Source organism: Molossus molossus, unplaced genomic scaffold, assembly GCF_014108415.1.
Source record: "Molossus molossus isolate mMolMol1 unplaced genomic scaffold, mMolMol1.p scaffold_m16_p_12, whole genome shotgun sequence".
In the NCBI taxonomy this organism is placed as follows: domain Eukaryota; kingdom Metazoa; phylum Chordata; class Mammalia; order Chiroptera; family Molossidae; genus Molossus; species Molossus molossus.
The window spans coordinates 61,913,091-62,034,638 of NW_023425347.1; the positions used below are offsets into that span (position 1 = coordinate 61,913,091).

A 121,548-nucleotide genomic window follows, 5' to 3' on the forward strand; every position below is an offset into this window, starting at 1 on the left:
CATCGAAGACATAAGAAAATCCACTTATTAGCAGCAGGGGCTGAGGCTGGCTGGATGCCCAGAGGAAGTGTATGAGGGAGAACAGAGACGCTGAATAATCTGACGTCATGTGCAAACAGAGACTGTGACAACCACCAGACGCTCTGAGCAGGACCGCAGACGTGGGGAGAAGGCAGGTGGTGGTGGGGAGAGGAGCAGAGAGAAGCCCATACTCGGATGCAGCTCAGCTGTGCCCCTGGCAACCCTGGGACGGAGATCCAGGCAGGTTCCTGGGGGCGCCCAGAGCCACGTGCCCTCTGGGCCGTCACTCACTTCCGCCAGGCTTCGGGGTAAACCCTCAGGGATCCAGGCCCACGGGCTCAGAAGGTGCGCAAATGCAGAACCAGACTCAGGTCAAATTTATCTGTTGCTGTCTTCAAGCAAATAAGAGAACTGATTTGCTTAAGTGAGGTAATATTTATTGACCACCCCTGATGTACTAGGTACTCACGAAAACCATTTCATTTCATTGTCCCGTTCATTCTGTGACTTGGGTGCTGTAGAAACTGAAGATCAGAGAGGTTAAGTAAGTTGTCCAAAGTCTCACTTTTGCTGCTCACAGAGGCAACCGCTCTCTGGCGCCTGCTCTTAGCTTCCTGGGACCCCCTTTCCCCCCACTGCCAAGGACACCCTTATGGTGACAACCTCCCCTCCTCCTTCCTTCCTTATGCTGTCCGCGTCTCATTACAACTAAGAGAATGCTGCTAAAACTCTCATTTCTGCACACGTGTATTTGTGCAGGGTAATTGGCTTATTTGTGTTTTACGGACTCTGAACTTAACAGATGCTGCACTTTATCTGTGGGCATCCGGAAGACGAGGCTACACGTCCGGCCAACCAGGAGGAGGAGGAGTGAACAGCAGGGAGGCTTCGGGACCAGTTCTGCCGATGGAGAGCTGATGTTGGGCTCTCCACAGGGCCTGAAGGTGGTCCTGGCAACCTGCAAGGTCACTGCCACCACCTCCCTCCACGCCCTCACCTGCCGCCTCCAGGGCCCCCAGAGGCCGGCCAAGGCGTCCACCTCAGCAGCTCCACTAGTTTTCCTTTTACACGGTCGGGGGAAGGGTTCTGAATAGTCTCTGCCCCTGATGGAGAACTGGGGTTTATGGGTTCTCATTCCCACACTCCGCTGCTTTGTCCCCTGTCCTTGAGAGAACACTTCTCAGCTCAGGTGAGTGCTAGGGACTCGGGAGAACACACCTTCCTCACGCAGCCTGCCTGTTTCAGAGCTAAGGGATCGAGAGAACCCCCGTACCAGGTGGACCCACCATCGCCCGCTCCGCACTTCTGCCATGGCGTCCAATCAAATCCTCAGAAATCCAGGCCCACGGGCTCGGAATTGGTGAAGATGCAGAACCAGACTCGGGTCAAATCTGTTTCCTGGCATCTTCAAGAAAACAAGAGAACTTATCAAAGAAAGTTCGTATTTACTGGCCACCCATGCAGTGCCTACTCATGTGAACCATCATGTTTCACCCTTTGCTTTATTCTGTGAGATGGGCACTGTGGGAAGATCAGAGCAGTTAACTAAGCTGCCAAAGTCTCCTCATTGCCTCACAGAGGAGAGGTTCAGGCCGTGTCTCTGGAGCCACAGACCTCGTTTGTCCCGTCGCACCAGGCTGCGACCTAGTGAAGGGGTGTTGCTCATGGGACTGCTTGGGGAGGAAATTTTTTCATTTATCTTCAGCTAGAGTGGGAGGGAGAGAGGGAGAGAGAAACATCGACATGAGAGAGACACATTGACTGGTTGCCTCTCACGTGACCCCGTCCAGGGCCAGGGACTGAACCACACACAATCGAGGTGCACACCCTTGACCGGGATTAAACCCGAGAGTCTTTGGTCTGCGGGCCGATGCTCTAACCACTGAGCCAAACCGGCCAAGGCAGAAGGTCTCTTTGTAACACAACAACCTGGTTATGAAAGCCAGGATCTTTGAGTTCCATAACATGGTATGTCGTTAGAGCTGGATGTAATAAAACTAAAATAATTCCATAATGCTCATTATTCAATAGCTTGGACAAGATTATTCTGGTCTACCTCCCATGTGCTGGGAAAATATAGGTAGTCATAGTCACTGTGGTTGTGCACACACACACACACACACACACACACCCCCCTCCAGCTACCTTCCCACGCCCATCAAATTCCGCTGCCTCAGGGCAAGTATCTCATGCCCACCAGGGCCAGATTTTACATCCTCTGATTTGAGTTTTAAAGACAGAGATTTACATAGGATTACAGTCTTTTTCTTTGGTTGTGGTTACTTCCAATCTCCATTGTCTGAATCCTAGCCATGGGATAAATTGAATCTTTTTCTAACATAGAATATATTACTCTTGAAATAGTAGGAAATGTTGATAATTGCCTTTTATTGGACTCACAAATAATTTATAAGCTGGTCCGGTTTGAAAAAAATATATATATATATCATAGTCTTTTATATCTGTGGCCTCTTCCTGGAGGCTAGAAGCAGCCTCTAAAAATAGCTGACTGTGCAGGAATGGGCTGAGCACTCCTCCTGGTGGCCGTTGCGCAGGATTGCAGGCTCAGTACATGCACCCGAAGCTGCAGACGCAGCATTTGAATAATTCTTTCTCCCCTAAGTACACAGAGAAATCTGATTTATTCTTCACAGTCAAGTCTGCATTACAGAGCACTTCTCCCTGTAAAGTCCATCAGCTTTGAGGATAAGTAAATGATTAATTCCGCATATGCATTATTATGCAGCAGACACTTCTCGGAGGTAGTAACGGCTTCTGCGGTCTTCCAAATATCAGGGAAGCTGAGTGTTTCCTTTCCTTAAGAAAATACTAGGAAAAAATACAAATTGACCTTTACATAAGCAGGAGAGCTGATTACTGAGGGGATTAACAAGACACAAATGTGTGTGGAGCGGGGGAAGTTGAGCATCCTGCCTCTCCTGACGAGCTGTGGTAGGCAGCATCCCAGAGGGCCCTCCACAGGGCGATAGGCAGGAACACCGGGAGCCCGTGTGTCCCAGCCTCCCTTGCAACGGGGAGCTGTGGAATGAGTTCTGGCCAATGGGATGTGATACAGCACTTCTAGGCCTTGCCCCTAAAGCATCCCTAGTGGTTTTTCACTCTCGGCCTCTGTATGTGCACCAATGGCAACAAAATAGTCCAAGGTGCCAGGCTCACACAAAGGAAGGGAGCCAGTTCCATAAGTCATCACTCCAAGGACACTCACCCAGGAGAGCTTCCTGGTTCCCATCAAACTGTGATGTGAGCAAGAAATAAACATAGATGCTCAGCCACTGAGAATGAGAGCTGTTTGTTTCAACAGCCAGCATTAATTACCCTGACTGTTGAAGCAAGTCACTTCACCCCTCTGAGCCACCGTTTCCTCGACTGAAAATAAAGATGATGTATGAAGATTTAATGAAATGATGAACGTGAAAACATTTGGCACAGACTCGGGGCTCGATAAATGCTGGTTAAAAAGCAATTGTGTCTCACAGAAGCTATATTTTCATCCTGAAAGGGTATTTTTATTGTTATCACACAGGCTTCTATTGCAAGAAAAAAAAAAAAACTCCAACTGGCAAACCAAATGGGGATTTTATTGGCTCCAGGAGCTAGACACTCCAAGTGCAGATAAAGCCTTAGGGCTGGTTTAATTCTTCCACAAGCTCAAGGACCCAGGTTCTCAATGTTTCCACTGTTCTGCTGCCTGGTAGCATCATTCTAAACCTCTCTCCCCTAATAATCAAAGACAGCTGACGGCTTTGTGACTGCCTGTTCCTGGTCTGCTTTGAGAACAAGAGGAAACCTCATCCCAGCATTCTAATAGGGAGTGTTCTGCTTCTTCTGATTGGACCGGCTTAGATCACATGCTCACCCTTGAACCAATCACCTTGTTGAGGTGGAGATCATATGCTGATGTCCTGCCAATCAAAACCCAAACCTGGACTTAGTGGTGGGCTCAGCGTTCCTTGTTCCTTAAATTACACAGGCTTTGGGGGAAGAATAAGAGCACGCTTTTTTTTTTTTTTTTTTTTTTTTTTTAAGAATGCTTTTAAGCAGGAGAAAGAGGGAGCAGGAGAAAATAAAGCCTCAATAGGCTACTGAAGTGTACACTACAATTGGTATGTCTGTTTTTCTGTGGAGAGAAAGAACAAGTTTCAGGGACAGATGATAAATGTTATGCTGTGATCATTCAGAGTGACCACCCAGCCTTTCAGAAATCGGTACGTTAACTGGACATTACAGTGCTCAATGTCCTAACACCTAACAGTGAGTTGCCTAAAATATCCCCAGAAACTGACTTCTTGAACTATACTCAGATATTGACCTTCTGTCTCTCCTACAGTATTTAAAAAAAAAAAAAGTGTTCTAAGAATAATGTAGTTTCTTGCTCTTCTTTTTTCTTTTCCTCTCTTACTTCTTTGTACTTCCCTTTGCTTTTGTGCAAGTATTTAGAAAGCACAAGATGCTACACGAATGGGAGGGACTGTTCTTTTCACTCGCCCTTCCTGTGCCTGAAGTGAATCACAGGGCGCTCGACTATAAAACGAATGCGCTGGTTTTTAAGCGGACGGCGTAGGTACCTGGATGACAGCTGGTCTTCTGATGAGTCGCCTGGAGGGTGGTGTTCCCCTCCCAGTGCCGCAGCTGCAGGCAGATTGTATTGCTCACACCTCAGTTTCACCCAAAAGAGGACAGTGGCTTGATGGACACATCATGCATCTGATTTGATTCCCAATCCCCCTGCAAGGTTTAAAAAAAAAACAAAAAACCTGAACCTATGCTCCAAAACAAAGATTTGTCTTTTCAAATGACATATCTTGGGACCTGAAGATGATTGTCGATGGAGAATTCCAAAAGTATTCTGAATAAATGGCGAGGAGGGAGCACTTGGGAGGTACGTGAGTTTTACGTGTGTGTAGTAGAAGGGAATTATACTCTTTCTCTGCAACAAAGACCATGTGCTTTCTGGCCTCATTGAATCACCTTGAAGCTGAATTCCCTGGACGGCGGCTAAATCTGAACTCCTCGCCTTCCGTCTAGGCCTTGAGCCCCCTCCGTGCTGCTGGCGTCTCCTTAGGGCCCTTTCCTGCCCGTACGCCCTGCACTGCTGCTGGGCCAGAGCTCTCTCTGCCCCCGGGATGCCAGGACCCCTCCGGACTGTGGTTCGGCTCAGGCCCCTGCCTTTCCTGAGCGGCCCTCCCCCTGCCCTCATCTCACACTTTCACACCTCACTCATGACCCCGCTCCCCAGTCTGCTCCTCTGAGAAGGACTGTGTGCCCTGGCTGGTGCACTCAGTGGTTAGAGCGCCAGCCTGCACACCAAAGGGTTTTGGGTTTGATTCCCGGTCAAGGGCATGTACCTGGGTTGCAGGTTCAATCCCCAGCCCCGGTCAGGGCACATGTGGGAGGCAACCGGTCAGTCAATGTGTCTCTTTCATAGACATATCTCTCTCCCTCTCTGCCCCCCACTTCCACTCTCTCTAAAGAAATTAATGGGGAAAATAGTCTCAGGTGAGGATTAAAATAATAAGAAGAAGAAAGACTTTGTTGCTCTCTTTTAAAAAAAATCTTGGGTCTTTAAAAAAAAGGTCTATTATAGCACTTACTTGTTCTCTTGCAGTGTTTTTATTTATCACCGGTGCTCGGCCTCGGAGAGACTGCCCACAGACCCATCCTTCACCCTGGCCTGCGGCTTCTGCGTGGCAGGTCATCCGCCCCTGCGGGCTCAGGCTCGTGGGGCTGGCTCTGCCGGTGTGACCGATGGGGGCACAGGAAGGACACTGAAGGGTGAGAGGAGGGGGAAGCCAGGGTATTTCCTCCCTTCTCGAGAAGCCTTGGAAAGTATATGTGCCAGTAGTCGTTTCTCTCTTGGGGGTTCTAGTTTCCTCTGAGTGATTCCAGCTGCTGGGTCCTCCTCTTTGTCCCCCAGCCTCGCGGCTCCCACTGTTGCTGATTCTGGGTTTCCTGACAGTCCCCACTTTGGTCCCTGAGCTCTGCCACCACAGATATCACCAGTTCTCTGTAGTAAGTCCCCTCTGTTGTCAAGTGCCTAGAGTTCTGCTTTTCTAATTGGCCCCTGACGGACACCTCCGCTCATCCCCGGATCCAGCAGTTGAGAATAGTTGGATAAACAGACAACTGTGTTTACCGCTCGTACATAGACTTTTTTATTTCCACTTTCTAAGATGCGTTCATGGCCCTTCCTATGAATCTCTTTCCTTCTCTGCCCAAAATACCTGTGGTCGAGCCCTGTCCACTCTTCTGCTGGATTCCAACCCCAAGGCCCCCGCTGACGCTGGCCCACTCGCGGTCTGGCACGGCACCCTCGTCCCACGCAGACGGTGACGGCATCGGACTGGAGCGAGCGCAGCAAGCTCAGAACACTCGCAGGATCCCCAGTCCAGGCCGTTGGCCGGGACCCGCCGCACGATGGGGGAAGGTTCATTATCGTTCCCCCTTCGGGTCTGACGTGTGGCTTAGGCCCGAGCCAGGCCCATTGACAGCTATTCCCGGAGCGAGTAATTTGCAGATAAAAGGAAGATTCACATTTGTGGCCAGAGTGGAAGATCTGAGTATTAGCCGGGCTGCTAAAATGCTCCCCTGTGCACGAGGCCGGCACACGGCGGATGGTCTCCTCAGTCTGCCCGAAGCATTGTTTCATTTCCGTGGTCCGGAGGCCCAATGACTACATCTGGAAGGGATCCAGGAATGGCCAGAGGTTGAAGCTTCTGCCATAGTGAAGCGGGTGGTGAGCCCATCCTTCTGCCCCTTCCTGCCCCTCACATCTCTCACGTCACCTTGACCCCTCGTGGGCAGAGCTGCCCACAAGGCCGGCTGGCGACTGAGAAGCAGCTCAGCACTGACGTGAGACAAGGAGAACAGGAGGTAAGAAACCCTCACCTGAAAGGCAGCACGTTTAGTGAGGAGATATTTGCTGCAGGCCTCGCGCTGAGCTAAGATGAAGACAAGGATGAGTAAGGACCACTTCCCGCCCTCCAAGCCCCCTCTGTCCGCTTGTGGGAGACAGACCCAGGGCAGAGGGCCCAGCAGAGGCTCCGTGCGTGGGCCACACACAGCCTTTAAGGATGCAAGCTCCGGGTGAGGAAGGCCAGGGGTTGCCCCAGCCCACACGCTTCCCAGCTGCTGACCAACCTGCGTGAGCTCCCTGAGCCTCCACTTTCTCGTGTGTAAGGGGAGTCAGTGCCTCCCTCGCAGCTGTATAAACCGAGTTCACGCACAGAAAGTTCTCCAGCCTCATCTGATGCGAAGTGAGCCCGAGGACACCGGTGTTGTCATGACGAGCACCCCGGGAGGCGGCAGGGAGGCTCCTCCAGTCTCTGTGGGCCCTAGACATTGCAGGGAGGAGTTAGGGCTGGGAAGGAAGACCACAGGGCGGGGGGGGGGGATGCCCCTTGGGGACCCCAGCTGACAGCCTGCTGCGTGGCAGCTGGGAAGCCCGTTTGGCAGACCCCGGGGCAGTGATGAGTCCACAGAGGCCTCAGAGGTGCTATCACATGGGGATAAGCAGGACCAGTCGGGCAGTCCCAGCTGGGTTATGGGGTGAATGGCGAGGAAACTGGGGAACAGAGGACAGAGCGAAGCACCCTGCCTGTGCGCATTGGGAAAGACCGACGTCAGCATCACCTGCACCAGATCTGGAAGGTTAAGGGGGTGCATGGGGGGTGGCAGGTGTGCCGGGGACAGCAGAGGAATCGGAGTAAGCAAATATCCGGGGGTGGGGGGGATAGCACTGTGAGCCCAGGATGAAGAAACTCAGCACAGCAGATGGGTGGGGCCGAGAGACAGCCCCGCGGCTGCAGGAGCTCCGGGGCCATGTCTGAAGATGCTGTGTGTCCTAGAGAAGGCTCTGGAGCCCCCTGAGGCATTACAGGGTGAGGGAGGTTCATAATGTCAGATTGGTCTTGGGGAAGATTGTTCAGGTGAGAAGGCTCTTTTCGTGAGAGGTGGGAGATTCGAAGCAGGGCCTCCATAAGCCTACACCTACACCTTCTATAGGGGGGATGGAGAGAAGCCAATTGATTGAAGAGCTGTTTTTTGAGTAGTCTAGTCATTACCTAAGGTGAAATTAGACTGTCAGCCCCTTGATGGTAATGACTGTACCTCTTTTGTGCCAGAGAATATCGAGTGCCTACCACAGGAAGGGGCAGAGTGAATGTTTTCTGAGGTCACTGAATGAGACACCATCAGGTGCATCTGAGACGTGCAGGGTGGATGGGAGTCAGGCATGTTCAAGGCTCCTGCACGGGAAACTGGGTGAACTGGATGCTACTTGAGTAGGTTCAGGGGATCAGGCCACTGGGTCAGTTCTGGTCTTACTGAGTGTGAGGTGCCCATGGAACACACACGTGAGCAGTCCAGCAAGTTGTTGGATCCATGAACCAACAAACAGAACAGTGCCTAGCTCAACCTGATGCATAGATGCTAAGTAAGTATGTGTTGGGTGAAAAAATGAGTGAATGGGTCTATAATTCAGGAATGACTCCTTAACCACCTTCTGCAATGCCGGGCCCCTGGTCCATTCACTCTTGGTTATTTTTCTTCACAGCACTTATGGGTATGAGTAATCACTCAATGTTCACCTGTTCAAGGCTGACTCCCAGACAATGGCACCCATGATGGTGAGGATAGGGGCGTTCCGTTTTTCCTGCATGTCTTGGCCCAACCCAACACTAGTAGGGATTAGGTTAACATTTGTTGAATGACTTCAGGGCTAGAGATAGGGATGTGGTCACGGACAGGATGTAGGTGGAGGCCAAGAGGAAGTCTGGGTCGTGGTGAGCTGGGTGACCAGATCACGCATGGAGTTTCCAGGTTCAAAGTTCCTCGTTTGTAACACCCTTTAAACTTTGCTATTTCTTCTCGTCTTCTACACGCCGTACCCCCAAGTTCTCGTTCTGATCCAATCCTTTCAAGTCCTTCTCTGAGCTGCTGCTCTCTCATCCATAACATGGGGCTTTATCACGTGCCCTGCCTCCTTTACAAGGTGGCTATGACCGTCCAATGAGCTCATTTAATTCCACAGATGTTGTCACAGGTGGTTAGATGCCACGGTGACGAATGCCTGTGAATAAGCACACTGACGATGCGCGGCTCGAGCTGGCTTGAAGCAGCATCCTCGGGGAGGACAGGGACATCCTTCCACCTGCTCTGCAAACAGTGGGCAACAAGGTCTCTTTGCCACATGTCATTGCCTTCCCAGGAGCCCTTTATTTTGATGACAAAAGACTCTCATCATGCAACCTGAACAAGGCCCAGGAGCTGGTCCCGTCCAACACTCTCATTCAGAATTGACTGAGATCCTTCACAAGGGGCCATGGTGGTGGGGCCTGGCCACATCCCAGCTCCCTGCGAGCTGTCTCGCCAGCTCTTGGCAGGCGGAGCCTGAGCTGCTGGCCACTCTGATAACGCAGCTGGTGAGCTGGGGAAAGAGACGCAGAAGCAGAGAAGGGTGTATGACCAGTGGGGCTGCTGTCGGGAAGACAAAGGGTCAGAAACAGCAACTCCTGAAAGCAGACCAAGCTTTTTAGAATTTTCATTCCACTCAAGGGTCTACTTGGGGGGTCTTTGCACACGCCGCCCTCTCCCCTGAACTGCCCCATCTTGGATGACTTTAGGACCAAGATCAAGCCTTGTTCCCACGGTGCAGCCTCTCTCCACCCCCGGGCAGAGAAGACGCTCCTGCTCCACGCAGAGGGACGAGCGCAGAGATCCGGCCTCGCTGCACGCGTAGCAGGTGTCAGGCACTACGCGCCATGCTTCGGATACCTTCTGTCATCTCATGCACAGGACCATCTGCAGGGCTGAGTTTGCTGGCCCCATCTTACAAATCAGGAAGCTGAAAGTCAAAGACACAAGTCACTTGGGTAAAGGAACAGCCAGTAAAGGGTGGAACTGGATTGGTCAAAAATCAAATACAGAGTGTCCCCACAGCACTCGCTCCGTTTCTCACAGAGAGCTGATTGTGTGGGTTTAGATGTGTCTGTCCACAGATCGGTGCCTCTGGGCAAGTCCCCTCTCGTCCATCTCCCTGCCCATCCCGGCTCTACGCAGAGTAGGTCTGGAGTCCTCTGACCAAAGGGCCCAGGCCCGCTCAGACCCTGCATGTCCCCCACGTCCTCAGGTTCTTGGTAACAGGCTGTTCAAAGGAGAGCACCTTGCCTTGCCATGTTTGCTTAGCATCCTTCCAGAAAAGCTCTTACTAAATCATGATATACCATTAAGATGATTACTTAGAGGCCTGGTTGGTGTGGCTCAGTGGATTGAGTGTTGTCCCAGGGACTGAGAGGTCCCGGTCTGACTCCGGTCAGGGCACATGCCTGGGCTGCAGGCTCCATCCCCCGTAGGCGTGCAGGAGGCAGCCGATCGATGTTTCTATCTCTCTCCCTTCCTCTCTCTCTAAAAACTTAATAAAAACATATTTTTTAAAAAAATTTAAAGATGATTACTTAGATGAGCAAAACACTGAGATGTAAGCTTCCTTCAAGGCAAAAGATAAACAAGCTCTTTTCACAGACTTGTAAAAAAGCAGCAGACCCTTTCTTGAACCCACATAATTTTACCTTTAAATAATTTATCTTTATCTTGTATACCTTGTCATAATCATCCCACATGTCTTCACTGTTTACCCACCCCTTCCCGCCTTCCCATCACCCTGTCCGCCACATGTCTATTGTCTTCTCTCTTAAGCACCCTGTTTCACTGGGCTGTGTATGGTCCACTCCCTCCGGCCCCTCTGGGACAGCATGGGATGGAGGAAGGAGCAGTACATTGGGGTGGGGCAGAGTCCACATGGAGAATCAGGCTTTGACTTTCCGGAGCCTCCTGTTCTTCACGGGTCAGCTAGGGATCCATCTCTTATCCCACCATATTGTCAGAGGAACCGAAGGGAACGTGTGCAAACGGTGGAGCTCATTACACAATAGGCCCTCAATAAATTTAAGTCCCTCTCTCCTCTCTTCCTTTTCAAAGTAGTCAGGATATAAATTATACATAAATAAATTACACGTTACACTGGAAATCCTCAGAGATGATTAATGTAACCAATAATAATTTTAATATTAATAGTAGGGGACTCCAGCAGCGCCATCCTAATTCTGACCATCAATCCACCCGCTCCAACGTTGTCATCCTGGAACATATAATGCCGCACGTTTACCCTAGAAAGAGGTGAGTGTGCAGGACTTCCCATTTTCAGATATTTTTTAAATCCTTTTGTACATCGGAGTCTTCTGCTACAAACCATGACTGATGGTGCAATGTGTACGCAATACGTTTGCCAAGAAATGACAGACTGTGACATGAATGGAAACCCCAGAAAGCTACAAGCAGCATCTGAGACGGGAAGTGAGGTTTCAGAGCATCAAGAATATGCTGGAAACACGGATTTCTACTGTGCATGCCAAGGAATGGACAGGCCCTTCCTGGAGGATGAACCCCATCACCCCCAAGACCAGCAGAAGCAAACTGAGGTAGGGGCTTGGAAGACGGACATGTCTGAAAGGGTTTGAGCCTAACTCTAACCCAGGTATCTCTGCTAGGCTTTCTCACTGACTTCTTTCAAAATTGAGTTGGGGTGAAAATCCTTCGAAGAAGCCTCATGCTCTGAGTCTGAGTGCATTGCTCCGCACTTCTCTAAGATCAGACGCCAGAGAGGTGTGCGCTTGGCCCTGGAGCCGGGCCGCTGGCATCGGCGTGTCTGCTCTTCCACCTGCGGCCGTGCCCCCCTGAATCTGTGACTCAGCTCCTGTGCGCCTCAGTCTCCTCACCCGGAAAATGAGGATCAAAAGAAGGACTAAATAAGGTGATGTTTACAAGGTCCGGGGCACAGTTCCTGGATGGCAGTGGACACTCAGTCAGGCATTTCTGTGTCCATGATGAAAGGCAGGTCACAGAGCGTCACCCTGGCCTGAACGAGCAGCAAGCCACAAGGCACCGGGTGGGTGCACAGGCTCCCGTACTTCTGTAGTGAATGCCTTATTCCTAAGTACAGTGAGGTCTCCCTAAACTTAGGTCAAAGCCCCAATTTCACATCCGGAACCCTCCCCACAATGTCTGCACTCTGTACCTGCCTCCTCTGCCTCCACCCTGCCGCGGACGCATGCATACGTTCTCCATGTACCAGCTGGGTGCAAGGACGTGCTACTCATGGGACGGGGACCTACAAGCCAATGGGGATCATGGGGAAGTAAAACACCGCTGCTCATTTGTGCTTCCAAGTGCAGCAAGGGCGTTTGGACTCTGACACGGCACTGTTAACGGAGGAGAAGAGGGAGAAGGGAGAGAGGAACTGAACTTTTGGTGCCTGTGTGGTGCTAACCATTGTAGAGATTTTCACATGACACATTAAGCCAACACTGCCAGCCCCGCTATCTAGTTTTACGGATGAGGAACGTACATCTCAGAGGGGGTCGTCGACATTCCCAAGGCCAACAACTAGTGAGGAGACTGAGTTTAGCACTTAGAGGGTCATAAGGTAATAACAGGGAATCGTATAGGGGCCCAAGCCTACTTTGCAAGACACCCCTAAGCGCTAACTAATAATTAGAGCCTGTTGCATCCTATGACCCACCACTGAAATTTGTCCTGAACCAACCTGAAAGCTCAGAGTTCCTGGTCCTGCCTGGTCCAGGGAGACCTACTCCAACCCCCTGAGCGTTTGTAGGTTGGGCGGAAGCCACCAGGGGGAGCCCTTGCATTAAGAGCAAAGGGAATTGGACAGCCCAGTGATAGGCTGGGGCGGGGCTCTGCATTCTCAGGAGAGCTTTTGCAGGAGTCATCACATTGCTTACAAATGTATCCGAGACATCCTTGCCTTAGACTAGGGCGAGGACCGGGTGTGAGGGAAAGTGGCAGGTGCCTTTGGCCTGTCCCTCGTTTAGCTTGGAGCAGTGGACTCCACTCTGATTGTGAGCAAAGCCCACAAGGCAGCGTGGATCTAATGTGAGACATGAAATCATTGGAGTGGGGTGTGCTGGCCATTGATTTTTTAAAAATAAATGGCACATCAGGGCCCAGAAAAGGAGAGAAAGCATCATTGTGATCACACACACAGTCAGAGTGATTATTTTTTTCAGGAATTTTTATTTTAATGTGTGTGTGTGTGGGTCTGTACTGAGCTATGATGTAAAAGCTCTGTCTTATTGCAAGTCATCGATTATCAAAACACACTGACCGAAAAAGCTTATTTAAAATCCAGGTTCCGAGGTCCTAGACCCAAACAACAGCCTCATGTTGAAGCCTGTGTTGCCAGCAGACTCCCTGGCAGCTGCGGTGATGCGCCCGGCGTGGGAACCACCGGTCAGGGGGAAGGGGCACACGGTGGGCTTTCCTCACCGGCCCTCCGCCTCCTCTCCTCTGCGCAGGGCAGGAGATGCTCTGCACTTCCTGCGCTTGGCCCTAACAAAGCATGAACGTCTCACAGGGGCGACCTGCTGTGCCAGCTTCCAACCCCAGGACAGGTGTGAGCTCTTGGAGAGCTAGGAACTGAGGATAGAGTTTCCAGTACCAGCGCTGTCAGAACAACAAACAAACCCAAATCACTTTGGAGTCAGCCAGACCTGGGTTCAAATCCTTATGCTTCTATTTTTTACCTGTGTGACCATGGGCGGGTTATTATAGGATCTCTCTGAGCCTCAGTTTCCTCATCTTTTAAATGGGTGTAACAGCTCTTCCCCGGGCTATGCTAAGATTTCAGTAGAATAATGTATCCCAATGCTTAGATAGTGCCTGGCCAAACACAGCAGCTCCCTTTCTGGCCTGCAGGAAATCTCCCTATGAACCGGGGCACGCTCTGTCCCCTTTGTAGCCATCCTCATGGGCGGGGATAGGCCAAGGCTGTTGCTGATGAAGATTACATTGTCCAACGGAGTGTTATGTACCAACAAGAGCCCTGCCATCCTCATTCCTCACTGACTCCCCCGCCTCGCACAAAGTGAACTCCGCTGGAGGGTGCCTGCTGGAGAGAACTGGGGAGACACTCTTGCCAGGAAGAGCCGGGCTCAGCTGGACTTTGAGGGGCCTCCCTTCCCCCCTGCAGGTGCCTGGTCCGGGGAAGCTTGGCGATGCAGGCGTCTGCATACCGCCCTGGCCTCGGGAAAGCTCCAGCCCGGAGAGGGGGAGGAGCCGCCTTCCAGGTGGGGCAGGTGCGGAGCCTGGACTCAGGTGTGTCCCAGGCCCAGAGAAGCGAATGCTTTCTGGCCGGTGCAGGCATCACAGAGGGCTCCCTTGGCCTCAGGATCCAGCTCTGGGAAGCTGGGCTCGTCTCCCAGACTCCGCCTCAGAGGACTACCATGGAGGGGGTAAGGCGTGTGGGTTTGGTTGTCGCTTTCTCTGTGTCTGTCACACCTGGTCTGGTTCCTCCCAGCAGGGAGCTGGGGAAAGGCTGCCCCTGCGCCCACCTCCTGGAGAGGAACAAACACCTCCTGTGTGAGTGCAGCGCAGCTCATGCCGGCCTCACTCCCGGGGAGATGGCCTGAAGCCGGGTGGTACTGTGTCCTGCGCCACCGCAGAGGGTAGAGGGTAAGGGGACAAGGGGCCCTCAGCAATGGTGACATGCGGGACCCCAGCTCTCATCCCACCAGCTAGGTTTCTAAGCGAGTGCCCCAGCCGGGTCTAAGAGCCTGTTAACTTCCTTTTGCCCCTGTGGACTGTCTCCTCCCGGGGGTCAGTGGGCGCCCTGGGCAGAGGGCATAAGGCAGGGCTGTGCAGTGATGTTTGTGCCTTTTCGTGGGCTCTGCTCTTCAGTGTGTGTCCTGAGGCAGGGGGCTGTCTGCCTGAGCCCCGGGCTCCCGGCTGCTGAAGGAGGATTACCAGCAGGTTTCATTCAAGGTCTTTTCTGTAACATTGCTGAGATGCCGTGGGAACTTAACTCCTGCTTATATCAATTAGCCTATGATAAAATGTGTTGTTCACAAGGACGGTGTTTCCTTTAAAGTTACAGAACCTGTCCATTAGTGTACTACTGGAATAGCTCGCTTGTGAGATTATCCCAGGTGCTCGTGAAAATGGAAATGGCCCGTGGAAAAGGGCCCAGCACAAAGCCGGGGGGTGGAAGCCCCTTCTCCTTGGACGGCAGCAGGCTATTTGCTCAGTCGGAGAATTCTTTCGCCTGACCGACCACATCTTGCTTTCCCTTCAGATTTCTTCCTCTTCTATTCCTCTCTTCCATAAATCAGTTTCTTTCCCAGGAGGACAGGGGTGTGTTTTGCTTCCATCTTTTCTTTATTACGCGTTTGGAATTGAGCGGTTTTCCGATGTGAAGCGCATCCTCCCTCCCGGAGGCCTGGTTTTACGTTGAGACAGAGTGTGGCCCTCAGGAGAAGCTCCCCTGTGTCCCAGGTCGTGGGACCCCTGTGTCTCTGTGGCAGGTCACGCCAGCTCAACCTGCTGAGTTTTGGAAAAGCGTGAGCAAGGGCAAGCTGGAGTTATTTCCATCTCCCCTCCTCCAAGTCCTCTCCCCCACACCTTGCAGATCAGCAGCCTTGGGAAAGCTCCCCCTTGGTGGGGAGATGTGAGGCTGACCAGGTTCAGTGTGGTTGTGGGAGAGAGAGGCGGACTTCTGTTTTGCCCTCTCTGATGTTCCAGGATATGCATTGGCGTCCACCATGTCAGCTCATCTCCATGGCAACACAGCATCGCCAGTGCCATTTGCCCCATCTTGTTATACAGGGAGGAGGAAATGGTCAGACTGTTATCACTTGCTCAGTATCACACAGCCGGTCCGCAGCGGGCTGGAGCATGACCTTAGGCTTGTCAATAACAAATACTCAATGTCGGTGATAAGCTAGGCATCGCTAGCAAGGATTACAGCAGCAACACAGGTAGAAAGTTAGGCAATTTGGAGAAAAATGTACAAAAGGGCATGTTAGCTAATAACATTTTTATGCGATAAGCTAAAGTGATTATGCAACTTTTTATGCTCGGCGAACAGGAATAAAGATCAAAAAAGAAATATGGGATATTCTTCACTTTATTTTATTTATTTTTTTTAACCCTCACCCAAGGATATTTTTCTATTTATCTTCAGATAGAGTGGGAGGGAGGTGGAGAGAGAGAAAGAGAGAGGAAGAGAGAGAGAAATATCGATCGGTTGCCTCCCATGGGACCCCAACCAGGGCCAGGGACGAACTGCAACCCAGGTAAGTGCCCTTGACTGGAATCGAACCCATGACTCTTTGGTCCCCAGGGTCGATGCTCTAACCACTTAGCAACCCGGCCAGGGTTTATTCTTCATTTTAAAAGGAGGATTTTGTTTTATTGTTTTGAAGGTCAACAAATACCCACTCAATATATTTATATATCTATCTATCTATATCTATATCTATATCTATCTATCTATATATTTATATTTATATACCTGCATTGTTTTCGGGTTCTGTTTCGGGTGCTACGGATGCAGCAGTGAGCCAGTCAGAAACGTCTGCCTTTTAGCACTAATATTCTGGCGGAGAAGACAAATACATGTCCATATGTATATGGCCAGAAGCACAGGGCGAAAGCACAAAGCAGGGAAGGGTTTGAGGATGGGAGGCTGGAGGAGAGGCTACTATTTTCAAAGGGATCACTTCTGAGGGAGGGGAGGGAGTTGATTATGAGGGTGTCTTGGTGGTAAAGGTGGCTAGAAATGGTCTGATTCTGGTCAGAAAAGGTAGAGTCAGCAGGATTTACTGAAGGATAGGACAAAGACAATGTGAAAGAAAGCGACTCCCAGGTGCAAAACCTGGGCACCTGGAAGAACTGACGTTTGATGAGATGGTTTCAGATGGAACAGGTTTGCAAAGAGATCGGGACTCAGTTTCAGACACTGTACCTCGGAAGGTGAGGGGCCAAGTAGGCTGTTGGATACTTGGTTTCTAGTTCAAGGGAGAGGCCCAGGCAGGTGGTGTGATTAGGATAACAGAGCTTCACGATCTAGCGTGATGCTGGGCGCATTGTCGTGTTTGGTGTACGCTACTGTGGTGGTTTTGAAATTTGCCTCCCCTTCTCTGACATTTCTCCCATCAAGAGGTAGAGTCTGTGCTTCTTTCCCTTGAATCTGGGCAGATTCTGTTTGGCCAATAGAGTGTGACACAGGTGACCTGATGTGAATTTTGAGGCCGTGTATAAGAAGCCACGCAGTGTCCACCTCATTCACGAGAACACTCCTCTCGCAGTCCTCTGCCCCCACAAAAGAGGTCTGCACCCTAAGGCTTTCCTGCTGGAGATACTAAGCCTAGCATCCTGGCATTCCCACCGGGCTAGACGCAGGGCCCTCCAGACCAGCGCCCCACCAGGAGATGCCACTGAGGGAATTTTATCAACACCCCGTGGGACAGAAGAATCGCCCAGATGAGCATTGCCCAAATTCTTAGCCCACAAAACCATGTGATATGGAAAAATGGCTATTGTTTTAGGCCACTCCATTTTGGAGGGGTTGGTTTTGCATCGATAGATATCTGAACAATTGTATAGTTTAGACACCCACACAGAGAAAGTTTGCTGAGTTTCTCTTTTTCTAAATCTGAGAGTGAAGTTCTATCCTCATGCGTTTCCCCTGCCCGGTAAGTTTTCCTGGTCACACAGTCTTGGCAAGAGAAAACATCCCGTTTCTGAGCTGTGAATGTTTTCGGGTGGAATGCTTATGAAATAATACTTTAATGAATGAGAATTGGAGTTGGAGTTGAAAGACCTACATTTATGTTTACTTCAGCCTCTTATTAGTCAAGTGATTTGAGCAAGTCAATGAATAGTAAAATATAGGCCATGGAAGATTTCTCAAAGACCCACTAGTCTAAGAAGCCCTGTTTTAGAGACGGGAGACTCAAAGCCCACAGGGAGAAAGTGACGACGTGCTTGGTGGCTGCCCATCCATGGCGCCTCACCTCCAGCGGATGTTCCACAAATGCGGTGGTTAATTTTGCGAGCAAACTTGGAGGCAGCAGATCACCAGGCCCCACTCTTTCATGACTGGATAGATGTTCACAACTACCTTCTGTGAGCAAGCCCTATCCAGACTTCTGAGGGGAGGCCTATTGCAGAGGCCGTCTAGTTGCCCATTTTTGCGGCGGGGGTGGGGGGGATGTCAAGAACACAGACACTTGAGCATTACATGAGAAGCAGAATGATGCAGAAAGGCCCCCGTTTCAGTGACGCCCTGAGAACGGGTGCTGAGCCCACATGGGTTCATCCCGGGTGCACTGGGGGACCTGGTATGTGAGCTGAACACCGGCGGAGGAGTGGGTAGCACTTCATCAGGGAAAGAGGGGCAGCGTGGGAAAGTAGCAGAGGTGACAATATGATGGGGTGAAAGTTCAGAGGATGCTCCTGCAGTGAGAGGTGGATGAAGCAGACATTTCTTTCTTTTTAAAAGTAATTAAAAAGAAAAAAGAGAGCAGCCAGCATCAAATCCCAGAAGGAAAATAGGGGCCAGATATTGAAAGACCCTGAATGCCTCTTACACTTTATCTCACAAACCAAGGGGGCCACTGAGGGACTTGACCTCTAACAGGGAGGTGAACTGAATGTTCCCCGAGGCCTTGTCATGCTCTGACGTTCTGGGCCTGCAAAAATTTCTCAAGGTCCTATACGCCTTGTTTTGGCCAGAGTTGTGTCTAGAACCCAGGTCCCAAATGCCCATGAAACCACTTAGCAAGTCCTCAAGAACAATTCTAGAGATTTTTGTCCTGAATAATCTGATTTTAATGAAAAAGTCACAAGACAGGGTAACATGTAAAAAGAAAAGTTCCAGCCAGCCAACTGAGAAGCACAGTACTGTAAAGAGGGTCTATTGTCAACGAGCTTACTCTTGGGAGAGCAGAGAGCCCTGGGGGTTAAGGTCAGTCAGGGGTGAGGCTTCTTAGGAGTTCACGAGAATTTCTGAGGAGAGAAAAGGGAGTATCATTTAATCAGCCACAATTCTGAAAGACAGGCTCCTCCCTCCGCCTTTGCGGAGACTCTACTGCACAGCCCCTGACTGTGTTCGATCCTGATGGTGAAACACACAGTGGCCTGTACACCTGCAGGCGGTGTCCAAGCAGCCAGTCCTCACCCAGCAGCACTGACCCCAGCACTCCCCACTGTTAGCTTCCCACCGAGTCAGGCTGTCTCTTCTCCCGACATATCACAGTCCCCACCAGAACGATGGTTGTAACAGCTGAGTCTGATGGTGTCGCTCCCCAGCTGAATCCCCTGCAGTGGCCCCCATTGCCTGCGGGGTAGAGCCCAGCCCTTTGCCTGGCTGATGGAGCCAAGGTGCTCCTCCTCCAGCCTCCCGGCCCACATCGCTGGGTCCCAGCCTGTTACTTCTGCAGGAACACTCTTTTCTCCAGAAGGCGTAACTTCATTGCACTGAAGATTCAGCTAAGAGATCACCTCCATGAAAAGCCTCCCCTAGCCCTCTGGTCACAGATGGTCTTTCCACACCTTGCAAGACCCCGCCCTTTGAACAGACAAAGATCTGGACTATGAGGCCTGGAAAGGAAGGACTAGGTGTTGCTCACACAGGCGGGACGGACTGGTACTTGAGTTCATGGACCGAGGCAGCCGGGGCGGTTTCATTCCCAGCTCCCCCATTTACTAGCTGTTCAGCTTTGAGCAGGTTATTTCCTCTCTCTGCACCCCAGTTACCTCATTTGTAAAGGGAGGTCATACTGTTTACCTCTTAGCCGTCAACCGCGTTTTATATAAAGAGCTTAGAATAGCTCAGTGAGCCTGAAAGGCAGGTAATTCTACAAACTAAAATCACACTACGTTAGAATGAAAACTGGACTGCTGTGGGTTGAACTGAGTCCCCTCCCACCAAACCTCATGCTGAAGTCCTCACTCCCAGTGACTCAGGAGACCCACCTGATTTGGAGATTGTGTCTTTATGGAGTAATTGAGTTAAAGTGAGGTCATTAGGGCAGGCCTATCCTCGTATGACTAGTGCCTTACAGAAAGGAGGAATGGGGTGGGTATTCCAAAAAGGTGGACCCAGAAACACACCCGGAGGGGAGACGCTATGAAGAGGCAGGGAGAACCCCTGTGAACATGAAGACAGATGTCTCCAGGCCAAGGACAAAGGCCTGAAACAGAGGCTCCCTCAACCCTCAGAAGGAACCTTGATCTCGGACTTCCAGCCTCCAAAACCCCGAGCCCATAAATTTCTGTGTTTAACCCCAGCGTCAGGGGGACCTTGCGAGGGCAGGCCTCGTGCTCACGGTGGGCCTCGTCAGCAAACTAATTTGGAGAATTCGTGTGAATGCTCCGTTCAGTGCCCCTCCCCCACCAACCTGGGAGGCGTCAGTACCACGTTGCTATTTTGACCTCTCCAGAAAAGACAGGTGTGTTTAGCTCTTTAGACAAGAAATCTGAGAAGTGTTTATTACCACTGAGCGTGGAAAACACAAAAGGGAAGGGAAAAATCTGAGGACCATGGTCAGCATTCCTTCCTCCCTGGTCACGGACTCTGGGTTTGATTTTCCTCCTCTGTAGAAATCTAAAATAGCAAACTCTTGGGATAGTTTTTAAAGACCAATTTGAACCTTTTGTTAGGGCATGCTAAAGATAGAGAAGTTACAAATAATATGCTTCGTAAATAATAAGCAATTTGGGGTCACAATACTGGAAACATTTAAAGTTTTACTTCTTAATCTTCGATACTACTATTGCTATAGTAATATCTGTACGGACAAGGCACAGCCAGGATTCAGACACACACATCTCTGACTCCCGAGTGCTGTGCTTAACTCTTGGTTCGGTTCCTCTTTATTATGACCACAATGAGTGTATGTTAGACAGACATTCTTTAAAATGTTGTAAATCAGTGCTTGTCTTATTTATTATTGTATTATTTATTATCATTAACCTACTTTCGCCCACCCTTGTATGTAGAGCAGGCACTGTCAGTAGGCAGGTGGGCACTCCCAATGAGAGACCCAGAGAGGTTGAATAACTTGCTGGAGGTCACACAGCCAGGAGACAGTGACACTGAGATTAAAACCCAGAAGCTAAAGGTTTAAAGGACACACCCTGCAAGAGTTCCTCTCTCCCAGAAACTCCAGGAGCATCAGCCTGTGGAAAGCAGAGAGCTAGCTGTCGATGCAGAGGCACCCACCACACCAGCACCAGGGAACCCAAGGACACAACTTCCTCTGAGCCTCTGCTTAGAGAAACAAAAGCAGTTTTGACCATATACAACCCCCGGAGAAAATGGCAGAGTCAAAACATTCTAACTGACCCTCAAGTCTCTTTCAGAAAAGACATCTCTGCGTAGTACGCATTCACAGAGAAAAACGGTAAGAAATCTCCCAGCAAAAGACAGCCTGGAAAGGCCCTTCATCTACAAAGTTGTTTCAAAATACAGCTGCGGCTGTTTGAGCGCTTGCCAGTGAACACTTGAACACACCATGGGAGAAGGTGTTCCTCCTTCAGCGCGGGGGGTAAATCTCCACTATCTTTAGCAGTGCAAAAGAGGTTCCAACTTTTAGCTTCACAAGCCTGACTCAGGAGAGAATATTCAGCTGGTAGACTCTCCACTGGGAATGTTTGCTGTAGTGTGGTCTGCTGCTGCCCCGGAGCGAGTGGAGCTGGGCTGGCAGGGAGGGGCGGGGATCCCTGCTGTGCCTCTGCCTGCCCAGCACCGGGTGAGGAGGGCCACGCACACCCAGGGGAAGCCGTGGAGTGCTGCAGGGGCGAGGATCCAGAGGTTCAAGTTTAAGCTCTATCCCTTGGGACATTAACTCCGCGACCTATCTGTTTTCCTATCTGAAAAGTTGGAATAATAACATCTTGGTTTATATCTTATTAAAATGGTTCAAACCTTTACAGAAGTTGTTTTTCTCTGGGTTCATTCTCCCACCCAGACAGGTAGAAAAGGTGTTGTTTGGAACTCGCTTGGGCCTATCAGTGAGTCCATGTGACTTTGGGCAAACCTTCAGAATCTTCATCTGTAAACTGACAGGTAAACTAAGAGAGTCTTCAAACGCTACTCTGACTGGTACTCAACGATTTTATATTTAAACTGGTATCAAAGGAGAATGTCTGGTTTGTGGGGAGGAGGTGCAGATCAGTGATGGTTCTTTTATTTATTGGTAAACCCAGTGTTTTACTCCAAGTAGAATCTGGAACAACAAATCATAGCTTAATTACCTCCATTTTGCTTTATACTGTTCTGGCTCATGAACTCAAAATGTAGTATGATAGTTAACGGCATCGAATAGCTTCATGTCAAACATTTAGTTCAAATTCTGGCCCGTGACTTTCAAGCCATGTGTTGAGATGGTGGCATCACTAGATAGTGGGTCCCTGAGGAGTATGAGAAGTAGAACCCCTCCAGCTCATGTCAGATGTGTAGCACATGAGCACACACATGGCTGAGAGAGAGAGAGACCTTTAGGTTAATCCACGAAGATTTAGGAGTTGCTTGGTCACAACAAACCTAGCCTGTCCTGACCACTGTGTACCCTGACATTTCCTTTCCAGAGCATGTACCTTGGTTTCCTGTTGCTGCTGTAACAAATGGTCACAAACTTGGTGGCGTAATGCACCACAGATTCATTCTCTGGGAGCTCCAGGTGTCAGAAGTCTGAAATGGGTCTGCAGGGCTAGTTCCTTCCGGAGGCTCCAGCCAAGAGTCGGCGTCCTTGCTTTTTCCGCGTAGAAGCCATCACTCATCTGTCCATGGCCCCTTCCTCAGGCTTCGAAACCAACACCTGGCACCTTTTCTTCTCTCTGACCTCTGATCCTTGCGTCTTCTAAACACTGACTTTCCTCCCTCACTCTTATAAAGACCCACCTGAATCACCCAGGATAATCTCCCCATCTCGAGACCTTTTAACCCAATCACATTTCCAAATCCCCTTTACCATGTCAGGAAACAAGTTCACAGATTCTGAGGATTAGGGCATGGACCTCTTTGGGAGGGGTTATTGTTAAGCCCATCACAGTTCTGACCATTACTCACCACAAAGTTTTTGTGTTTTTTTTTTTTTTGTTCAGGTGGAGTAGGGGGGGGGAGAGAGAGGAACAGAGAGAGAGAGAAACATCGATGTGAAAGGGACACATCGAGTGGCTGCCACCCTCACAACAGACCAGGGCCGGGGACAAACTGCAACCGAGGTACGCGCCCTTAGCGGGAACCGAACCCGGGTCTCTCAGGACCGCAGGCCGACGCTCTAACCGCTGAGCCAAACCGGCCAGGGCTTTTGTGTGTTTTTTAAAAAGATTTTTTAAATATTGCTTTTTAGAGAGAGAGGAAGGGAGACAGAGAAACATTCATGTGAGAGTGAAACCCCGATGGGCTGCCTCCTGCACGCCCCCTACTGGGGGATGAGCCTGCAACCTTTCAGTGCCTGGGATGACGCCCAACTGCCTGAGCCACACAGCCAGGGCTCCACCACGTTTTGTGTGCGTGTTTTCAGAGCATGTGTCACAAATTCTAGAAAGAAAAAATTGTGTCAATATCTATTAAATGTCTCCCACCCCAGGAAGAGGAAGTGCCTATTTTTATTCATTGTTCTCTCTCCTGATGGCTTAAATGGTTGAGTAACAACAATGATGACAACCATAATAGATAACATTTGGGGAGCTAGGCACACTGTACTTCGTCTTCCTGTGAATAATATAATTTAATCTGCACAACAGCCTGGCAAAGATAAGTCACATTGCTGCTCCTGTTTTCAAGTGGAGAAAATGAACCTCAGCGGGTTTCAGTAACTCGCCCCCAAGGCCACTCGACTACTAAGGGATGGATCCAGGATTTGACCCAAACCTGTCTGACCCCAGAGATTTTCACAAGAACTTTGTAAGGTAAACAGAACAAATACAATTATGTGCATTTAAAATAGTGACCAAAAAATACCTTCAGTTGGTCAACACGTGTTTTAGCTAACTTTTCCAGGACATGATAAGTTCTGTAAGAAGCAATTTCTATATGGTCCTCTAAGACTGTGGTTAACACATTTCATGTGTGCGTCATTTGATCAGAATGAATGCATTAACTGTTTGCTCTGTGAGAGGCATCAAGTTAGAATCGGGGATTTCTAATCCATAGCACAACTTCCAAACCAGAAGGTACCCCAATCTACAGACAAACCAACTGAGGCTCTAGATCACCGCGTGCCCAGTTTCCATCTTACTTCTCTCAAAACAATGCAATGTGTGTGATTTTTCTTCTTTTTGCCAGCATCATCCGAAGTCAAAGCCCTATTATTTCCTCTTGTCAATTAATGCAAAGAAAAATCTCAGTTAATGTTTAATGAAGCCATGCACTTTAGTTAGCAAAGCTGGTCTCATTCTGCCCTTCGATTATTCTGACTGTTTTTACCTCAAGCTAGGGTCACCAGGCTGATCAATTCAACACCATCTCTATCTAGTTGCCTTTGTCATTTTTTTCCTTGCCAGGGTCCCCGTTCGCGTTTTGCAGGTGCAGATGACAGTAATAAGAGAAACTTCTAGGACAGAGTGCCAAATAGCTGTGTGGACTGAGCCTGCAGGGCAGAATGGGAGGTTTGAGGAGTGACTGGGTCCTGTGTTGCTGTCCATTGTTCTGAACGAGCATTGTTGGCCAGACTGGGTGCCAGGCGGGAGATGGAGAGGAGTGGGAGAAGGAAGGCAGTTCTGTGCGATGGTTTCACAATGGGAGTAGAACCAGTGGGGTAGACTGGAGCAACAGCTGCAAGAAACCCCATGGACACTTCATGTCAGTGAATACGGAGCCAGAGGGGGGCCAAAATGGAAGCATTTTGATTATTGGAAACTTAAAATGCCACCCTATTAGAACAGATAACATTTTCTCATCTGAAACCAGCAACCAATTAATTCTGTATAGATTTTCTAAACATGTCTTTTTTGCCACAGGTAATCATTTCATCATTGTCGAAAGCACCATGATAATCAAGGTCATCAAAGACATCAATGTCCTTCTCCTCTTTATCAGTCTTTATCCATATCACAACTGTCTTTATCAAAATCTCATTACTTTGGACCCCCTCTGTGCCAGGCACCCAGCCAGGGTTGATGTCCACGGCAGTGCTAGGATGTGAATAGTCGTGTCCCCATTTTACTCAGAGACCTGAAACACTAGCCCCGCCAGAATTCATACAGACAGGATTTCAACCTAAGACTTTTCAAGCCCATGTCCTGCACCTGACTGCTGCACTCAAAGCGGCTCTCCCTCGAGGGAGGAGGGGGATGGAAAGCACAGTAACTGTAACTAACGCTGTGGAGGGAGGTGCATGGATTCTGGGAGCACACACGCCCGAGGAAGATGTCCTCGGGGCTGCAGCTGAGCCGAGCCACGCAAGACAGCCATTTTTCAGAGAACAGGGAAAGGAGCATTCCAGGCCGAGATGGGATGCGCGCGGAAGCGTGGAGGCACGCATTGCTTCGACAAATAGTTCCTGGCGTCTCTGCCCCGGGCGCTAGGGCAGCAAACCCGGGGTGAACCCAGGGGAGGCATGCCCCCTGTGCAGTGATGAGCCCGACCACAGAAGACTGGAAGCTTTAGGAACAGTGTTTAGAGAGGGCGATGAGAGGAAGAGAAGCCATTAATACTAAACCGTATTGTGTGTTACCACGCATTTCCACCTGCTGACGACATAGCAGGTACTCACCTAGGTATGGAGGGATGACTGAGTGGCTGATCTCCGTTGTCCTTTAGAACAGCCCATTTGCTTATAAATCCCTTGAGGACAGAGAACTCTTGTTCACCACTGTCAACGCGTATATCTGTGTGTGTGTGTGGGGGGGGGGGGGCAGGGCGCCGTGCAGTCCAGGGTACACAGTTGACACATTAGTGTGTGCGAAAGGTTGGTGTGATCACACGTGACGACTGTCCCTGCAGATATGCCGCTTGGGAGAGGGGTTCACACCTGATAGAGGATTGACATTTGTTGACTGAATCAACGAATGTCTGAAAGGCAGGAAGGACGGCGAGACGGAGATGACCGCTACTCACCATCATACTGGTGCAGGAGGCATTTGTTAGCTCTGGGCGGTGGACCGGCATCCCTTCCACAGGCAGGGAAGAGACAAAGCGGCTGCCTCGAAACACACATTTCGTGAGTGGGAGAGCTCAGTGTGGGACCCAGGCCTCTCCTAGTCAATGCTTCTGCATTTTTTATGTTTTACTCCAGCACGCGGTTTCTCCGTAAATCCACCCGTTTATGGTTGCCTCCGAGGGGCCACGGATGCTTCTTTCCTAGGAAACAGCTGGGCTGAAACCTGTGCTGTTGGCCTCACACAGCTGGACCGCCCCAGGCGAAGTGAATGGGGAGCCGGAGGCCTTGTCGGGGTTGGCGGGTAACTGACGGCTGCCGGGAACCGCTCTCACAAGAGGCTCTGGCTTCGCTGGCTTCTCAGTAAAGAAGATCCAGAGCTTTAGTGCGGGATTAGCAGAATTCATACTCAGAGAGCACAGGCTGCCAAGCTCCAGTTGTGGCCGAAGGAACTTTGTCCCGGATAAAGGGCATCACAAACATTCTGTTGTTGCGTTTATTGACTGTCTGGAGGCAAGAGCTGAGGCTGTGCGCAGTGTGTTAGAGCTGGGGTGCTGGGTCTGAACGTCCAGGCGGCCTCCTGTGAGCTCCCTGGTCTTAGGGAAGCAACGTGGCCCCTGCAGCTTTGGTTTCCTCATCTGCAAAATGCAACTCATCATTTCTAGCACTGTGGAGTGCTGAACAGAACTCGTGAGAGGCCCAACCCAATGGGTAGACTGAAAAGAGCCTGCGTTCTGGAATGGGATTTGATTTTGTTGTTGTTGTTGTTAATCCTCACCGAAGGATATTTTCCCATTGATTTTTAGATAGAGTGGAAGCGGGGGGGGAGAAAGAGAGAGAGAGAGAGAGAGAGAGAGAGAGAGAAACATTGATGTGAGAGAGACACATTGGTTGGTGGCCTCCCACACAACCCGGGCCCTTGGGGGCCTGGGATTGAACCTGCGACCCAGGTATGTGCCCTTGATCAGGAATAGAACCTGCAACCATTTGGTGTGCAGGCCGCTGCTCTAACTGCTGAGCCACACTGGCCAGGGTGAGATTTGATTTTTAAATCTAAATTTACCTCTGAATAATGATGCAAACTTTGACAACACTAATAGTGATCATAACAATAATAATAATAGCTCACATTTCTAGAAAACAGGCGCAAGGCCCTGTGTCGAACACTTCACATGGGGTGTCTGAAGGAACAGGCAGCACAGAGTAAATACTACTGCCCTTGCTGTCTTGTTGATGAGCTTCACGAAGGTGAAGCTCAAACATCCAGCTGCAGGACGAGGTCGGGATTCCAGCACAGACTGTCTGACTCCAACGCCCACAATGTGGCTGTTAGCCTCACAGCTGCACTACTCTCTCTCCGAGCCTCAGTCTTCTTATCTACATGGCGGAGTTAATAATGTCTGCCCTGCCAGGGGTCAGGAGACTGGGCTGTTTCAGGAAAGCACGGATTGCGAGCTGCAGGCTCGGGAATGGCGCGCGTGGGGCGCCGCGGCGGCGGCGGGGAGACGAAGGTGATGCGCTCCAGGTCTTAAGGGTGCCTTCCTCTGCTATTGTTGGAGAGAGAAGGGCCTGCACGGACAGAAAACCAGACAGAAGCTGCTTTCTCTTCTGTAAGAAACACAACCACATCATCTAACACCTGTAAAACCTGTCTCCGCCGCATTTAGAATGGTGTCTTTGATTTCTCTGGCCGCTGCTTCATGCAGCTGGGACCCTCCTATAAAAAGCAAATCTCAGAAATTGAAATGGCCACACGGGCTACAGCGTTCACATCATAGGGTGTAGGGTGAAAGCAGTAAAGTGGCTCAAAGAAGCCATTCAAGCTGCTATTTTCAGTGTTCGGTACCTTGCACTTTAAATAAAACCGTCATAAAGCCAGAGGACACTGAGTGGCTGTTCTGGCGGGGGTGCGAGGGGGCAGCACGGAGAGCAGGAAGCCCTCGCAAATAAGGACGCTCTGTGGTCGGATTTTCCAGCGAGCTGGCAGCCTGCTTCTGGGAGCTCTCCCCGCGCCTCCACCAAGCGCCAGTGCCAAGGGGGCACGGGAAATGTCGGGGAGGCCGGGCAGGGGTAGGCTGAGGCCTGGCCCGTGTGCAGAGATCATAAATTCTGGTTTCAGGCCCTTAGCCCCAGACTGTTCACTGAGCAGAACCTGAGCCCCTTTGCTGGGAGCTGCATTTTGAACATGGCCTCTGAGAAGACATAGCCCAGTTCTCCTCTGAGGCCCTCACCCCCACCGTAAGATGTAGTTGACCAGCAACATTTTAGTATCTTGATGCATCTTGAATCCATTGTGGTTTGAGGTTTCTCTCTCTCTCTCTTTTTTATTTTTTAGATTTTTGCTTTTCTGATTTCCTAAAAGACATCATGACCCTCATTTGTTTGACGTGAATAGCTGTCTTCTTTGCTTTTCAACATGCTCCAGGGTTTCTATACAGGCCAGGCCTTGAGTGAGGGAACAGGGAGGTGGCGGTTTCTGATGCACCATCTCCCTGGATTGTCGGAAGGTATTTTGAACCATAAAAATGCAGATGTGTGTTGGTAAGTTTGCCTTCGGTGGTTTGCAGGGCCTTTCATGGTGCAATCTCAGCCCCTTCTTCCACCCCTCCCCCTCTCCCTTCTCAGCCACAATCCCCACTCAGCAAACCCACACTGGCCAGCTCTCTCAGGCTTCGGATCTTACAACTGTCCCCTTTCCCCGTAATGCCCACCTTGTGGACAGGCAAGCTCCTGCTGGTTCTTCATGTCTGGCTTTCTCCAGGAAGGTCTTTGCAGTCCCAGGCCTGGCCGTCTTGCCCTCTGCCTGCCCTGGCCCTGCCCATCACAGCAGGGACTGCGGGCCACCACCACTGCTCCTCGTCCATCGTTGCTGTAAGACTGGGCCCCACGAGGTAAGCCCCGTGTCTGCTCGTTCATTTATGTTTCTCACAGTAGGCATGCGACAAATAATTGTTGGATGAGATTGGGAAAAGGCAAGTGAAGGTCTGAGACTGGAGCAAGGGCATGCCGTAGAATAGAGGTCGTTTGAAAGCGTCACAGGCTTCGGTGTCAGGGCTCCGAGCTCGGGTCAGACACTCCTTAGCGACATGACCTGAGCAGGCTTCAGAAACTCTGATCCTTGGCTTTGTCCCCATCCTCAAGGACACAGCCAGGAGCCCACTGTACGGATCACAGTAACTAAGAGAGGATACATGTGGCCATGCCCAGCGCCTGGAGACACAGAACATAACGAGGTGTACCATAAGAATTCAATCACCTTTCATATTTTTTGGTCTGAAATTACTCCTGATTTGTCTTCAGTTCCCTCCATTCATAGATACAACCAAATGCTTTCCAATCAGTGCATTTTAATTCAAAAGAACACATATTGCCCATTCATGCTCTGCGGGCCTGGGCGTAGTGACAGATGCATGAGTTAAAAAATACAGCCTGGTCCATGCCCCGGAGGACGTCACAGTGTGAGTGAAGTGGGGGTTAAACGGACACATAGATCATGTTAATAAAATTGAATAAACAGCAAGGTAAAGGTAAGCAAAAGGCACTGTGAAGTATGGAACAGTCACCCTTAGTCCAGCCTAGGCTCTGGAAGGAGCTTCTGGGAGGGATTGATAACGCAGCTAAATCTCAAAAGATTGAGTAAGTTCAGCCAGGTGGATAAGAATTGAAAGGCATTCCAGGGAACAGCATGAACCAATGCACAGAGGCAAGTTCCGTTTCCCTGGAGGGGTGAGTCAGGGGCAGGCAGCGGTGGGAAAGGAAGCTGGAGATGGAGACAGGAGATGATCAGAGGGCTTAGTGTGTACGGCTAAGGGATGTATGCTTTACCGTCAGGGTAATGAGGAACCACTGAAGGGTTTAACAGAGGAGTACCATGATCAGAACTGCATTTTATTTTATTTTATTTTTCTATCCTCACCCAAGGACATTTTTCCATTTTTTTGTTCAGATAGAGTGGGAGGGAGAGAGAGGAGAGAGAGAGAGAAATATCCATGTGAAAGGGACACATCGAGTGGTTGCCACCTGCACAACCAACCAGGGCCGGGGACAAACTGCAACCAAGGTACATGCCCTTAGTGGGAACCGAACCCGGGTCTCTCTGGACTGCAGGCCGACGCTCTAACCGCTGAGCCAAACTGGCCAGGGCCAGAACTGCATTTTAGATGTGTCATTGACATAAGCTTAATTTGTAGGTCCCTAAGAACATCCCCTCTAGGTCATTACCCCAGAAGTCTATTCATTCATTTCAATCAGTATTTGGCAAATATGTATTGAGTACTTGCTAGGGCGAAAGCACAGTGCTTGCACCCATGGGCTCCAAAGGGGTGCTTTCTACCTGCCGTCAATAGGTTCACAGATGCTTGGAGAAGATAAGGCACCTACTTGAGTGATTGTAGGAGGACATGAAAAGCGGTAAGAAACATAAGACCAAAAGAGATTCTCAGATGAGATACTATCAGACATGTTTCCCAATGTATTCCTGGGCCAGGTGCTGAGCTGGCTGCACAGTAAGAGATCAAGAGGATTCATAAAATATGAACTCTCCAGAGATTCCTTCAGAGGGGCAGGTTCAGGAGTCCTTGGGCTTTTCCAGTGCTAAGCCAGATGTAGACACCATTACCAGAAGTCTGAGGAGGAAGAGGTTAAGTTGCAAGGGGCCAGTGCTGAAGAGGCTTCGTGGGGTAGGGAGCATCTGAGCTGTGCCTAGAAGGAGGAGTAGAACCTAGATGGTAGATGTCTGACAAAGACATGCCAGGTGGTCAGTGCAGCATCGGCTGAAGTGGGGTGCAGGAAATGAAGGCGTCCCTTAGGAGAACCACAGGAGTTCTGCACAAAGACAACATAAAAAGGGGAAGTTGGTTTGGGACCAGATCAAGGAGGCGAAGGAGTTGATGTCTTAGTTGATAGATAGTCATGAAACATGGCTAATTTTTCAACAATGGAGTGACATACCGGACTATATTTTAGAGCTATCAGATCACGGAAGACATGTGTGAGTGAGGCCAGGTCACCAGTGAGAAGTGACTGGATGACATCTAAGTAGAAGATGACCAGCTGGACGAGGAATAACTATAGCAACAGCTACCACGTGTTAGGCTTGGAGTTAGGATACTTTTATTTATTTTTTATTCTTCTTTAAGTCTTGAGAGAACCCTAGGAAATGGATAGGAACAAGTCTGTGATCCCTACCCACAGTGCCAACATTCTGGAAGCTCTGAAAACCCCTCATTTTTCATATTGTTTTTGGTTTCGAAGGCTACTTGAAGTGATAAGATATTTTGGGGGGAGTCCTTATCTTACATTAGATGAACATCAAAATGTTTTACTACTGAAATAGTATCCCTTTGACCATGCTGCTTCAGACCACATATGCAGAATTTGTAATATATTACCTTTCTAAAATTGGAAAATTTCTGAATTCCACAGTACATCTAGCCCAGGGGTTTCGTACAGGGATTATAGCCCTAACTGGTGTTGTTCTGTGAAAGCTGGAACTCAGTCTTAGAAAACCCGAGCACTTTTCCAAGAAAGAGACAGAGCCGCAGCCTAGCTGTGGAGGGCAGGTGTGGACGGACGGGCTCTGGACAGGGACGGCTCACCCACACGTTCGCGTGCCGGACGCTGGCGAGACGCACCAGAGTCCCTGGGAGCTCCTGGAGGACGGGTCCAGAGGCTCCGTAGTTAGGGGTGCACGGCAGGAAGGCCCTCAGGAAGAAAACGGTGCAGGCAAATGGAGACAGGAGGAGTGGCCAAGTGATGGGATAGTAAATCCACCAAAAGGCTCCCGCACCAAAATACCTTCCTACTGCCCTTTAAGGTAACGAAAATCCCTAGTCCTTCTTTGAGTGAAAGCTTTAAGGCACTAAGTGAGAAAGGCTTGCTTTCTCCCATGCGCTCTAGGCTCCAACCTGCTCACCTGCAGAGACGACGGACTTCCATGTCCCTTGCCTCTCTCCAGTGAAAACCCACTAATTCTCCAGTCTCACCTCCTTTGGGGAGCACTGCCTGAGTGGGCCAAGGCAAACCAATTCTTCACTTCGCTGTATTTCTGTTGATCCCACACACAGACGTCGGTTAGGTGATTGTTTACATAAGTGCCTTTACTAAACATGGAGCAAATGTTTTGAATCGCTCTGTTTAGCTGGCCCAGATATCAGCGGGAGATAAAGCGATCTAAAGACAGTCTTTACACTAGAAAAAAATCGAGTTCAGTGGAAGAGACAGATCAGTTAACAGTTATAAGTTACAATGTGGCAAGCACTGAGACAGAAGTAAGCAGAGGGAGGCACTAGACCCAGAACCGGAAGCAGCCAGGAGTTTGGGGGATATAACACCTTGAATGAGCCCAGGTTACCCAGTGTGTCTGTCTGCTGCTCACAGCCTGTCTAGGCTTCCCAATGACTACAAGTAAAACCATAATTCCTGAACGGGGACTCTGAGTCCTGCATACACCTGCTCTACGACATGACTCCAGCTCCCACACACTGCAAAGTGGGAGCTGCCTTGGGCGTGTTCCAGGGGCAAATAAAGAAGAGGTGGAACGTTTAACCAGCGTTAGAATTCTAGGCACATGTACTTTTATCTAGGCACAAATACATATGAAGTGGGAGGAGGCCAGAGCATTGATGGATTCCAGAGAGTGACTATAAAGATCGTCCATGGGATCGAATCTGGGTGTACCGAGAAGTGAAGACAGCAAGGGACAGTAGACAGGGAAGACGTGTCAAGGCCCAGGGGTTAATTTGATGGGGCCAAAGAATTGCTGGGGTTGGGGTAATAGACTTGGCAAGTGAAGTGGGTGAGGTGGGAGGTGGTGATCCAGGAGGGGGATCTGGGAGATGGATATGCTCGAGAGGGCCCACTTACTGGTAACGAAGGTCGAAGAGGTATCGGTGGGCATTGGTGGCTGAGGTCAGTTGGAAGACAAGCTCATCGGAAATGAAACCAGGTGTCCGAAGGATTGTGTCTGTGGATCCTGAGTCGCTCATTGCCATGGGCGTTGGGGGAGAGGGGCGGGGCAGGTCTGCAATCCTCAGTGAATGGAGAGGTGTGGCCAGGGACGTGTTGATGACAGCCGGAGGGAGGGGCGGGTGATTTGGAACACTGTTTGTAGTTGTCTTTCTGAGGAAGGAGAAATGATGCCGAGGTGACAATGAGGGGCTGAGAGAACACTGTGCCCACCTGCTGGCCCGGGAGTGTGGAGTGTGGACGGAAGCAGCTGCCCCTGGGAAACATCCGGGGAAGCTGTGTCCGGCCGAGCAAGGAGGGGTCGGGCAGGTCCGTAGAAGCGAGTGAGGAGTACCGCTAACCGCTGACTGCGGGTTCCAGATCGCTCAGTGGAGGGTTGGGGAGGTGAGGGGAGAGGAAGAAATGGGGTTCAACTGGGCATACGAGAGAGATCTGTGGGAGATAACGGCCCAGGTTAGTGGGCTCCCTGAGGACGCCCAAGATGACCAGGGGCAGAAAACATGCTGGCCTGTCATTCAAGAAAGGAGTCATTGGCTCACTGTCACCCACTGTTAAGGATTGGGGGCTGAGACTGCTTTAATCCCCGATACAGGAGGTGTCGTGAGGGAGGCATGTGCTCTTATTAGGACCACGCAGAACTGTGGGTGGCCTTGAAATCAGTGCTGGGCAGAGTCATGGCTGTGGGAGGGGAGGTTTCACTGGTAGCATGGGGAGTTTTAGACCCCCCCCCCTTTACTATGCTGCATATGAGGGGCAGTCTGACCAAGAGCACTGACCAGGGACCAGACACCCGCCAGGCTGTGTACACACTTGACTGAAACCTTACGCTAGTCCCATGTGGTGGGCATTCTTAGCGGCATTCTGCAGGTGCCGAGGTTCAGTAGCTTGCTCAAGGCCACACCTCTAGCAGAGCTGGGATTCTTGCCCATACCTAGCATGAAGGATGGAAACGGTACTGATTTGGCCTGATGGGTAATGGGCGTGCAGTTACTGCTTCTCACACCTTTATGATGGACGCTTTTAACCTCTCTGTCCTGTGTCTGTAAGAGGGCAGGAGGGAGTATTTCAAAGGCTCTTCTGTGCTCTGTTGTTCCTCCCGATCCTGGGGGCCTCAGAATTGAGGGCTGGTAGCAGGCACACAACTGTTTTGCCATTACTATGGCCCTTGGAGTGGTGAAGGTTGGATCGAAGCCCTTTTTCCCCTGAAGGATGACTAAGACGCTTTTTTCAATGGCCTTTTATTTCTTTCCATCTTAGGTAGGCTTTGACAGCTGCTACTGCCTCTTTTCCTGGGCTCATTATTTCTTGGCGTCTGCTGCCTCTGAGCTTTGGATTTTGAGCTAGCATTCTTCTTAAGGCTCCTGCCTTGCTTCCCAGGAGGAGAATGTTCAGCGTGTGATAAACTGTTACTATGTACGTGGCTGTTGTTTCTCCCTCCCAGAAGGCAATATCCAGCGCTGTGCAGAAAATCGAAAACAAGTTGACTTTTCTTTTTAAATCAAGAAATCTGCATCAAAATAGAGTGTTCTCCCTTTGAAACTATGTATACTTTCATGACAACTTTCACCTCCTGAATCACTACTAATGTATTGAGCACCTGCTGCCCTTGTTCTCCAGCTTGTGGTGTGACATGGCGTGTGGCGTGGCGTGGCGTGGCGTGGCGCGTGGCGTGGCATGGCGTGGCGTGTGCTATTGCAGGTGTTAGCCTGGGAAGCTAGCTGTGACACGGGAGAGGGTTGTCAAGCTGCTGCCCCCTCTCAGGAAACTGCAGACAGAGTGGAGAAGCTATCTGCACCATATGTCACAAACCAGAAATCAGGACATGTGATTTGACACAGAATGTATGCTCGTTTGCAGATCCATTTTGAAAGGGTGCGACACTAAATTGTATTTTATCTAGTTCTGCATTTTCTTATCACCTTTTAAATTACATGAAATCAGAACGACCTTGAAAATCCAAGCGGCATGGCCACATTAGCAATTTCACTTATTATAAATCTGAAATGATCCCAATCAGATTAGATCCAATGTTTTGCTCATCTCAGAATAAATAACCAAAAGCCTGCGTATTTTAAAAGCAAATGTAAATTGGTTTCCTGGGATTTTTATTTGTTTGCTTAAAATGATTAGAGGTACATTTTTTTTTTTTTTTACATAATTTCTAAAGTAAGTGTGGCATACAAAATTGGTTATGAAATGTCGGAGGTGGAGTGAAATCTGTAAGTAAGGTATATCAGCAGAATAGTTGAGGTCAGTCCTGAAGATGAAGAGACTGACTGAAATTCCGGCACCACTTTCTAACCGTGTAAACTGGGAGAGTCACTCATCCTCTAGGGCAGTAAAGACACCTGCTTCACAGGGTTGTTGTGAAGACTACGGTACACATAATGGTTGTTGCTGAGGACAGAGAAAATAGGAAGTGGTTAACTCCCTGAAACTAGCAAAGGGGAAAAATACTTCCCAAGAAGCTGGAATTACAGTACTTATATTCAATTGGTCAAGTATTAGCTTATTTCTAAAAATGGTAATCCCCCCCCCCCGAATTCCTAGACCCACCAACAAATTTGGGTGCATAAGGAGTCCAAGATGGAGCATGGGTTCTGGACCCTGATTATATGAGTCTGAAGCTCAGATTTGACCTTTCTTTGCTGTGACCTTGGACAAGTTACTTAGACTCTAGAAGCCTCACTGCATGTCCAGGTGTATATCTTGGGAAAACACAAGGTTAGACATAAGACTTAATTAAATAAAGTAAATGCTTAGAAAGTACCTGGCGCATGGTCATGTCAAATAGACATACAATGCCTTCTTTTCTTCTTATTATTATTATTGTTATGATTATTCCTTAGATTCCTGTAAACTAAGTATTAAACGGGAGGCTTCTGTGTGATGCAGTCTTTTCCTCCTGGTTTGACTAAATACATTAATGTAAATATAACAATATTACATTTAAAGAACCAGAGTTGAGACTTGTAACTGTTTCGCACCGGTCTCCCTTTTCTCCGGGAACAGCGATGTGTTTGTTTCTCTTGGCTGGTGGCAACCTTCTCGGTTAATTTCCATATCAAAGAGATAACCCCTTCTGTTTAGTGGACACAACTGTCTTTTATCTTAGGTTGTTTCCACAATATCTCTGGAATTCTTTTGACCTTTTTTGCCCAGATGAGATGGCTGAAACTTGCCCAGTCTGGCTCCGAAGTGCCAAGGCTATCTTCCAGGGCTATGTGGGGTTATCTTCTGTCGTTATAACAGCCAGATAATTTGTTTCTCTGTGCATTCTAAGATACCCTTGGGGGAGGGGGTTAATTCTGTAGTTACAGTTCATGAATTATGTGAACCTGCTCATTCTTCTAAATGTGCATGCACTGGTTCATTCATCAAACATTTTGTAAGCCCCGGGGCTAGTACTGGAAGTGGCATGATAAATGAGATGCTGTCCTTATCTCGAAGAGATGCTGAAAGTCTTGCAAATCAAGGTTTTGTTCATTTACCTAATTCTTATTGAACATCCACTAGGTGCCGTGTATACCCCTGGGTGCTGGCGCTAACAGCGAACAAATCCTGACCCGAGTACTTGTCCTCAGGAGCTTCCATTCTGTTGGGGGGATGGAGAGCCGGATGGTGCTGACAGGTGCTATTAGGAAAAGCAAACCAAGAGGCATTGTTCAGTGTTTTGTGTCATGGACAAACAAATCTGTTGCTGCCAGTTTAAGAGGAAAAGGATTTATAGTAGGTTATTTCAGGATTTCCAGCAGGGCTGGGGATGAGCTTTTATGCTTTAGCTCAGGGAAAAGCCCTGCGTGCACACGGTATCGCCCCAGTGGGAACCCGCTGTCCGCCCAGGGCACAGTCTCCGCAGAGGATCTGCTCCGCCCGAGTGGCTGTGCCCATCTGTGTCATTTCCCATGGCTCCCATGGGTCCCTCTGCTGGGCAGAATCCTAGCAGCAAGAGTGCTGGGGAATCCGTTCTGAGTGGCCCCAGCTCTGCGTTCGAGGAGGGCTCCCTAGAAAGTGTGAAGGAGCCAGTCTGCTCCCCGGGTAAGGTAGGCAGAGTGGAGGGGAGCTGCTGTTCTATACGGAGGGGTCCTGAAAGCTGTACCCTTTAGAAATTTCCTGGAGCTCCTAGACATAGAGACCCACCGCCACCCCCAAAATAATACTTAAGTTGAAAAGCTCTTTTCCCCACATAAGAACGCTGGAAGGAGGCTGACAGACTCGGAGTGAGTCTGTCAGGTCCACTCTTTCCTCGGGAGCCAGGCTTCTTCCACCCTCCTCTCTGCCGTCCCCAGCATGGGCTCTGTCTCAAGCTTGCAGAACGACTGTCGGACTTACTGGTAAGCAGGAGAGTGGCCCCCCGCGATGTCCACGCACTGGTCCCCGGAGCCTGTGAATGTGCTGCCTCACAGGGGAGAAGGGACTGTGCCGATGTGAGGAAGGCCTGAGGCGCAGAGGACACCCCTGTCATCTGGGTGGGGGCAACATGGTCACAGGTCCTCACAGGGAAGGAGGGGTGCGGTGGCGGTGCTCAGAGAGGACCTGTGACCGAGGAAGCGGCGGTTGGCGTGTGCGCGACCACAGGACAGACTGCTGTGGCCTCCAGAAGCTGGACAGGGAAGGGGCAGGTTCTCCGGAGCTTTCAGAAGGATCACAGCCCTGCTGTGCCTTGATTTCAGCCCAGGGAGACCCATTATTTTATGAGTTTATCTGAGCCAAACTGACGACCCTGACCGGAGAGCAAGTCTCAGATGCTCCCAGTGAGGCCCATTCTGGACTCTGACCCCCAGAAATGTGAGGTGATAAATACTTCTGTTTTAGCTGGTAGGCATCTCTGAACTTGTAGTAACTTGCTACAGAATAATGGGCAACGAGTGTAGAATTCCCGTTAGTCCACCTCTAGCCAGGAGGAGATTCAGGGAGCTGTTCCAGAAGGTGACCCCGGGGACCCCTGCCCACGTAGCATTGGTCACTGCGCTCTGGGGGTGCGGCTGGGGAGCTCAGCCGGCCTCTCGGTGCACTGCTGCCCCAAACGTTCCAAGAGGCTGGTACTGAAGGAGGGAGGGAACTGGATTTGGGTAGGCAACCGGAACCTCCGATAAGGGGACCCGAACAGGAACCGGACGTAGGTAGAACAGCCTCATGGGAGTCTGCGGGAGACTGTCCAAGACCCAGCAGGCTCTGTCTCAGAGGGAGGCACAGCTCTGTCACAAAGGGAGCCCACAGAGAGCCATGGGAGGGATGGCAGAGAGAAGCACAGGCACGGGGGAGGGCACAGAGGCCACCTATCAGTCTGGCGGGTGGGGTAGTTACCTCGGGCTTCCTGGACAACACGTCCATCCCCCTGTGCCAGGCCCGTCCTTCCGCTGCTCCTCAGGACCCGTATCCCGTGGGACTAGGCTCCAGTCGTCGTTTTGTCCCTTCCAGCCTCTCCATGGGCTCCTTCCCAACAACCTGTGAGCAGGCCCAAACCTCTCCCCCAGGAAAAAAAAAAAAAAAAAATTAAAACTGTGGGTGACTCTGAATTTCCTCCTAATGACTCCCCTCTCCCTTTGTCATGGCAGCTTCTGAAGAGGAAAGTGGGTCATTTCTTGCCCCCCACCTTCCATTCCCTCTGGAGCCTGCGGCCGTGGGCAGCTGCTGGGACATCGTTTGCACCTTGACCAGGCCCAGCCTCATTTCACAGAGCTGCTCCGTGGCCTTGCCAGTGTGGGCACCGAGTCCTCGCTGGCGCTGCCCCTGCTCCTGCTCCCCCGACTCACCTCATTTCTTCTTGCTTCTCCTCAGGCGTTTCTACCGGCCTCTGCTGGTGTCCCGGGCTGTGAGCGCACCTCACCTCTCTCCTGCGTGATCCCATCCGGTCCTGGGCAATAACAGGAGCTGAGATGGAATGCGTACTTATTATGTCTTCTAAGTGCTTTATGTGCACACATTTATTTAATCCCCTTAACAACGTGTCCCGGAAACTCAGTAAGAGTCTGGAAGCTTTGTTAGAAATAAATGATAGGAATTTATTCAAGGTCTTCGGGTTGGCATACTGAGAACAGAGCTAAGAAAAACCCAGAAGTGATCCGCAGAAGAAAGAAAAGGTGAAAGTTCTCATAGCAAACAGTACATTCTTGAGAATTATCCGTCCTGCCACCTTGACCCTAGGGTTGGTCCAGGACGGTTATCGAGAGTCAGCATAATGGACGCCAGCTGGTCCAGAAGACGGGTGCCAGGCGGTCCGGTCATGTCCTGGTGGTCTGGATCATGGGTGTCCTACAAGCATACGTGAGTCCTTCAGGAGGTGAGCAGGTGGCCTGGGCACATGAGGCCTTCGGGGGTGACTAGAGGAGGATGTGGACATCCAGATGCCTATCCAGGCATTGACACAGACTGGAAAGTTCAGAAAAGCCTCAACTTCCAGGCCAGTTAGGGCAAGAATGGAGTCTGTCCTCAGGCCTCAACCTTCGTGTTAATAATTTCAGCTGCTTGGTTAGAGTGACTCCATTTCATATAGCCCCTGTCTGTAGTCTCTCCTCATTTCCCCTTTTGGATCAGGGTTTTCCTTTCAGAAAACACAGATCAAACAAAACGTTTTAAAGTTCCTTGCCTGGATCCATCCTGCGCTTCAGAGGGGGATGTGTCATCTGTGGGTCTTATAGCCAGCCAATATGTGTGCCCGTTTTAGGTGGGACTGCAATTAGGAAAAGACTAATTATTTCTGTTTGTCAGTTTTCGTCAAAGGACTGTTTGCCCAGTGAGGCCAATGCATCCTGTTATCACAGTAAAAGCTGGTGCACACCTTGGTTTTCTTTTAGTGTGAGCACAGCATACATAAGTCTTATAAATAATCCTAGGAAATAGTCCCACGATAATAATCACATAAATCTGTGTTTTCATAAGAAGGAGGTTAGCAACAGAGGAGACTGAAGGGCAAATGCATCCTTGAACCCCTATCTAATCTAGGGGTAGCCAAGGCCAGAGGTCTGTACCCTATAGCCATTGTGTTCCATCAGGGGCCACCCAGTAAGTGGCATGCCTTCTCGTCTAGCCTGTCCTAAACTGCTTAGATGGTTGTCATTTCCCCTAACCTTCTCCTGTGGGTTTCATTGTTTGCAACATAAAGAAGCTGGAGATGTGCATATGCAGGAGCTAGCCACGTGAACCCATCCCAAATTTGTGCATATTGCCCAGTTGCTCTGGTGGTTTAGCCAGGATGCTCACTATTGGCTGCCCTTAAGGCCGCTTGAGCAGTAGCATTAGAGGAAAAGGAGAAACCATGACCAGCCATTTCCATGGTATTATTAATAGATTACTTGTCAGGTATTTTCGTTTTTGTATTTTTAGAGTGGGGGAGGAGGAGGAAGAGAGAAACATCAATGTGAGAGATGTACATTGATCGATTGCCTCCTGTACACACCCCAACTGGGGGTGGAACCCACAACCTAGGTATATGCTCTGGCCAGGAATCGAACCCACAGCCTTCCAGAGCACAGGACAATTCCCCACCCAACTGAGCCACATTGGCCAGGGCTTTTGTCAGGTGTTTTTAATGCAATATCAGCTGAACTTAAATTTGAACTTTTATTTTATTGTTCTATAATCAATTTTTCTCAGGCTTTCCAATCAGTCCCTTTGGGGGGGGGGGGACTCACTGAAGTAAACCTGAAGTATTGGATACGGATATGTGACCGTAAACCCGTAAACCCAACAATTGCTTTGACTTTTATGTTAGGCAAAAGTAAAAGGCCATCGAATAAAAACATTTCCGTTAGAAGAACAACAAAAAGGAACAAGCAGAAACAGAAAGTTATTTAGTTAACATTCTACTGCTGGCTTCAAGACTACTAGGGTCGTCCTGAGATCCTTGCGGAGATCCGCCCTTTTTCGATGAGAAACATGAATCTGTGAGTTGACACATTTTAGCTGAGCAGCACAAATGTTTGTTAACAAACCCCAATAAGGCTGCAGGGAATCTTTGTTTAGATGTCTTTCCAGGGCACAGAGCCTCTGAGTTGGATGCCATGTTTTAGTTCATCAGTCTGTCTTTTTTATTATTATTGAAGGATTCCTCTAACAAATCGGTGTTATGTTTCAAATCTTCTGTGTAAGAGTTTTACAGTATGGCATTATATCTCCTTTTACTAATATTGAATCCTTCTGACAGGAAATCAGTTTCTGAGGTCTCCCAGTAATTATCTCAAATGGAGACAAGTTATGTTGTCCAAAAGAGGCAGCATGTAAATTCATTAGTGTAATCAGCAGAGCCCTTAGCCAGGATACATTAAGACTCTCAGTAAAATTTGCCACTGAGTTTTTATTATCCCATTTGTCGCTTCTACCAGCCCAGAAGACGGGGGTGGGAAGCAAAAGGAAAATGCTGTAATATCAGCCAAATTTCACAGGCATGTTTTAGTATTTATCCTATAAAATGCATCCCCTGTCACTGTGTAGTTCAAGGGAAGACCACAAGGAGGCTTCCAAAGTATTTTTGCCACTACTGGAGTTGTTGCTTTTCTACATGGGAAAACTTCACCCCAGTGAGGAAACATGCAAATCATTCCTAACATTTCTGCAATGAAACTTGAGATCATTGAATAAAACCGAGTTGCCATCCTTCCAAAGGCCCGGAAAGTTAGGGGAAATGTCCCACTGAACTATGTAAAGGTTTCCCAGGATTGTATTGGTGACAAATACGACATTTCTTATATATGTTTAAGGCAGTTTTTGAAGAAGGGGTTCCAGAAATACTGATGTCTGCTTTGAATAATTAATTGGTGTCCCATAAAGAAAGGAAGTCAAAACTGTTTCTCGAGTTGCTTCGGATAAAACGAGTTTCTTATGTGGTCCACACCGGAGAGACCGTTTTATATGGTATTTACAGCCAACATCCAGCCTTCTTTTTTCTTTTCAGTTAAGGAAGGTCGTAGCTGTCTTTTTTGTATTCTTTTCTCTGAGTTCAGCTTGCAAGGCGCGGAAGTTGTCCATTGCGGCTTCGGCGTCTGTGTCACAGCAATGTTGCAGCTTGATCGGCCATCACATTTCTTCTTGTTAATGTTGAATCATCTTTCATGTGTCCGGGAATCTTTATAATGACTAAAGCTTTAGGGAATTGAATAGCATCTAAGAGACCTTTTACATAAGCTAGGTTTGATTGGTTTTCCAGATGAGGTTAAAAATACCTCTGTTTCCACACCATTCCCAAATGATGAGTGAGTCCCAAGTTGTATCTGCTGTTCGTATCAGTATTGGGTGTTTTGAGCTTCACTAATCTGCAAGCTCTGGGCAGAAGGAATAATTCAGCTTGTTGGGCAGACTCAGCCTATGGGAGTGGCTTAGCTTCAGTGACCTTGACCTTGGGGGACCAGCTGGAGTGACTGGGGAGGCCGTGCCTCTGGACCCTACAGAACACCTCCTACGTCAGGCCACTCTACCAAGTGGGAAGACATAGCAGTTCTACCTAATACATAGAAACAAATACAGAGAGGCTGCCAGTAGGAGGAGACAAAGAAACATGTTCCAAATGAAAGAACAGAACAAAACTCCAGAAAAAGAACTAAACAAAACAGAGACCAACAATCTACTAGATGCAGAGTTCAAAACACCGGCTGTAAGAGTGCTCAGGGAACTCAATGACACTTCAACAGCATAAAAAAGGACATAAGAGCCACAAAAAAGAACCAGTCAGAAATGGAGGCTACACTAACTGAAATGAAGAATAATTTACAGGGAGTCAACAGCAGAGTAGATGAAGCCAGGAATCAAATCAGCAATTTGGAATATAAGGAAGCAAGAAACAGAAGATTGAAAAGAAAAAAAGAATTTAAAACATGAAGATTATAGCCCTGGCCAGTTTGGCTCAGCGGTTAGAGCGTCGGCCTGCGGTCCGGAGAGACCCGGGTTCGGTTCCCGCTAAGGGCACGTACTTCGGTTGCAGTTTGTCCCCGGCCCTGGTTGGTCGTGCGGGTGGCAGCCACTCGATGTGTCCCTTCACGTCGATGTTTCTCACTCTCTCTCCCTCCCACTCTATCTGTACAAAAAATGGAAAAAATATCCTCGGGTGAGGATAAAAAAACAAAACAAAAACAAAAAACTTGAAGATTGTATAAGGAGCCTCTGGGACTTCAAGCATGCCAGCATTCACATTGTGGGGGTGCTGGAAGGAGAAAGAGAGCAAAAAAAAGTTGAAAATCTGTTTGAAAAATAGTAACAGAGCCCTGGCCGGTTTGGCTCAGCGGTTAGAGCGTAGGCCTGCGGTCCGGAGAGACCCGGGTTCGGTTCCCGCTAGGGGCATGTACCTTGGTTGCAGTTTGTCCCCGGCCCTGGTCGGTTGTGCGGGTGGCAGCCACTCGATGTGTTCCTTTCACATCGATGTTTCTCTCTCTCTCTCTGTTCCTCTCTCTCCCTCCCACTCTACCTGAACAGAAAATGGAAAAATGTCCTCGGGTGAGGTTAAAAAAAAAAAAAAGAAAGAAAAATAGTAACAGAAAACTTCCCTAACCTGGTAAAGTAAATAGACACACAAGTCCAAGAAGTGCAGAGAGTCCCAAACAAGATGAACCCCAAGAGGCCCACACCAAGACACATCATATTTAAAACGCAAAAGGTTAAACACAAGAGACTATCTTTTAATTCACTGAATGCTTTAGTCTCTTGTTTTGTCCAGCTCAGTGTAAAAGCTCAGAACTTATAACTTTTAAAAATGCTTATAGAGGAGAAATTTGAAATCCAATTACAACAACATCCAGCAAGCCCTAAAAATCCTCTTAATTGCCTTTTTATTGGTGGGTAGAGGAAACGGCTGAATTTTTTAATTTGTTCGGGATCTAATAAGAGACCCGATTAGAAACCACGTGGCCCAAGTATTGAACCACAGACCGGGCCAATTATACATGTTTTTGGACACCTTCTATCCTCTTTGCTAACTAAGGTAACAAATGGAGGCAGTCGGCTAAAGAAGCCTCCTCCTCAGAAGAAAAAGTAATGTCACCCATGTATTGTAGCCAAGTGGGATTATTAGGAGGCACGCTGTCTTGAACATCTGCCTTCGGACTGCGGGGAAAGTAAGTTGGGCTTTCTGTATATCCTCGGGGCATGCCAGTCCAGCTGTACTGTTGCTGATTCCAAGTGAAGGCAAGCAAGAAGTTACCGTGAGGATGCCCTGGTACACTAAAGCTGTTTTTAAAGTAAGCATACATAGATTGATATCAGAGAAATGGGAGCTATTCACAGGGATAATTGAGAGCAGAGTGTGAGGACTGGTATCCCTGGGTGCCAAGGAACCCCTGTATCATTCATTACTCTTCGATCCTGAACAAATCTCCTTCTTCTCCTATATGGTTTTCTCGCAGGCAGGGTATGAGTATTAAGGGGCTAGTACAGGGCACAATTAGCTGTTTAGAAATGTATTCATCAGTCGTAGGTCTGATGCCTCGCCAAGCCCCGCCACTCAAAGGGCATTGTCTGACACTGGAAGGAGCTGCAAACGGTCCGTCCGGCTCTCGGTAGGAGGAGCGGAATTAGTGTGTCCTGTATCAGTAGTGCTTGGTGCCCACAGAGAGTTCAGCAGAGCTGTGTGGTTTTATTAATCCTCACCCAAGGATATTTTTCTATTTATCTTCAGATAGAGTGGGAGGGAGGGGAAGAGAGAAAGAAACATTGATGTAAGAGAGACACATCAACTGGTTGCCTTCCACATGACCCCAACCAAGGCCAGGGACGAACTGCAACCGAGGTACGTGTCCTTGACTAGAATCAACCTGCGACTCTTTGGTCCTCGGGCCGATGCTCTAACCACTGAACCAAACGGGTCAGGGCTCAGCAGAGTATTTAAAAGAGGATGTTCAGTATCTTCTGTGAGCATCACAGGCTTTAATGCAGGTACTTGTAAGGATAGGGCCCCAGCAGCAGACGCGGAGGGGGTCAGACAAATCTGGGAACATTTCTCCTTTCAGAGAAAAGGAAATGGGAGCCTGACAAAGCTCCAGGGAACTTCCTAACAGGTGAGCTGGTGTTGGAGGCACAATAAGAAATGATGTTGTCCCATGAGAGGCCCAACTGGAAAGGTCAGGTAAGGAGTTGGACGTGGTCATAGGGGTATAGGGCGCCCACCGTCTGTACCAATTCAGCTCTCCAAGGAAGAGAGACAGCAAAGTAGCTGAGGCTTACACAGAATAAGTTGCTAGAGTAGCAGTAGAAATATTGTAGGTAGAGATGTCAATTTCTTCTAATGAATTAGTAGTTAACCAAGGAAATATCCTCCTTTTATCCTTGGAACAGCCCTATTACATTTTTTTTTTTAATCCTCACTCAAAGATATGTTTTTACTGATTTTAGAGAGAGGGGAAGGGAGGGGGGAGGGGGAGAGAGATAGAAACATTGATGTATGAGAGAAACATCAATAGGTTGCCTCCTGTATGTGCCCCCCCTGGGGATTGAACCCACAACCTAGGTATGTGCCCTGACCAGGAATGGAACCCACAGGCTTTCAGTACACAGGACAATGCTCCAACCAACAGGGCCACCAGGCCAGGGCAGCCCTGCTCCATTTTAAATGCTGCTGCTATTACAGCAAAAGAGCCATTTTTCCAATAGCCATTTAACTTTACGACAATCGTTTTCCAGTGACTAGTTTTTTTTTGCAATAATTGCAAATTCCAGTTTTTTGGTTACTCTTAGAGAAACTTTTTGGATTTTTCAAACCCAATGGGTATTTTTATTATAATTAAAACTCATGACTTGGGCTCCTTTAATTTGATAATACAGAGCCACATTAATTTTTCTTGTCATTTTTCTCTGTTGTTTTGGGTAACTGGCTAGTCAGAGTAAATAAATCAAGAGTATCCCTAGAGGCCCAGTGAGTTGGTTTATTTTTTACTAGAACATTAAGTTCATCTTCTAATCCATTTAAAACTGAATTATTAGAAAGAAAAGAGGTTTCTTTCTTCCCTTTTGATATTCTCAATGCCTGAAAACTTAAGAATGTTTTTTCTAAATGACCGTAGCAATCAAAAACACTTTCATCTGTTTTTGTATGGGTTTTTTTTTTTTTTTTTTTTTAACACATTGTTGAATTTTCCTCCAAGCAGTATTCTTTGGAAAAACTTGGGGTATTTAATCATTGAGCTCTTTACCCAAATTTTGATCTGTGATTTTTATCTGCTGCGCGCCACTTGGAAAAATCTACTGAAGGTTCTTCTTCTTTTTTTTTTTAAATCCTCACCCAAGGGTATTTTTCCATTTATCTTCAGATAGATTGGGAGGGGGAGAGAGGGAAACATCGACATGAAAGAGGCACATCCATTGGCTGCCTCCTGTATGACCCCAACTACAACAGAGGTACATGCCCTTGACCGAAATTGAACCTGCAACTCTCTAGTCCGCGGGCCGACGCTCTCTCTAACTGCTGAGCCAAACTAGCCAGGGCTGAAGGTTCTTTTCTATTCGTTAATTCCCTTCATTTCTTTGCATTCCCTTCCCCTACCAGCATGTGGATTAATTGATGCGAACCTGAATCACCAGGTTCATAGTTTTGGACAACTAACCAAAATTCATCGGCAAACCTGGAAGGCTCTTCAGCAGGGTCGGGGGAGTCTTTAGCAATAGGCTCCGCTGTTTTCCATGGGCTGTAGCTCCCGGCAGTGCCACCTCCGTGAGCTTTGCTTCAAAGGGAGCCTCTGCACTTACAGCAGGTGGTTCTACGTTCCTCCTCATTATCAAAGAGACATTAGAGTCACTCCCATTTTATGTATCCCCTACCTTCACTCTCTCCTCACACTGTTTGTTTCCTAGTGCCGCTCTTAACAAGTTACCATGAATTTAGCACCTTAAAGCAGCACAAAAGTATTATCTTACAGTTCTGGCGAACAAAAGTCTAAAATCAAGGTGTGTCGTGCTTTCTCAAGGTGCCAGGGGAAAAGTCACATCCTTGCCTTTTCTGGGTTCTGGAGGCTACCTACAGTGCTTGGCTCGTGGCCCGTCCTCAGTCTTCAAGGCTAGGATGTGGCATCTTCAACCCCCACCCCCCTCATCGCTACTTCTGCTGTCACATCGCCTCTGACGCTCCTGCTTCCCCCTTACAAGGACCCTTGTCATTACATTGGACCCACCCACCTGGATAATCCAGGATACTTTCTATCTGAAGATCCTTAACTTAATCCCATTTGCAAAGCCCTTTCTGACTTGCAAGGTAGCACATTCATAAGGTTTCAGAGATTAGCATGTGGACATCTTTGAGGGGCCATTATTCTGCTCGCATCAGCAATCCTATGAGGTGGAACACAGTTATTTGCCCTGATACAGAAACGAATACAGAGAGGTTAAGTAATTTGCTCAGGGTCATAAAGCTAGTAAATGGCAGAGTTGGAATTTGAACTTTGACAACTCGACTCCAGGGTTGACACTCTTAAACTCTGTGCTTACTAACAAGTTGCAATCTAAATGCTTAACCCCACAAAGATTCACACACATAACTACTTGTTAGATGGATGATACCCCTAAGAAGGCAACCCATCAGATTCTAAACTGGGCTCATCTTCTTTTCCCAACTTTTATCTCCAGTCTTCAGTCTTAGGTTCAGGAGCAAACATCCATCCTCTCACCCAACGTAGAAACCTGGGTGTCACCCTGAAGTCCTCCCTTCCCTTTCCTTCAAACTATTCCCTGCATATTTCTCTCTTTTTTAATCCTCACCTGAGGACATTTTTCCATTTTTTGTTCAGATAGAGTAGGAGGGAGAGAGAAGAAGAAGAAGAAGAGAGAGAGAGAGAGAGAGAAATATCACCATGAAAGGGACACATTGAGTGGTTGCCACCCACACAACCCAACCAGGGCCGGGGACAAACTGCAACCGAGGTATGTGCTCTTAGCGGGAACCGAACCCGGGTCTCTCTGGACCGCAGGTCGATGCTCTAACCGCTGAGCCAAACCGGCCAGGGCTGCATATTTTTCTTATCTATCACTTTCTTACCATTCCTACCAACCTTGCCCAACACTACCAGCCTCTTGCCATTTTTACTTGACCATTGTAGTAGCATCCTAGTTGGTTTCTGGTCTTTAATCCGCGTGAACTATAAATCTAACCATGACATAGTTCTGTGGAAAACTCATCAGTATCTCTCCATCCACTTAAAAGATTAAGCCCAATGATTTGAAAGAAGTTTGACCTTGACTTTCTTGTCCAGTCTTTTGTACTGAACGCTGGGCTCCAGTCATATGGAATTGATCCTTCTTTCCAAATATGTCACACTTTTCAGATGCCATGCCTTGTCTTCCCATGCTCTCTCCCTGTCAGACTGCCCTTCCCACTGTTCCTTGCTTGGCTGCCTGCTTTAGCTGAGGCATGGGTCATCTCTAGGGAGCCTTCTTTGTGTCCTCCCAACCCCAGTGGCATCGTGACCTCATCTCCTTGTTCACACAGCTGGCTCCATGTCATGATCTAGTAACTTTCTGTATTGTGTTAAAGTGATCAATTTGTGCCCTGGCCGGTTTGGCTCAGTGGTTAGAGCGTCGGCCTGCGGTCCGGAGAGACCCGGGTTCGGTTCCCACTAAGGGCATGTACCTCGGTTGCAGTTTGTCCCCGGCCCTGGTTGGTTGTGTGGGTGGCGACCACTCGATGTGTCCCTTTCATGTCGATGTTTCTCTCTCTCTCTGTTCCTCTCTCTCCCTCCCACTCTACCTGAACAAAAAATGGAAAAATGTCCTCGGGTGAGGATGATTAAAAAAAAAAGTGATCAGTTTGTGTCTGCCTCCCTCAATGCACCAGCTCTGAATGATCAGGCACTGTTTTTTTATGTATGTCTTTTTTTTTTAATGAAAGTGTAATGGACATATAACATTATATTAGTTTTATGTATACACATAATGGTTTAATAATTGGATGCATTGGAAATTGATCGCCACAATAAGCCTAATGACAGCCGTGATCATACATAGTTACAATATTTTCTTCCAAGAGTTCCTCTCTTAGCAACTTTCCAATAAGCCCTGAGGTATTGTTAACTGTAGTCACCAGGCTGTACATTCCATCCCATGACCTATTTATTTTATAACTGGAAGACAGTACCTTCTGACCCCTTCACCCATTTTACCTATCCCCTTCCCCACACCTCTGGCAACCACCAATCTGTTCTCTGTCTTTAAGAGCTCAGTGAGTTTTGTTTTGGATTCCACATGAGTAAGGTCATACAGTATTTGTCTTTCTCTGTCTGACTTGTTTCTCTTAGCTTAATGCCCTCAAGGTCCATTCATGTTGTCATAAATGGCAAGATGTCATTCTTTTTATGGCTGAATGATACTCCATTGTATATATATTATATAATACATACACAATATTTTCTTCATTTATTCATTGATGGACATGTCAGTTGTTTCTGTATCTTAGCTAGTATAAATGATGCTGCCATGAACATGGGGTGCATCTATCTTTCAGAGTTAGTGTTTTGTTTTCGTTGGGTGAATACTCAGAAGGGGACTCGCTAGATCATATGGTAGTTCTAGTCTTAATTTTTTGAGAAAACTGCATGCTGTTGTCCATAGTGGTTGTACCAATTTAGGTCCTCACCAACAGTAAACAAGAGTTCCCTTTTCTCCACATCCTCTCCAACACTTGTTATTTATTTATTTGTAATATGTTTTTATTGATTTGAGAGAGAGGACGGGAGAGAGAGAAAGAGAGAAGAAACATTGATATGAGAGAGAAATATCAATCAGTTGCCTTCTGCACACATTCCAGCTGGAGATCAAACCCACAACCTGGGCATGTGCCCAGACCAGGGAACAAACCAGCAACTTTTGAGTGCATGGGACTATGATCAACCAACTGAGCCACACTTGCCAGGGCAAACGCTTCTCATTTCTTGTCTTTTTTTTTTTTTTTTTTAAATATGTTTTTATTGATTTTTTTAGAGAGAGAGGAAGGGAGATAGAAATAAAAACATTGATCAGCTGCCTCCTGCACGCCCCCTGCTGGGAATTGAACCAGCAAACCAGGCATGTGCCCTGACTGGGAATCTAACTGGGACCTCTCTGTCTCTGGGACAACGCTCAATCCACTGAGCCACACTGGCCAGCCTGTTTCCTGTCTTTTTGAAAATAGCCATTCTAACAGGTGTGAGGTGATATCTCATGGTGGTTTTGATATTCATTTTCCTGATTAGAGATGTGTTAGCCCCTTTTCATGTACCTGTTGTCCATCAGTGTGTTTTCTTTGGAAAAATATCTATTTAAATCTTCTGTCCATTTTTAAATTGAATTGTTTCTTTTTTTTTGCTATTGAGTTGTATGAATTTTTATATATTTTGGATATTAACCCCTTATCAGATATATGATTTGCAGATATTCTCTCCCATTCTGTAGGTTGCCTTTTCCTTTTGTGGATGGTTTCATTGGATGTTCAGAAACCCTTTAGTTTAATTTTTTTTTTTTTTTTTTATCCTCACCCGAGGACATTTTTCCATTTTTTGTTCAGGTAGAGTGGGAGGGAGAGAGAGGAACAGAGAGAGAGAGAAACATCGATGTGACAGGAACACATCGAGTGGCTGCCACCCGCACAACCGACCAGGGCCGGGGACAAACTGCAGCCGAGGTACGCGCCCTTAGCGGGAACCGAACCCGGGTCTCTCAGGACCGCAGGCCGACGCTCTAACCGCTGAGCCAAACCGGCCAGGGCAGAAACCCTTTAGTTTAATGTAACCCCACTTGTTTATGTTTTTCTTTTGTTGCCTCCAAAGAAAGGAAATGTTGCCACATGCTATAACATGGATGAACCTTGAAGACAATATGCTAAATGAAATAAGCCAGTCACAAAATAACAAGCACGTATGATTCCACTAATATGAGGCAGCTGTAGTAGTTAAGTTTAAGACAGAAAGTAGAACGATTGTTGCCAGGGGCTGAGGTGGGCTGGGGTGGGGTGGGGTGGCGACAGGGAGTTGTTAGTTATTTCGTGAATGCAGAGCTCCAGTTTTGCAGATGAAGAGAGTTCTGGACATTCACAACAATGTAGATGCACTTCACACTCCTGAGCTGTACACACGAAGTGATTACGGTGGTAAGTTTAAGTTGTATGTATTTTGTCCCAATGTAACCAATATTAAGCACTGAGGTATGTCCACCTCCTGTCTCATCTGGTCCTTACGATAACCCTGAACTGTCAGAAGGATGGTCCCATTTCATAGCGCAGAAAATAAGGTTCAGGGAAGGGAAGGAAATTGTCCAAGACACACGACTAGAAACTGGGAAAGCTGAGGGCCAGGCTCAGATCGCCTGGCTCTGCGCTCCGTGCTGATGTCTACCACGTATCGATACTTGCCGTGTGTTTCCTGTTTGATTCCCCTCCCTTCCTAAGCCTTCGGAGAGCAGGTGTGAGCCAACTGTGAACAGCGAGAAGCGTTCACCCAGCATCCCCTCAGCTGGCAAACCACAGGGCTGTGGCAGGGAGACCGTGCCATGCAGTGAAGAACTTGAAGAGGGGAGCTCTTACTTTTGAAATGGCTCCATTATCTGTCCTCCCACACTCTACCACCTATAAAGACAAAAGATGACAAAACGAACTTACAAAAATAAATTAGATGTAGTGAGAAAGAGTGGGGAGCAGTGGGAAGTGCACCCAGCAGGAGTCGAGCCTAATCCTACCTACCTACCTACACCGCCAACTCGCTGTGCCATCTTGGACACTTCCCTTCCTCTGCCCCAAGGGTTGGGCTGCTGTCACGACCGCCATTTTCATATACTGAGTTTAGAAGGAAGGACACAGTCTTCCATGGGGAGTCAATGATACAAGAGGATTATCTGGCCTCTTACAAATATCTTTTATTTATCATGGTCTTACTATGTGTCAGGCACTGTAATGGACCCTTGACATATGGTAGCCCACATCCTTCTACCACCTGGCAATTAAGTTTTAGATGAGACTGCACTGCTAATACCACGTTTCCCAAAGTATTTGCCTAGATGATAAAGAGCAGAGTCAGGATTTGAACACAGACTTGTCTAGTTCAAAGTTTGCTCTTTTTTGCAGTTGAGGAGGATTATGTCCAGCTGCCAAGTAACAAGAGCTATGGAGGCTCCAAGGAGACAGGGAAGAAGTCAGGTCTACCCGTCATCCCCAGGCGGAGGGAGAGGAGGGAACTGAAGTTGCGAGGAAGCAGTTCAGAGAGGTGGGGGTGCATTTTGTGAAGCAAGAACACACAAGAAAAGTCTGGGTAGTGAAGTGCACAAAGTTCCTAGGACACTTGTAAATACTCATTGTCATTTAAGGGTAGTTGTTGAGCTGTGGCTGGAGATCATGATTCCAGCATCTTTGAGATCATAAACCCACACATTGTGAGGAGCCTTGAATGTCACACTCAGGGGTTTAGAGCCCATTTGATAGGCCAGAGGGAACCAAGAAAAGTGTGTATCAAGATATTTACCAGCAGTTGTTAATACTATCTCCTTTATAAGTGTTTTTATATGTTGTGAAGAAAGTAAACATATCCGAAGTATTTCGAAGAGGATACAGTTGTTTTCCTTCCATCTCGCATAGCAAGAGCACTACTGGCTGATCGTGTTCGGTGGGTGAGCCACGGCGTTACGCTGGCACTGAGACCCCCTTAGCATGCACAGTGAGGTCAACGATCGTGCTGCATTTTTCCTAAAATAATGAGACATTTCTATTTCCTTTTCTGTTTCAGGAAAGATTAAGGAACTTCAAAGAACTCCAAGCTAAATTTCAAAAGCTTGATGCACCGTCTCTTCCAGGACCTACTAAATTCCCAGCAGGTGTTTCTCAAAAGGGTGTCACTGGAAACACACAGTCAAAGATGATTTGGGCCAACAGGAAACCCCTCTCATCCAACCATGACCAGCCCCAAAGCTCTTGTTCCAGGGGTGAGCCCCAGCCTCCTGAACCCCAGAAAATGAAGTTGGCAGCGAGGAGTGAGATGCAAAAATGCTCCAGTTCCCCAGGACTACTGGGAAGATCTGCTCATTCTGCAGAAAATTCACAGAAAGCTCTGCTTTCAGATGTGAATCAGTCCAATGCTGAGACAACCAATGAGAAGAACGTGGTGTCTACTAGCTTCAGAGACAAGCTCTGGAACTGGGAGAAATTTTCATCTCAGAAAAGTGAAATGTCATCAGCCAACTGTGGAAGTAGATCTTTCCATCTGAAAGGTCAAGAAAGCTTGGGGCTTACCACTCCGGAGGAGCCGAGGAAAAAGCTGGGAATAAAGGGATCCCTGGCTGGTCCTTTCCAGAGGGCCTCGATGGCCCTAAGGAAATCATATGTTGCCTCAGAAGATGTCACTTTTCTACTTTCCCAGCATGGAAAGAAGAGCCTAGAGAAGTCCAGCCCTGAGAGGAGCCCGGCAGTGAGCATCTACCAGCCTGCCTATGGCAGTGAGCTTGCCACCCAGGGATTAGGTGAGAAATCCAATCCCCTCAGATGTAGAGGGAGAGCTCATTGTGTTTTTCCAAGCTGAAGCTTGCTGACTTGAGAAGGTCACACATGTCACCTCACCAATGTTTGCTCTAAACTCCAACACAGGTATTCTAGGGCCATCTGCCAAATTGTAACTTCAGGTTTGGGCAAAGTAATGGATCTCCTGGAATTATACTGAGAGACAGTTTGGCAAACTTGGATTTAAATCCTAGTTCTACTTCTTACGAGATGCATGAACTTGGGAAATCGACTTAACTACATAGAGCCTGGTCTGCTCTTCTACAAATCAGATGTATCACCAGTCTTCCCAGATGGTAAACGGGACAACCATCCTCTTGGTTGCTCATGCCCCAAACCTAGGAAACGTGCTCTATTCCTCTCTCCTTTTCATTCTTTGTATCCAATTCATCAGCAAGCTCTCCATCCTACTACTAAAATATGGTCTGCATCCCTCCACGTCTGTCCATTTCTGCCCTCTGCCCATGTCCACACTGCAATCATCTCTCACCTGGACTACTGCAATGGCCCAACCCATCTTCCTGCTTCCATACTCTTGCCATCTTATATTCTACTCTCCTCCTAGCAGGCACAGCGATCTTCTAAAACGTAAATCACATCACATTAGTCTCCTGCTCAAATGTAACTCCAGCCTTCTTACAGTGGCTCATGTGATTTGGTCTTTGCCTACCTTTCTTACCCTCTCCTCTCTCATCACATTGACCTTTCTATTATTCCTTAGATATATCAGATTGGTTCTACCCCAGGGCCTTTGCCCTTGCTGACCCCTCTGCCTGGAACACTCTTCCCCCAGGACTCTAATATCTCACTCAAATACTTCATCGTGGTCTTTGCTTAGTGTCACCTGCTGTGAGTGGACCTTGTGAATCATTCTATCTAAAATAGCTATATCATGGTATCACTCTCTATCTTCCTACATTGCTTTGATTTTCTTCATATCACTTCTCCCTATCTTGTATATTATGTATTTGTTTATTCCAGTAAAACATTAAGTTACATGTACCCTGGCTGATTTGGCTCAGTAGTTGGAGCATTGGCCCATGGACTGTAGGGTTGTGGGTTTGATTTCCAGTAAAGTGTACATACCTGGGTTGCAGGTTTGATCTTCAGCCTGGTCGGGGCACATGTGGGAAGCAACCAATTGATGTCTCTCTCACATCAATGTTTCTCTCTCTCTCTTCTTCCCTCCCCTCCCTTCCACTCTACCTAAAACTCAATGGAAAAATATCCTTGAGTGAGGATTAACAAAAAATGAAGTTACATGGGAATAAAAACTTCTTTACCACCATATCCCCAGTACCTAGAAGGACAAAGCCAGGATCAGTTATTCTTAAAACATATTTACTAAATGAAAGAATGAATGAATGAATGAATGAATGAATGAATGAGGTGGGTGGATGGACCTCCTACTTCCAATCCTCTGTGGTTTCTCTTTGCTCTTAAAATAGCATCTAAGTTACTACTCATTTCATAGCCCTGCTTCTTCTAATCCCTTATGTCTCTGACTTCCCTCCTGCCTCTGCCCCGGGCTCACTGGCCTGTAGTTAACACACTGGGTTTCTCGCTGTTCTTTGAACAGACTTTGTTACGGCTCACAACCTTCACTACTTCTGTTCCCTCTTCCTAGAAAACTTTTTTTTAAAACTTTTATATAGGTTCATGTAGATCAAAGTTCAAATGATACTTCCAGATCAACATTTTCCAGCCTCCCTATCTAAAGACCACCAGCTTACCACCAAAAGTTGGCACTCTTTTGTATCATCCTGTTTTGGTTTCCTTTATAGAACTAATAGATCTCTGTAACTATCTTATGTATGTGTTTACATGTTTATCATCAGTCTTGTCCTATTAGAATGAAAATTCCTGAGAGCAGGACTGTATCTGTTCTTGTTCTTAGCTCTATGCCCAGCCCCCAGAACCATGCCTGGAACATGGTATAAATAGTTACTGATGAAGAGAGGGGAAGAAGGAGGGGTGAAGGGGAGGGGCGACACATGGGAGGAAAGAAGGCAGAATGGATTGAGTGCATACTTGGTGGACCGGTTACCAGGACTAAACGAGATAACCCGAGTAAACCACTGAGCATAGTGCCTGGTCAAAATTAGGGGCCCAATAAGTAAGTGGTCATTTATTTTCACTGTGTCTTCTCCTTAATGTGATAAAGACTGAAATTACTGACCATGGACTTAGGTAAAAGCCTCAGAAGAGGGGAACTTTGGCCCTGCCCGGAGGGCAAGAAGGAGGCCCCTCCCCTCGCCGTGGCAGCGGGGCTTAGAGAAAGTCCCCCGATGTGTTTGGGATCCACTAACCAACTCCTGTAGTTTTACCGAGTAATCAACCGCTGTGTTATGTAAACCAAAACTCAAAGCACTTTGACACTATAAGAGTTTGTGCTATTTTCCGAAGAAGCAGGTACAGTTTTCACATACAATATTTAAATTTCTGTTGGAATCTGGCTTATTCGTGTAGAAAGATAAAATATATGAAATTGGGACTATCCTCCAAAATTGCAGGACACAAAGTCCACAGGTGCTGAGGTGCTGACGTCAGCCTGGAAGCCTGCTCTCGGCGGTGAGCCCCGGCATCAGAGGGCGATTCTCCCCCTCTTTACAGCGCCCGTGTGATTGCCACCACAAAGGCCCGAAGAACTCCTCTGCGGCATAGCTATGGGCCATTGCCTCGGAACCGGGCCTTGTGCTTGGTGCTGGGTAAATAAAGGTCACTCTGGCCTAGAAATCAAGAAAGGCTTCCTGGAGGAGGCTTTCACTGGAGCAGGGCCTTAAAGAAAGAGTCAAAGTGTGGCCAGAGAGGAATAAGGGGACAGCATTCTAGAACCATGAATGGCATGAACGAAATCTTGTACATGCAAAAGCTTTTTAAGCTTTCGAAATGAAATCTAGAGAACTGAGAGGCCAGTGGTGAGTGAAGGCGTCTGGTCTCCAGGCCGGGGAAGTAGGGTAATAAAATCCAGTGAAAAAATCACCTGGGAATGTCCACTGGGGCCATGTGCCATTTCAGTGCCAGAGGGGGCGCCAACGAGCGCCGTGCTGAGGAACTGGTGTCTCTCCTGGCAGCAGGGTGGTGACCACATGGGGTTTGCATTTCAGTTTGGAATGCTCTGGCCACTGGGCGGGGTGCAGATTGGATGGGAGTGAGGACGAGGCAGGGTACCTGGGCAGTCTCACCTGCCAGCCATGAAGAGGAAATCATTAATACTATACTTTGGACTATTTGTGCTCAGAAAAACGGCCGAATGTCAGGCGTCACCAGCTGCCCAAACCGAAGCCACTGCCTCCCGCGGAGTCCCTGGGCCCTCCACCCGCAAAGCCGCAGAAGCCTCCAGCGGGGACCCTCCAGGCCTCCCAGCGGGGGACAGCTGCTGTTCCCCAGGCCCACAGGCAAGGTGAGGAAAACGCACCCACCCGACCCCAGGGCACACAGCCAGCCTGGGCGTCTCCGCAGGCTCCAGTGCCTGGAGGCAGCCCCCTGTCCCCTCCCTCTCCGCACCAGCTCCCAGGTGACAAGGCTGAACTGCTTCTCTGTGGGGCTGGACATCCATCACTGCTGGTTCTCCTGGAGAGGCCCTGGCAGCTTGCCGGGGAAATGACAGATCTGCAGGAATTGGCCCCTTATCGCCCCCGAGCCAGCCCGCTTCCCCTGAGAGCACCGCATTTGATCATGGGAATCCGTCCAAGAGGAAGAAAATGAAAAGGAGCGGGCAGGGAGGCAGAGCGCCTTTGTGTTTCCTACAAAGCCTGTGTTGTCAACACAACCTGTGCAGTGGGCAGCTGGAGGGAGTGAAAAGGGAGGCAGGCAGTGTGAACTTGACCTGCGGTCGCGATGGGGGTCCCTCAGGCCCCTGTGATCTGTCTGCAGTGACTCATTGATAGGCTCCCACCCTTCCCCCACTGGTCCTTTCCAGGGCCAGAAACATCCTTGGAAGCCACTTCTCTGTGCTGTTGTGAGTCTAACTGCTACTAAAGGAGCACTTTCTCCTCTCCCTCCCCGCTGCAGCCTCATCCTGTTGACACTTTAAACACCTTTGCTTCTGTTCGCTCTGATGGAACGAGGCGAGCGTATGCTGTGGGGTGTACGGAGTGCTGTGCTGACGTTTGTTTTACTGGGACCATGAATGCCTGCAGGTGCTACCCTGAGAGCTACTTCTAGTTCATTGATGGGTCGTTGGACTGCTTTGGGCAGCCTCGTGGTTGCATTTCTTGAACGCAGTGGTTCTCAAACTTCAGCAGGCATCAGAGTCACGGAGGGGACCTGTTAAAACACATTGCTGGGCCCCAGCCCAGAGTTCCCAGTTCAGTTGGTCTGGGGGACCACACTCAAGAACCACCTTATACGTCCTCCTAAATCTCATCCTAAACAAAAACTCTATAGAGAGAAATAGAGCTCGTAGAAGTGTACTTTAAGAATATGGCCACCTCCGTATCAGAGAAGGCTAAGTATGATTTTTGCAAACATTAAGTAATGTAGGCCTCAAACCATCTCTCTGGAGGGGAAGGAGGCTGTCAGACAATGTAGAACCAAGTGCTAAGTCTTTTGTACTGAACTGGGCTTTGGACATCACGGCCCGCCCCCTCACCAGCTATTGAAGTTTGGGCGCGCTATCACCGAGCCTCATTGTCCTCGCCTGTAAATGGGGATGATAACAACACTCATCGCATAGGGTTATTGTGAGGACAAATGAATGAGATGCAGCATGGAAAGACACCAGTAAGAGCTCAAAAGGTACAATGTTAGCATTATTTCAAGCATGCATTGAGCAGCTACACTCTCTCTGCCAAGGCCTGTGATAGACAGGAGATTAAGACAGAAATCCAACAGACATCCTGGTACTTCAAGAGGTCAAAGTCGCACTGTACTCATAATTATGCACCACAAAGGGGGGGGTGAGGGCTGCAGTGCAGGGCAGGTGATCCCCTGCATGCCAGGGGAAGGGGAGGCTTGGGGCACAATCCACATTGTTGCCAATCCACATTGTGTCTTCAGGGTCAGGTCATCGCACAAATATAATTTGCCGTAATCAGGCTGCTGCTAACGTCTCTTTTTTACTCTTCCTTTTGCTCTTGCAGCAGCCGTGGAAGAGGGCTACCTGCATCCAGAGCGGTGAGTACCTGCGTCTGAATTGGCAGGAGTGTAGCCTGCCAGCGAGCCTGCCCAAGAGCCGACCATAAGCACAGGCCAGGTGTTGGTATTTCTCCAAAGGGTTGCAGGAAAAGCAGATTTATAAGCAACACACTGCAATTCTTAGTTTAGATGAGAGATTAAATAAACCACATTTAACAACCATGCTGATGTTAAGTTGCAAAGGTGGTCCTCTGAGGTACTTTTATTTATTGCACAGTTGGGTTCAGTAAAATGAAACATCAGCCTCCATTGTAATACATTGAATTAAAGGCTGTAGAATGTCTGGGGAGCTGGCATGTATTAGGCACTGGTAATGGGACAAAGGACCTTGTATTTTGGATGCACTCACTCGAAGAATTTAGCCATGGAAGTGTCCGTTTATTAATTCACTCAACCGAACACTGTTGAGGCCTAAATGTGTGCCATGCATTGAACTGGCTACTTTATACAGATGTGCTCATCGCATCTTCTCAGGACGGCAGCAGCAGCTGCCACTGTCTTCCCTGTACAGCTGAACACATGGGCTCAGCAAGGTTGCCACCTGCAAAGCTGCGATTCTAACTCAGGTGTGCCCGAACTATGTTTTATCGCCATGTAATTGACATATAACGTTGTGCGAGTTGGAGGTGCCCAACGTGTTGGTTGATACGTTTATATATTGCAGCATGATCACTACAGCAGCCCTAGCTAACACTTTGATCACCTCACATAATTACTCCTTTTTTGTGTTGAAAACAGTTAAGATCTAGTCTCTTAGCAACTTTGAAGTTTATAATAAGTGTTTTGTTGTTGCTTTTTACTCCAATCACTATGTTGTGTGTTAGACCTCTGGAACTTATTTATACACCGGTAGCAAGTTGACCGGGGTGGCTCCTGTGTCTGGGGGTCAGCTCTCCTCTGGCTGACGCAGGGTCGCCGTGGCTGGGGTGACGGTCCAACCCCACTTGGCACCACCCGCCTCCTCCTCCAGCAAGGAGCTGAGGAGAGCTCTCCCGGGGTGGCAGCAGGCCAGCTCAATTGCACAAGCACTGCCCAAGCCTCTGCTGTATCGCATTTGCTGACATCCTATTGGTCAAAGCAAGTCACAGGACAAGCCCAGAGTCACAGAGGCGGGCACTGAAGCTTCAGCTGGCAAAGCGCAGGGTTCCAGGAAGGAGTGAAGAATAGTCGCATCAATCCAATCAAACTAGCACCGAAGAGGAAATATTTGAAATGAGTATGGAGGGTCAACATTTGCTGGACAACATGGGAAGGGGCTCTATAGGCAGAGACAGGAAGCATGAAGTAACAAATCTTATTTGGAAACTAGAAATACATAGATAAGTGGGTTAGAGTATAGAAAGCGTAGTAAGGAATGGAAAGAAATGGGATCGTCAAGGTAGTAGGGAACCAAATGATGGAAGGTCATGTACACCAGGGAACAGATAAAATGGTCACATCCAACAAGGAGCTGACTACGAGAGTCATGTGCTCCAGAGACTCCTAGTTTAGGTTAGAGTTCAATGACAGCACAAGGTAGGTCCGTGCGCCTGCATTCCATGTGCATTTATTTGAATGAGGGGAAACAACTTAGACATTTCAGGCAATGGTTTGCATTATTATTATTTTTTAAATCCTCACCTGAGGATATTCCTCCATTTATCTTCAGAGTGGGAGAGAAAGGGGGAGAGGGAGAGAGAGAGAGAGAAACATCTATGTGACAGAGACACATTGATTGGTCACCTCCCACATGACCCTGACAGAACCATAACTGAGACATGCGCCTTTGACCAGAATCGGAGCCCCGACCCTTTGGTCTGTGGGCCAACGCTCCATCCGCCGAGCCAAACTGGCCAGGGCTGCATTATTTCCTGGATGAGCACTGGCTGCCGTGTGACAGTTTGAGGGGACAGTGGCATTCTGATATACCCCGAGTCAGTCTTGTTCCCTCGTGCCTCGCGTCCTGTGAGCCTCTCGTGTGACTGAGTGTGCCGTGATCATCGTGTCAGCTCCATGCACATTTTTCCTGCAGCTTGGCTCAGAGCCAAGCTGACTCCCTGTCTCACACTGTCGTCAAGGAATCAGCAATCCGTTTCAACCCTGGGCACAGACTTGCTGTGATGGGCACGTACTGGGGAGCAGGAGTGAGTCTCTAAGGTGACACCTTCCTCCTGACGAACGTGGAAGCGCAACCTGACGGTGCTGTTCCTACATACTGACTTCGGAGCTGAGCCCACCCACATCTGAAATGAGACGCATGTGCCTCAATTACACTGTGGGCCATAGTACTATGAGAATGAAAGACAAACGAGGTGATGGGGGGCCAGAATTCCTGGGGATGGCTTCATGGAAGAAGAAAGAACTTGAGATATATCCTGCACGGTGGGTTGGAATTAGATAGGTTTACTTATTTGTTCCCTTTTGTGAGACTGTAAGACAGATGAGGACAGGGTATTGTTCATAGATATAACCACATTGCTGACTTATAGTTGGTGAGTGGATGGATGGATGGATGGATGGATGGATGGATGGATAGGTGGATGGACAAATGCATATTTAGCTAGAACATAATTGAAAGCAAGGCAATAGTAATAAAGAGGAGGCAGGCAATAGACAAAAAATATTCTAATATGGGAAAATAAAGAGATGAGGTTGAATCCTAACGTGCCGAGAATGCCGTGCTGAGGAGTTTGAACATCATTTTGTCAATGATAAGAAATTAGTTTGAATCCCATTAATGTCAGCAACCCTGCATGTTCTCTTGTACCTGCAGGGAGCATAAGGCTGCTGTTGCCCTGCAGGCACCTGCAGACATTGCCCCACCCTTGATCATCTTTGTGAAAGGGGTGAGGGACAGGGTAGAGGCAAGGGTGTTGTGCACCTTGTCAGATTTCTGGACCCCTCATCTATTCCGTTATCTGGGCCCAGGTGACAACCTATTTTGTACACCTGTGACTCCCCCTGCTTTGGGAAATGAACAAAGATCAGACACTTGACTCCTAATTTGGGGGACCCTCCCTCCATCTACCCTATATCTCAGGCAGACATTCATTGCTCTTGAATTAAAGAAGTCATGTTGACATAACTTATGCGCAACTGTAAAATCGGTCTATTAACCTTATGATTCCAATGCTTTTAAGTGTGTGATAAACATCTACGAATTTCTCATCTTCTATGGATACTGTTCTCTTTAGACATCCTATCCCTGCTGGGAATGGGAGGAAAAGTCACTATTCATAAACTGTATTTTGCTGAAAATCTTCCATATCACCTAGCTTTCCAAATTCATTGGCAATGGGTTGTGCAAAAAAAAAAAAAAAAGTCCAGTGGTTTTTAGGTAAGTCATAGAGTCCAAAACAAATTATTGTCATGTTCTTCCTTTAAAAAAAAAAGTTCGTTTGAACAAGGACACGCCATGATGCTGAGCAGCCTTAGATACTACTTTCATGGAAACTAGCGCTTACTTGGGAAGAACATGTCCATGTTCATGGCATGAATCTTCAATACAGATTTTATGTTAGAAATAGAACATGCAGGGTCTCATTACTGAAAGGGGACTTAGCAATTATCTGATGTAGCCAAGCCATAGAGCATAATGTGAACAAAAATCGGTGTTTTTAATCCATGCTTCACCCCTCAACACTGATGTAACCTTGGACAAATGCCTTAACCTCTGTAAACCTCCGTTTCTACTTATGTAGAATGGGACACTGGTAGTCCTTCACTCATGCCTTTGTGGTGAGGATTACACAAAATCATGACTGTAAAGTGTTTAGCTCAGTGCTTAGCATCTAGAGTGTTCAATAAAGCTCACTTAGCTATTATACAACTTTCCACCAAAGGCAAGAATCCATGCTCAGAACTTAGTCTCTTCAAACGTCCTCTGATGGGGAGCTCGTTACCTGGGGAGTCCAGTGTTGTTCTTTGCTGGGGCAGATTTTATTCATTCAACATATATGTATTGAGCATCTACTATATGCCAAATCCTCTTATATACGTTGAGAAGACAGCTGTGTAAAAGCAGACAAAAATATCTTTCATGTAGTCACACACACATGCATAGACACATCCATGTGTTTCTTTATTCAAAAGTCCTTCTAGTTGAGTTGGAAAAAAAATTTTTTTAAAGATGACCTTCCTACCCCAGATTCACAACCAAGATTTACTCGTTGGTTCAATGGAGATTGTTGTTCCCCCTTCTTTACATGATAGTTCTTAAAACATCTAAGGACTATATTCTTCTTTGAATGAAAACTCATTTTTTTCCAACCATTATTCACAAAACAGGAGCCTTTCTGTTTTAGCTGTATTTCAGTGGATATTTTATATTTATATATAATCATATTGTTGGGAAGTCGGTGCACTTGCAGTAACCACCTTCATTTCTGAGCGTCTTCATACTATCTTTTAAACATGAGAAGTCGCAGAGCGTAATAGGACAGGCACAGGTCAGAGTGGCGCAGGATGAAACCCCTCCTCTGTGCCTGAGACCAGCCACTCAGCAGCTCAGAGCTTTAACACACACATCTGTCACGTGGACACAACAATATTTACTTCACTGATTGCCCTGGAGACTAAAGGAGATACATTTTATAAAGCATGGCGAACACAGAAGCAGCTCAATGAGTCTTCAACCCCTGGCCTCTCCATTTCTTGTTGCCTCTGGAATATCAATATCTCATTAGCTCACAACAGTGAAATGACTCTCTGGAAAGTATTCTTCGCCATTGCTTTTTCATGCCAACCAAGCTGGCTGGCATCCCTCTTGAACAGCAGCCCCATCTGTGTGAGCAAAGCAGGTTAGTCCCAGGGCAGCTATCAGCTCTGAGCGGAGTTGGCTACAAAGGCGGTGTTTCTCCCACTAGGAAGTTTCAGAGGGTGGTCCTGACTCAGGGAATCCCAACTAGACGTTAAGGAAGGGAGAGGCTCTTCATTTCAGGAGCAGAAAATATTCAGACGGTTCAGCATTTCTCAGAACAGTGGGTGGATCTCAGGAGTCCACCATTTTGTCTCCTGAGCTTTTAACGTCTCTGTTTCTGTTTTGATGACAGTCTTTAAGAGATAATATAAGCCTATTGTGAATGTCCTGGATGACCGCTTCCAACCTGAGGCTTGGACCTGCGTTGGTTTGCGTCTTGGTGTGTCTGCGGGCTGCAGACCGCGCTGTCTGGGTCCCGCGTGGGCCAGATGCTGTGGAAGGGAACAGATGCCTCACCCGAGGCATCCAAGCAAAATAATGGAAGTAACAGAACGACATTGTGGCCAAACAAAACATGTTTCTACTCCTTATCTGAATAGTAGTTAGTGCTAAAGGAAAAAAAAAAATTACGTGTTAGGGTAGTAACTGGGATTGAGAGTGAAATAAAGGAAGTATGGGATGGTCAAGAAAGGCCTCTCTGGGTGGTGACATTAGGCCTGGGGCCAGAATGAAGGGGCCCCAGTCATGGAAGATCCAGGGGAGGAGCATTTCCAGGAGAGGGCACAGCTGGTGCGAACTCTCAGGGAAGAACATCTTTCCGAGTTTAAAGAGCCAGAAGGGAGGGAGCCTCGCTCAGCACAGCGCGCTCGCTGGGGGGGGGGGGGGGGGGGGGGGGGCTTGTGAGCCAGGGACTGAATTCGGAGGTTGCTCTGAAGGCATCGGGAAGCCGTGGAGAATGATGAGCCAGGCAGTGACATGTGCTGACATTGATTTTGTAACAGTCACTCTGGATGCCGTATAAATAATAACTGGAGTGGGGAAACAGGAAACGAGAAAGCCAGCCTAGGAAACCACTGCAACAATGCCGATAACATTAAAAATAGCAGTCAACACTTATGTAGTGCCTGTTCTAAGTACAGCTGTGAGCCCATTTAGGACTAAGAAGTAGATGGCACAGTCCCATTTTACAGATGGAGAAACGGAGTCACGAAGAGGTAAAATAAGTTGGCATGTGCAGGTGGTAGAAATGATGATAAAGAGCCCTGGACAGGTAGCTCAGTTGGTTAGAGCATCGTTCCAATATGTCAAGGTCGTGGGCACATACAGGATCAACCAATGAATGCATAAATAAGTAGGCCCCACAAATCAATGTTTTTTGTTCTCTCTCGCCCCTTCCTCTCTCTCTAAAATCAGTCAATAAATTAATTGGGGGGAAAAAAGGAGATAAAGAAATCAATGGATACAACTTCTGTTTGGGAGGAACGCCCGCGATGACTGGATCCGCTGTGAGGAGCGGTATGTGAGAGAAAGACAGGAAGCTAGAAAAACTTCCAGGTGATCTGCTGTTTCTGTCATTGTTGATATGAACACATGTGGAGTGCTTGGCACATCCTGAGTGCTCCATACAAGACACAGCCTTCCCGCAAGCTATGAGGGATTGGTTTCTACTTCACAAAACAGAAGCAGTATGTCATTTGTGCCTCTGTGCATGGAAGACAGAATCTCTAAAGGCTAGTTTTTGAATTGTTTGCAACTATAGCACTCCCTCCTGCGTGGCTGCATTATGACTGGTATGGACCTGCTCTGACAGACCAACAGCCAGGCAGGCTTCTGGTAGGCAACCTGGGGCGTGGAAGTGAGCCCCAACACCCCAGTGTGCTAAACTGAATCGCTATGGGGCAAGAGTGAAGAGAATGAATGCTTTAAGCCTGTGCCTTATAAAGTTTTAGACCCAGAACATTCAGGTGGCTTCAGCTTAAGCCACTTCAATGACTTCTTATTATCTCTTTTTAATTGGACTTCAGGGACACAACCAGACCCCTATCTAGCCTGCCTTTCACAAGGTAGGAGCAGTGGATTTACTGGGTTTCTCTCTTCTTTTGTGTTTTCAAGTACTATTACTTTAAAAAACTCACCTAAATGTTCTGCTTATTGAGCACTCTCTACAGACAAAGCCCTGTGCCCCATACTTAGGTCCACTCTCTCATTTTCAAGCTCCCACTACAACCACCCCATAAAGTAAGCAGACACTCTGACCATAGGGTCAAGTTCAGTCACGGGGATGACACAACGGGATCGGTAGTACCGGGGTTTGACCGGCTGAGCCTCGCTCCCGAGCAGAGCCTTCACCTCCACTCCCAGCTGCCTTACTGAGGAGTCACGTGGGACCTTGACCTATGACAAAAGAGGGTACAGTTTAATAGGCTCATGGCCTGCTCTACACGTACACCTGGACATTCCCCAGGCCAGTGCTCGCTAAGGCCCGCCTTAAGGTTACGTTTTCTGTCTGCAGAAAGATGGGTGCAGGAGGCTGGCCAGGCCGAGCTAAGGTATGGAAATAGTTGGAGCAAACCTTGCCTTCTCTCTTTCACGGCATTCACAGGCTAAGCTGGAAAAGTCATAATTTAGGAACAAATCAGACAATTACAAAGTGCATATTTGGAGCCTATTTTTATACATAGAAAGGTACGAAGAAAGGCTGAAGGGGAAGTAACCTTTGAGTACGGCCCTGTGCGGGGCATTGCTCTGCCCTGTACATCTCTCAGCCCCATCTCAGCCCCGGGGCCATCTTAGGGGGGTAAAATTAATATTCCCATTTTGTAGATGAGAAACCAAGGACTCAGATATTTCATGACTTGCTCTAAAGTACAAGATAATAAGAGCTTATCTAGCATGTAAACTCAGAACTGAATGTCTATAAAGATTTCAGCTATACTGTACTGTCTCAGAACTTTTCCACCATGAAGGATTTGGGGAGAAGTCTATTAGACTATAAACTCCATGAGAGAAGGGACTGTCTGTCCTTTTCACTTTCGTTTGACCAGGAAATTGACATGCAAGTAATAATTATTTAATGATTAAGTAAATGATAGACCAATAGAATGACAGATAAACAGATTGATGGGATGAAGGATGGACAGATAGAACATTACCTTCCATGAACTTTCATATAAACAAAGAAAACATTCCAAGAATGTTACCTGTTATCTGAATATTTTGCATTGATTTGCACATGCAATGTCATATTCTTCTAATATTAAACAAAGCTAAATAATCAGGGCACTCTGAGCTCTTCATTTGCCCTTGCACATCATGTAAGCTCTCCTGTCAAGTGGAGACCAGGACTCACATGAAACCCTCTCTCCTCTGCTCTGTTTTAGTATAGTGTCCAGCGAGTGACAGTCTGCGGGAAGCATGTTATCATTTTAGTTGCCATGGAAGGCAGTCTGCTCTCCTCCCCTCTTCTGTGGACTCAATATACGTCAAATTCAATATTTAATTAATCAAGCCAATCACTGAATGCTTGACCTCCATTTTACATTTTAAATAAATTCAAAATTGCAAACTTTATCCGGGCCAAGGAGGTCCTACATGTCCTGGTCTTTCTTCTTTTTTTTTTTCTCTTTTTTTTTATTCTCATTCGAGGACATTTTTTTATTTTTTGTTCAGATAGAGTGGGAGGGAGAGAGGAAGAAAGAGAGAGAGAGAGAGAGAGAGAGAGAGAGAGAGAGAGAGAGAGATGTGAAAGGGACACATCAAGTGGCTGCCACCCACATGACCAACCAGGGCCGGGAACAAACTGCAATCAAGGTACGCGCCCTTAGCGGGAGCTGAACCCATGTCTCTCTGGACTGCAGGCCGATACTCTAACAGCTGAGCCAAGCTGGCCAGGGCTCCTGGCCCTTCTTTACTCTTCTGTCTTCACTCTCCTCCTACCCGCCTCTCTCCCTTGATCTCTCTCTTCAGCCCACTAATGGGCATGTTGGCTTCACCTCAAACACAGCAAGCATGGTCTTACCAAGCAGAAGTACTTGCTTTGTCCTGTGCATAGAGTGGTCTTCTCCCAGATCTATACATGATAACTCCTTCTCATCACAAAGGATTCACTCAGTTATTCATTCATTTGTACATTCATTTGTTCGTTCATTCAGTGAATATTTATTGAGCCCCAAGTACCTGGCAGACATGGTTCTAAATGCTAGTAATGCATCAGATAACAAAACAAAGTCTCTCATGGAGTATACATTTCAGTAGGGAATAAAGACAAATAAGCAAATAACAAGATAATGTAAGGAATGATAAATGCTTAAATGTCAGCCTCCCTGTCTATAGCTCATGTTTCCTCTCCCAAGCTACTGTCTACTCTCTATATGGGCCTCTTTATTCTCCTCTTAGTATTTATTAATGCTGCAAATGATAATACTTACTCTACTTGTTTATTTTATGTATTGTTCAAGACCATGAGAGTCTTGAGTTCAAGGGCCTTCTTATTATTTGCTTTTATGTTCTAGAACAGTGCCTGGTGCAGAGGAGGAGCTCAGTGAGAAAAACAATGATGTGATATCTAGGATTTTATAATGTTTCTGTATCACAGGAGAATGCAGATGGCTTGGAGCCTATAATGTGCCAGGCACTGTATTAGTCAATGGAGACCCAGCAGTGAGTGATATTCAAGATCCCAGAGCAGGAGAGACAAAATTAAACTAATAAAAGTAGCCCTGGCCGGTTTGGCTCAGCGGTTGGAGTGTCGTCCTGCGGTACAGAGAGACCCGGGTTCGGTTCCCACTAAGGGCACGTACGTCAGTTGCAGTTTGTCCCCGGCCCTGGTTGGTCGTGTGGGTGGCAGCCACTCGATGTGTCCCTTCACATCGATGTTTCTCTCTCTCTCTCTCTTCCTCTCTCTCCCTCCGGCTCTATCTGAACAAAAAATGGAAAAAACAAAAAATGGAAAAATGTCCTCGGGTGAGGATAAAAAAAAAAAAAAAGTAAAGACATAATTTTAAAATTGTGACATCTATTAAGACATATATAAAGCAGAGGATTGTGGTAGATAGAAATAGGTGGGAAGGAGGTCTATTTGGAAAAGGTAGCAGGAGAAGGACCTTCCTGAAGGCAACATCTAAGGTGAGACCAAATGGTTGAGTAGGAGCCGGTCACACAGAAAGCATTCCAGGAGGCAGGAACGGCATTTGCAAAGTCCTCAAGGTTGGAGGGAGCATGGCATCCTTGTAAAACAGAACGCAGGCCAGGGTGGTTAGAGTGTAATGAGGGAGGCAGAGCATTTAGGACAGGAGGTCAGAGAGGGTCCTATGAGTGAGATTTAAAGGTAAGGTATTTGATGGCTGTATTGTTGTTTCTTTGTTTTTCATTAAGAACCATAGGAAGCCTTTGGAGAGTCTGAAGCAGGATTGTGACTAAATTATCTTTTTCAAAGATCATCCTGGCTACTACATGGAGAGTAGATTATAGAAGAGCCAGAGAGAATGACACTTAATTGATATTTTAGATAATAAGCAGAAGTTTGTGAAGAGGACATCGGTGTAAGGATATTACAAGCTGAGGCAGGAAACACCTGGAGGGAATGTGACCTGATTAGAAGGCATGGTACTGGGGTGTGGATGGGGTGCTGTAACATGGACCAATAGTTTAGCAAATGTCGGCTGAATGATAAAATGGACTTAGATGGTAGTTAACTTGTGACTCTATTTTATGTTATTTCTTGGGTATATTTCACCTCCCTGTCTAAATTATAATATTTTTAAGGCAGGGAATCTAATACTTCTTTTTTACCAGTTACCTAATTGAAATTTGTTTAAATTGAATGGCATAGCAAGACTTGAAAATTCAAGATCCAGAGAATGTGTTATAAGAGGTTAAGAGCATAGACTTTTGGGAAAATTGATTTTTAGAGAGAGAGAAGAAGGAAAAGAGAGAGAGAAACATTGATTTGTTGTTCTACTTGTTTATGCATTCACTGGTTGCTTCTTCTTGTGTCCTGACAGGGGATTGGATCCAACTCACAACCTGGCATATTGGGTTAACACTGTAATCAACTGAGCTACCAGCCAGGGCAAGAGTGTCATAGACTTTTGGGTCAGATAGCTTTGGATTCATTTTTGGAGCTCTACACACTGGCTATGTGATCTTTAAAAAGTTATTTAGTGTTTCTGGGCCTCCCATTTCCTCAAACATGAAATGATAAAATCAATACACGCACATTCCTATACCTATATATCTCCTGTGTACACACACATACATACATACATGCATATAGATACACATCTATGCACACATAGATACATATATAACTTTGATTGTATATCATATATATGACATATACTTGTTATTTATGAGCAGCTGGCTCACGTGATTGCAGAGGCTGGGAAGTCCCACGGTCTGGCATCTCCAAGCTGGAGGCGCAGGGAAGCGGGTGGTGTGACCTAGTCTGGTCCAAAGCCCGAGACCCAGGGGAGCTGGTGCTGTGAATCCCAGTCCAGGGCCGGAAAAGATGCGGTGAGACGTCCAGTGAACAGTGAGGCAAGAAAAAAGGAGCAAATTCCTCCTCCTTCCACGTTCATTCTCTTCAGGTGGACCACTGATTCAAATGCTCCTCTCATCCAAAGACCCGCACAGACACACCCAGAAATCATGTTTCGTCTGGATGCCCGTGGCCCGTCAAACTGACATATAACCTTCATAGTCATTATAGTTTTGTGGCCTTTTATTAAAATAATTGGGTTATAAATCCATGAATTAAAACCAAGCCAAACAAAACCTAGTACCCTGGGTTGAACAATGTTGGCAGCATTGTTTTTTGTTCGTTCGTTCGTTTGTTTGTTTGTGTGTTGTTGTTGTAGAAGTCATAGTGAAGTCATAGTAGAAGTAGTAAGGTTAGGAAACACATGGTGGTAGGTTTGGGCTTATACACACACGTATATACACTTCTGTGTATATGTATACACAAATGCACATAAACATATGTATGTGGTACACAATTATTATAGACGTATGACATGTATATCCTGTGTAAATGTGTATCATATATCAGAATATCTATGCACAGCTGTGTGTGTGTGTGTTTTGTAAAGATGAAGAAGTAGGAGAGCTGGTGGTAGGGGTGGCAGAATTTCAAGTTCAAGTGGGGGAAGTGTGGAATGGTAGGAAAAGTGGTCGTGGTGGTCGTGGTGGTCAACACTGTGCCAAGCACATCAGTAAACACAGCATAGTTCTGTCCAGGAGAAGAGACTTGGGTCCAGCTACTCATCCAAGGTCACAGGTAGAGCTGACACTCAGCCCCACAGCTATTTTCCAAAGCCTGAGTCCCCTTATCACCATTCTGCCCGACGGCTTCACTGATTCTTCATCTTTATCGATCATCTAAAATGTACGAGATGGAAGCTTTATTAGCTCATGACAGAAAAATGCCCTTTAAATATTTTTGTGTATGTTTGTGAACCTAGTACAGATCTATTTTAGATAGCATGGATGTAACTTTTTCAAATTTAATCATCAATCATTTAATTCAAGAGAAAGAGTTCTTAGAGTTGAAAGCCCGAAGACAGAGTAGACTTGCAAACGTATTTACTGGGAACAGGAATTTTCCCAGTTTGGGACTTTGAAACGTTCAGAAATTACATGGTCTCATACTTCCTTGTCACCAAGAATCTGTGGAGTGTCACACAGAGCAACTCTTGGCTAAGCCACTCTGGTCTTGTCTCCAAAATGTGTGGTCCATTGAAATAAGAAGTAGAAGAAGCTGGGTGTTCAACTTAGATTTACTCCAAAGAAAATAAACACCAAAGGTCAGCCATCAGAAGTGTTCTGTTCAAGTCTCAATCTTTCTACTTAATGTAAGCTCTTTAGATTTTCCAGAACTGTTTGCAGTGACATTTTTTGACTCACCCTCATGCAAAGTGACGCAGAGGAAGGTGAGAAAGAAAAGGTATCTGTCAGGTATTTCCCACTTGTTAACTCAGCTATTCCTACAGCGACCCTATGAAGTAATCAAGGTTCTGAGAACCTAAGTGACTGCTAAGACCACGCAGCCAGCGAGGGATGGATATGATGAATCTCAGCACAGTGTCTGACCGATAGAAAACCCTCAACCAACAGTAGCTACTACTGTGATGGGTAATTTCTCCATTTGAGCAAGTGAACAGATGTTTGGATGAGCTGTGTGTACTTCTTCAGAGTATGTAGCCTAATACAGATGTTGGCAGAAATTATTCTCCAAAGGAGGGCTGTGTCCCCAGGGTAGACATGGCAAGTGCAAAGAGCATGAGAGGTCACGAGTCCGTGCTTCGGCCAGAGAGAGCCAACTGGTTCAAACATTGAAGCTAAGTCTCCAGTGCCTTAAACATATGAAGGTAAATCTCTAAGGGTCCAAACCAAGAGGGAGAATCTGCTTGTGGAAATCATCTTTAACCCTTGCATCACATTACAGAGCTGCTGCTTCTTCTATGTACTATTTAAATTACCGGAGGTTTCCTATAAGAAAATCAGGAAAATACAGAAGCCTGATGCGATGCCAGTAATGAAAAGAACTTTCCAAAATGAAAACCCCAAACTTATTTTTTTAAGAACACTAGAATCTCTGTCCTCCAATATAATAATATTACTGGCATACTTTTGTAGAAGGCCTGTATGAAGAGGGCAAACATTTCATTCAATCGCCACAACATACCTTTAAAGTAGATTTTATTATTATTTTTTTTTTTATATAGAGCAGGAAACTAAGGATTAAGGGATTTATTCAAAGCTTCATCATTAGAAAGTGGAAGAGCGGGGATACGAATTCAAACCTGTCTGACCCCAAGCTCCAAGTCCGTCGGTAATTCTGTGCTGCCTCCCAGCAATGTCCACAGGTCTGGAGACAGACTATCGACTTAACAAATGTGGAAACAAAGAAATTGAAGCATAGATATATTTAATTCATAGAGTTATTTCTTCCCTGCTATCCAAGTTCTTTATATCGACCCACACTGCATTAAATCAAGGCAGATTTCAGATCTGGTTTTAATGAACCAGAAAGAAGATAAAAGACATTGTCAGATAGCAGAAAGGGAGGTTTAAATATATCCACTGTATCTTTTTTCTCTAACATTAATCCTGAGTCTGACTTTCTGTTAAGACAATTGATCTGAAGACGCCTTTTTTCACATTTGGGTGAAATTCTTTCCGATCATCCAAAGTCAGGTATTTATTCATTTCTGACAAAAGTAGTGTAAGAAATTGATTAGATATCTTCTTTCAATTTGCCCACAAATTGTTTCTTATTAATAAAGTTAATTTACCATAAACCCAGTGAGATTGGTTCAGCCCCCAGAGCATGAGGTACATGGTATAGTCTATAATTTAAGAAAGTTTCTCTTGATTACTTCATGTAGGGGGAGGGGAACAAGATAGTGAGGGGAGAAATTACTGATGCATTAGAGTTTATTATTTTTTCTTATTAGCAAAATGAACTATTCATATGTATTTAAAATATTACAGAAACCACGAAAAAACAAACAAACAAACAAACAAAAAACCTGAATATATCCAAAGTGGCTAAACATTTCAATTCTTTTTAATGATTACAGTTAAATTTTAAGATCTACAATTAAGTCTGATGTTAATCCAAATCTCTATCCACTCCTAAACAATACAAGCCCTGAAAATAATCCCCATTACCTTCTCTCACCATCTTCCATAGTATTATTTAATATTTTAATTCCATTTTATTTTCCAAGTTCTACAAATTAGTCATTGTTTACAGTCAGTATTTATTTTGATTTACCACTTTATTCATTTCTTTGGTCACCATGTTTTATACCCTACTTTATTTCTTGTGCAATTTCAGGGATCTGTGAGCAGTAAATGCATGTATAGGTATTGTATTCTGAAAACATTTTTGTTTCTTCCTCACCCTCAAATGAAAATTTAGCTTGGTAAAATTTTATATTGGCAGAGATCTCTCATTGCTGTAAGATATTACCCACAAGCCCACCATCTACGGTTGATAACGAGAAGTCCATTGTTGGTCTGCTGTTCCTGTCTTTGCTCTCACGCAGCTTTTACATCTTCCTCTTGTTCTTTGTCTTCTGCTAATTTATTACATATGTGTAAGTGTAGATTTGCTTCAATACGTGGGTTCATGAACCGTTTCCATTTTAGAAAAATCTTAGCTATTATTTGACTATTGACTTCTTTTCATCATCTTTTTTCCTTTTAGAACCCCGTGTGTGTGTGTGTGTGTGTGTGTGTGCGCGCGCTCGCACATCTGTATGTTGAACCTTCTCATTCTAACCTCCCTACTGTTAACTTTCCCTTTAATATCTCCCATCTCTCAGTCTCTGTGCTGTCTTCCAGGTAACTTCCTCAGCTCTAACTGCTTCACCAATCCTCTGCTGCGTCCAGTCTTCTTTTCTACCTGTACATTAAAGTTTTTAGGTTAAGAATTGTATTTATTATTTCCATGACTTCTTTCTTGTCTCCTAATCCTCATATTCTTTTTCACACCCTCTAATGGCTTATATTCTTCACTTTATTTCTTGGAACACGCAAAACGCACTTATTGTAAAGCCGCTTCCATGTCATTCTGTGATTTCACTCTCTCACGGGTGATAGCTTCTCCTTGTGGGGTGTGCAGCTTTCGACTCTACGCTTGTGTTCAGGGGGGATTCTTTCTTTTAGAAGCCGTAGGTGAGCAAGGTTGTGGAAGCATGTTGACTGCATTGTTGCAGATGTGCTTTGGACGGGGGAGGGTTGGATTCCAAGCACCCTTTAGCTTTGTGTCTCTGAAGTACACAGACAGTACGCATTTAGAACCCACGCCTGTACTGTGGGGTGGAGTTCCAAGGTTCTGGTTCCTCACAGGTGACTCTTTTAGCTCTGATGGCCATAGTCAGATAGCAGTCTTCCCTGCTCAGACCCTGGGAGAGTGCACCAGTGTGTTTTTAGAATTTGTTTTACGGATGGGATGGTATTTTGTGACTCTGGACTTTATGCTGATGGCTCAGTTTCAGCTTCCTGTTCAGATGAGACCTGTGGCTCAGACTTAACTTCTGACTCAGACATTAAATCCCAGCCAACCAGTCACTAACATCTTTCTTCATCTGGTTCCAATTTTCCTCCAAGCTCCTTGGATGCAATTCTCATTGACGGCTTTAATTGTGAGTTTCCTCGCTCTGTCTGACACTTGGGGTTTTTTACCTTACTGATTTCGAGATGAGTTAGGTGTTCTTTGTGTAAGTCTTTGCATTGTTCTATTTCACCCAGAATCCCTGCGTATTTAGAGCCGGGGTGGTTGCCTTCCATATCTGCTGAGGTTAGCGCATTGGCCAGACATACTTATATTACCTCTCTAATGAGGAGGAAAATGCAAAAAATTTTACATTGTGCTTAAAGAAATGTTCTATTTTAATGAACCTTTTTTCTCCCCACTTCCCAGTGCTGAATTTGAAGAGCCACATAATTACGAGGCAACCATTTCGTATCTGAGACTCTCTGGCAACCCCATTAACCTGCGCACTGCGAAGGAAATTGCTGATTGTAAGTCTGCTAAGCCAATTACTATTGTAACCCCATGTGGAATGAAAATGTGTCAAAAATGGTATTTTCCCTCAGCTCACGATAAGTTTAAACATTCATAGCCAATGCTGCTTTACCATCTAATTTCTCTCTTCTGCCCCCTCGCCTGGTCTCTTAAAAACATCAATACGTGCATTTGGGCATCGGTGCTATCTCACGACTCCTGGTGCTGCCTTCTCTGCGCTCTCATCTGGTCTCTCCTTCACCAATCTTCTTGGAGCCTTTGCCTTTTGTCCTCGAGTGGGAGGGAAACATCAAGATACGGCGATTCATTTTTCTTCCCTGTCCTCCTATACACTCTTCATCTCTCTCCTTACGGTGTCTTTCTTGAATTCCCCTGGTAACTCCATGTGTGGGGAGGGAGATAACACATGAGAATGAGGTCCCTGTGTCTAGCCTGGATAAGAGCACAGGATTCATTTAATGGATCTGACCGCTGGCTCAGACCATCTTCTTGCCTCTGGTATCGCCCAAAGAGCTCAGGGTTTTCTGTGAAAAAGGAGACACTGTCAGGTAAGAAGATGAAGCAGCAGGGACTCATCGCATTTCTGTGGGTTTATAGGTCTGTGTTCTGCCCGTGGGGTCAGTGAGTTCTCTACAAAAGGCGTCCATCCTGGTGCTGGAATAAACAGTAGCATTTACTGAGCTCGTGCGATGGGCCACAGTCCATGTTGGGTCCTTTGTGTACCTCCCTGCTGATATGGCGATGTTAACCCACTTTCGAGATGGGAAACTCAAGGTCAGAAATTGAGATGCACAAGGTCACACAAAGGATTTGTGGGAGCGCTCCAGTGTGAATGTGCTCAGCGGCCTGTGAGGTCCACGCTCTTCCCACCACTTTATGTTGCTTCTCCTTCAAGGAGGTTTTGCTTCCCTGCAAGCAGGATTGGACAGAGATCATCTGGTCCGACCGCTTTGTTGTGTAGACAAGAAGCCCAAGGCTCTGGGAGAGAAAGTTATTTGTCTATAAGATACACCCTCAGGGGAACACATACTGAGAAAGTTGGGGTAAGAGTCAGGACCCACTGACATTCTCTCCCTTTCCCAGGACATAAGGCATGAAAGAACCATGGGAAAAATTTACTTTCTCCTAGATGGGCAAAATCTAGATTTCCCCATATGGCTTGTAAACTGTTAGCCATGAGAAGAGCCACCCCTGCCCCTGTCACCCCGAAAGGTAGCGCTGCTCCACACTCGGTTGTCTGGGATCCTGCATTAGCAAGTGGCTTCTTGAATTCCGACATTCACATGATGACCTAGACCTTGTTAAAACATAGAATTATTCAGTGGCTCTGCCTCCGGACTGAGAGTCTGTATCTCTAACAACTTTCCTGGTGATGCTGATGCTGCTGGTCCCCAAGCTACACTTTGAATAGAAGGGCGGTGGGCCCCATTGGGCTACCTTCCAGCGGCATGCCTTTCTCCAGAGCTGAGGGCTCACCAGGCCCAGGAGATGCTCCGGTGAGGTTCTCCCTCTGGACTACACGAGACCCCGAGAATTCCCTCCCCCCACGTGGCTCCTGAGATCCTGCGTAGATCCTTCCCCTCAGAACAGACCAGGCTACATGGCTGGTGGGAGGGGCATGGATGGGGTTTGGACAGACACAAGGGTCCTCATGGTGTAGGGTGCAGCCGGGGACTGAAAATGGGAAGTTGGTCGAGAGGCCTGCATTTGTCCTCTCTAAGCCTCACATGGTCAAGGTGGGCCTGCAGGGACATCACGTGAGAAACCCAAAGAAACCCACTCACCCAAGAGATTCTCTGTGTACTCACTTCATGGACCGTGCTGCTAGGCAGGCAAGTGTCTAAAACTGGAAGGGGATGGGGCTCAGAAAACAAGCCAGGGATACCACTGAGGAGTGTAGGGCAAGCACGGGGGGAGGGGGAGGGGGAGAGGGCTGCCCCTGCCAGAGGGCGTCCTGTGGGACATAGCACTAGGCTGTGAGTCACTCTCCTGGGCTTGGTGGTTCTGTACATGGGCCCACTCCCTTCCCTGCCCCCTCTAAAGAGACAGGCTATGGGTTACCCTGCGGAGAAAAGACAGAATCGAGTGGCTATTTTACTCCCGCTTGTCCCTGTTCACTGAACTCTTCCATCTTCTTTACACCACGTCCTGGCTGAATGGCATCTGAACCTCAGTTTCTTCATATATAAAATGGGCATAATATGATGTGTCTCTTGTAGAGTTATCCCGGGACTTTGATAAGAGAATATGTCTAAACGAAGTGCAGTTCTGCTTTTGGGCAAACAGAGCAGATATACTTTTCCCTAGTCCCCCTGCGACGTGCAATTAAAACCCCTGGGAAGTTACAAAACAGGTATAAGGGAACCAGAAGACTCTGAAAAGGAAGACAGAAGAAGGGAAAGGACCAGGGAAGGAGAGGTGGTGGGTTTCCTGGTTTCTTCTTGCCTCCTGTCTCCCAGACTTGGAGCTGAAGAAGCCGCAGCCCGGAAGCGTCGGTGGGCAGAGACAGAAACAGCTCCAACCAAAGCCTCCTGTCTCTAGCCAAAGGGGAAGCCTGGACACACAGAAAGCCTCCAGACAGTAACCACCTACTGCAGCCAACGTCACAGGAAAAGACGTGGGCCCATTGTCATTAGCTAGTTAATAATAATAGGAAAGGAGCAAAAGAAAGCCAGACATTATAGGCCTGTCATTTGGACAGCTTCACTGGGAAGCAACAACTTTACACTCCCCAGGGGTCCAACAGAGAGAAGATGCCCAGTGAAGTCAGGATGCCATGGGGAAGATGTATGCCTGTCAGTCACACCTGGGAAGAGAGGTCATTGGCCAGAATGGGCGAGGCCACTGCAAGCACACAAAGCTTTGGGATACTTAATCCCCTGAACAAAGACGTTCACTCTCTTGGTTTCCCTTGGCACGCTTGGCTCATGGTTGGCCCCTGGCATTGTCCCATGTGGCCCATGGCCACGGGGACCCCACACACAATGAACGAATGGACTGCAGCTAGCCTGATGCTGGACTGGACCAGGCTCCCAGAGGAAACTCTGGACACTGGTTTTGATTTTAGCACTACTGAAACCCCAGTTACACTTCTTCTATGACTGGACTAAGGGAAATGGGACTTTGGAAACCCAGGTGTAATTCCACAGGAATAAAGCATTCTGCTCTATCACATCCTCCCATGGGAGCCTCAGGAAATTCCTCTTCTCAGGACATCACAAGGACCTCGCCCCCAACAGCGACTGGGGCGACAAGTCATGCTTTTCTCCAATAACAGCCCACTCCCACAGAAAATGCTGAGTGGGGGGCCTAGATCACCATCCTCATCAGGCAGCAAGGGTGCACCCCAGCCCCTCAGCTGAGACGGCTTCAGAGAAGACCAAGTAGGGAGCTTGGACTTGCATCCCTGCTGAGAGTAACAAATCTCCACCTGCGGTGAAGGTCAGTGGAGACCCCATGGGGAGCTTGAACTCCAATCCCCCACCCTGTAGCAGCAAGGTGCCCCTTCCCTCCTCATTGGGATGGAATCAGAGGAGACCCAGTGAAGAGTCAGACTTTCACGACCACCCAGGAGTTGGTGAAGGAGCGATGACGGGCCCTCCTACCCCTGTCAGCCGGGCAGAAGCAAGTGGGGAGCCACAGCGCCCACTCCTGCCCCGCAGTGATGCAGTGCCCTTTTCCCATCGGGGTCTCGAGGAGGCCAAGAAGTGGGGAACCTAGACTTCTGTCCCCACCCGGCAGAAGAAAGGCGCTCCTCCGCCCCTCGTGCTGCCAGAAAAAGCCAGCTTAAAGAGGGTTAAATCATACTCAGAATGCCCAGGTCTCACCAGGAAATCACTCATCATTCAAAGAGCCAGAAAAGCCTCAACGTGAATGGGAAGAAGTGATCAATAGATGCCAACATAGAGATGAGTGACGTGTTAGGATTTTCCAACAGAGACTTTAAAGCAGCTGCTATAAAAAAATGTTTCATTGAGCAATTAAGACCTTGATTAAAACAAATGGGAGGAGGGGAGCCTTAGTGAAGAAATAGAGTGTAGATGACAAGAAATTAAAGAAAACCGAAATGGAAATTTTAGAACTGAAACATGTAACGAGAAAAATAAAAGGCTCAATGGATGGGTTCAACAGCATAAAGGGAACAAAAGAAGAAGTGAACTTGAATGAAACAACAAAAATTACCCAGTCTGAACAATAAGGAGAAAATAGACTAAACAATAAAATAAACATAGCTTCAAGCTATCCGTGGGATGATAGCAAAAGTCTTAAATTGGTATCTTGGAAAGAAAGGAGAAAGAGGATCCTACTGGAAAGATACCTGCAGAAATGGTTACTGAAAACTTCCCAAATCTGGCAACGAGAAATCAGTAACCAAAAGGTAATGGAAAACTCTCCAAATACTTAGAAACAAAGCAACGCATTTCTGAACAATCCATGAGTCATAAAGCAAGTCACAAGGGAAATCAAACACATGTTTGAACTGAATTAAAATGAAAATACTACATTTCCAAATAAGTGAAACACAGCTTACCCGATGCTGAGAGAGAAGTTTATACATTACAAAAGAGGAAAGGCCTCAGATCTAAGATCCTACCCTAAGGACATAGAAAGGGAAAAGCAAAATAAATCCAAAGTTAGTAGAGGAAGAAAATAATAAAGATAAGAACCAAAATAAATGATACGGAGAAAAGCTAAACAATAGAGAGGAAAAAAATCAATGAAACCAAAATCTTGTTCTTCGAAAAGATCAATGAAACGAACAAACCCCTAGGAAGACTGACAAAGAACCAAAGGAAGAAGATACAAATGAACAATATCAGGGATGGAGCAGCCCTGGCCGGTTTGGCTCAGCGGTTAGAGTGTCGGCCTGCGATCCAGACAGAGGGATGAAGCAGATATGATTACAAACCCTGCAGACATCAAAAGGATGACAAGGGAATCTTATGAACAACTTCACACATAATAAATTTTACAGTTTAGAAAAAAATAGAATGAGTCCTTGAAAAGCACACACTAGCCCTGGCCAGTTTGGCTCAGTGGTTGAGCATCAACCTGCGGACCAGAGAGTCCTGGGTTCGGTTCTCACTAGGGGCACGTACCACAAAAAAAGAGAGCACACACTATTGATGTAAATCAATATTGTTTTTATAATATTAGTAATAATCATCTCGCATTCTAGTGTAAATGAGGTAAAGAAACTTTTCCAAGGTCACACAGGGAGTTAGTACATGGAGAAAGAGCTGAGGACCTGCAAGGCAAGACCATGTGATGAGATGAGGTTGGAGGGATGCTGAGGACCATCTTCTGCTAGGTGTCCTCTTCTCCCAGCTGGGATGAAGCTGTTCAGTGGAGAGAGTTATCTAACTTCATGTGAACAATGAGCGAGGGCTCCGAGGCTGTGGATTGCATTGTCTTATCGTAATTCCTAGTGCCTTCCTGACTTTCTAGGGTACAGCCCTTTGAAGTTTATGTTCCTCTTAGGAGCAAGTTTTTATTTATTTATTTATTTCATCTTTATTTTTGAACGTATTCCAGATGTCCCCACTTTTTTCCCCCATTGGTTCCTCCTCCCTTCTCCCACCCACCTCCTGCTTTCCCCAAACTATTGTCTGTATCCACTGGTTACGCATACATGCATATAAGTTCTTTGGTTTATCCCTTCCCACCCTCTACACCCCTTCCTTCTAAGGTTTGTCTGTCTGATACCTGCTTCTGTGTCTCTGGATCTATTTTGATCCACAGCTTATTTTGTTCATGATATTCCATAAATAAGTGAGATCATGTAGTACTTGTCTTTCTCTGACTGGCTTATTTCACTTAGCATACTACTCTCCAGGTCCTTCCATGCTGTCTCAAAGGGTAAGAGATCTTTTTTTCTTACAGCTGCATAGTATTCCATTGTGTATATGTACCACAGCCTTTTTATTCACTCATCACTGATGGGCACTTAGGCTGTTTCCAGATCTTTGCAATTATAAATAGTCCTGCTATGAATATAGGGGTTCATATATTCTTTCTGATTGGTCTTTCAGGCTTCTTAGGATATATTCCTAGAAGTGGGATCACTGGGTCAAATGGCAGTTCCACTTTTAATTTTTTGAGGAAATGCTACAGTGTTTCCCATAGTGGCTGCACCAGTCTGCATTCCCACCGGCAGTGTACTAGAGTCCCCTGTTCTCCACATCCTCACCAGCACCTGTAGTTTGATGATTTGTTGATAGCAGCCATTCTGGCAGGTGTGAGTATAATGTTGACTGTAGATCTTTCATATATGGCCTTTATTATGTTGAGATATGATCCCTCTGATCCCATTTTGCCAAGCATTTTAACCAGAAATGGGTGCTGGATTTTGTCAAATGTTTTTCAGCATCTATTGATATAATCATATGATTTTTATCATTTACTTTGTTTATGTGGTGTATCATATTTATTGATTGGTGAATATTGTACCAGCCTTGCATCCTTGGGATGAATCCCACTTAGTTGTGGTGAATAATTTTTTTTTTTTTATCCTCACCCGAGGACATTTTTCCATTTTTTGTTCAGATAGAGCGGGAGGGAGAGAGAGGAAGAAAGAGAGAGAGAGAAACATTGACGTGAAGGGACACATCGAGTGGCTGCCACCCACACGACCAACCAGGGCCGGGGACAAACTGCAAACAAGATACGTGCCCTTAGCGGGAACCGAACCCGGGTCTCTCTGTACCGCAGGCCGACGCTCCAACCGCTGAGCCAAACCGGCCAGGGCAATTGTGGTGAATAATTTTTTTAATGTATTGCTGGATTCAATTTGCTAATATTTTGTTGAGGATTTGGCATCTATGTTCATCACAGACATTGGCCTGTAGTTTCCTTTTTTTGTAGTGTCTTTATCTGGTTTTGGGTTTATGACTATGCTGGCCTCATAAAAAGAGTTTGGAAGTCTTCCTTCCTCTTGAATTTTTTAGAACAGTTTGAGGAGAATGGTTGTTATTTCTTCTGTGACTGTTCAGTAAAAATCCCCTGTGAAGCCATCCAGACCCGGGCTTTTGTTTGCTAGAGTTTATTGATTACAGCTTCAATTTCCTTAGTTGTTATTGGTCTGTTCAAGTTTTCTGACTCTTCCCAACTCAATTTTGAGAGACTGTGTGATTCTAGGAATTTGTTTATTTTGCCTAGTTGTCCAGTTTGTTGGTGTATAATTCTTCAGAGTATTTTCTAACAATCCTTTGTATTTCTGTGGTGTCTGTTGTTACTTCTCCTCTTTTATTTTTGTTTTTGTTTATTTGAGATCTCTCTCCTTGTTTCTTGGTGAGTCTGGCTAAGAATCCATCGATCTTGTTTATCTTTTCAAAGAACCAGCTCTTTGTTTCATTGATCTTTTGAATTGTTTTTTTAGTCTCTATGTCATTTATTTCCACTCTGACCTTTATTATTTTTTCTTTCTATTTTCTCTGGGTTTTTCTTTTTGGTCACTTTCTACTTTTTTAATTTGTAGGGTTAGATAGGCTATTAGAAATTTTTCTTGCTTCTTGAGGTAGGCCTGTAATGCTATGAACTTCCCTCTCAGGACTGCTTTTGCTTCATCCCATATATTTTGTATTTTTTTATGTTCATTTTCTCTGATTTCCAGGAAGTTTTTATTTCTTCCTTAATCTCCCTGGTAACCCATTGTTGTTTAATAACATGCTATTTAGCCTCCATGCATTTGAGTGTTTTTATTGTAAATGATTTCTAGTTTCATGCCATTATGATCTGAGAAGATGCTTGATATGATTTCTATCTTCTTTAACTTGTAGAGACTTAGTCTGTGTCCTAACATGTGGTCTATCTTTGAGAATGTCCTGTGTCCACTTAAGAAGTGTATTCTGCAGTTTGGGGGTGTAATTCTCTGTAAACAGCTATTAAATCCATCTATGTAGTGTGTCATTTAGATGGCAAAACTTACCATTGGAGAACTTCCACTTTGTTAAAAAAAAAAAAAAAAAAGCAGCATTGAGTTATCAACGTATTATTAACTACATGTATTATCTTATTTACTAGCTTCGTCAAGTAAGGTGTCTCTGAGCCCCAATTCTAAGAATAATAATATCACCCCCACCCAGTGGCAAGGAGAAGCAACGAGATCATGATTTGTTAATTATTTAAATAAATATATATGGTAAATAAATTGGAGGAAGAAAGAGATAATCATTTTTTAAATTGGGAAAAATATCTATACTTTGAATGGATGAGGCCATCCTCATCATAAGCGGTAATTTTAAATATATTAAGACCTAAACAAAGTTTTTAAAGCAAGTAATAGCAGCAGAATGTTTTGATTTTAAAAACCAGTGGAAATAACAGTGTACAATTACCCAAGTTGACCTACATATTATTAATCATCCACACAGAACTTTAGGTCTGTGTGTCAACAATCACATGTGGGTAGCCCCTAAGGAAAACCTAGGGTTTCCTTTACTTTAATGATGGGTCGTATATTTAGAATAATAATGACTGAGGAATGCAACATGTCATTTGGTCAGTTTTCTAAACTAGAGCTTCAGGAGTTTAGCGGAAAGAGAGAGAAAAGAAATGGAGGGTGGGGATTAGGGAGAGGAGGGAGGTCCTCCTTACGATGTGCATGTATTCATTAACAGTAGGGGACAACTTTATTTTCAGCGTTTTATTTTTTTTTCTTTAATTTTATTTGTTCCATCACCTGTTATTCCCTCTGTGCCTTCTACCACCTCCACCCATTCTCCTGCACCCCTGCAAACACCACAGTAGAGGGAAACTTTTATAGATAACTTTTAAGCAAAGAAAAGCCAAGTTGGTAAAAAAAAAAAAAAAAAAACGCATCAATTTCTATACAATGGTGATCTGCTATGTTACACTTCCTACATAACCTCCTTTAATCTCCCCATTATCTCTGTAAGGTGGGTACCAACTGACCCCGTTTCAATGATGAGTAAGCTGAGGCTCAAAGAAATGAAGTAATCTGTCTGCAACCCCACAGGTTTGGGCTTTGAACCCAGATTCTTGTCACTACTTATGTTTCTTAGGTTGGCATCATGTCATTGAATAAAATCTATAGAACTGAAAAAAAATCAACAGGTATTCAAGCCTGAGTTGGTGGTCGGTCTCCTCGTTACAAGTGGTGCTAAGGGGAACAGGCTCCGGTGGACATGCTATGGCATTCATGTTGTTGAAGTGGGATTTAGAGATTCTCTGGCCATTTTCCTTTCCTCTTCCTTCCCAGTTTGCCTTCTGAGTGCTACCGCTCCATTTCAGAGACTTCTCTTAATCGTGGAGCAGGAATGTTATTTACCCAAACAGGAAACTCAAAATTCTTTAAAATGTTTTCATTGACTTTACATTCCATCCTGGAAATCCCCACAGAAATCAAAACTGTGATCAGTGACCTGAGACTTGCCCAAACCACCTAGACAGAGCCTCACATAGATCGATGTCGTGAAGATCCAGGGAACGGGACTCTGCAATCTGTCATAATGTGTTTAATACTGGGTAATATAAGAAACTGATACTGTAAGAAACTGCCTTGAGATAATTTTTTTCGTGTTTATTTTAGCAACTTATGAAGTTGGAATTGAAGAAGTCCAAAAGGTATTGTTCCCTCTCTTCTTCACAACTTTCTAGCTAAAACAAGTGCACAGAGGTGGTTCCAAAGCAGTTTCTCTTAGGAGGGAGAAAAGGCGTTTGTTTTCGGTTTTCCTCTGGTTTCTGAGGCCCCAGCTCCAGCTGATGAGATTCTGAAGCCTGAGCCCGGTAACATCAGACACAGAAAACGTGTGACGGAATGGGAAAAGCTGATCCTAACTTGCCCCCACCCTTATCCACGGCGGCCAGCACCCACTGGCTTTTCCTAACTGTTTCTTCAGGGGGAAGAGTTCTTTGGTACAAGACGCATTTGTCTGTCCCGTGCTTTCGCGAGTGACCAAACCTTGAAGGCACATTCTCTGGGCTCCTGGTAGGCATGGTGCTAGGGGACTCCTTGGAGGCAGTGTAGCACCTTGTTAGCGCCCAAGCAGAATCACTGGCCTCAGTCCAGCTGCTGGCTGTGTAACCTTAAACCTCCATCTCCTCACCTGCAAAATAGAGATAACAGAAATACCCATGGCTGGGGCCACTGTGAAAATGAATACAAGGTAAATAGTTTATTTTTTATTTTATTTTTTTCCTTTATTGATTTTAGAGAGAGAGAAAGGAAGAGGGAGAAAGAGAAGAAAACATCAATGAGAGAGAACATCAATTGGCCGCCTCCGGCATGCCCTCCACTGGGGATCGCGCCCACAACTTGTGCATGTCTCCTGACCGGGAATCGAACCGGCGACCTCTTGGTGCAAGGGTCGACGCTCAACCACTGAGCCACACCAGCCAGTGCAAGGTAAATAGTTTAACAGGAAGTGCCCGGCACCTGGTCCGTGCGTTTTACCTCTCTGAGCTTCCATGTGTCTTCTGTAAAATGGTGTGTTCTCCACAAGGGCGGGAAGCATGTGTCCTGCGGTAGTAGATGCTCAGTACAGAAGGGGACCAATACTTGTGTCACTGAACTGCTGAAAGAACTAAGTCAGACAAAGGAGGTAAGCACCCAAGACGGCCTGGCACACAGTGGGCACTCACCTAGTGCTGTGACTGGGTCCGTCAAGGTTCTAGTCTTTTTTCACTGGGTACCGTTAGTCTAGATCAGCGGTTCTCAACCTTGGGTCGCCACTCCTTTGGGGGTCGAACGACCCTTTCACAGGGATCACCTAATACCATCAGAAAACACGTATTTCCGATGGTCTTAGGAACCGAGACACTGCTCCTCTATCCGTCTCCAGGCGGGTCCGCCCACATGCAGATACGCCCACACACAACATGAGGAGCTGTATTGAAGGGTCGCGGCATCAGGAAGGTTGAGAACCGCTGCTCTAGATCCTTGATCTTTCTGCTCCAGTTTTCTTATGCTTACTGGAAAGGATGGCTCATTTGTGGATGTGCTTGATAGCTAGAAAACTCTACATGATTATTATTCCTATTAACGAGCACAGAAACATTCTATGGCAAGTGAACTCCCCAAAGGACCACATTTTATCCCATGTAAAACAAAACAGCATGAAAGTATTTTTATTTTTTATTAAATCTTTTAGCCTTCAGTCATGTTTTATGTTCATCTCTGGTGGCTGGAGACGGATGTCACCCTTTCTTGACGACTGTATCTCAGGGGGCTGAGCGGGCACAGTCCACGTTCTTTAGGAGATGCTCCTGGGCCCCTGTGGGTGCTCAGCTCTGGTTGCCTTCACCACCGGTCTGCTGTCATTGTTTTCTGACAGTCGTCATTTCTTTCTACTCAATATCTCCGTGTGTATCGGTGAGTCTCGCGTGCTCAGGCGTGTGTGTACCAGGTCGGTGGTGTGCCAGGCACTGGTACCTACACGGCAGCACTTCAGCCTCACAGTGAGCAGGCTCACTGCTTCCACTGAGCTGAGAGGGCTCCATCGCCTGTAGATGATGTCGTGCAGAGCGAGACGAGGGCCGGCGGGCAGCTTCTTCCAAGGCTGCCTTTCGAGTTGCTGGAATGTACAGCAAATAAAGACCAGCGGTCCCCGAATGAAGGCTGTGGGAGCTCCTGAAGGGAGAGCGTCTGAGCTGCGAGGCCTGGACTGTGTGGCAGCATGTTGGATGCTGGGTAGTCTGTTTCCTTCAGGATCGTGGCCGGATTCCAAATGCCGAGTGGCTATGTTGTCATCACTGGGACACACTTTTAATGGAGCTGACCTTTTATCACAGGTGCATGATCAGTAAGGGAGAATTCCCAGCACGACCTGCACACTTGCCAGTGTGGCCACTGAAATACTGGATTGCTCAAATCTCACCAATTCATACTTCCTCCCATGACTTAAAAGTGTTCTAGGCTACAGATGCTTTCCTGGAAAGGTATGCAGAAAACTGTTTGTTTTTCTAAGTGAAATCATACGTTCCTTCTGGCACACACTGCAATTCAGAAATGCTTGTTTTCTTTGCGGATGGACCTTCAGCTCCACTGGCAACAGTTGGTGAAATTTTCCATTGTAAGTGTCTACATTTGCTGGGACTGAGGTCTCGCCCACCTCACCTTTTTGGTCTCTAATGGTCTGTAACCAAACAGAGAGGGTCGGTGTGTGAAAATGACCATTTTCCTCTTTCTTTTCAGCCTTGGAAGAGTTGTCTCCACCAAGAACTTAGGTGAGTTTTATCTTCAGAAGCAGCAGGGTTCGTCCAGTCACTGCCCCTCTGACGGCAGAGCTACGGTTCCCCGACGGGGCCGCTGGGATCCAGTGCCTGACCTGGGTCAGCACCCTGGGCCCGGCAAGGTACCTGGTGCAAGAAGGTGCTCGGGAATCCATTCCCTCTCACCTTGCTCCAGCCCAGGCTGCTCTCACTCAGCTAACACTTACCGAGCCCCCAGCATGTGTGAGTCACTTGTGAGCCACTGGGACTGTAGCAGTGACGGAAGTCTAGCCGCTACCCCCAGGGACTCCTGGATCAGAGGAAGTGTCACACGATCCAACAGGCATGTAACAATCACGGGAATCCCCAAGCCTTTAACATTTCCCAAAGGCACCGTGTTGCCTCGAGTCTCTGCCTTTGCCTGTTTAATTAACTCACCCCAACTTAATCATCTGGCAGACTCCTCCTGACCATCAAATGCCCCTCCCTCAAGAAGCCTTTCTCGATTCCCCTCCTCCGGGAGAGGTGAGCAGTCCCTTCTGTGCGGTTCCGCTGTGAGGTGCACGTGTTTGCACTAAGGTCACCGTGCACTGTTTGCGGGCATGCCTGTTCGTTCTCGCCCTCCTGCTCACCCTAGTCTGTCAGTTCCTCGTGGGCAGGGCCCATGTTTCCTTGTTCTTGGTATTCCTGGCACCGCTCACGGCTCTCTCTGGCCCAGCGCGGGGCGCTGGCCGGGAGCGGTGGTCTCACCTGCCTCTTCAGAGTCACTCCCCCCTGGAGTGATTTTTACTGCATTCGAATAAACGTGGTTGGTGAGCTCGGGAGGAGCAAGTATCAACATTTCTTGGCTGAGGTCAGAAGCACAGGTGCTGGGTTATGGGGAGAACCTTGCTTCAGCTGGGTGGGCTCCCTCTGTGCCTCTCCATGAGCTCCTGCCTGACTCGGTTCACGAGCCCCACGACCCCCTTTAGCACCTAGCACAGTGGGGACGCATGGCAGGCACATGGCAAATGGGCAATGATTCAGCTCGTTTATTGAGCTTTTACTCTGTTCAGACACTGCTCACTCCCAAGGTGCAAAAATGAATAGAATACGTAATCTCGCCTTTGTTCCAGATGGGAGTGAAGGCGGGCGGTTGGGGTGGGGTTACTTGGAGGGGATAGTGACCACGGAAATAGGGAATGACTGTATAACACTGTCACTGCTACAGAAGTTGTAACGCACAGAGGCGAGGCTCCAGGCATGTTTCCTTGAAGAGTGACAGCAAGGCTGAATCTTGAGCAACAGGTGGGACCTGGCCGGTGGAAGTGGCGGAGTGTGGGTCCCGGGCACGAGGAAGGTGTGAGGCAGAGCGTTGGACAGGGAGGCGGGACAGGAGCCCACTCGCAGTTTGTTCGTGCTTGAGCGTCGCGTGCGGCAGGAACAAAGCTAGGGGACAGCGAGGGCCGGACCCGGGGGCCTGAGCTCCTGACCGCTATTTAGACCAGCCGATTGCAGCCGGTGCGCCGCAAGAATGTCTGAAATATGCAACACTGACAATTCAGGGCACGGACCTCTTCTCCCTGTCAGGGTTCGGGAACCATTTTTCTGCCAAGGGCCATTTGGATATTTATAACATTATTCTCGGGCCACACAAAATTATCAACTTAAAAATTAGCCTGCGGTATTTGGTCAGACTGATTTGCTGAGGCGTGTGGTGTCAGCTGGTATTGATTTCGTGGGCCTTATGTGGCCTGCGGGCTGGATGTTCCCCACCCCTGATTGTCACAAAAAAGACAAAGCTTCCCTGGCCAGTTTGGCTCAATGGTTAGAGCATCGGCCTGTGGTCCAGAGAGACCCGGGTTTGGTTCTGGCTAAGGGCACATACCTGGGTTGCAGTTTGTCCCCAGCCCTGGTTAGGTCGTGCGGGTGGCAGCCACTTGATGTGTCCCTTTCACATCGATGTTTCTCTCTCTCTCTCTCCCTCCCACTCTATCTGAACAAAAAATGAAAAAAAAATTTCCTCAGGTGAGGATAAAAAAAAAAAAAGACAACAGCTAACACTATATAGCTGTCCAGTGTGAACGAATCAAAATTATACCTCTTTTATTTTTATTTTTTGATCAGGTTGGCAAAAAATATAATCCATTTTTTGGTGTGTCACAGAATTTTAGTAAAGTCTATGTGTGCTATGAGATGGAAAAGGTTGAAAATTGCTGCTTTAGACTGGCCCTATCTAATTGAAATATATGCAAGCCACAACTCATTTAAATTTATTCTACTAGCCATATTTTAAAAGGTGACAAAGTTTAAATTAATTTTAATAATATATTTTATTTACCCAGTATATTCAAAATATTATAATTTCAACATGTAATCATTATAAAAACTATTAAAGAGGTATTTGTATTCTTTTCTGCATACTAGGTCTTCACACTCCCAGTGTATTCTGCACTTACAGCTCAATTTGGATGAGACACGTTTCAGGTGTTTAACAGCCACAGGTGGACCAGGGCCCCTGTATTGGATGGCACAAATTTAGACATTATGCTATAGGTCAGGGAGCCCCACGAAAGAGTTTCAAAACAGGGATTCTGTGTCCTCTCCTCCATAAGATCAGTCCTGTACGTCACGGTATTAAATCCAACTTGAGAGTTATTTATGGAGGTCCAGCTGCGTGGACAGTCCTGGCCTGGTCCGGGGGATAGGAAGACGGACTGCAGAGGACATGTACATCAACAAGCAGGTACATGCTTTAGAGAAAACAGCAGCAGTCATGATGGGAACAAGAGAAGAAGTGCTTTGATGAAGAAGAGGACACACAGTTATTAAGGGTCCGTGACCTACCATAGACAATGCAAGGCTTTCCACATTTTCATAGCTCCTCATTCTCATGGCAATTAGCGTTGTGACCTTCCACGTATAGATGAGGTTTGCTTTCTAGGAAGGTTCATCTCAGACGTTTCGAAAGAGGGACAGCAGGGATTGGAATTCAGCCCTCACGTCACAGCCCCGCGTTCATCGTAGAAAACCAATAAATGGCCTTCTTGGTGGACATGCATGCTCAGTAATTAGATTTATCAATAAATGCCTTAAAATGCTTCCCGTTGTCTTATAGAATAGCCCCCTTTCCTGGTGTTTCTCCCTCCTTCATGCCTGCCTCTTCTTGAACTGGAGGGCTCTTCCTCTGCCTCCATCAAACGTGGTTGTAGAACTATCGAGTCCACGGCAGTGCTGGAGCCGGAGCTTCTCACATGGACGCTGCTGCTCCCCAGCACCGTGCCCTGGGTGCTGCTCCTCACTGCTCTCCCCCCCGCCCCTCCCTCCTCGCTCCTCTGCCGGGCCAAAGTGCCGGGAGGGAGCAGGGGGCTGTGGTGGAGAAGAGCAGGGGACAGATCACGTGGGACTTAAGTTCCAGCCTACAGGCAATGAGGAGTTATAGGGGACTTCGAGCAGGAATTCACTCTGGCGTTAACTGGGACAGGCAGAAACTCAGAGAAACTGTTTATGGTTGACCTTGGTCCCCCTCATCTTTAAAAACAGATGAAGAGCCCTGGCCAGTTTGGCTCAGTGGTTAGAGCGTCGGCCTGCGGTCCGGAGAGACCCGGGTTCGGTTCCCGCTAAGGGCATGTACCTCGGTTGCAGTTTGTCCCCGGCCCTGGTTGGTCGTGCGGGTGGCAGCCACTCAATGTGTCCCTTCACGTCAATGTTTCTCTCTCTCTCTGTTCCTCTCTCTCCCTCCCGCTCTATCTGAACAAAAAATGGAAAAATATCCTCGGGTGAGGATAAAAAAATAAAATAAAATAAAATAAAATAAATAAATAAAAACAGATGAAGAGGGATTCACGTCTGTTTGAATTCATTATCCCCATTCATGTCCTTTAGGATTAAGTGCTACACTGTCATCCCGACACTCTAAACTTCACTCTTTCCTTCACATCGCAGCCCTAAATATGAAGATAAAAAAATGAAGAACAGAGAGCCACGTGAACTGGAACTTCAAAAAACAGAAAAGGATCTACATGCAGACCATCCTTTCAAGGTATCCGCATTCTAGGTCCAGTCCAGCGTGTAACGGGATCCGTTCATGGGGTGACTTTTAGAGGGGAGACATGCAGCTCTCAGAGAGACAAAGTCAGAATCCGCGGTGGGTTGTGTCAGGTTCACATCTCACCGAAGATGTGAACCTGTCGATACGCAGAGCGGTAGCCTCAGGTCTCCCAGGCCGTAGCACGAGGCAGGGCCGGGACCAGGGTGAGGTCAGCAAGTCACCCAGTGGGCAGATACAAAGAGACGTTCAGTGCCGGCCCCGCACTTGCAGGAGTCTGGAGGGAAGGTTCTGTGCTCTGAAGCCCTGCTCAGACGACTGACTTTGTCTCAGCTCCGTCAACTCATCTGTAAAATGAGAAAATAATCCCACCCAAGTACCAGCCCATTCCTGTCCTCAATCATGATGATAAAAGGAAATAATGTACATGAAGTGCCTTGTAAGGCATAAGCTACCATAAAAACAAAATGTATTATTGTTGCCTATTAATTAATTGATTGATTATTTGATATTATTTATTGATAGTAAATACTGTATATGTGTGTGTATTGATATCCAGTTGAACTGTTCCCTCCAAAGTGACTGGAAGCTTAAACAGTAGATTCTACCAGGGCTACTACCAGTGCTTAAAACCTTCTAGATACCTGTATAATGTCTACCTGTGTAGATACCTTATAATATCAAATTGTTCCCGTTTCACTGCAGGGACTGGGGAAATCAAGGTACGTGTTGGTGGTGCTAGCTTAAACTGGTGTGTTGGACCCAGGGCCAGGCTGGACCAGGTTAGGTATTTACAGGGTATCACAGAGCAGCATAATTCCGAGAAGTGAGTCACCAATTATGAAAGACAGGCACCAGAGCCAGGGAAGGAGCCTCGCGTGTCAAGGTCAGAGGGCAGGGGCAAGGCCATAAATGAGTGATGAGGCCAGAGGTCAGGAAGGGGCTAATCAGGAGCAGAGGAGAAAGGCATAGAGGAGCATGAGGAAGGGGGATTGACCACGCAAGAGCTACAGCAGGACGTGTTCCTTTTCAGCGCCAGCCTAGGACAAGAACTAGGTATGGGATCAGGCTACCACCCAAGGGACAGAGTCCTACTTTCACAGGATGGATTTGAGTTTTGGATATCGTTAGAAGTTATTTGGAATGTGTTGGACAAATACGGAGGGTGATTTAGCTGGGCTGTGCTCTTTGGGGTCAAATGCACATTGTAAGACAGTAGTTGCATAACTCACTGTGATTCAAACGGACTCTAGGGGACAGTCCCAAGGAGGGCCCTGTGAGAATCTACGCAATGCTTTATTATGGGCTACACTGCAGGAAGGCAGGCACCATCCTTGTACAAAACATTGCCTTCATTCCTTTCTTGTCACTTTCCCATTTAAAACACTCATTCTCAGCTGTGTGGCTAAAGAGAATGCCCTTCCTCTTACTCTCCTCTTAGTTTGCTTAGATCCCACCAGGACCTCCACAAACTCCATGCCTCGTGTCTACTGATTACTTTAGCTTTTCCCAAGGACTTTCAAATGTATTGTCGTAGTTGACCCTTATGTCCACTTGTGCCCAGAAGGACGGGGATCCCCTCTCCCGTGTCCTCTGATCACTGGAAAACACTTAGATAGCCAGAAATGTCCTGATTCTTTTCTGTCTCCAGTGTCTCTGCCTGTCCATCTATCCAGGTCATTCTGGAATGAATCGGAGCAGGTTTCATTCCAGCCTGGCTCCCTGTAGCTAGGAGATAGAGCCCACACTCTGTGCCTCGGATGCAAGACCCTTCACTGCTCAGCCCCATTCCATCTTGTCTTTCTGGTCTCATTTCCAGTTCTTCCTCCCCTGTCCTGCCCCCCTGGACCTTCAACACTTCCCTCGTCAGTAGTCTCTATTCTACACCCATGAGGACACCAACACTTCAAATACCCCATGCCTCTGCCCAGGCTCATTTATCTGCCAGGTATTTCTTTAACCCCTCATCAATCTCTTACTTACATTTTAAAACACAATTTAATAAAACCTGCCTTTGACATCTTCCCCAACCCAGTCTCTTAGCCAAGAGATTCAGCCTCCTTCTCCTCCTCCCTGTTCCCCTCTCCGTGAGCAGTACCGTTGTAAAACCCACCACATTACACCTTAATTATTTGCAAGGGTTGTCTCCATTCATATAAGCCCCCGTGTTCATTGCATCTCTCTATCTCCAGAGCTTAGCATGTCCCACCTCCAGTAAGTGTTTAAGAAACACTGGGAAAAGTTGCAGAGGAACAAAGAGTGGTGGATGGAAAGAGGGAATGTCAGGCACAAGGAATCAAGCATCCCGTAGTGGTCAAGCGCACAGGGGTCTGAGGTCACGTCCTGCCTTGGCATATTACTAGCTGTGTGACAGAGGCCAGTCATTTAACCTTCTAAACTCTTTATCCAGAGGACTAAGGATATTTCCCTAATGGGGTGTCATGAAGATGAAGTGAAGTTTAGTGTATAAAGAGCCTGCCCGAGAGCCGGTGTTCCATTCTATCCTGATCGCCTCCTGCTGACCCTCTACACCCAGCCTTCACTGGCCACGCAGAGGTGAACAAAAGATGCAGTATGAGTCCTCATGAAACTTAGAGTCTAATAAGGCAGCGTTAAATGAAATAATAAATCAGTGCTGTTTGTGAGGAATGAATAAAGAACAGCCCGACTGAGCAATGAACTAAACAGGTGAGTCAAAGCCCTGCAGTCCACTCCCTGTTTCATGTGTTTAGGTGGGTTCCTACGAAGGGACACCTGGAAAAGTCCCAATGACCAAAGTCCACAGACATGTGGAGAGGACACCACCCAGAAAACCGGATGCTGTGATTGACAGGATCCAGACGAAGACCTGCCTCAAGGACCCAAAGCTGACCAGGCACTTCCAAGGTCAATGTAAGTTGTGTTTCTTCCTGGTTCTTTTGACCATTATGAAGTTATTTTACAGCCGTGCATTGCCAAGATCTTAACTTATTTTATAAATATTTATTAAACGTCTATTATGTACCAAATAACTTGCCCTAGTGAGGCAGCTGAGCAATAGCAGAGAGAACACTGGTTCTAGAAGCAGAAGACCTGAGTTTGATCCAGAGTCTGATACTTATTAGCCACGTGGTAAGTAACTTCATATTCCTGCAGCTTGATTTCATTACTTATAAATAGGGATCATGAGATGGGCCTACAGGCGTGTTGTGAAGACTCAATTGGAAGGTATGTCACATAATAGGGATTCAGCAAATAGTTCTCCCTTCTCTTTAATCTACCAGATCCTATTGGGTTTTTGTCTTTGTTTTTGTTTTTGTTTTGTAGGCCCAGGTAACGAACACACTGATGATATAGTAGGATTATCATCACTTGACTTTATTTAGGTTAAATTTTACCTTTATGTCAGTCAAGACACTTGATTGCAAGTAACAGTGACCAAATCATACTGTCATAAGCAAAATAAAGAAAAGGCACTTGCCTAGCCGGAGAGTCTGGGCATGGCGGGACCCAGGGACACCAGCAACATTATGAGGACTCAGTGTTACTTGCTCTGCTCCTGCCTCTGCTCCCCTCTGGGTCACTCCGTTTTTAGATGAATTCTACCCTTGTGGAGGCATCTTGAGGTGACAGGCTCAGACCCCTATTCTCTTAGGGACCCCAGAGGAAAACTAGAAATTGTTATAGTCTCAACAGTTATAAGACAAGGCCCAGGTCTGAGCCCTACTGGTTCTGCTTGGGCCACATGTCGTCCCTGAGCCAGTCTTTATAAATGGGGGATACGATGCTCCAGTTGACCCAGCCTGGGTCATAAACTCACCCCTGTTATATAGCAAAACTACGTAACACCAGATTGAAAGATTTCCCAAGGAAAATAAGAGAGCTATTATCAGAAAAGAAAAAGAAAAAGTAGACACTGGGTAGACAAGAAAAGAGATGTTCACTCCAGCCCAGTGAGCCATAGCAAAGCACTGACATTCCATCAAATGTGAGGGTCAGAGCTACAAGAAGAATGGATTTGTAGTGATCATAGATGGACTCCAGATCCCCCAGGCTAGCTGGCTCGTCCCCGCCACACGCCTTCCCTGCATACCCGATGCTCTACTCTCAGCTCACTGACTATGGCATGTGCTTTAATGCTCCTGTAATTTTGCTTGATCTGTGTCCTCTGTCTGAAATGCCTTTCTACTCATTCTCTACCCGCTGATGTCCCATTTACCCTTGCAGATCTATTTCAAAAGTCACCTCTGCGGCCTCACTTACCTCAGTCCATCCTCCTCTTTGCCACTCTCCAGGGACCACAATTCCCCACACCTGTTTCCAAGACACTTGACTAAATGACCACGTGTCCATGTTAGGCTTTAGGGTTGAGCATTTCTGGGACCCAGGACCACTATATACGAATCCTGTGACCTTGGAAATTTTACTTTCCTGTGCAAATGAGAATGCTTCTACTTATTTCCCGTGCTGTTTGTCACTGCATATAAAGTGTCTGGTTCCTATGCTAAATACCTGTTCTCTTCATTTATTTTCATTTCTAGAAAACCATAGCATGCCTGACATTATAATTCCTCGTGTACATGTGTCTCCCATGCCATACTGTGAGCATCTTGAGATCAGAGACCATCTGGTGTTTTCCCGTGTCTCTGTACCCTGGCACACTCATGCTGCCCCACAGAACTCTGATGAGTGAGGGAGTGAAAGAATAAATAAATCAGACGTTACCTTCTGACAATACAGTAGATGAGAGAGTCTAATTATACTGATGGAAACAAGTGAAGAATAAATTTTTTGAAAAAAAATTAGGGAAGTATCATAGAACTGCTACAAAAAGAAAGCATCTACATAGCACCCGTAGTAGCCAGGAACCCTGGGAAGTGAATGAGCCCAAAGCTACTTTTGCCCTGAGGGTTTCACTGAGCTCAGAATCCCCTGCGCTCCTATTTTGACTGCGTGGCAAGCAGACTACAGGGCTATATCCCCGGGCCTGCCCAGAGTGAGTTTATAATAGGAGACTCCTGTATAAAGTTGGGACCCCAAAGGATTACATCCACACTTTAAGAATAAGCAAGATGGGGCCTATAGTTAACATTACTGTGTTGTGTACTTATAAATTTGTTATGATGGTAGTTCTCATGTGTTCTTACCACAATAGAAGAATTTTTAATTAAAAAAAAAAAAAGACATAGGGGTGGGGAGACATTTCTGATGAGGTGAATGAGAAAGCACAGAGGTAGCATTAATTACAAAATCATGGCATAAGATGAGAAATTGATAGAATTAATTATCCATTAATTAATGGGGCAGTGGAAGAGAGGAAAATAAGTTGAAGTGGATAAAAGAATTAAAGGAGAGCCCTGAATATGGGCTGAAAGCCATTTTCGTACAATTATGTAATGTCAGGGAGCATCACTGAGCAGCTGGGGTTATGCCATGATGAAAACAGGCTGAAGAAGATTATTCTGAGTACTCCATACATACTGCTAAAGCACAAAGGGAGATGCTGGACCTATGAATATGTTTTTGCAATACTTATGATCAGTAGCACAAAATGCTTATTTGAGGAGAGTGGGTATGAAACAGAAAAGTTTAAGAAGAAAAATACATGCGTTTTTTAATACTCCTAATCAAGTAGGCCTTTTAAAAAAAATTTATATGCTTTGATATTTTTAGAGAGGAAGAGAGAGACAGAAACATCCTTGTGAGAGAGAAACATCAATCGACTGTCTCCTGCACACCCCCTACTGTGGATCAAACCAGCAACTGGGGCTTGTGCCCTGACGGAATCAATCTGGGACCTCTGAGTCTGTTGCATGACATTTAATCCACTGAGCCACACTGGCAGGGCCAAGTAGGCCTCTTTTGATAAAATAGAATAAAAGTATTGCTCCTTTGATTGGAAAAAAAAGAATTAGCAAACATAAACTCCATTGGGCAGGAGCAAATTTGCCCATTTTGACCCTTATGATAAACCAGTTATCATGAGCTAATCCTCATGTGCACCTGCAGTTCAAATCCACACTATCTGTGTGGTCCAAAAGAAACCCAATTGAATCCGAAGTAGTATCAGCTTGGTAGCTCTCCCAGACAATTGATAAAAGCAAACTTAAATTCTCTGTGATGAAATTCTATCTTTACCCCAGTTTTCAAGTAATTCCCACAAAATAATTTTTTTTAAATTAACAGTTCATAGACAAAAACAAAACAAAAAACTAAACACACAAGGAAATGAGTCTCAGTGAGTAAAAACCAGCAGAACAACAGATACCAACCTGCAAGATATTACAGATATTAGGATCATAAGACACAAGACATAAGATAACTATATTTATTGTTTCTAAAATAAAAGAATAAACAGATTTTAAGAAGATAAAAAATAATTCATAAGTTAATATAGAAATGCAGTGAATGAATTGCACACCAGATTAGACATGGTTGAAGAGGAAATCAGTTAACTAGAAAATAATTCTAGAGAAATTATCCAAAATTCTTTACACAGGGGAAATGATTGAAAAACAATGAAAAAGAGGATAAGAGTCATGGGGGACAGAATAAGAATCTTAAAATAATCAAATCAGAGTTTTATAAAGGGACGCTAATAAGTATGGGCAAGAGGAAATAATGAAAGATAAAAGAGACAATGTCTGATCATTTCCAGAATTGTTGAAAGATACCAGTTTGCAGATCTATGAACACTAAAGTTCTCAAGCAGGAAAAATAAAAGAAATCCACATCTAGTCATATCTTAGAGAAACTGAAGAATAAGAGAATATCTTAAAATACCTTAATAGCAGACAAAGGGAAAAGGCCAAACACCTATAAAGAAACCAGAAGATGACTGTTGAATTCTCAAAAGCAAGAGTATGTAACTAGAATACAGTACTGCTGAAAGATTTTAAATGGCTACCCCAAATTTTATAATTAGTGAAAATGCCTGTCAAAATGAAGGGAAAAAATCAGGTATTTTTATACAAATAAACACTGAGATATTTTAGTGACCAAACAAAACTTTCTAAAGGAAATTCTAAAGTATCTACTTCAGACAGAAGAAAAATAATTCCACATAGAGAATTCTGGATGGAAAAAAAAAAAAAAAAGCTGAGCAAAAGTATTAACCAAATAAAACAATATTAGTGCCAATGTTGACATCAATAGCACATACATTGGGAAAGGAATTAAAGTTGAAGCCTTCTAAGGTTTTTGATTGAGAATAACAATATTAATTCACTTTAGCCTTAGAAGAGTTGGAATAGCTAGGATATAGTCATCAAATATAATAATTAGCCCTGGCTGGTTTGGCTCAAAAAGTAGAGCATTGGCCTGCAGACCAGAAGGTCATGGGCTCGATTCCTGGTCAAGAGCACGTACCTGGGTTGCAGGTTAGATCCCCAGCCCTGGTCAGGGTCATGCAGAAGACAAGCAATAGATGTGTCTCTCTCACATTAATGTTTCTCTCTCCCTCCCTCCCCTTCCTTTCACTCTCTCTAAAACAATCAATGGAAAAATATCCTCAGTGAGAATAAACAACAAATATATATGTACACACACACACACACACACATACACACACACACACACACACACACACACAAACAATCAGAGTAAAAGGCATGGTACAGAGTAGATGATATTTGATTTAGGACAAAGGATTAACTCAAAGGACTCATATATAAAATATATATATGAGTTCCATAAACACCCTTGAATTCATAAAATATAAAATGAAAATATTTTACACTTCTATAAATGTCCTGTGTCCACGATGTATGAAATAGAAATCAATCAGAAAAGAAACTTAGAGAAATTCGGAAATATTTGAACAGGCACCCCACTAAAGAGGTCACCCAGAAGACAGGTGCACTATGTAAAGCTGTTCGCGTCCCAGGGGAGGCAGAGGGAACCTGCAGTGCAATAGCACTAAACGCCCACCAAAATGGCTAAAATTATAAAAAAAAAATTAAAAAAAACACTAAATATATCAAGTGTTAGTGAAGTTATGGAACAATCTGAACTCTTCCCCACTGCTGGGGTTGCACACTGGGATAATCACGTTGGACGCTCTTCAGCAGTGTCTGTTAAAGCCCAACATGGGCATATCCTAAGACCTAGCAATTCCGTGCCTATTCTTACAGCCCAGAGACATGCATACTTCGGTTTACCAGGACATAGCAACATGTTCTTAGGAGAACTGGTGCATAATAGCCTTAAAATGCAAACTGTCTAAGTGTGCATCAAAAGTAGAATGGAAAATAAGTTATAGTATATTCACACAATAGAATAGTTATAGAAATGCACAAATTACAACTATACCCAACAATATAGATGAATCTCACAACCATAATGTTGAATGAAAGGTGATACACCAAAGAGGGCATTCTAAATGATTCCTTTTAGACAAAGTTTACAAATATGCAGAATTTACCTGGGATATTATAAATTAAGAGTAGCTCCCTTGCGGGAGGGAATAGAGACTGGAAGAGAGGCCAGAGGGTGCTCCGGGACACTGGCAGTGATATGTTTTCTTTCTTTCTTTCTTTCTTTCTTTCTTTCTTTCTTTCTTTCTTTCTTTCTTTCTTTCTTTCTTTTACAATTTTTATTAATTTATTTTTGTTACAGATGTTTCTGCTTTTTTCCCCACTGACACCCTCGTCCCAGTCCCTCTCCCCCGATGTGTTTCCTGATCTCTCTGCTTAGCATATGAATATATTCAGTTTGGGGAAATTTGTTGAGCTCATGATTTCTACCCTTTCTAGTATATTGTACTTTAATTAAATTTAAAAATATAGTAGGGTAACTGTTAAAAGATAGGCATAGCACACATACCTTCCAAAAAAAAAAAAAAGAACAGAATAAAGAAAAGAGGAAAATAAGGGAAAAAAATAGAACAAATAAAAGGTATATAGCCCTGGCTGGTTTGGCTCAGCGGTTAGAGCATCGGCCTGTGGATCAAAGAGTCCCGGGTTCGGTTCCCACTAAGAGCATGTACCTTTGTTGCAGTTTATCCCGGCCCCACTTGGGGTCGTGTGGGTGGCAGCCACTCGATGTGTCTCTCTCATGTCAATGTTTCTCTCTCTCTCTTCCTCTCTCTCTCCCTCCCACTCTATCTGAAGATAAATGCAAAAATGTCCTCGGGTGAGGATAAAGAAAAAAGGTATAAGATAGTAGATATAAATTTTAAAATATCAGTAAACAATATAAGTTTAATACACAAAACTCTCTTGTTAGAAGATACATGCATTGAAAGCATTCATTATTAAAAAAATATTTAGTACCTTTTCTGTGCCGGCGCTGTCCCGGCTGCTGTGTACAACACAGAACAGAGCAAAACACCCATCCGCATGGCAGTCACATTCCCATCAGAGGAGACAGATAATAAATATATAAACAATAAGATAGCCACTGTGTGGAGTGGTAGTAAATATGATGGAGGAAAAAATAAAGCAAGGAAAGAAAATTAGGGAGGCTGGTGCAGGTGTTAGAAGTTGCATGTTTAAGGTGCTCATGAATGACTTGAGGACCTTAAATTGATGAGGGAAGGAGCCATATGTATAAGAAGAATGTTCTGGTGAGGGGCAAAGAAGTGGAACCTGCTGAGGCAGGAACCTGCTAGCTGTGTTGGTGGGACAGCTCGGAGGCCAGTGTGACCAGAGCAGTGGCTGAAGGCGAGTGGCTGGAGATAAGGTCAGAGGTAACAAGGGGCAGGCAGTGTAGGGTCTTTTCTAGGCCATTGCAAGAACTTTGGCATTTACACTAAATGAGATTTTAAAAACCAGTGAAAGGTTTTGAGCACAAGGTTGGGATGATCTTACTTGTATTTTAGAGAATCATCCTGGCTGCTGTCTTGAAAACAGAATGTAGGATGAATCAGGGGACCTGTTAGGGGTGTTTTGCAGTAATTTAGCTGAGAGGTGATGGTAGCTTCGAGGAGGGCACCGTAGTCCAGTTGTTTGGATTCCGAATGTGATGTGAAAGTTGAGCTGGAGACTGGCAGTGGGATATGAGAGAGAAAGGAGGCAAGGATGTCCTCATGGGTTTGGACCTGAACAACTGAAAGGATGGAGTTGCTCCTTTTTACTGAGTAGGGGCAGATTTCAGGCCGAGCAGATTTGCAGAGAGAAATCGTGAGTTTGGTTTGGAAAGTAATACGCTGAGACAAGCAAATGGAAATGGTGTCTCTAGATGGAGTATCTAGAATTCATCAGCGATGTCTAGGTTAGAGCTATAAATTGGGGAGTTGTATGTGCTTTTAAAATGAAGTCACAAATATTTACATTTGCCGCTGCCAAAAGGAAGGATTAAAAAAGAAAGAAAAAAAAAATGTCCCAGACTAAAAATTAAGCAACTCTGTATTCAGCATCTTTGTTTTGCTTTGGAGAATTTCACTGATAAGTCCTTAAGCAGCAGCAGAACCTTGTGCCTCTGGGAACTGACCTTCAATGAGACAGTTTGTGCCAATTGACTTCTTGTCAGAGGATAAAGTCTTGGCACTTGGTTCATTTAATTAACTGACAACTCAATTTGCTTATTGTTTATTTTGCAGATGTATTACCACTTATTTCTGATTAATTGTTCATGTCTGAAAACGGTTCTGAATCACCCGTGCTCTATTAACCTATGCCGACTGATAAAAAGGTGGTAGTTTTATGGTTATGACAACATTACAAGCTCTGTGGGATAAACCAGAACCTGCATTCACCAGACTAGCAAACAACCCCCCACATTTTCCCACCTGGCAAACCATCTTCTGGTTGATTCCAACATTAATGAGTATTAAATGTTAACCTGTATTTAATCAACTTGTCTAAGAAATTTTACTTTCAAAACAATGGCCAGCACTGCATAAGCTGGGTTAGGTGCAGGGAGAAGCCCCAGGGATGTACCAGGAGGACCTCGGCACTTGAGGTCAGGGATTAGAGGAAGAACCATCAAAGAAGAGGGAGGAGCTGCTGGTTCACTAGGGAACTAGCCCTCTTCATACGATGCGTTAATCCTTGCCACAGTCACGGAAGAGTGGGTCTTATTAACCATTGTCTCAACTTCAGAATCAGAGCCGAGGCTCTGCAAGGGGAGGTGGTTTGCCCAAGGATCGTACAGACCAAGATCATAAAGCGGTGTGAGCATATGTCATCTGCCTTCTCCCGTTCTTGCCTCCATTGCCAGCGGGGTGTGAGAGTGGATTTACGACAGCGCGGGTTCTTCAGAGGGTTTCTCTGTTTCCTTCCAGGTGGGGATGTGGAGGCCTTGCAGGTGACTAAAAGAATACCTGGCCCAAGGACCTTTAAACCAAGTGAGATCTATGATGACGTTGAGTGCCCTGGGAGGAAGGAGTAAGTACATCCCAGCCCCTCAGCAGGGTCCTGAGACTCTACAGGTGCAATGGGACAGATCATGGTCTGTTTCTTTTCTCCCCTCAGATTGAAGTGGGACTTCTCCTCTAACTCCTTTGCCTCGGACAGTGGTGAGTACAGGAAGACATTTCATGATCAATTATCTTCTATTTATACATATTTAAATAGTGCCAACTGGGTGGGTGATAGCGAGCTCAGGGAAGCGGCCTGAGGTTCGTGTGAATCAGTGCACTTGGAATGAAGGTGAAGATGCGGGTGAAGGGGCTCCTGGGCCAACAAGCAACTGGGCGGTGACATGCTTCCTTCCTGATCCCTTCCCAGTGGAAGTCTGATCATAGGAACGTTGTTACGGGAAGCACTCTCGTGGCTTCCCAGTGCGTGTATGATCCACCTAAACGTGTTTGAAGCCTGGTGGTTGGTGTCCTCCTGCTTCTGCAGCCTGTGCGCCCGCTCTGCACCCGGTCTCTCTCCAAGGTCCACTCATGCTGACGTTTCAGCTCCTGCTGCAGGGTGTTTGCACAGGCTCCTCCCTCTTTCTGGAATGTTTTTTCCTCCCCATACCCCTGTGCCACAGTGACTCTTAACCTTTCTTCTGATCTCATTTCAATCATGACTCCACCAGGGAACATTCTCCTTGGTGCACACTCTCAACGTAACATGACTCTTTCTCGTAGCACTTGTCAGTTATCATTTCATATATTCTGATTCTTTGATCAATGTCTGTCTTCCCTCCTAGATGGTTGGTTACCTTCTTTATGCTTACCATTTTCCTTAGCACTTAGCATAATGCCAGGTATATGGGGTTTTTTTTCTTCAAAATTTGTGGTTCTTCCTTTATTGATTTTACAGAGAGAGGAGGGGAGAGGGAGAGATAGAAACATCAATGAGAGAGAAAATCAATTGGCTGCCTCTTGCATGCCCCCCACCTGGGCATGTGCCCTGACCAGGAATCAAACTGGTAACCATTTGGTGCATGGGTCAACGCTCAACCACTGAGCCACACCAGCTGCACCATGTTATATATTTTTTAAATATCTGTTGAACAAATGAGTGAAAAAAATGATGAAAGAGGGATCATCAAATGCTACTCTGGTTTTTGTCCTTAGAATGTCCGAATTTTAGATGGAGAAACCATCCTAGGGATCATTAAACATAGTGCCCTCCTTTTAAAAGGGAAGGGGAGACACAGAGAAGTCTCTCCCAAACTCGCCATGGGCAAGTCAAGTTCGGACGCACGAGCCCTCCGCCGTCAGGGAGGACTCGGAGTCTAGCGCGATTATTAAGCTTACTTGTTGGGCTTGGCCAAAGCCATGCTGCAAAGAGAAAGATTATTCAAGATATATTAATTCTCCATTACTTCCCCGGAATTCAACACAATGTCTGATGTTTAGTAGACTCTGATTGTATAAATTAAATATGCAAAAGGGGAGGGTAGAAAGAAGGAATGATCAACCAACTTTCACTGACTCACGTCACCCTTGGACTCAGGGATGGAGACAAATATTAGTTTTCATTTATACATACTACTTTTATAGAGGTTTAATTCTTTTTACCATATGCTTATAAAATATGTGCATGCTTCAATAAAAACTGTTTAACAAACAAAAGATCGAAGCACTCTAGCATCTAATAGGTATTCAATAATTTTTTGTTAAATGTGAATCTGAAGTATTATCATTATAATGATTGAATTTCTTTTTTAATTTAAGAAGAAAATAGTAAAGAAATGTATGAAGATGTATACAAAGCAAAGAGCAGCGGCACAGAGACAGAGTGAGTTTCTCTCTTTCTTGGCTTCCTGCTAATGGTATTTCCTGTCAGTCTAGGAAGATCCCTTTAAGAAGTTCCTCCCTTCCCTGCCCCGCCCCATTTTAGCGAGGATTTGCATAGGGATGGAGGTAAGCGATTGTGGGCTACCTCCTGGTCAGCAGAACACCTGTAACCATGTACGGTCCCATGGTATACATTTCAAATGCCACTGCTTTCTCTTTTGAGGAAATGTGCATCTCTCAGAGTAGAAGCCTTTGACAGTGTGTTAGAAAACAAGTGAGAAAGAAGTGAACGTCAACAAAACCAGCTCCAACTCTGCAGTACTTTCCCAGGAAGAAAGCAGTGGTTATCAAGACCAACATCTGCTCAAGTGGGCATCATTTGCCAAGGGCATTATTGGGGCACGTTGTGGAAAGGAAAGCAGCAACGGTCAAAAGGAAGAAGTTTGAGGGTTGGAGGAAAAAGAGAGGATCCGTGCTGGGTGGGGAAATGAGAGCCCCATTCCCTCGCCTTACCCCCCAAAACGCCCGAGGGCATGTTTGAAAAAACTTTCTTCATCCGCTGGATAGTCCAGGCCCCACCATTGCTGTATTATATCATTCAGTAAATTACAAGTCAGTAATGTGAATTGTCGGAGCCAAGGGATTCCTAGAATTTATTTCTAGTATAGTTTGAAAACTATGCTTCCCGGACTCATCTTCTCTAAAAGGAAGACTTTGCTCCATAAACTGCAGAATAGAGGCCATTTGGTGTAAATGCACGTTTGTATTGAAATATCATACTTCCCTTCGTGGCTAACTGGTTTGTGCTACTGCATATTGGCATCACAACAAAGAGCAGAAGTTGATAAGGCATTTTCCTGCCCTTCCCGGGTGGAGCGTCCTGGAAATGACGCCAAAGCCTCTGCCCCTGTGACCACACCAGCCTCCCATTTCTCGCACTCTCGCAAACGCTCTTTCTGGCTTCTGATTCCTCTTAGTTTTGATGGAAAAGCACTTAAGAAACTGCAGAGATTCTTCAAGAAAGAAAAGGATAGATTGAAGATGACGAAAACCAAGTTGAAGGAAAATTTAAGGTAAAAAGCCCCCTCTGATCTCTCTTTCCTGGAGAGGAATGGCAGTGCCGGCCTGGCAGTTGCCCAGCCTGAGGGTCTCCGTCTGGGTCTCAGACACAGCAGAGGGGATATCAGAAGGTAGAACCAGAGGCCCCGGTTATCACCTACCACCTTCTTGCCAATCTTCCAGGGAACCACACGCACAGACGCTAATGAAAAAAAAGAACAAAGTCCCTTTAGGAAAAGTTGATGAGAAAATGTTGTGAACAAGGGCAGAGAGAACGTCTTTAGCAAAGTCCAGAAAGGAAGCTGACCTCATCATCCTTGGCATCTATCATTGCTGTTGTCACTTGGCACTGTGTTATTAATTACAGCCCTTTATGCTTCCATATTCCAACAAGTTCCAGTGGCTTTTGTCTACACTTGGTATTCCAATCTGCCTCTCTCGAGAAAGGCAGGTGTGGAGAGGGGCGAGGAACTCTTCAGCTGAACGGTCCGTGTATCTCAGAGTCTTAGGCTTGGAAAGGACCCTCCAAGACCACCAGGCTAATTGCCAATGTTTGGGACCGTTACGGTTTCTCTGGCAATAGGAAGAGTTGGGGGTCTAGAGTCTAGATTCTGGTTTCTGTCATTTATTCAGTGTCTCTGTGGTCAGGGAACTTCGTGTTTGCACCCGTACAGCCCGTTTCCTGTTGCACACGAGGGAAGGGAGACTGGGCAGTCTCTGGAGGACTCCGCTCCCTACTTTATAGATGTAGGTATATAGACAGACATGTAGATCTGTATTTTATAAGGGCAGGAAATGGTAAAATAACTTGCCCAAGGTCAATACATATACTGACATGGAATTATGTTATTCTACCTTGAAGTTTTTTTTCATTGTAAAACCTCCAAGTTATACAGCTTTCAGTCTAATCATCTGTTGGACGGAGATCGAGTAAGGGGTTCAACAGAAAACAGGCTTATACATCGCAGTCCTGGCTGCGGCAGGAGAGGGCCTTAGCTCCAGCGTCAATGAGACCTGGAGGCAGGCCATGCCTGAGCAGGTTAGATGCTTCTGACAAAACTTATCAGCGCACCACCTACAGTCCCTTATAAATCGGATGCAGGGGAGAATGCTGTCTCCCTTCTGCCCCATCCTGCACACCAGGGCCCACATCCAGTGTGGTCTTAAGGACACAGCAGTAGGGATCACTGAGCATCAGTGGTGCCCCGGGCACATTTGCTTGGGTATGCTCATCTGAGACAAAAGTTACTTGGTACGATTGGGATTCATTTTGGAAATGTAAACCCAGGCTTACATAAAGGTGAACTGATTGTCTCCAAAGTGCTGCTCCTTTGGACATTCCTTTTTTTTCACAGAGGGCTACATTAATTTGCTTTGGGTCTCCCTCACTCAGTCCCAAGCTACTTCGGGACAGACACTGTCATGTTGTAGACGCAGGCGTGGGCCTGGCCCATGGTGAGTGTCTCCAAAATACCTGCAGGGCCAATCTTAAATACTGCTTAAAATACAGGGAGCTTTTCCTACTACATCATACTCCCTTCCATGCGACCTTAGCTGTGAGATTTAAGGAAACCCAAACAGTCTGTCTGAGCCAAATGTCCTCTCCCACTTAGCAATTCGCCATCTTCCAGTTCTACCTGGCTGGAAGTTCTCCCCGCCTGCCTTTGGCTTCTGCATATAGATAGGCAGGGGCCGGCGTCTCCAGAGGGTGTTCACTCCCCGTCCTCATAACACAGTGAATCTGATTGACATCTTGGAAGGTTAGAAGGCAGAAACAGAATCTTGTGGATGGAGAAAGGCAGGCCTGTGGGATAGCCCGAGGTGGTCTGCTTAGGAAAGGGGGGATAAGTGGTCACTGGGGATAAATCAGCTCATTTAGAGGGGGGAGGGGTGGACAGAGATGCAGGAAAGGTAAGCCCCACATCTTTGACTAGAAGCACCTGCGTCAAGAAACCGAGTCATCCCTCCGCTATTCAGAACGTGGCTTTCTTTTCTAACCCTTTTGTGTCTTTTGTCAATCGACAGTGCGTTTTCCATTTCGCTGCCTGATCTAGGTAAGTGACTCACTTCTTGCTGGCACAAACCCATTCCACACAGGCACAGGAAGAGGCAGGGGAAGAGAGGTGACCCAGCCTGCGTGCTGCAGTTAATGAAACATGGATGCATCCAAATCAAAGAACAAATTGTTCACAACAGCAGTACTGCCCTTGGGGCAGATGAGTAACATTTCTCGAGACCTGCTGTATCCCAGACCTCTTAAAATCCCAGGGACAAAAAGACATTATCATCCCCTTTAGGAAGGCTCTAGGACCCACATCCCTACCTCTGTGATCTGGGATTTGTACCCCAGGCTCTGACTACGAAGCTCATACATTTGGATTACACCACACAGCCTCCTGAAGTTTCCACAGCAAGATCACCCTAATTAAGATGTAATAAGTTGAGCATGTTCACGCTGCAGTTGACATGCTAACTGAATCAAGGGTGGGTCATTACGGTATTGTTTGCTTTGCTACAAAAACCACAGTGCACAGATAAGCACAGGGCCTGTCTCAGTGGGCTCTCAACACATACTGCGTATGTTCAATCCGTCAGTAGAAGAGGGGCCAGTCTTCGGTTGTTCGTTGGTTTTTGTGGATTCTCACCATGGTGGCTGCTTTCATTTCACTCTGACTTGGAAAATCAAATATATATTATATTCCACAAATAGGAGTTTGCTGAAAAAAATAACAAATGAAGATTATATAAACCTGGTAAAACTGCAGGTCTTCCAAAATATCCTTGGGCCCTGGCTGGTTTGGCTCCGTGGTTGGAGCATCAGCCTGTGGACCAGAGAGTCCCAGGTTCAGTTCCCACTAGCGGCATATACCAAAAAACAAAACAAAACAAAACAAATAAATAAATAAACAAAAATATCTTTGGTCTATGTTTAAAAAAAAAAAAAAGCCAACTTAGAATAGGCATGCATTGTACCCATCCAAATTTATGAATATGAATTTGAATTATCACATTTATTGAATATGAATTATGAATAATTATACCTGAAGGTCTCAAACTCATTCAGGTGGTGAACTTTATGGATTTCTATGTAGAGCACCAGGCAACGTGAATATCCTAGAACGTGTCTAAAGATGATTATGTACCAAGTCAGATTCAATTTTATGCAAAATTATTATAAATAAGCAGTTGCCAATGGTTTGAAATGAAAACTATGGGGAAAAATTCAACATTAATATTCTGTTAAATTCTATTCTTTCCCTTAGGAATTAAGAAGCAGCCTCTCACTATTCTAGCAGTATAACATCGTTTTTTTGTTTATTGATTCCAGAGAGGGAGGAGTGGGGAGGAGAGAGAGAGAAACATCAATGGAGGAGAGATACTCTGATTGGTTACCTCCCATACCAATGCACAGGACGACATTCCAGCCAACCGAGCCACACCAGCCAGGGTGCAATATAACATCTTGGTCTAGGTCCAGGATGACGAAAACCTAGTTTAAAACTGATCCTTTGAGCAGCTCATGTTTCTGGAAATCAAATTGATATAAATATGTGTTTGTGTGTGCATGTGTGTGTGTGTGCGTGTATGCATGCACATGCTTGAGATATTAGGATATTATTTTTAATTTTTTTCTTTATTGATTTTAGAGAGAGAGGAAAAGAGAGAAAGAGACAGAAACATTGATGAGAGAGGACATCAATTGGCTGCCTCCTGCATGCCCCCCACTGGGGATCAGGCCCACAACCTGGGTGTGCCCTGACTGGGAATCGAACCAGTGACCTTTTGGTGCACGGGTTGACGCTCAACCGCTGAGCCACACTGGCCAGGCTGACATCTATTCTTTTTAATACCTCAGTTGAATTTCTTCCCAAATGATCACATTTACATTCTTTGAGCCTTCAGCCTGTCTGTATTGTATGTATGGTCAGATTTTGATAAAACTGGCTTGGGGATATGCCTGGGTGATGAAGTAACTGTGTGCAATTTGAGAATCCAGGGATTGTATAAACCATACCTAATAATGAACTATTTTGATCCTATCTTGACTCTAGAATTTAGGTCGCAGGAAGTTCATGATGATATGAACATGAATGAAAAAGTATCAAGGTAAGTCAATTTACCTTCCGCTCACCCCTGCTATTTATTGTTAGAGTCGACAGTTGAGGAGACCTCTATACGGAGGGGAGGGTTTAAGAAAAGGAAGGCTGGTTCTACCTAGAACACTTTGCCATGCTTTTTGCCTGCTTATCTATTTCATTCTTCATTATTTACAACGGCATTCAGGTCCTACTTTCCCAGGGAGCCCTCTCCGACCCTATCTATTTAGGTTAGATAACACTTTTTCACCAGAACATTTTTCTCGTAGTTGTGAGGGTCTTATTTCTTGCTTATCTCCTCCTCTAAATGAAAACTCCCTGGGTTATGGACTATGGCTTTCCGATCTGTATCATGTGACCTTATACCAAAACATAGGTTGCAAAGTTGATTAAGAAGGGACCTGCTTTTAAAAAAAAAGGAGCAAAATAATCTGGAAGCTCAGAATAGGTAGCCATTTCCATTCTTCAGGGGATCAGGAAAGTCTCTGCCAAGTTGAAGCAGGTAGGTAACATTTTGACACGTGGGGGGCAACTGTGTAAACAGAAAACAAGTGTTTTGGCAAGTTTGTTGCTTCTGGTGAACAGAAACTCTTAATTTTAATGTATTTTAAATTCTTGATTTATCCTTTATGATTGTTGCTTTATCTTTTAAAGAAATCTTTATCCAAAGATCATATGATGTTCTCCCATATTTTCTTCTAACACGGTTTGTTTTGCCTTTTACACTTAAATCTTAGCTCTATGTGGAATGGATTTTTGTATTTGTAGGGAAGTAGCAATCTAATTAAATTTTCCTCCAGGTGAATAAATGTCCTGGCGTGACTGAGTGGCCCATTTTCCCACTGAGCTGCACCTTTGTCACACCAGGTTTCCAGCATCTGAAGACGGCTTCATGCGCTCTGGTCCACTGCTGTGCCATTTCTAGCCCAAGTGCATTGTGGTCTGAGAAAGTAGTTGCTATCAGTACCTTGACATGTTTTGAGACATGGTTTATGCCTCACATATGGTCAATTTTTATAAATGTTCCATGTGCACTTTAGAAATATATGATTTCTCTAATTTCTTTTTACTTTTCCAATTTTTTTGATACAAGGGTCATTATGTCCTTTAAATCAAGTATGCATTAATTCTTTTATTAAAGTCTTCCATAGATTTATGACTTTTTAGATGCTTGATCCATCAACATTTGAAAGCAGTCAGTGGAAATCTTGCCCAAAGATGGCAGATTTGTCAATTTCTTCCAAAAGTTCTGTCATTTGTTGCTTTATTCTATTTTATTAGTTGCATACAACATTTGAAATGTATTCTAGTAAACTGAATGTTTCTTCTTTACGTTGTAGCCATCTCTATCCCTAATACTATTAACAAAAATACTTCTATAGCTCTTACTATGGGTCAGTCACTGTTTCCTATATTTAATATGTATCAACACATTCAATCCCACAACAGTCCTGTGAGCTTGCTACTGTTATTATAAACATTTCATAGAAGAGAGACTGAGGCAAGAGGTTAAGTTACTTGCCCGAGCTCACACTGCACGTTAGAGCCAGGATGTCCATCCATTCTCTTCTCTGCTCCATTATGCTCTACCTGCTGGCCTGATATTATATACCTATTGATCTTTTGGCATTTCCCTAGTATGCATGTTTGATCCCTTCATTTTCTGTTTTCCATATTCTCATTCAGTCTCGCATACAAATAGCATAGAGCTGAATTTGGATTTTTAAAAAAAGTCCAGTATGACAATGTCTTATCGCCTACCTTGTCCTTGACCGACATTTCAATCTTCTGAAACACGGTGGTGCTGATGGACATACTTGCCTTTTGGGTTTGCATACCGCTGACTGCTCTGGCTAGCGTCTGCTGATGTGTGGGGCTAGTCGGGTGCTATGTGTTACTCTATGTATAAAGTGTAGCAATTTGTTAAGACACAGGATCTAGGAGTTTTGAATTTGCAGAGTCCTTTCAGAATATTCTTCTGCTCTCTACTGCCAAATGAGGAAGGCTATTCAAGGTGATGAAAAGCAATGACCTACAACCAAGACTACTCTATCCTGCAAAGCTATCATTTATGATCAATGGACATATCAAGAGTTTCCCAGACAAGAAAAAGCTAAAGGAGTTTATCAGCACCAAACCAGTAGGATATGAAATATTGAAGGGTCTTTTTGAAGAACAAAAATATGAATAAAATGGCAATTAACACATATCTATCATAACTGAATCTACAAACAAAATGAGCAAGCAGAACAGAAACAGACTCATAGATACAGAGAACTTTTTGTTGCTTGCCAGATAGGTGGGGGCTCGGGGGATGGGTGAAAAAGATGAAGGAATTAAGAAGTACAAATTGGTTGTTAGATTGATGAACCTCAAAGGGAAGGGGGGAAGGAGGGTGGAAAGAGATAAAGAACTTCTATGCATATATGCATAAGCAATGGAAATGGACAATAGTGTGGGGAAGGCAGGACGGGGGTGAGATTGGGGAGGAGGGGGTCAATGGGGGAAAAGGGGGGGAACATCTGTAATACATTCAACAATAAAGATGAGTTAAAAAAAATAATAAAATGCCCAGACATTTTACTTAACCCAGTAATTTTACTGTAAGGAACTAACTGTAGTAAAGAAAAAGAAAGAGGGGGGAGGAGAGAGGGAGGAAGGAAGGAAGGAAGGAAGGAAGGAAGGAAGGAAGGAAGGAAGGAAGGAAGGAAGGAAGGAAGGAAAATTACACACAGAAATATGCCTCAGGGTTATTTATAAAAATGAGATGTTTTAAACCCCCCAAATATCCAATGATTTGAATAGTATAGTGTAGTACTCAATATAAACATTTGCTCAATATGTACTAGTTTTCAGTGACATGGAAAATTGCGGGCACTATGATTGATGAAAAATAGCAGAATGAAAACTTGTATGCATAGTATGATCTCCATTCAGTTTTTAAAGGGGCTTGGGAAATGTTTAGAAGGAGACTCAGATGCCCTTGAGAGGTCAGATCATGCTTATTTTGTCCCTTTTCTGCTGCCAGTTTTTAAATATTCAGGATATATTGCGTTATATTCGGTGAACAGGTGTTTAAGCAGGCACTTGCCTGGCCCCTTGCCGGCCCTCGCAGCTGCAGCTCCTTCCAAACAGGCTTCCAAGTTCTCACTGCACACTCGCGGTACGCCCAGCAGAGTGCCCCGCTCCCAGGACACATTGGAATATATGTTCGGATCCCACCTTCTGGGAACCGAAAGTGGAGAGAGAAAACGAATAACCGTTGGACAGAGAAGGAGTAATTACTGAGCTCCGTGTTATAGACTCCAAAGGCAACAGACACTGAGAAGAGAGAGGGATTGGAGAGCCCTCGACAAGTCCCGGAAGGCTTTTTAAAAGACTCCTCTTGCCCTGGCTGGTTTGGCTCAGCAGTTAGAGTGTCAGCTCATGGACTAGAGTAGTCCTGGGTTCAGTTCCCACTAAGGGCACGTACCTAGGTTGCAGTTTGTCCCTGGCCCTGGTTGGGGTCGTGTGGGTGGCAACCAGTCCATGTGTCTCTCTCACATTGATGTTTCTCTCTCTTTTTCCCTCTCTCCCTCCCGCTCTATCTGAAGATAAATGCAAAAATGTCCTCGGGTGAGGATAAAAAAAAAAAAAAAAAGACTCCTCTTAGGTGCATCTTTGATGCTGGTCACATGCTGAGTCCTTGACATTCTATTGGACACCTGTGACCATAATCCGAAGGGAATGGTGACACTATGTCTCTGAAAAATCCCCCAAATTCCTGTGACATAACATCCTGTGGTTCTAATGTACCCAATGAGTCATTTAAGTGTTCAGATGTGCAGACACCAGAGACATACAGGTGGTTGATGGAGTAGGTCCTGTTTTGCTCACATCAGTGATGGACATGTTGGTAACTGCCATACCAGAAAAAACAAAAACCATTTTGAAGCAGCAGGTATGCCATAGACTTGAGGCAAGGCTCCTGGGTTCAAAGCCACGATTTCTGTGACTATGACAGTTCTCTGATCATCTGTTTCCTCTTTCATAAAACTTTATGAATGGCTACTTTAAAGGACGCTTACTGTGAAAAACAAATCAGTTAACGTATGTAAAAGCATTAAGACTTGACACATAGCCCTGGCCGGTTTGGCTCAGTGGTTGGAACGTCGGCCTGCGGACCAGAGAGTCCCAGGTTTGGTTCCCACTAGGGGCACGTACCAAAAAAAAAAGATTTGACATGTAGGTGCTCAAAAAGGATTAGCCTGGCTATAATACCTTCTCCCTCCCTGCATCCTTTCCTACTAATGCTAAGCACTCATTGGATTTATCTTTTCTCTTCATGGAGGTTCATATTATTGTTTGCCTTTTATTTTTCTTCATTGATTTTAGAGAGAGAGGAAAGGAGGAGAGAGACAGAAACATCGATGAGGGAGAACATCGTCTGGCCGCCTCCTGCATGCCCCCCACTGGGGATCGGGCTCACAACCCAGGCATGTGCCCTGACCAGGAATTAAACCAGCGACCTCTTGGTGCATGGGCCAATGCTCAACCAGTGAGCCACACCAGCTGGGCTGTTATTCACGTTTTAGAGGCAAAGAAACTGAGGCTCAGAAAGCAGAGGGGGTATGATTAGAAGCAGGTGGATCTCTTGCTTCTGGTTTCAAATGTAGTCGCCACCGATCAGGGGTGAGCAATGTCTGGTCGGCGGGCATGTAGCCGACCACTTGCTTTTGTAAATACAGTCACAGCGGCTGAGTTCAGAGGTTACCATGGAGATGGTATGCCTGGCAAAGCCTAAAATATTCACTGTCTGGCTTTGCCAAAGAATCAAAATCTACTTCTGGATAATTTTTTAAATGTTTTGGTAAAACATACTTATTACCCAGAAAGTACTGATTGGACTATTTTAGTTCAATCTTAATTTACTTGCTCAAAAATATTTTTCTCCTCAGAGATGAAGTTAAAGAAAAAAACTGGAGGCCCAAGTTTTTTAAACCAAAGGAGAAGAAAGAGTCAGAAAGGTAAGCACACAGGTATACCCACACCACAACTCATCTGCCCGTTGGCACCTCTCACCAGCTGCGTCAACTTAGGCAAGTCAGTAAGTGTGACTTTTCAGGTCCTTCTCTACAAAATGAGAATCACAATACTCAGATCATAATAGTGGAGAGGATTAGAAGACACACAGAATGAAAATGGAAAGCACCACACACATTTCTCTTCCTCGTCATCCTCCCTGCTCCTGGCAAACGGGGAGCGGAGAGAGATGTCAAGCCAGCCCTCATCAAACAATGACCAGCTTCGTTTTCTTTCCGGCTCTAAGGACTTTTCTCCTATAAGACGAACCTTAAATAAGACACCAATTTGAACTTAAATGAAACTAACTATCATATAGTGAGACTGGTTTCCCTAAAATGCAATATCATTCTAGTTTTGTCTACTTTAGTGTTAGAACTACAAGAGAATGTTTTATCAACTCAAAATCTTTCCCTGTGGTGACTTGGGGTTCGGTGCCCCAGTCGTCACCTCAGTCACCAGGAGGTGGGCTCGAGCTGAGGTACACTGCTTACCCACTGTCTTCAGGAAATCCTTGTCGGGATGGTCATTAGGCTGGAACACTGTGTGGTCTGTCTGCTCTGGGAAACCTGTCTAGAAAGTCCTGCAAGGGACACCCCAAGAGAAATAAGACATTAGCCTATACCAACCTCAGACTCAAACTCAAAGGATGGTATACAATGACCCTTCCTTTAAGTTTATTTTCTTTGGGTTTAGACTTGGTGTAATTTATTTTTCTCAAGTCGGAAAGATGTATTCACAGACTAGAAAGCCCTTCTCAATGTACTCTTCATACCTTTGCATAGCACAGCAAAACGGAATTCCGAGGGAGGAAACAGACATTTTTATTGCCCCTCCCGCCTCAAGAGCTTTGGTGTTTTAATGACCACACATGTCATTTTAGGAAACAACTTTCTAGTGCTTTTCTAGTTCTTACAACAAACTGATATAAGTTTACCTTTTTTTTTTGGTTAATCCTCACCCAACGTTATTTTTTCCATTAATTTTTACAGAGAGTGGAAAGGAGGGAGGGAGGGAGGGAGGGAGGGAGGGAGGGAGGGAGGGAGGGAGGGAGGGAGGGAGGGGGAGAGAGAGAGATAGGCGTCAATGTGAGAGAGACACGTGGATTGGTTGCTTCCTGCACACAACCCACCTAGGGCCAGGGATCGAGCCTGCAACCCAGGTATGCTCCCTTGACCAGAAATCGAACCCACAACCCTTTGGTCCACTGGCCAATGCTCTAACCACTGAGCCAAACCAACCAGGGCTAAGTTGACTTTTATCCTCAACTGAGTAAATTTGAAAATGTGGTAAATTTAAAAATGCACTACATTGAGGCTATCATTACTCCCGTAGATTGATGTATCGATTTCCATGTGCTCTTGATTCCTTTTTGAATTGTTTCTATCAAAACTTATTTTACCAATAAGAAAAGCTTTCTATTAGTACAGTCCTTTCATTATTGCTTTATTAATCAAAGATGACATATTTTCAGAGAAGCTGGGGAAGGATGTGACAGGTATAAAGTCACGGCTGTGACAACCCACCTGGTAAGATGTCCCGCATGGACTTGGCATGTAGTTGGGAAAAGGTAGCTGGAAAGGTAGACTGTGGCCAGAAAACAAAATGCCCTGTGCGCCATGGGAATGTACCTTTACCTTTGAGGCAGTTGAGAGAGATCCAAAGGTTTTCAGCAAGAGAATGACACAGTTAAAGTTTAGAAAGATGGCCGGAGGCAGGTATGCAGGTGGATTCACAGATGGAAAGACAAGAGGAAGCTGGTATTTCAGGTGAGAAGTGGTCACAGCCTGAGACACGGCAGTGGCTGTAATCTTGGACAGAACGAAACAGATCTAGGGGATGCTTCTGAATAAAACTGACAGGACTTGTTCGACCTGTTTCCCTGTCAGTACAGAAAACGACTCAAATTCGGCACCAGCCCCCCACGATGAGCAGGAGGGAGGAAAGGAAACCAAGGCGTAGTCGGCCTCTGCTGCAGGTTATCCAGTTTTACACCCTGAAAGTTCTGCATATCGTTTACAGCATCTTGCTTCATTTTCTCAATCCTACCTTCTCCATGATCATTCAGCAAACCGGACATTTCTTTGATTGATGCACAGAGATTTTTAATTCCCCAGTTAGGTTGGAAAACTACAAAATGGAAGCCATTTACTCACAGTTACTGGCTCCCATTAAATAATCCAAGGGTGAGAGGGACAAATGAAAACTTTCCTTACGTTTCTTCTTTCTTAAGTTCATTATACTTGTAAATCTGATTCAAAGACATTTCTTGTTTAACTTAGTTTAACCATGTAGATGTTATTCATGTTATCTTGCTGTCGAAAAATGGTTAATCATGGGGAGAAGAATAGTATTACTGTTCAGTCATTTTGACAATCTGCTCTAGTAGAAAGGTGTGTATAATAAAAGGTATATAAAAATATACACACACAAAATTATTCCTAAATGTATCCTGAAATAGGATGACTTGATAGATCTGGAAACTTCAGAGTTTTATTAATGGTACATTTAACCCTCCCTCCATTTTTCTTGCCAGTCCATCGCCTAGAAATTTCTTCAGAACCAAGAAGCAAAGTTTAGAAAAGAACAAAATGCAAAGAGAAAAACTTTTCAGAGAAGTATTTGAGGTATGTTCTCCTCTGAAGGTAAAAATCAACAATATTAAAGGCTGGAAATTTCTGTTTTTCAGAGAAAGCGTGGGATTAAGATGATTTTTGACTAAAAAGCTGATAAATTTATTTTCCTGGTGCATTTCTGAACTGTCATGGCTTTGCAGGTGCTATTTCCTGTGCCTGGAAAAACCCGAGCGCTCAGTCCACGTGGCACCCACTCCTGCCTGACGCCAGGCAGCTCCCTCAGCGCACGTTCACAAATCCATGACACACGTTAGAACATTGATCCATGGTGTGAGCACCTGTGTGCGCGCACACACCTGGAACTAAAGCTCCCGAGCCCCGTCTGAGAGAGATTTTTGTCTCCCTCAGGTCTGCTCCCCAGCTCCCAACATGAAACGCGTGACACTGCCCAGTGATGAATGAGCCGTGAAACAAACACATGAACAATGAACGAACGAAGGAAACCTCCCTGACCTTTTATCCTGCATTTGAGTCCGGGGACACTTTTCCATAATTCCAGCTAAAGCACACGCTCCTTCCTTCTGATTTTATACTCTGTCAAAACGAGAATTTATTGAGACATACGGAGTGCTTCCACGTACCCGCCACTGGATCGAGAGAGAGTGCGCGTCCAGCTCCTAAAATCTGTCCAAGCTTCGTCTCTGCCTAAAATCTTTCAAAAGTTCCCCATTTCCACATGGATCAAGTTTAGGCTTCTTAGCGTGACGTATTCAGCCCTTCATGCTGTGAAGACATGAGTTTGCAGTAGACGGTTTCATACTATCACACTGTGGTAGGAAACTGTCCACTGCAAACTGTGCTGTTATTTGACTAGTTGAGAAACAACAGTGTAGCAATTTCTCAGGGAAAAGCCCCAACGTTCCATCTAGTGCTTTTCTCCCCCACGGTATTTGGACCATCTCATATGAGACAGAAATTCCATTTCCCATGTGTGTGACTCCATTCCTCCTTATTATCTATGGTGGCTTTCCTCAATATCCCATTAGAAAAAGTCTGCCATTTCAATAACTTTTATTCATTGCAAATCACAAAATATTGGGTACATTTGTGTCAGGCATTGAAGGTACAAGGACGAATAGAACTGTCTTCCACTTTCATTTTACAAGACCAAATGTTTATTATAATGCTACAACAGGAGCATATACAAAATGCAATTAAAACAGTAAATTATCCAGAGCACTCATGAAAGCCTTCGTGCAGGTGGGTAAGAGAATGGAGGACATTCCAGGCAGAGAAACATGAGCAGCGGCGTGGACATGTGGACGGCATGTAGCACAGTCAGGGTTAATGTGCAGCCTGGTAAAGGGGCCAGGACTGGGGGCAAGGGAATGAAGATGTGCAAAGGACCTGAAAGTCAAGCTAAGAAATGCGGATTTTATCATGAAAGCAATGAAGAGTGGTGATCTAACCTGATTTGCATTCTAAGAAATCACTGTGTGTTCACCGTACACAAGGGCCTAGAGAGGGTAAGCAACCCATTAGGAAGCCGTTCCTTTGTAAGACAAATCTATCCTGTGGATCAGAGGCCGCTTGCTACAGGTGATCTCACAGGAGACGGCAGAGCGAAAGGAGGCATACCTCAGAGAAACGTTTGTAAATCAACACTCCTGAGCAAGGGGAGATGTTCAGCCACCCAAACTTGATGGAGTAGACATCTGTAAATATAAGCTATATATTCTGAAGCTTTTTTTCCCCCAGTCACGGGATTTCAATACATTGTAAGTGATGTACCTCTAAATGTATAGGCTGGTTAGTTTAAAACACCAGAAAATAACTCCCTTGAAGTCAGATACTGAATTGCTCCTCAGTTTCTCACAAATGCCTGTCTCTGACCACAAAAGGAGAGTGGGAACTGCCCCCACCCCTATCCTACTACTTTCAAAGGTACATTACAGCGACATATAGGAATACACAAACCCGCCCAGAGAGGACAGGAGAAAAGGTGTGTAAGCATTGTAAACTCAGAGTTTCTCCCCCACCTTAGTTTTTAACTTCTCCTTTCCTGGTGGTAACTTTATTACTGGAACTGTTGACATACTATGCTATCCACAGTGCTTAATATATACCCATGTACAGAATCCATTCACCAGAATTCAATCTAGTACAATTAGATAATGATGTGAAAACACTTTGCAACTGGGATCGTACCGAGCAAATATAAGACTGTGGCATTTTACCATCACTTCCTTAAATAACTTTCCTTTCACTGACTGTCTTGCTATTATTTTCTACTCCCTTAGATATTATTTAATGAATTAATATCTAGCATCTTGAGTTTATTTTGAGGTTACTAATTTTATCATAATGAAAAGAAAAACGATGCACACACAGTCTGATTAGTAATTTCTCATTCCAGTATGACAGAGAGATTACTGTCATCAACACAGCGGTGGCATGTTCCAGGAATTCAAGAAATGGAATCTTTGATTTGCCAATAACCCCTGGAGAAAAACTGGAAGTCATTGATACCACTGAAGAAAATCTAGTGATATGTCGCAATTCTAAAGGCAAATGTAAGTCGTTGCCCATAAAATTTCACTGCTTTAAAAAATCTCAAAGCATCACCTCTATAATGTTCAATGATGTTTGTTTCCATAGATGGATTTGTGCTCATTGAACATCTACATTTCAAGTAAGTGGCTTGATTTTATACTTCAAATCATGAATTCTAAATACTTAACACCTTGTTGTGTACATTAGTCTTGAGGAAAGACCAGTGAATTTATTTGCATTCAGGGAAAAGTTGAAGATTAGATATGCAACGCCCTATTCCATAAGGATTACTCTGGAAGAGACTTTGCTATTGTCTCCTGAGTACGTTACCAAGCTTCTCTACAGAGTATATTTATAAACATTTCAGAGGAGTGTAAAAATATTAAACTGGGTAAGAAATTTCACAGAAATCTCCTGGTCACTACCCCGCTGGTCTACACTTCAAAATGTATTTTTGTTTTTCTCAGGCCCCAAGGTTGGTCAACCTAGGAAGAGCCACATCAAGTGTACAGACGCAGGAATGAGAACCAGTTCTAGGACCGAGTCCTGTCCCATCAAGCTCACTTCCCATGTCCCACTGAGACGGTGGGACCCGTGGACACCTGCGTCAGGAACTTAGAAAACAAATCCTCCACAGTCAATTGGTTTTACTCCCCAAAGGCTACCTGTCCACGTCACTGCTGACTCACAGAAGGTGGAGGTGCGTTAGCATCTGAGCACCTCCTCAGTGAGCCCCATGCAAAGCGACAAACCACGCCGACGGCACTGCCAGCCAGCTGGACAGACGGTCGGCATGCTTCCACTACTGGCGTGGGCGTGCCTATACATTCCAAAAGATGCTGTACCTTTAAATGGGGTATGATCCCATTATGGGGGGGAAATAATGTAACCAAGACCTTTTAAATACTCAAAGTACAATCTTGAAATAGCTACAGCTCAGTCTTTTAAAAAGTCAAGGTATAAGTGTTCTGCTTTATTACTAAACCAAAATCAGACTAAAAATGCTGCTCAAAATTGCTTTCCTTTGGGAATATAACTTGTTCATAAATCCACCCAACATCACTGAAATAACATGTATGCTGTATTGGTTTAAAATAGCCTGTTGTCCAAACTAAGTGATACTTATTGTTTTGTCAGTGCCAGAGAACCTGCTTAAATAATAGAATTCATGTACATTTTTACTTGTGTGAAAGTAGAGAAAAATAAGCTGCGCTGTTAATAACGTTCTACCTTGTGAACGGTGTGCTCTGCCTGTTACACAGGGTGATTCGGCCTTCAGCGGTGTGGCTTGACTCCGTGGCCCCATCCTTATACTGCAAGATTACTTCTGAAGCTTCTAAGTTCTTTTATTTTCTTTTTCAAGTTCCAAGTGGCACTTTTCAGTAACGGTCAGGCTTATTCTAGAAGACAAGGATCAAATGTATGACAGAGCATAGAGAGGAAGGAGATATGAATGAAATGCCCAGACGAGGAAGATATGAATGAAGTGCCCAGACGAGGAAGACCGGTTTTACAGATAATGGCACTGAAGCTTGGTCTTCAGCCACAGGAGTCTTAGCTACACAAGGCAGGGATGGAAAGTCCATGCTGTCTGGTGACAAGAATGAAACTGAGGGGACATGACAAGAGCTGGAATAGGGCTGGAAAGTGACCGAGTTCTTATTCAAAGGTCTTCAGCAGGAAGGCGATGCCAGATGTTTAGAGAGGAAAGAAAAAACCATCACAGCACTATGGGTGACCTATCAGAAAGGGGAGGGGCTCGTTGTTTTTGCAATATTCTAGGCAAAGAGCATTGGACCATAAAACAACAGCTCTAAAAATATACAGAACAGGAGCCCCATTAGAGATATTAAAAAGGTAAGGAAACAGTATCTTGCTGACTGACCAGAGGTGAGAGGAAGAATTAGGGAATGACTCCGAGATTTCTATTTTGGGAGCTGAGATTAAGGATGGTAGCAAAATTGGGAACATATTTCCGCTTGGATGCCCTGAATTAAATGTGAGAGGCGGGGCAACCGCAGCCCTCGCCCACACCCGGGGCAGACCTGTTACAGGGGCATTTCCGTAGGAGAGCAGGTGGCCTGTGGGCAGGAGGTCGGTGAGAGAGAGGATTGAGCTATGTAGAGCAGAGCCCTTGCACGCAATGCCCTGTAAAAGACGGAATCCT

The 121,548-nt window shown here is 45.9% G+C and overlaps 1 protein-coding gene across 1 annotated transcript; it reads left to right on the forward strand.

The window, feature by feature from the left end:
- The first annotated feature begins 14,108 nt into the window (after window positions 1–14,108).
- FYB2 (FYN binding protein 2) lies at window positions 14,109–119,934 on the forward strand. Its single transcript, XM_036256792.1, has 18 exons — window positions 14,109–14,345; window positions 52,619–53,343; window positions 56,607–56,788; window positions 58,470–58,503; window positions 74,634–74,734; window positions 84,289–84,323; window positions 86,893–86,924; window positions 90,834–90,930; window positions 93,669–93,828; window positions 102,140–102,242; window positions 102,330–102,373; window positions 103,973–104,036; window positions 105,013–105,108; window positions 114,087–114,197; window positions 116,789–116,879; window positions 119,245–119,401; window positions 119,487–119,520; window positions 119,849–119,934. Exons 1-18 carry the CDS (start codon window positions 14,109–14,111, stop codon window positions 119,868–119,870), a joined length of 2,325 nt encoding a protein of 774 aa, XP_036112685.1. The 3' UTR covers window positions 119,871–119,934.
- Window positions 119,935–121,548: the final 1,614 nt, after the last annotated feature.

What these genes read in the sequence shown, in the direction of transcription:
- FYB2 (XM_036256792.1), top strand. Translation starts at nt 14,109, where the DNA reads ATGCAGGCGTCTGCATACCGCCCTGGCCTCGGGAAAGCTCCAGCCCGG. An exon ending in GGCTACCTGCATCCAGAGCG is followed by an intron (nt 58,504 to 74,633) that starts GTGAGTACCTGC and finishes CCCACTTCCCAG; the next exon opens with TGCTGAATTTGAAGAGCCAC. An exon ending in GAATTGAAGAAGTCCAAAAG is followed by an intron (nt 84,324 to 86,892) that starts GTATTGTTCCCT and finishes CTTTCTTTTCAG; the next exon opens with CCTTGGAAGAGTTGTCTCCA.